This window comes from Pungitius pungitius, chromosome 15, assembly GCF_949316345.1.
Source record: "Pungitius pungitius chromosome 15, fPunPun2.1, whole genome shotgun sequence".
Taxonomy (NCBI): Eukaryota; Metazoa; Chordata; class Actinopteri; order Perciformes; family Gasterosteidae; genus Pungitius; species Pungitius pungitius.
Genome location: NC_084914.1, coordinates 3983903 through 4089586, shown reverse-complemented (window position 1 = coordinate 4089586; position 105684 = coordinate 3983903). Strand labels below are relative to the sequence as shown.

Here is a 105684-nt window from a genome sequence, read left to right as displayed (position 1 = left end):
GAAAAGCCTCCACTGCGGCTTTAGCATGCGTCAAAACATGCAAACTCAAAGAATTTTGACTCCAAAGAGAAGCAAAGATTGTGTAAACTTTTTAATATATGGAGGGAGAGAGAGAGAGAGAGAGAGAGCTCCTAAAATCTCTCGTTCACCCATATTTATTTGTTGATGCACGTTTGAGAGAAAGCCCTCGGTACCGGACGCATAGCCCCGTCTGATCGAAGCCGAGTCTAACTGCTTGTCAACCTGCTTAAATGTCGTTGTTGTTGTACACAGATCAGACTCTGTGGGGACAGGAGTGACGGAAATCATTCCTCACGCGGGTCTTTATTTCATTACCGCGGCCTAATGGCCTCACCAGATTGTCTTTGGTTGTGCTGTAGGAGGAAGAGGATATTGGGTTGGGTGAAATTTTGACCATTTCCACCAGGACAAATGGCCTAATGTGAGGCTAACGTTTCACGGGAGACGGCGCGGTACGCAATTTTCAGTTGTCGTGACAGTTTTAAGTACAGTACATTGGAAAATACATCCATGGCCTTCATCATCATCATCATCGTCCCTTTTCTTTAACTTAAGGGGTTCAGCTGAAATAGCTACGGGGACACTGGCATCAGATTGTTTGTGTATTTGTTAGTGTGTGGCGGAAAGAAATGGGACATAAAGTAGATATTTTGTCTGCTCTTATAGTCTCAGCTTTTTCTACTGTGCATAAAACAACAAGTCCTCAAAAAGCACCACTGTCTGACTCTCATCATGTATTGTGAAGGCAGAATGACTTTGACGCTTGCTGGAAATCAGCCAACGTAAATGATATTAGTTGAAATTGCAATGACAAGTCAAAATGTCTGCTGCCAAAAAGGCTTTTTGCATTTCCAAGTGGTGGAAATGACTGTAAATCATGTTTCCATGATTTAGATTTGCATGTTTAACACATACCAAAGGTGAGGTCAAATCAAAATAAAAAACTATGTAAGACAAAGCTTTATGACAAAGGTAACTTAAGAATTCAATCATCTCTCTCAACATTATTAATGAATATTATTAACTACTCATTATTAAAAGCAAGATGGAAGATGGAAGCACATTTAATTCACCTCGAATGTTGAATTAGCTAATTCATGTTTTTGAGTTCATTAAGAAACACTTTGCAGGTAGAGTCAAACCCACGGCTTACTTTAGGACTAAATAAATGAATTGATCCAGAGCAGGACCGTCAATACATACCGATACCACTTCCCGGTGATACGATACCAAAAGCAGTACCATCCTCCTCCACAGGGGCCGCCCCAATCAACACAAAATGTAGCTCCTTGCAGCAGCTTTAATTTCAATAGAAAACCCAGTTTATATGTGTTTATTTTTTATCAGTTTAGATTGCGTTTTTCATCTAAATATTTTTTCGACACCTTATAATTCTATTGAAAGACGACGAATGAACGAATTGAATCTTAACGGCGGCAAGTTAATGAATCACCGAACTCAAAGTCAACAAAGAAAACAGCCATACCTGTGTTAGCACAAGTTACGTGTACTTCCCCGCACTCTGGACCGTATTCCCCTAAATGGCGTTACGTCATCACAGAGCACACGTCTCTTCCTAAAAGAAGAAAAAGAAGCATCCAGTCTGAGAAGCTCACCTGAGCAGCGCTGAGAGGCGCATCTGTCCTCCCTCCTGGTGACGTCACAGCCGCCAGTATAGTCTGTCCCCGCTGCAGAGAGCTCGCGCTGAGATATCCGCAAGAAGGAGGAGCTGTCAAAGTTCTGAGTTTTCCCAGAGAAGGACTAAAGTCTTTCACTTGACGAGCATAAAAAACAACAACAAAAACACCCGTAAAGATTTGTTGTTGTTGTTTTTTGTTGTTGATTTCGAGCAGGCGGAATAGCGCGTGTTAGCGTTACGCAATGACACCTTCTGCCCGGGATTCCTGAGGAAGAAAAGAGACACGATGGCAACTCGAGAATTCGAGAAGTGGTTCAGGCTCACCTCTCTGCTCTGCTGGGGCTGCTGTGTTCTGGCGGAAAAGAAAGGTAAGTCCGTTACGGCTGCTTCAAACACACACACACACACACACACACACACACACGCACGCGCGTTGCTTTTCTCGGCAATTTAAAATAAATCTCAGTTCGCTCAACAACAACAACACAAAAAAAAGAAGAAGCGAGAAGCCGCAGAGAAAGTCGACCCAGCGTGGAACGAGGAGAAAAAGAGGGAGAGGAAGAAAAAAAAAAAGTTTCTGAAACGTCTCGCTGTTCAGTCTGCGCACTGATAAAAGTTACACAGGACCAAATGTCCACCCCGGGGCAGTTATTGATCAGGGTTACACCGCTGTGTGTGTGTGTGCGCGCGCGCTGAGGGGAAAGTTGTGGTTAATTGGGCGATTTGCGAAAATACGCATCTCCGCTGAAGTCACGGTGACCCGAGTGCGCACATTTCCACCCCGAAGAAGCGAGGGGTGATGCTGGGAGGGGATGAAGATTGAGCAACACAATGGCGTACTTCTCTTTCTGCTCTTCCTTTCTCTTTTTTTATTTGAAATACCTCTTTTTTGTGAGCAGTGGGAGCATTTTTTTTGTCTATATGCAGCATTTGACCTAATTGTGGGCAAAAATAGAATAAACAGTGCGACGCTGTCACCTTGAAACACACTCACACACACATACATACACACACACACACACACACACACGGCAAGAGCTCTTCGATGCACCCAGTGCACCCAGTTCATAATATACAAAACCCTGCCATGTGTTCTCATTTGTGTTTCCGGTTTTTTTTTTGGCCCACTCAGCTCTTTGCACATTTTAATCAAGGATAGAGAAAGTTATGTAGATAGAGTGCATCCTCTTACATAACGCAGATAAATGTGCCCAGTTTGCATCTGGCCCTCAACGGAAATGGGATCCGGGCACGGAGACGGGGACACTTCATCCTGCTGGGATTGATAGAAACCAGGCACAGTGTGGGTACGGAGAGAGAGAGAGGGGCTGACGGAGGTATGAAAAAACAAGTGCTAAAGTCGCCGGAACAGGTTCCTCTTGCTCCGCTCGTGTTTGTGCTTCCCATTTGGCCCTGAAGTAAAGGTCACAGAAATCTGATTTCTCCGTGTTTTGACTGTCACCTCAATGCGTTCTCGCTGTTTTGTCTCTTTCTCTAAAGAGCTGAACTCTCAGAACGCCTCGTCGACGTGACGTTTGGCACAGATTTTGGCTGGGAAATTAGTGCAGGAAAAGCTGCAGCATCTCAACGTTGGTTTCCGGGCCACTGAAACATGCTGAAACATGTTCCACGTGCAGTTTGGAGCGACTCAGACCTCCACAGAGGCCAGATGTCGGGTTCGAAAGTGACCGCAAGTATCACTTTACCGCCTAATGGTCGTGACTTCCTATTCTCGTGAATCATCATCATCGTTGTCCACACTCACTGGACCGCCGGTCCTCCCCTTATAAGCAGATGAGCGCAGCGCGATTGGGCGGGGCGGGGGGGGGGGGGGAGGCGGCAGCGCACGTGCAACTCGCATCTTTCCCTTCTGCTCCAACAAGTAACGAACCCAGTGCCGGTTTTGAAGTGAACCATAAACAAATCAAAAGTGTTTGTGAGCCAAAAAAGACAAGAGTCCCTAAATATTTCGAGAAGGTTCTAAACAAAACCCGACGGTGCACGTTTCGCGCTGCTGCCGGCCTTGCACAGTCGATAGGGATTTTTGAGTTTTATTAAGACCAGAGAAGATTAGAAAAATAAACAGCTTAAATGTTAGTTATTGCATGCATCGCAGTTTGGAATAATTGCTTTTCATTTGCAGGGGATCTGCGAGCTCCGCCATATGGCCTCACACGGTTAGCTGCTGCTGCTGTTGTTGTTGTTGGTTTTTGTTCTTGGCCAAGGGGCGAAGACAGATGTTTTTTTTATGTGGCAAACAATGTTTCCCAAGAACGCATTGCCCATAATAGTCCAAAGTTGATTTCAACATTATGTGGAACTCAAAACTCCAGACTGTGAGGGTTGGTTTTATATTTTAATAAACACGCATTTATGTCATTGCTAAAAGTATATTTGGGCCAGAGGGAGCCACGATGTGTTCAGGACGTTGTGCCGTTCAATTTGCAGTTTGCATATTCATCAAAAAACTCCTCAATAACTATCAGCCACACGGCTGAGAAAGTCTATGATCCAAACAGGGATGTTTAGTTCTCAGCATCGTTGAGGTTCTGGTTTCCCGTTGTCCTCTCTTCTGGATGATGATGTTCCTGGTTAGATGATCGTGTAAAAGAAATTATGGAAAATATTGCTGTAATAACCCTTAGGCAACTTTTATTTTGAAAATCTGAACTGTTGTTGTTCTGTCTGGTGGAATGAAGAAGGTTTGCTAATACTGACTGAACATTGCTGCTGATGTCAGTTGCAAATCCCACTAAATTAATGAATATTGACTAGATTTCCTCCCTAGTAGAGTACTTAAGGTGCTGTAATATAACATTAACCTCACAGTGGAAATGTCAAATCAAATAGAAAGAAAAACATTGTTCTAAGCTTGGTGACAATGCATTTTTTCAAAAAATAATCCAAAGGGGGTGGAAAGGTTTTATAAGCCTTAAGAAGGACGATGGTGCATGTAATCCCTCGACTTACTCCAAAATCACCAAGCCGGGAGATGCATGGTTTTCGGGGATGGACGACTGTTGTCATCAATATTTGCTGTTTGCGCTGAAAAGAGGGCAAACAATTTCTAGATGAGAAAAAAATGCAAATTGGTGGAGCTCATTTGTAAAAACACAACCCATTGGTGCATATCGTCCTTTTCTTCGGGTGTTTTCTTGCTTTTTTTTTAAAAGACTTATATTAATATATAACCATCGATAGTTTTAAAATCAGCGGTGACGGGTGTTTTCTTTCTGCCTTTCTTAAATGATCGACCAGAGGAACGTAACTCTGAACACAAACAGACTCTCCCCCATCAGCCCGTTTAGCCCTCGGAGGACTTTAAGGCGGTTCAGAGATGCACGTTGAATGGTTTTGGAGTCAATGGAGACAAACCTCTGTTTGTGATTGGAGTCGTGCTGAAGACGAGGGCTTTGAGAAGACACCCCCTTAATGTGTTTGGGGATACTGCATCGATTCTCTATAAAGAGGTTGATTTGCTATGCATGGTTTACCTGTAAAGAGGAAGTTAATACTTTATTTTGTTTTCTTATTCATTGATGTTGGAAATGCAGAACCCACGGTACAGATTCCATGAAAAAGTCACCTTTCTTTCCCCACTTTTTATGTTCGTAATTCCATCTACGTTTTCCTAAAATTGCAATATAGTGAATACTTATCAGATGGCATGATTCCTGTCAATACCCATCCCCACTGACTTTTACCTTGCCATGTTTGTTTTCCACCGGGCCAGAGTACAGGCGTGAGGTGAACTGAGCACCCCCCCCCCCCCCCCCCCCCACCCCCTTAACCTTAACCGGGTTAACCTGTGAAAGATCAAACTAGCACGTCAACAGCTAAATCCATAATCCCCCCCCCCCTGCCAGGCTCCCCGCCGATAAACCGCTTAAATATCAATATGCTTTTTCCAGAGTTAACAGGATTATTCAAGTTCTGGACACAGAAGGGAGATTGGATGAGAATATATATATATATATATATATATGAGTGAAGTATTTAAATGTGCTTGCACACCTGAAAAGTGCTGAATCACGATCGAATGTCACTCCTGAGCATCCAGAGTAAGTGCTTTTCCCTCTGTGTTGCGTTGGGATCTAACGAGCCAGCTTCCCTCATCAGTCATCTTTTTTTTTCTTCTTTTTTTTCTCCCATCACTGTCAGGAAACCGTGCCTTTTTGTTTTCATTAAAAAAAAGAAAAAAGCCCACTCTCTGGGATTGGAGGGATGTCTTGAGTGAAATTCCCGGTTTCCTGTCCAGTGTAATCCTAGAACCTCTAGTCTGCGTCTCAGGGTCCACAGTGGTCCTGGTCCTGCTGCTTTGTCTCTGCCCGACCCTCCGATGACCTTCCCAGACTCGCCGTTGTAAAATATGGCTTCTGAGGCTCAGTGGGAGTCGGCCCTCTTGACGCCATTCCCCCTGCCAGCCTTTCGGGTTCAACTCCGCGCCGCGTCAAGAGCGGTTTTGAGATTTTCGAGGAGCCGCTGGTCGAGCTGAAAGGGCTTTGGTTTCACTCCGGGACAATAAGCGCCTGTGTGGAGGGGCAGGTGATCCGGCGGCACTGACGCTTTTCAAAGAGAGAGAGAGAGCGAGAAAAAATGAATACAGTAACGTTTTATGCATTGTTAATGGAATAAGAAACGCTGCGTGCTACGTCATTGATTTCTACCTATGGGAAGCTCTTTTTTTTGGGGGGGGGGGGGGGGGGATTGTGTTTTAATTGCAGCTGCTGAAATCCATTGTGCAGTTTGCATATGTCCACTGAGAGCCCAACGTGGAATAAGTGAGTGAATGTGGTTACTCATTGAACTGATTTGCGCCCTTTGTTTGTACAATGGTGACAAAGCCATCGCTGCATTTACGGCCTTTCCATGATCCTCTGGCTGTGCATGAAGTCTCCAGTGGAAAGAGAGCCAGGAATTCACGTTGGAAAAAAAAAGGCCCTGCGCTATCTCCCCATGTCATCAGACGTAGTGTAAAAAAGGGAAAAGAGGCCAGTCTGTGTGGGGCCATCGCCCCCCCCCTCCCTCCCCCCGCAGGACCCCCCCCCCCCCCAGGTGAGGGGGGTGTTATAGGAGTGATTGCGATCTTGTTTTATTCTTTTTTTTATTTTGTAGGAACTGCTAGCCAATTGAAAAAGAAATGACCTCATTCTGTGGAAAAACATCACTTTGTGATACTTTGCTTAAAGATGGCTATTCACTGGATGAAAAAAGCTTGCATGAATGGTTGTGACCTTTTAAAATAAGAGTTTTATTTACAATTTATTCACCAAACCAATTAGTCCAGAAGAGATTGACAAATCATTTGACTGTTATTAACAATGCAAACAGTAGTGACCCCTCCTTTTATTATCATGTGTGCTCTATATTAACAGTATTAGTGTGAGCCCACAGTGGACTGGTAACCACAGAAACATACTATGGGAATAAATGAATGACTTCCTTTATCCTAATGATGGGGTCAAATAAAACAATAATGATGCTGGTTTGATATTTGCCAATGGACACACCTGAATGTATTTCCAGAGGAAGAGGAAACAGAAAATGGAGACCTTTCTTTCAAATGAACTCCCTTTGCAAATTAATTATTTGTTTTTTTTTAACTGTTTTTGACGAAGCAGTTTTCAAATGGGTGCTGTCGGGCTGGATCGGGTCTAATCTGGGACCTTTCCCCCCCCCCCTCGCAAGGTAAATCCAACCCTTCCTGGATCACCGTGTCACAATGTGAAGGCTTCAGTGAGACGGGCGGAGCTGAATCCCAGCAAAGGGAGAAAAACAGGAAAGTGGAGGACACATAAACAAACGGCAGAAGGACGAGATCTCTGCCCCCCCCCCTCCCACCAGTCCGCCTATCCAGTTTCTGTTGCTTCACTCTGGCATTCAAATTGGATGTGAGAGTCCCGCTCCATTAGCCCGAAGGCCCCCCCCCCCCCCCCCCCCGTAGGTGTGGCGTCTTCTCCCATTACCTCGGGGTCACCGGGAGGAGCGGCGTTTCGCCCCAAAGAGGAATCCCCCACAGGGAAGGGAACAATGGCTTCCCAAACATCTCCGTCTCCAGAAGACTTGAGAAAGAAAGCGACCGGGCCGATGGGCGGTGGCCGCCGGCTGAAACGCGCATGCCGCCTCTTCCTGTGTGGTCCATTAGCCTCGTAAAGTCCAAGGTGCATTCTGAGCCGTCGCCTTGTGGCGCATTAGGGGTCCTTTTTTATTTATTTATTTTTATGAACTAATTCCTGCATTTGTCAGGATGGAGATCCAGGATGTTTCGTTTTTGTGATCCCCTTTTGCAGGGTTTGGGGGAGGGGGGGGGGGGGGGGGGCTTCCTGCCTCACATCCTGATTGAAAAGGATGTGAGAGCTCCTCAACAGCTTTAACCTGAATGATTGGTTGTTGACTCGGGTCCAGTGTGTTGCTTAAGGGATTAGCCTCTTTCCACAGTCTTACCTGTGCAACAATGGAAAGCTGACATTGACGTACTCTGCTGCTCGACTGTACGTTATCAACAACAAGCACGTGTATTTCAATGATAGAATGCACAGTAATGATGTAGTAATTAGTGTGTGTGTGTGTATGTGTGATGGTTTTCCTAGGAAAAAAGCGTGTTTTCTTTGCCAATGTGATTAAGGCATTTCATGCTCCACTGCAAGGGCGCGTTAGACGTGTCAATCAAAGAGGACAGTGTGTGACTTTCCATTTTTGCAAAGATAGTGGGGGCAAGTAGTAACAACTAGACAAATGTTTTGCCTGCTTATGTCTTCGAGGACCCTGCCCAAAAAAAACGACCTGTTTCCTCCGTTAGAGTAAAAAGTCAAACATCTTCGCCGATGTTGTGAGCTCTATTCTTGCTTTCAGTATTACTGGATTCCAGCGTTTTACTTGCTGATCGGATTTACACCGCTGGAACTCACTGGCGCGTGAAACCCCCCCCCCCCCCCCCCCAAAAGCAAAAAGCATATTCAGACATGTCTGTTGTAACCCGTATTGCCTCCAGGTATCTCTTGGTCTAGACCCTGGTGTTGACATGCTGCAGAGCTTTGGTTCTTTGGGGTAAGCCACCCTTGGGCTTCCTAACAGGAGCGTCTTCTGCAGGAAATGAGCCAATAAACATAGTGGATGGGTGGCCAAAGGAGATAATGCGGCAAATTCTGACACTGAAAAACACGCACAAAGAAAAAGGAAACGGCGCAGGAGATGAATCAGTTCTCATCCAGTGTCTGTGGACCAGACCTGAATGGATGTCTCCTTCCTCGCTGAAACTCCAAAGTCTCCAGACAAAAGGTTCTTTATTCAGGATTTTGTCTTCTTTTGACACAGACTTATCTGTCTTCCTTGACCTTAGCTTGCCGTGTAGACGTGACTTTACAGCTCTGTGTAAACAATGAGGAGAAAGGCCTCCCTCTATGCTATGAGCTGCGAAGGCTTTTGGGGTAAAAGTATTCTATTGAGCGTCTCTATTGGCTCTATTTGAGAAACAAAAAAGAGATGCACGGCCTAAGGTGGTCTCCAGAGAAGTCTTCAGCCATGCCGGTTGTCGTGTGAGGCTTCACTTGGGTCCTTGAGCCAAATGCTGTCGTCAACATGCTAAAAGACAATATTAACATGCTTTTCAAGTAATTTGGTTTCATCTTATCTGCATCAAATGTTGTTTAATTCAACTGATTGATAGTAGTTCAGATCATTTGGTCCGGTCAAAAGCCACATCTCTTTCTAGAGTCAGACTGGTCGTTGTTATGCCTTTTTTTTTAAATTTGCCTAAAGGTTTGCTTCCAAAAGTACAACCGGTCTAAGTATAATTCTGGCGACCAGCAAGACGTGCCTCCTCATGACTCAGCTGAATTACGACCACAGCAATGGTGGCGCTGCCGGGCGGTTTATTGGTGGCGGGGGGGTGAGTCAGGAGAAAAAGGAAACGAAGATGTCGACCTCTGGGGATTTCCCAAAGCCGACATCTCTTCTCTCAGGATTCCTAATGTTGTCGAGCTCCCGGAGCACTAACGGATAATGTCCTCTCGACCCCCCCCGCCCCCCTGGGGGTTTACCTTTTCTAATTGCCTGCCGAGTTCCTCCGGGCCCCGATGCTTCGTTGAGCTCGGAATTAATTTCCTGGAGGGACATTGAGCGGAACGTCTTCATTACCACATGTTTTCATAATAGAAGCCAGAGGCCCCGTAAAAGAGAAGGAATTCTCCTCGCTTTATTTACAATCTTTCCCCCCCCCCCCCCCCCCCCCCCGCCATAAAAAAAGTGTGGAACTGACCTACTTATTGCAACATTGCCCACTAAACCATTAGTGGGGGGGGGAGCCATATATCTCAAGGTGTGCTTCGCATTGTGTCGACCCGTGGCATTTAAAGCACCGCTGATGTATGGCCGCTATCTGCTACTCTCGTTTCCACTTTCATAACAAACCACTTGAGCCTGTGTACGCGGGAGGAGAAGCGGTTCCCCGGTGGAGAAACCCGGCGGGGGGGCGCGGGCGGGCGGGCGGGCTGGCGCGGCGCCGAAACGGGCCGCACGGATTATCTTCCCGGGGACCAGCGAAAAAAAAAACATCAACACACTCCTCCTGAGCTGATTAGAATGCCGTCTGGGATTATTTAATATGAATGCACTTGTTTCGTTTTTTTTTTATTTTTTTTTATCCGAGTATTATGTCTAATAATCAGTCACCCGCTGAGTTTCCATCGGATTGAGGACATACAAATCCTAATTGTGTTTCTGGGTCAAAGGACATTTCATTTAAACAAGCCACAAAACCTGCACCAAAAGAGTCGAGAAGGAGGATTTCAAATGCACATGTCCGGGGCAGGATGAGTTACCTTTTGGTCCTTGGTACGATTGTGGCTTGGTAACTTTTGTTATGCGCTCATACGTTCTGTCACGGGTTGCATTTGCGAGTGTTCAAGCCCATTTGTTAAAGGTGAATGTTGCTTTACGGCGGGTGTTGTTTGGACGTCGGATGGTGTTGGAATGGCTTCGTGTCTCCCGGCTGCTCATCCACAGATCTGTCCACTCTCTCTCCCCGGGGCGGTCATCATGAGTTCTTCGTAGCCGGGGGGTCCTTGTAGTTCGGGCCGTGTAGCTGATACCGACTAAAGGTTCCAGCTTGCCAGGCCTGACGGCTTTGTTGAGTGACACAAAGCAGACTGTACGCAAAAAAAAAAAAAAAAAAAAAGGCCCTCCTCTCCGTGGTGAGGAGACACAACCTCCCTCCTCTGTCATGACGCATTGTTTCGCAGCTTTGTTGACCTTTTTTCTTTTCTTTTCTATTTTTTTTTTTTTTTTTTTTGCAGTATGAGGCCTTAACAATGGATGAAATCCGAGCTGGTTGGATGAAAAAAGAAGCGCTATTGTCTGTCAGTCGCTGCTCACTGTTTCAGTGTTTCGAAATAAGACTCCTAAGTTTATAGCGGAGCCCTCCGGGGCCCGAGAAGTAGCAGCAGCAGCAGCAGTCGTAGTGGCAGCAACACTTTTGACGTGTCAACAGGAAGACGTTTAGCTAAATCCTCCCCGGCTTTCTCGGGGCTAATTAAATTGGTCACGCTTTTCGGAGAGTACGACGCAGCGTGTAACCGAATACCCTCTCGGAGTTGTTGGAAAATGATGAGAGCTGCTCTGCTGTCCGAACTAATTCCCCCGAACTCTGTTTGCCCCCCCCCCCTGACCCCCCGACCCCTGCCCGCGGTGATGAGGAAGAAACGACTCATCGGTGGATTTAAGGTCCGGCTGATGTGTAAACCATGAGGTTTGAAATAGTGAGTAAAGGTCTGAGGAACACCGGGACGCTTACTAATCCAGACCCTGCGGCTTTTCTAGAATATGCCTTTTATGGGGTCCACCTCTGTGAGGCTGAGTTGACCAAGGCAGTAACAGAGCTGTTGTCAGGCAACGCCGCAAAACAGCGGTCGGACCTGGACACGAATGAGCCTGTCAGCAATCGGCTAAAAATACGAAACCCTTCAGAAGAAAGGCTCCGTCAAGAGAGAGCGTGTCTATCTCCTTTTGTTTAGATGGAGCGAGGAGTCCAGTGAGCGAGAGTTATCTGCGACCCCCCCCCCCCTCCCCCCCTCTGTGATGTGCAACCAATATGGGCCTCCTGCTCTGTGCTGGGAATGCTGAAACCAAATGGGGATCACAGCTCACAGCTGTTCTCTTCTGCTGGAGTGATGTGCGAAACGTGTGGGTTCTCTTCGCTCGCGGTTGTTGCTTTTTTTTCTTTTACTCCGCTCTTCTTTTCCAGGCATGACTTGCCGATGGTCGTTGGGGGGGGGGGGGGGGTGTGCAGTGAGTTAGCAGCAGCCCGCCCACTCCCCCCTCCTTCTTCCTCCCGTGCTTCCTGTGGGATGAAGAGGAGTATGGTTTTAACAGAGAGGGAGAAAGACAAAAACAGAGAAGGGAGGGTGGGGGGGGGGATGGGGGGATGGGGGGAGGGGGGGGGAGGGGGGGGTTGTCTTGGCTAGAACCAGATTCAATAGGGAGAATGTCTGAACGTTGAAGAGGAAGTGGGTTTAACATTTGCAGAATGCCGGGTGCATTATTGGAATTGAAACGGAGGTGCTGCGAGCTTTGGGTCACAGGGGTCGGACTGTTTGCTGCCTTCACACGGAGGACTGATGCACTTTCCGTGTGGGAGAATTCTCTGATTAATGATTCGTGTTGTTTGATTATTTCGGGGGCCATCCTGTTGGGCCTCTCGTATATCTCTCACAGCTGGAGAGTAACAGGAGCGCAGCTGTGTTTAAGTCCCTCCAGATGAATCAGCCTTGTGCCCAGTAATTCATTCTCCTAACGTTTATGGGTTATTTATCTTTTCGGGTTATGGATATCACAGTTGGGTAATAAATGCATCATTGACGAGTGAGGCATATGCGGAGGGTTGATTATACACAGCAGTAGCTCAAATGATAACCAGCATGCATTCAAGAGAAGCTTTCATTGTAACTCAGTTACCACATTTTAAATGAATATTGTTTTCTAAATGAATGCGAACCTGTTTCGTCCTTTTTTTTCCCAGGTTTCAGTCTCTGAGATATCTGCCTCTGCCCCAATAGATGAATGGAATCTGAAAAATCTAAAATATTTACAAAACATAGACATATCATCATAAAATCCCACATTGTGCGGACACATAACAACATGAGCGAGTATTTGAGGTTTTAGAGTTTTGGGTGACCTGTGATTATTACAGCATTCATCTCTTTTTAGCACTGTTGTTTCTCTTTAACCCCCCGATGGAAATGTACGACTCGTTAGAGGCCGTTAAAGGCTGCACTTTGCCGTAAACTGTTGCAGAGAAGGTTTATCACAGCTTGCCTGACTGAAAACAGCTGGAAATCCAGTGAAAGCCAACAAAAAGACAAACTTTTTGAGCTGTAAAAATATGTGCAGTGAAATACGACAATACGATTAAATCAGACAAAATAGTCAACTGAAACTACAAATAGAAGCTTTTGCAGCTTTGAAAAGGGGGGGGGGCGTTTTTAATGTGCCGGTGCGGTGTGACTGGTTTCTTTGGAACTACTTCTTTGGAAACTGTTGAGCTGTTGATATCCTTTATTTAGGTATATACTGTATGTCTTGAGGTCTAAAAGAAAGCATGCCGAGGTGTGAGTATACATTCTGTATTCCTGTGTTTGTGCACAACCTAAATCCACGGTTTCCTCGCGCTGAGGAGGAGCGTAAACATTATGACGGGCCCGGACACTGGTAAACATTCGCCCCTTTTGCTCTTTATTTGGTCACTTTGCTCAGTTTTAAAGCAGACCTTTTGCAAAAGTCCGATTTAGAGGACAATCAGCTACCATCTGGTCCAGCGTTGCAGGGTAGCCGTCTGGAAGTGACCCTGTGCAAAGATCAACTTCCTGTGATGTCAAAGGGACTTGTGTTGCTGTATCCACTGGGGAGGCGATAAGGAGGGAAAGTGTGTGTGTGTGTGTGTGTGTGTATTGGGGGGAGTGCGGATCCTCTAGTTGTTACTGGCCCCACGATCTTTTCTCTAAGGGATTGATGCATCTCCCACGCAAAGGAAGATTGTGTTTCCCCCCTCTACTGAGAGCAGGATATCAGGAATTTTTTTGATGTCAAACTACAAAGTATCTACGTGAAGACTCAGCACACACCCTTAAAGAATGCAAATATAACAACTGGTTTTATGACATTGGACTCGTCATCTCCTCTTGAATCTAAGCCATAAAAAAATCTAGCGGAGGATGTACGAGCTGAGTGTAAAGAACGAATCAGGGGGGGAAAGTACTTTTTAAAAAAAAATGTATACCTATCATTCACTGATTGGAGGGCTGTGAGAAAATCTGAGCTCTTAAAATATGAGTCAACCAAGCAGGCCAAAAAAAGCAGAGCGTGTGTCTTTTTTTCCACATCTTAATCATCATCCTCTTACGATACGTGTAAAGACGTATGAGGGGGGGGGGGTTAACCATAATTTACCCCTTAATAAGGAGAATTAATGTTAGACATCGTTATGTGTTATCGGCAGGGGGGGGGGGGCTGCAGATTGAATTACATACGCTGCTTTGCCGTGAGGCTGTTGACTCGGAGAGAGAGAGAGAGAGAGAGAGAGAGAGAGAGAGAAAGGAACGAGTCACGTCGGTTGGCATTGTTCCTTCCCTTTAATTGCGCGTAAGTTTTTCCGATAACTCTGTTTCCGGACTCTGGACGCGGCGTAATCGAGTTGCAGGTAGTGAACGAGGGGAAGGCAGCGCGGCGGGGGCCGTCTCTGCTGTCTGCCCTGAGCGGCGTGAGGCGCGCTGATTCGGATGTAGAAGTAGATGGCTCAGCGCGCCACAGGAAAGGGCCTCGGAATGTGAGTTTATGTCGGGCTGTTTTTCCTTCTGGTTGCTTTTTTGGGTATTTCACATGACCATGTTCGGCTGATGTGTCTCAAATATTTACAGTATCCTTTGTTTCAGCTCCAGAGCAGAAAGCAGCGGTTTACTCTTGAAGTTCGCCGAACGCCGCTAACACAACGAAGGAAATGGACACAAAAAAACACAAAAAAACACAAACACCTGTAGCACTCACGCAGTCCAGTCGGGCGCTCCGGCTTTCGGAAAGCTTTTAAAGGGAGAAATTGGACATATTTGGATGCCACTCTTCCTGTCTGTTAGATATAGTGCCGCAAACAGCCTGGGTGACTGGATACAGATGGCTCACCCTGTTTACCATGCACAACAAAACATTCTTTTTGGATGATACACCAGACGGATGCAGGCTGGCCGTTGCCCCTTACTTAGCGTCTCCATGCTAAGCTAATCAAACCCGCCTGCTTTCTACGGCGATGTATCGTGTCCCTTTCTCAATGATCACACACGATGGTTCTATTTTCCTGGAGTCTTGCAGATCCAATAGCCTCAAGAAGCAAATATCTACCCACACCACACACGCACACCCATGACTTCCAACGCTAGTCCCCGAGTAAACATCCAACGAGTGATATGCCACCGCACATTTCAACGAGCTTACATGACTAAGGATCGGGTTTATGGACTCTTTTGTCTGGTTCTTACTGGCTGCTGATCGGCGCCGGCCAGGGAACATGACGCACACGCTCACACACACACACACACACACGCTCGCACACACCCTTACTGTACCGAAGCCGAGATATACCAGACCTGCAACTCCTTCCTCCTGGACAGTTTGTGACGACAGTACAGCTGCAGGAAGTGAAGCAATCTCTAATTGGTCTTTGTCACAGTGTCTTGTTACGTCACCCGCAGGCCTCACCCTCTCATGAAAGCAGATTGCACACAGTGAGCTGTGTTTTTTTAAATTTTTTTATTTGAATTTTGTGAGTCAGAATTGAATCAGCTGTACAGGAAGAACAGAGTCCCCAAATGTCCCATCTGCATAATCTTTCACGCACGAGCTGTAGCGTGTCTCTACTCGCAAGTTGTGCAACCTTTTTATGACGCATCCAACTCAGATACTGCACACGGCAGGGAATGCACACAAGGGCTGCGTTGATGCAAGAACATGCAACGTCTAGGTAGGCCATCTTTTTGTTGCGACCATGTAATTGGAGCCTGACCTTGGTTCAGCCTTTATGAGGAAGTCCGTTTATGGGTGCGTAATATCAGGTCGTATACCACCTGCAGCCCCGAGTTGCATATCAATAACTGGACGTGGGAGAATGTTTACTGTGGCTGGTCCACTTTTCTTTCCTTTCCTTGTGTGAACCTCCGGTGGAGGAAGTCCGTTGAACCTTAAGTCGCCTGCGTCATACATTTTTTACTGCTCGTTATCGATGTAACCTAAAAAAAAATAAAAAAAACTCATTCAGACAGGAAGCAGACTTTGGGATGTCCACGGATTTACTGGCCAATCCAATGAAACCTATGAGCAGGCTGTCAAATCAGGTCGATTAATATTCACCGTTGCACCCTCATGGCAGCCTGTTTTGTTAATTACAGTTTGTTGTTCCCGTCTTCGTAATAATTTGGGGCCTAATTACCTCTCAAATGGCTCCTCTAATTATAACGGTCAGCTTGCCTTTGCCAGTCTGCCTGTGTTGCCACGGCGTTTCCGGGCTGCTGGACTGCAAGGTTCATGTCAGTGGGGAGGCCTCGGGGTACAAACTAATGAGGGGGGGGGGGGGGGGGGGCAGCTGTTTGTGCCTAATTCTCACTGATTGGATGCACCTTCTATGTTGATTCGCGTAAATTGAGCAAAATGCTCAGTGGAAGCGAAAAAAGTACAATTTTAGGCTTCAAACGGGGCCGAAAGACAATGTTTTTTTTCTCCTTCTTCAATTTGGCAACTCACACAACGCAGCAGCGCATTTAAGTTGAGCTGCAATCTGAGGTGTGTTTCACAATTTTGGGCACATGTTTTGCCTTTCTTTGCGTTCAGACACGTTGTGGAATGTGACCCAAGACACAATGCAGTGACACCATCATTTCTAATGAACGGGAAGGTGCATCTTTTTATTTCCTCAACCCTATTGCTGAAGATGAGCCATGAATAAAGACTGTTAGTCACTATTAGTATAATTATTTTTTTGTGTGTGTGTGTATCTGTATAAGAGGGGTGACACAGTGTTAAACACAGCTGACTGTTTCTTAAGTGCCAGTCAGAACCTGTCCGACCAGCTCAAAGGACTCCTGAACACTCTGTCTCCCTTTTAAAAAACTCCATTCCAGAGAAAGCCTCTCCTGCACTTATCAGCATTACCGCCTTCCTTATCCAAACACTTTATTGCATAAGGTCAGGCACGCTGCACTATCGCCACACAATTGTAAACCTGTGAGTCTTTCTATCCACGCTTTTGTTGTTAATGGCATTTAAAATAATACGATGCGGGCTCCATACAAAGCGGAGGAGGTCTTCTTAAGTCACGTCGGGAACTCGCCCCGACATCAGACGTGCCTTGAACCCGGCTGAAGTTATCGGGACCATTATCTGTGGATTCAGTAAGCCTCAGTTCTGCCAGGAAACATACTCACAAAAGCTTATGGAATCTGTGACAGACCAAATCCCTTTTTTTTTTTTTTACTGAAATCACACAATGGGCCTGTAGATTGTGGTGCACTGGTTGTTTTTTTCACCAGCCAGGACAGGAGTGGAAAGATTCGGGCCTGTGCCAGCATAAATACAGCCTGCTTATTTTGACTCACTCTGTTGCTGAGATTTGATTCCTATTGTTATTTTGCCCTAAAAAGTTGGCCAAAGTTCTGACTGTGCAGAGCGAATTTCAAAACAAGAGTCTGCCGTGGTCACGCATTGAGACGGGCTTTTACATTTGACTCCTGTCCTTCTCCTGCAGTTTGCCAAGGCATCACCAACCGCTTGAACCTTCTTGGCTCTGAAGATGACCACTACCTGAACATGGTGAAGACCTACAGCAACTGCACCGTGGTCCTGGAAAACCTGGAGGTGACCTACATGGCGGACCACCGAGACCTCTCCTTCCTCTCGGTAAGGACCACTCGTTATGGAGGTGGAGGCTTAACGTATTGCAATCTCTATATGGTCATTTCTTATCTCAGTGATTGTGTATCACAATACAACGTGTCTTCTTGGAATGCTGTAAATGTTTAATGTCTAAATGGAGGCGTAAAGACAAAACTGAAATCTTGAAACAATATTCATATTCTCGAAATATTTCATGTGAGAATTTCTGAGAAATTTGAGTTAGTGCATGTTTGTTATCACCAGTTGAGATGATACAATACATTATTTTTGTTGCGATTTTTTCTTTCTTTCTTTCGTTCACAGTCTATCGAAGAAGTGGGCGGCTATGTGCTGATCGCCCTCAACACGGCATCCAGGATTCCGCTGCAAAACCTGCGCATCATTCGAGGTCACACGCTCTACGAGGGGATGTTTGCCCTCGCCGTGCTGACCAACTATGACAAACCTACCGGTCAGATGACCAGCGAGCTCCTCCTGACCAGCCTGACGGGTCAGTCCCCTTTTCCACACGTCGTCCCTGTGGCGTGCTGCTATAAAGCTGTGAAACAACCCCCCCCGAGCTGTAAAACGAATTGCCGTTGTTTTATCAAATTCACCTGACGGTTATTCTATGCAGAAATTCTTAAAGGAGGTGTAAAGTTTGGGACCAAACAGCCGTGTAATGTGGAAACGATAAACTGGAATGACATCGTCAACGTCGAAAGCAAACCCAGCATGGTGCTCCCTTTGGCCATCAGCCATCCGCGGTGTAAGTCGATCATCACGGCGTCGCAGCAGAAGCAGAATTTCATCATTTGATGTTTAAGAGTTTAAAGCCGGTGGACATTCCCCCCCCCCCCCCCCTCCTTCTCTTTTTCTTGCGGTCTGAATTTTGCAGGTGGGAAATGTGACCCAAGCTGCTTCAATGGTTCATGTTGGGCACCCGGTCCTCAAAACTGTCAGATCTGTGAGTTCTTCTTCTGTTGTTTAACATTAACACGGGGGGGGGAAAGAAATCTGTAATATTTCTAAACCAATATTCTACAGATAATGTGCAGAATATTCATTGTTTTTTGCAATCATCGTGCAAAATGAACCACCTTCATATTCCTAACAAACAATGAATAGAAAACAAAATACTACGAGGTCATTCCACCGACTTTCTGCTTCTCTTTTTCTTTTTAGTAACAAAGCTGAACTGTGCACAGCAGTGCTCCAAGCGCTGCAAAGGGCCTTCGCCCAACGACTGCTGCAATGAACACTGCGCTGCAGGCTGCACGGGGCCGCGGGCCACCGACTGCCTGGTGAGAGAAAGACACCTGTCCGTCACACAAGGGACAATTAAATCATTGCATTTAATCTTGATCGGAAGAAATCAAAGCTGTCACCCAGCAGCACACCAGTTTTCACGATGAGAAGTATTGTCACTGGTTTCATTTGGCAGTGCCTCGAGTAACGGCGTCTGCTCCCCCCCCCCCCCCCCCCCCCCGTGCAGCCCTGGGGATTAAGCCATGACTGTAGAGGAATGCAGTGTTATCATAAGAGCGTGGCTCTGTTATGGTCCCAGTCGACTGGATAACCGTTGTTTGTGCTGCAGGCCTGCCGGGACTTCCAGGACAACGGGGTGTGCAAGGACTCCTGCCCGGGCCTCATGCGCTACGACCCCAACCTGCACCAGCTGGTGCCCAACCCCCATGGAAAGTACAACTTCGGGGCCACCTGCGTCAAGAGCTGCCCACGTAAGGATGGATGAACAGAAGTTATTTCTTCTCACATGTGTATTTTTACAGACCAGTTTCTCCTCCAATACGGCACATTTGGATCTGGAGGAAGTGAGCGTCAGGGTGGTGGATGGTTTCAAAAAAACACACAGCATTCAGCCAGGAGATATTGTTTTAGTGGGAGGATTTAAAGCTATTTTCTTCCCAGAAGAAAATATGACTTTTTTGGGGGGGGGGGGGGGGGGGGGGCAGTTCAGTTGCTTAACAAGTGCCCAGGTTGTCTTTCGCCGGTTACACATTCAGCGGTTAAAGTTTAATTTTAAACTGTAGAAAAACAGAGAGAAAATGATTGAGTTTCAGGGCGTGTTAATGCAACAACTGTTCCTCATCAGTTCAACTCACACAGTCTGTCCCAGTAAAACACACCCTGCACGCATACTGAAGGGACCGCATCGTGATTATATACACACACACGATGATATAACTCACACAGGTTATTAATACTTAATCAACTTTGTTTGATGTTATTCAAGCTGCAAGGCTGAGCGCAGGAGGCGAAAAACAAAGCTCCAGGTCCACTGTGACATCCATAAAGACAGACTTTGTAATTAGGATTTGGAAATGCAAGACAGTCTTTCTTCTCTGACATCATAACTTAAAACAATAACAATAAATGTGCCTTATTTGCAACCTTCGACAGGCCAACAAACCCTCCAGTGTTCGTTGGCTGCAATCCGGAGCTCCAATCCACCTGGGCCTTGCAACCAATTTGCCTCCTTTTTTTACTGATAGCATTCAGACCATTTGATAAGCAGTCAGTGCCTCCACACCAAACAAAGGATATGTTGTGTCCCAATCTCAGAATAACATCGCTTTAAACACCAAGACACACATTAAATTCAATCAACCATACACGGCCAGAAGATATCATACAACAAACAACAACTGCCATCAATAAACCCCTCTTAAAGATGGCTAATTTAGATGCAGATGTAAAAAAAAAATTATGACATCAAACCGTGTCTTTCTAAAGTAAAATAATTTAAAAAGCGTCTTTTTAACAGCTAAGCTTGGCCGTTAATATCGGTTTGGATGCCTTCCTGTCAGGCTTTTGACAGCAACACAGTACTGAAACTGCTCTTGTTCAGGTTATCAATGAGATCTACTTTAACAAAGACAATGGCAGAATTTCAGTGTTAGTATTACTGGATCCCAGCGCAGCATTTGACTCGGTCAACCGTGAAATATTACTGCATAGACTAATGAAATGGGTTGGGAAAAAGGCTGATAATACTTTGATTTAATTTGTAGTTAATGTGTGTTCCCCAAGGTTCAATACTGGGGCCCCTTCTGTTCAACATCGACAGATTATGGAGAACATCAAAGTGTGTTATTAAAGTTATGCAGATGACACACAAATCTACATAACTATATAACAAGTTATCCAATGCAAGGGTTGGGTAAATGCATTGAACAAATGCAGCAGGATGTGCACAGGATATTCTTTAACTAAATTAATAGATAAAATAGAAAAAATTATTGTTTTTGGTAGGATGAACGATTGAAAGTCAGCGGTTACCGATGTTGAAAAAACACAAACCAAGCCAGAAATCTATTATAAAATCAGCCTACTATCACCTAGATAATATATCAAGGATTAGAGGACTAATATCTCAACGAGATTTGGAAAAACGTTTTTTTAATCTCAAGTAGACTCGACTAATGCTGCGTTGGCTCTGTAAAAAGTCTACAGCTGATCCAGAACGCTGCGGCTCGAGTCCTCACTAGGACCACGGAGGTGGATCACATTACGCCAGTTCTCACTTCTTCACACGGGCTTTCAGTCAAACAAAGAATTGACTTTAAAATCCTGCAGCTGGTTTATAAAGCTCTGAATGGTTTAGGGCCAAAGTACATTTCTGATGTGCTGATACAAACCATTTAGTTTATTTTTTAAATCTCCTTGTTGTAAATAAAATGTTCTTTCAAATGTTGCACGTTAGATGATAACAAAGTAACGAATGTTGGAATCATTGCAGATAACTATGTGGTAACTGATCATGGAGCGTGTGTGCGGACATGCAGTGTTAACACGTTCGAGGTGGACGAGGGAGGAATCAGAAAGTGCGCCAAGTGTGACGGACTGTGCCCAAAAGGTAGGGGCTCAGGCCAATCACCCTGAATCACTTCGGACTCACACGTTGCAGTTTGAGGTGACGAGTACATTGTCGAAAGTACTGTTCTTTGTTACTTTTAAATATGGAAATATGATTATTCCTTGATGAGAACCCTCTCTCGTCTGCATCAAATATGAAGCCAGCTGCTTACAGGAACAAATTTATGACATTATGACCTTTACTTGATACCCTTTTGCTAATAATTTACTTTTACTGTACACCACGTAGTGCTTTCGCTTGATTTACTGAGGTAATTTGGTAATTTGTTGACAGTGTGTAATGGACTTGGGGAAGGGAACCTGACAGGCGTCTTGTCTATCAATGCCACCAACATCGACACCTTTAAAAACTGCACAAAAATCAGTGGTACCATTGCTATCATCCACACATCGATTTACGGGTAAGTCGAGGAAATGGAAAGCATTTCACGCCTCTCGTAGATCACCGGGCACCTTAAACCACGGCACTAAACATGTACCCTCTTGTTATTTGTAGAGATCCGTTTACCAAAACACCAAAGATGGACCCTGCCCAGCTTGACGTGTTTAAGACAGTCAAGGAAATTACTGGTAAGGGTGCATCAGACATTAGTAATGCATGACACATCAAGTGGACATGAAAGAGTTTCGCAACTAACAACTTTGTTTGTTTGTTTGTTTGCTGTTTTCAGGACACCTGTTGATTCAAACGTGGCCTGAGAACATGAACTCCCTCAGTCCTTTTGAGAACCTGGAGATCGTTCGGGGACGGACTAAACGGTAGGATTCACAGCCTCTGGATCACAACCAATTTGTTTGCTTTTTCCCCCCCCAAGGCGCTCATCAAATCTTTGCTATTACTCTTTTTCTCCCTGCTGTCCACACCGCGTTGTCTCTGGTAGGGGGAGCCGCAGTGTTATCTTGGCCAACCTCAATATCAGCTACTTGGGCCTTCGCTCCATGAAAGAAATCAGCGACGGAGACGTCGTCATCATCAGGAACGCCAACCTGTGCTACACAGACAAAAGCCACTGGGCGGGGCTATTCAAATCGAAAAGCCAAACTGCGACCCTGGAAGAGAATGCAGATGCCGCCACGTGTGGTAAATTCAAATTGGATCGCTGCTTTGTGATTTAGTTCTGATTGAATAATTGGATGATTACACGGGGGGGGATTCTTCGCTGAGGTAATACGTCCGTTTTTCAGCCACGAGGAACCACACCTGCGACAGGAAGTGCGCCACAGACCGCTGCTGGGGCCCCGGGCCGGACATGTGCTTTGCCTGCCGCGACCTCCGCCGCGGCCGGAGCTGCGTGGACTCCTGCAACGTCCTGGAGGGGTGAGGGAGGAATCCGCCTTTTGAATGCCTTTCGAAAGTTTTGAAATGCAGCGTTTTGAACACATTTAAGACCAAAAAAAAAACCCCCCGAATCTGCCTGAGCATCAGATCTATGAACTCTAGTTGACTCCTTCAAAGTACACTTTCAATACGACGAGCCTTCCCCACCGGACGTTGGACGCTGCGGATTTGTTGGTTCGATCAATTGAAAGACCAAAAAAAAAACAATTCCATGGTGTTTAGAAGTTAAGCCTCCAGCAGACAGGAGGCAAACATTTGGTGCTGAAATGGCACATTCACTCCCGTCTGTTTATCTTTGCAGATTTGTGTCACGCCTTGAATCGCAGCATGCTTACAATTAAACGTGTGCCCTCGAAAACGGGGATCAAGAATTTGGCTTCGCTTTCTAAAAGTTTGGAATGGTAGCGAGCCGGCGGCGACAGCACGTCAGCTTTGTTGATGTTGTTGTTGTTGTTTTTTCTGCAGAGAGCCTCGGGAGACTGTCGTGAATAAAACCTGCATGCAGTGTCACCCAGAGTGTCGACGCATGAACGGGACCGCAACCTGCAATGCACCGGTATGTGTGTTACCGCAATCCAACGTGACGCGAAAAATCACCGTTGGAAAAAGCTCTGCGGATAATTATTTATGAATCTGAAAATGTCGCCGGTTTGCGACTCGTGTTTGTCTGGGAATGAAAGCGACACCACCAGTGAAGCATGAAATCTGTGGGGCCCGTTTCTCCATCAACGTGAGCCTTGTTAGACCACAACGCAGTGCAGCCGCAAGGCATGTTGTGTCCGGGACGAGGGGTGTGGCTGTTTTGATATTATAGTTGGCCCACAGTCTGCTTTTAAAACGCCTATAATCTCGAACCGTGACCGAACATAACAAGTCCTCGCCCCTTTTTCGGGCGATTAAAAAGGCCGCAACTAGCTGGGAATGTACCAGGGGATATTATTATGACAAAAGAGGCAGACGGTGTCAATAAGTCACTCAGTCAACCGAGATGTGCCAGAACTAAAACACTGCCAAACATTTACGTCTCCATGAGGATGGATGGACTCGGCTCGCCTTAGTGCAGCGAAGCCAGAGCCGCTTACATAACATTCACTACGTCTCTTAAGAGAGCCGTTAAACCCACGGCGTTTCTTTTCTCTGTTCCTCCAGGGCTCTGGCAACTGCACAAAGTGCGCCAACCTCCAAGACGGCCTGTTCTGCGTGGCCCAATGCCCCCAGGGCGTGCCGGGGGAGGACGACGCGCTGGTGTGGAAATACGCCGATCAGATGAAAGTGTGCAGGCTGTGCCACAAAAACTGCACCCAAGGGTAAAATCATTGCTCGGGCTGACTCGACGCGTTTTCGAAAGCATTTCATCTGTGTTGCAGAAATCTCAGAGGCTTACGTGTGAAATAAGCGGTGCGGTTCCATCGCATTCTTTTTGTTTTTGGCTCCGTCACAGGTGCAGGGGGGCTGGTCTGGAAGGCTGCCAGACTAAAAGGTGAACAAATAGAGCAACGCAAATCACTGAAGGCTAAAGTACACACCGGCTTCGCCGAACTTCGACGTTCCATCGTCTCCGTCCGCCCTCGATTGTTGAATTCGTTGACGGCTCTGTTTTCCCTCCGCGTTCCTAAAAACGAGCTCCCGCATTGTCCTTCCAGCCCATCAGGCCTCTCGGTGATTTCGGCCGGCGTGGTCGGCGGGCTGCTGGCCGTCCTCGTCGCGGGCCTGTCCGTGTTTGTGTTGCTGCGGCGACGCCACATCAAGAGGAAGAGGACCACGCGCAGGCTTCTGCAGGAGAGGGAGGTAGGGGACGTCCAGATGTTGGCGTGCTGATGATCAGTCACACCGAGACAGGGAAAAATACGGCACTTTACAGCACTTTGTATACGGTACGATTTTCTTTGGATTATTGTGACTCCTGCAGTGCATTTTTTTTCACACTCGGCCCTTTCTTCTTCAGCTGGTTGAACCTCTGACCCCGAGCGGCGAGGCACCAAACCAGGCCCTGCTGCGGATTCTCAAGGAACCCGAGTTTAAGAAAATCAAAGTGCTGGGATCAGGAGCCTTCGGGACGGTTTACAAGGTACCGACATCGTTCATGTCTCCGTCTCAAAACAATTCAAAAAGCTTTATTGATGCTGGAGCTCGGCACCGAACCACGTGCCGAGCAGCACGCAGCCATTTTTCGCTGGCTGACATCTGTTGTCAATTTTTCAATGAAAAGACACTTTTCTTTTTTTTTAACTTGCCGCATGAGGGTCACTGTCAGTGGTGTGTGTACGACTGTTTCTATATATTTATAGATACACTGATCTCATTGTGGGGATTCAAGTGTTCACACAGTACACTGTGGGGACTGTCGCTCACGCCTTTATTTTAGGGTTGCTTTTAGGCTAAATGTTATCTCCAGAGAGAGAATGTAAGTCAATGCCATATTCTCACTAGGAACCCAAACAAGTGTGCATGTGTGCTTTTGAATTGATATCTTTGTGAGGACCAATTTCGGTATCAGACCTTGAGAGGTAGGACATTTTAAGATAGCCAGGACATTCTTTCAAAGGGCCAAAAGGCTACGGCTCAGTTAAGGGATTGTGTTTGGAAATTGGAGGGGTGAGTAAGGGGGGGGGGGGGGGGGGGGTGTTTAAGTGTTGTTACAAAGATAGTAGAGTACAAAGTGGTGCAACCCGTACACGTCGGCATTAGCAATTGAACTGCACATTTCCGTGTGCGTTCTTGTGTTAACTCGACCACTCGTGAGTCATTTAAATGAAGAACTTGTGTCCATGCAGGGCCTGTGGGTTCCAGAGGGAGAGGACGTGAAGATCCCCGTGGCCATCAAGGTTTTGAGAGAGGCCACGTCGCCGAAAGCAAACAAGGAGATCTTGGACGTAGGTCTAATGATTCACGAGAGGACTTTTTGAAGCTAACTGCATTACTGAATCAGACCGAGGGGGGAAAAAAAAGCCATTGTTGTTTTCCCCCCGTCTACTTCAGAAAAGTGTGTGCTACTGGTGGGAAATTACATACAAATGAGATTAAAAGTCAACTCAAAGCACAATAGTTGCTTCAGCCTGCGTCAAATCATCTGTAATGGAACCTGTAATTTATAGCACGTGCAGCGCTATTCAACACTAATGACTGCTTATTTTTTTTTTTCCCTGTAAAAGGGAATGGGGTCATGTTTCTGCTCCCTCTTCACGGAGCCCTGAGGAAACTGGGGGCTGCGTGTGAGCGCTACGGAAAGGAATGCGGCCCTCAGAGCCGCTCCGAGAAAGCAGCCCGCTCGAAAAATGCATTATTCAAACGGCCCGATTGTGCATCTTAGATCCTGTGTTTTCCGTGGGTGCGTCGCTCAGTCGCTGCACATCTGGAGCGAGTTGCGAGGCGCAGAGGTGTTGAGAGCTCAAAATTACAGAGCAGTGACGACGCTATGGTGGTCACGTCGAAACTATTTTGGCTACAATTCATGTTCTCACTACGGGAAATCTTCTAAATAAAGCTCAATGTGCCGTGATGATCGCACGGATCTCCTCGCGCTTTTTCTTTTTTTTTTTTCTTCTTAATTTCCAGTTTTCTGTTCAGATGATCCACACAAAATACGCTCGGCTGGCCATGACCGGTGCAAATATATTTTCACAAATGTCACATTTCTTAAGACATCCTTTCAACCCCTCTCTCCCTCTCCGCAGGAGGCTTACGTGATGGCCAGCGTCGATCACCCCCACGTGTGCCGCCTGCTCGGCATCTGCCTCACCTCCACCGTGCAGCTCATCACCCAGCTGATGCCCTACGGCTGCCTGCTGGACTACGTCAAGGAGAACAAGGACAACATCGGCTCCCAGTACCTGCTCAACTGGTGTGTGCAGATAGCCAAGGTAAGAGGGGGGGGGCCCTTGCAGGGCTCCACTCGCTCCAACCGCACAGTGTGTCCGGGCCAAATGTGGGCGTTTTCCCTCATAATGATGATTATATTTGCACCTGGTAGAAAGAACAGTGCATCCTGCCTTCATCTTTTAAAGATTTACTGCCGAGGCGACATGACTTATTGTATGACGGTGACGACATGTCTGATCAAGTAGACGTTGGGCCGTATCAGAGCGCCCCCCCCCCCCCCCCCGGTGCTTGTGTAACACACTTTTGTTCGTCGTTTTTGTTTGACAACAGGGTATGAACTACCTGGAGGAGCGCCACTTGGTGCACCGGGACCTGGCAGCGAGAAACGTCCTGGTGAAGACTCCTCAACACGTCAAGATCACCGACTTCGGTCTGGCCAAACTCCTCAACGCGGATGAGAAGGAGTACCACGCGGATGGTGGAAAGGTCGGATTATTAAAATGATAAAATGAGGTTTGAAACTAAGGGGGAAAAGTTTTTTTTTTTTTTTTTGCCCCTTTTTGTCTTATCGTCATCATTTGTCCGCCTGGTTGCAAATGTGGTCTTTGTTAGACAAACGACTTCCTGTGTAGATGAACGATACATGATCTAGTTTTGCTCTAGAGTGTGTCTTATGTAAGTCAGTATTAATAGATCTGTCAGAAGAAAGAAAGAAAAATAACAAATCAGATAAGTTCACTCTCGCAATAGGGTTTCTTTGAGAAACTGAAAGCCCCATTTCACTCACAGAAGAATGTGCATTGCAGTGCAACACTTCTTCTGCAGCGCCCACAATTGTGCCATAGTTTTCCCATGATATGACAATGATGTTGATTTCAAATTATGGCATAGTTTTCAACACAGGGCAAAGACATCATGTTATCAGTTTGAGTGTTTATTTACAGGTATAGTTACTCCATCTTTGGCTATAATTAAATTACCTACTTTCTGTACCGCAGGTGCCAATTAAATGGATGGCTCTGGAATCCATCCTGAACAGAACATACACGCACCAGAGTGACGTGTGGAGCTACGGTAAGTCCGGGGCTTTACGTCTCTTTACTCGCCACCTCCGAGTCCCGCCTGCGATGCAGAATGGGCCGGATCCTTGCGCAACTTCTCAAATGTTAAACAGCTGTTTCTGTACTACGTTTTCGTTTTTTCTTTCTGGCGCTCTCGCTGGAGAAACGTACTCCGTTGCCAAATAAAGTGTTTTTAAGCGATTTAAAGGAAAAGGGCCTCCGGTCCGGGAAAACGGCTCGAGGTCCGAGGGCCTTAGATCCACTTAGAAGGATGAACACATTAGAATTCTGTGGTCAAAGGTCACGGTGAACTCCCAAAACACATTTCTGGAAATAACTCAAGGATTCAGTAACGATTTCACGACACTGCGTGGTAGGAAAAAGGGATGAAGGGACGACAATCTGGACAGACTTCCATGCGAGGCGCAACTTGCAATGCGACCGAGTGGCGGTAATTCAATGTCGAATCTGCCCACGTGCGCGCAGACGCCTTCGCACACTGCACAGCTTTTATCGTGTGGGCCGGGCCCCAAATGTTCTCCCCCCCCCAAGGGTTCTCATCTCGCCTTTTTCCGCTCAATATGGCGAAAGCATCAGCAGACCCCTGGCAGACGTGACCGGCACATTGGTTTCCTCCCTTCTTCAGTTCCTCCCAACAGGGAGAGACGCATCCTGCCGACTCCCACTCCTGCAGGCAGGGGGCAATTTGTCTACATCGCTAGGGCTCTTGTTGCGTCCCGTCACTCTCATTTCTTCTCTATTGTTGGTGAGCGAAACAAGGTGAATGACGGCCCAACGGGTTCACTCGTGCCAACCGCCCTCCTTCATCTGCAGGCGTCACCGTTTGGGAGCTGATGACCTTCGGGACCAAACCGTACGACGGGATTCCGGCCAGTGAAATAGCCGCGGTCCTGGAGAAAGGGGAGAGATTGCCTCAACCACCAATCTGTACCATCGATGTCTACATGATCATGGTGAAATGTAAGCTCGGTGACCCCCCCCCCCCCCCCCGGTTGGAGGTTAAAGTCTTGTTTTATCTTCTCGTTCCGTGACGATATATCCGATGATGTGCCTGCGCAGGTTGGATGATTGACGCAGATAGCCGACCTCGTTTCCGGGAACTGATAGCGGAGTGTACAAAAATGGCTCGGGATCCCTCCCGATATCTGGTCATTCAGGTGTGATTTCTACCTCGCCTTTTTCTTTTTTTTTTTTTTTTAAAACTGTCCTGAAACGGTTGTTGATTCGAATGATGTAATCGGCTCACGCCTCTGGGCCCCCTCAGGGCGACGACCGCATGCACCTGCCGAGCCCTACAGACACCAAGCTGTTCCGCAGCCTGATCAGCGGGGACGGCATGGAGGACGCCGTGGACGCCGACGAGTACCTGGTGCCGCAGCGCGGCTTCTTCAGCAGCCGCAGCACCTCCCAAACCCCCCTGCTCCACTCCACGGTGAGGTCTTCCGGGTGCCTCTTTGTCTCAGGGGACGTCGTGGTACGGCGTCCTGTTTGGCTGGAGAAAAAACACTGGTCACTGCTGGGATTTTGAAAACATACTTCATGGGACAATCGTTTTCCACTTTGCGTTCAGGCCTTTTTGAACAGAAAATGAATGCTGTGCTGTGCCGAATCAAGGCAAGGACTCGAGCACTTAGCGGTGATTTAATTATTAAACCAAATGGCCTCTGAGTCACTCACAGGGAGGCTGATTACCGTCTATGTATGTAGACCTTCCACAAGGTGGTGGAGTTTTACTGAAGACTTCCTACATTGACCCCATATGATATTTTGAAGGACTGCCCATCTACAGTAAACATTCAAGTACACAAGAAACATTTAAATAAAAGAAAGCCATAGAGACAGAATGAACTTTAAAGCCTCCTCAAAATATACCAGCTGTTAATTCACATTCATTTGCTGTTGTATAAAGGTTTTCAAATGTGGGAAAAATCGGAATATTGTCACACTGTCAAATAACGCTGACGGTTAATCTGAGTCCAGATGACCGATCTGCGAGGAGAGTTAAACCAATCTAAGTGGCCGGTCGTACCTGAACCCCGGGGGCCGCCCTCATTCCGTCCTAACTGTCCCCGGTGGGACGATTTATCCGCTTCCTGACCCCCCCCCCGCCCCCACTCGTCCTCATCATCGTCCCCCCCCCCCTTGAAACGAGGAGAACTCTCCTCCTCCGGGCTCAGTGGAGGCCGAGCGTGGGTCTGGCCCTCGTACCTGGCCTCGATGGCCCGTATAAGCCTCAAAGTGTGATTACCTTTGCAGGCAACTGCTTTTAAATCGTTGGCTTGTAAAAAAAAAAGCTCAGGATAAGCCTGCTACTTTAATACCACTGTTGGGGCACGGCCCACCATGGGTCCAGAACTTTCTTTTACAGGTGGTCGCCTCTTTAATTTCCTTTTCGTGTTGAAAGTAATTGCTTTGCCACAGCTGTCACTGTTCTCTTTATTCGCTCGGTTTCCATGGTTTTAACACCGTTCACAGTCCTTTTGCTGGAGATCTTGACAGACGCCACAAAGCTTGTCAGATTGGCTGAATGAATATAAATCTGCTTGATTATTTCCGTCCTCGTCAGCTGGTGCTGAGATGACAGCCCGCGGGTTCCTCTGGTACCATGAAAACACATTATGTTGCTTTTTGTCCCCTGAGAAACCACAAAGAAAGAAAGATCGGAAGAAACCCACTTTAAGATTTAATACAAATAAACAAAATAAATTGTGCACCGCTTTTATTGTGCAGTGCACTAAAACTACCAGTTACATTTCTTCCTTATGATTAACCGAGGAATATCTAATGTGCAAATCTATTAAACGCTATTTCCTCCTCCGCAGTCAGACATTAACTAATCTAATCTACGATCTATTATTTTGCAGAGCCTGAGCAGTAGCATCGGAACCTGCCACAGCAGAAACGGCTTATTGGTAATGTTTAAATTGAGATGAAAGACGCAGACTCCTATCATTGTGTTAAATTACCCGTATCATGCGCCACACTTGCTACACAACTTTGTTGTTGTTGTTGCCTTCCGTTCCGCAGAACGCATTCCCCAGCAGAGACGGAAGCATCGTCCTCCGATACATCCCCGACCCCACGGACAAACTCCTGGACGAGGCCTTCCTGCCGTCTCCGGGCAAGTACCCCCCCAAATTCAGGTTCCCCTTCCGTGGCTGCACTTTAGTCACGTTAGTGAAGTGCATCCCGGCTGAGCTCCACCCCCCCCCTCGGCGTCTGTTTTCATTCTGTGAGGAAGAGGGACATCTGCTGCACAATAAGCACATTGCTGTACTTATTGCACTGCTGGCCGCACTAACCACAGTGCCAACACCAGGCAGGCGTATTCAAAACCTATTGCTATTAAAATGATTATATATATCTTTACTTTAATGCAGCTCATAGATGCATAGCTTTTAGAATGCCTTTTAGAGTTCCTCGAATGCATCGTTGGGTGAAGATTCTTGTGAACAGATGCTCCTCACAACTGTATTGCCAATGGCGTTTGGCCACAATGGCCTTTATGAATAAGGAAATCAAATGAAAGGCTCGTAATTGGTCTGAAGTTGGTTTCAAGTCATAGACGACGCAGCCGGGAGGACGAGTTATCCCCATTTTTAAGCCTTAGTAAGGATGAAGCTCCAGAGACACACTCGATTCTACATTTCCCATAACACTCTACTTCTGTCAAACGCTGAGCGTAATGTTTTATTATGATGACGGATCGAATGATGCAGTCAATAAACCGCCCCCCCCCCCCCCCCCCCCCCCCCCCGCACGTGAAGAAGAAGAATAGCAGCACGGCCCCTTTGCTCAAAACAAGCCTGGGAGTCGGTCTGCAGACTGAAAATGATCAGCGGCGACGTGATGGTGTGCGGTTAATGGGCCAAAACATGGCGCCGTTATGTGCTGTTCAGTTTTACAAACGACCTGCTAGTTTCTGTTCAAGCCGTGCACGATGAGAACTACACAGCGCCCCGTTTAACGTCTGCGTCTTCCTCACAGAGTACATGAACCAGAACGGAGTCTCCGATGTGGCGAACCCCGGCTACCGGCGCCCGGGCCCGCCCCGCGCCGCCCTCCCCACCATCTCCTCGGACGACGCGGAGGCCGAGTACCTCAACTGCTTCAGAAGCGGGCCGGGCGCGCCCGAGTACCTCAACGAGGCGGCGCAGCCGCAGCCCGCCCCCCCCCTCCTCCTCCCGCTCGCCTCCAACGGCGCGGCCCACGGCGTCCGGCGGTACGCGGCGCAGAACAGCATAGACAACCCGGACTACCGGCAGGATTTCACCCCTCCGGCTAAGACCCACGCCAACGGACACATCCCGGCGGCTGAGAACGCAGGGTACCTGGGCCCGGACTGAGGGCCGCGGGGGAACCCGGGGCGGTACACGCGAAAAAGACCTGTTTTTTCCGGGGGCCCCTTTTGACAAGGGGCGCCGATGTGTGCGCTGCGATGGACGCAGTGCGGGTCGCACGTGGCTTTCCTTTACCCGCCCCCCCCCCCCCCGCAAACCAAAAAATGACTTTTTGTCGGTCAGGGCCGCACCGAAGGAGGACTTCAGTTGACCTGAGGGAGACGCCGCATCAGCCCTTCTTAGAACGTGAAGACGTCTTCTGAAAATCCCTCTAAATGTTGAAAATGAGTGTTGTGTGTCGTCAAAAACGAGTGACGCAAAGGACGTAAAAACGCCTCTATTAAAAAAAAAAAGGTACTTGTGTTGTAGCTTCACAAGTCAGATGCACAATGAGACAACAGTATTGACGCGCTGGGAAACCAAGGGGACGACAACGTGCAGTGGCGCATTGGCCCCCCCCCCCGAGGGGCCATTCAAGAAGATTAGAGGGCGAGTCCCTGAGAGTAAAATGCTGACTCGGCTGTCGGGGGCCTGACGACACTCATCCTGGAGGCCGAGTCGACGAGGAGAGAGAATGTCGCAACGCACAGTCTGTTTAAATGGGAATACTGGAGAGTTGATGCGTTTCAATGCGTTTCTTTTGTGCTCTAAGACGGTCCTGTATGCATGACAAACTGGCTGCTCTTGGATAGAAACCAGAGGGTCGGAGACCTCGTCTCCAGATGTGTGACATCACACTTAACTGTGTAGAGAGGCCAACATGTGACTGTGGTGGTATTCCCACTGAGTAGTGTTCTAATTGAAACCCCGGAGCACTGGTGTAGCATGAAGCACACTTGTGTTAATCCACAGTTCGCCTACATGTGGTAAATAGTTTGTGCACCCAGGAAGTCGTTTTTTCACTTAAAGTTACTATTGCAACAAAACTATGTTTTAATGTTTTTTTTCCCCACTTTTTTTTAAAATTCAGGCAGAACTGTTTTAGGTCATGTGAGTAACTTGTTTGAATGTTTGGATTAGAAGTATTTTCCTTGTACGCATGAGTTGTTTTACACACTATTTGAATGGCCAGAAACAAGAAGCGTTTCATATGTTTGTGGTCTAATGTATCTATATTAGTGGCTGGAGACTTTTCCTTGTCTGTTTATTTTATTTGTTAACTCAAATGTAGACAGATGTTTCGCACCGGGTGTTGACAACATATCTCTGAGTCTGCTCTTGGTTTGTAGTCTTGAAAGAGCATTAAACTTTGCAAATATTATTCCTAGTTTTAAAGGAATAGACTATTGTAGCAACCTTTTGCAGATTTTACACAGGTACATGTACAGAACACAGTGATTACACTGTGATATACTCCAAAATAATCACTCATAATTTATACTCAGTACACAGTTTTGTCACAGCATACGTGAAAATGCACTTATTCCTGATTTGTGATTATTTCAGTCAAAAGTGAACTTGAATAAATCTTTTTTTTCTATGGAGAGACCGCGATTGTTCCCCCCCCAGCTTCATTAAGTATGTGGTGAAGAGCGAGATACAGGAAGGAATGGGAGCCGAGTGATAACTGATCTACTCAATCATCTTATCTTGACCCCAGACGAACTTCAAGTAGCACGCTGATGAAATGTATTGAGCAGATCATCAATGATGGGAGCAACATCCACTCTGTTGTGGTGTGAGCACCAGTGATGTGACCTGAAACCACTACTGACCAGATAAGAGAAACAACGTCAAGATATGAGAACAAATCTCATTGAACATGAAACAATAGCTTTTCCATATCAAAGAGGAGGTGAGTTGGGGAGGTTTTATTTCCTAAATAGGCCCTTTCATTGCTAATTAGTCAGATTAAACTTAACTGAAGAGATCAACTTCGACTCGGGGGAAACTGAGTAATTCGTTAAAATAAAAAATGGTTGTCTTAAACACCAGGGCAAGAAATGCTGCTGTCTGCTGTGCTCAGGACATTAAAAACTTAAGGGAATTAAAATATCAAGCCAAGGGGAAAATGTGATATTAAACTCTCCAACTTTTAATGAGCTGCAGTCTAGATGAACTGCCAACACCGCACATCTTAACCAATTTAAAACATTAGAGTAAAAGATGCATTACACCTGCGATGAAGTTAGCATTTATTTAATGTATGCAGGTCTGCAGGTTCTAGAGATCAGACTGTTATACAAGTCAAACAGTACATGGTAAAGGTTGAATTGTCAGAAATGATACCACTTGGTATTTGATGCAGCTGCAGACTTGGTTTCAAGTATGTTTCACTAACATGAAATATTTGAAAAGCAAACCACGTTCAAAAAAGAGGGGGGAAGAAACATGCAAAGTTCCTCTTATTGACAATTCAACGCAATAAATTGACAGTTTGAAACTCAGCATATCTGCTTCATCAGGGCTGTTTGGACTGACTTCAATCAGATTGGATAGACATTTTTCCCAAACGTTAGAAAAGCAGATCATTAACAACAACTGAGATGAGGAGTTCTCTGTGTACTGATAACGGGCCGATGGAATGTGTAAACACCAACAATGGAAATACACCTGGGACATATTTCCTGATGCAGTCGAATTATATGCAGTAAAATAATGAAACCAGAATCTGATTGTTAAAATAGGTTTTTGTGTATTATTAATTAGAGTAGATGAATGTAGTTACAACAGTAAGGTGGTGTAGTGCGCACTCAGGGCCGCTAGGTGGCAGCACGGAGAAGACAGTTTGTCTCCTCCCCGAACGGACAACGCGAAGAAGAAAAAAAACCAACAACAAGACCTCCGAAACTTTAAGTGGGCAGTCGGTCACTTACCATTCGGTCGTTTCAGTTCGAGGGATGGGGAAGCTACCGGGGAAAAGCCTTTTATCTGCACTTCTCTTCATTATTCTCCTGTCAGAGGGACCTTTTCAATGGGTGAGTGTCAACTAACCCTCTCGTGACTAAGCGGTGACTCAGCTTGGTCAGCCGTTGCTAGTGTGACGCTTCTCTGGCTCTGCTAGCGAAACTCCGGTTAGACCACCGTCAACGTTTAATTCAAGGCTTTCTTTTTCTACCATCGTCCAAAAACAGCGGCAGCTAGTGATCGACTCGACCGCAGCTCAAATATAATCTCTTGTGTAATTTTTTTTAATTTTTTTAAACCGCACCGTCTTTGTTAGCCATAACCCCAAAGTATGTTACCCAGGCGTTAGCCTCGACATTCCAGACACGAGCTGCTCGGTCCGGCAACCGGATAAAAATATTTTTAATACCGCCTATATGTTGTTTAAAACATGTTGCCATGGTGATGAAAAGTATAACAATATTGTAATAATACATAAAGTAAATACCGCTTCAACACAATCGTTGCGTGTGCACCAGCTTTAAACGAATCATGGACGTCCCATGTTTATTAAAAAATGTTCCTACCGTGGAGAATATGATTGATACTATTAACTTTGTATCAAGACTAAATGAATTATGTCAATCAAGGGAAATAAGATTTTCTTCTTTTAAAGATGTCATTTCAGACCCCCCCTCCCCCTCGTGGAATCTGTCATTGATTAGGTATAATCAGATGCAGATAAGTGCTTGCTTGCTCTACACTATTCCTTTGTCTTTCTTTCACTCCTATTCGTGAGGTAATTAACGTCAATCCGACTACAAAACAATGCTAAGAATCTGATCATTCAAAATGTGATTAATCATTACCTTTTTATGACAACATCCAGCTAAAATCAAATACCAGTGTGGTATGTGAGTCAAAATATTTAGTATTTTGAGACTGCAGCTGATACGATGGAATTCATTTCCAGAAATGTGTGTTTGATTTCCTTTTGGAAGGGTTTGGGGTTTCAGGTTTCTGTTTATATCTATGACCCAGTTTATGCAGAACAAACGGGTCTTACTCAACACAAACAAGCATCGCACAACTAGCTCTGACCTTGGGAAGTTGACCTTGGACAAATAGTTGTTACGCGGTAGTTTGAGTACCGGCACTTGTCTGCAGCTGCATGAAACTCCAACCGACGCAGATAATGCAAGCGCTGCCCTTAAACTCAATAGCACGAGGCACGAGGAGGACAGAGTGTAACACCGTGCTTTCTCATGTGTGAGTAAGTTGTGGAGTAAGTGAATTGACTTCCTTAACTTCCCCTCCCAGTAAAGAACATGTGAGCGCTCTGCTGCTGAATAGACAGATAAGCGACGACTCGCACAACAGAAGCTGGACGTTTTTGGAACTTTTAACAGGAGTCACCGTGTGGTGTTATGTTGCCGAGGAAATCTGTCCCCCCCCCCCCCCCCCCGTCCTCCTTCCTGTGGCGTGCTGTCGTGACGCTGAATGGGGGGTCGGCGCACGCGGTGACTAAACCGACTCGGTTTATTTCAAGGAAATCTCTTCGAATGGAAACACTTTTGCAGAAGTGAAATATTTAATTTCACACATGCAAATCTTTATTTTCAGACGTGCAATTCACAAGATACTAGAAACACAGGAAAGAGGTTTGACCGGAGGTTTGACAGTTGAGAAATGTTAGAGGTACAGCTCATACCCCCCCTGTCCTTTTGAGCAGCCCAAAGTAAGCTGCGTGCTCCTATGATGGACCTCTTTAGGGGAACTGCATTCGAGCTGTCTTGGTTTCCTTAGTAAGAGTTGGTCCGTGTCTTCATTACATGAAAAAATAGACACAAACTTTTAAAATCAAAACACTCTTCAAGTAAGGAACGGACACTGAACAATGTACTCTAAACCCATGTATTTGCTTCATGAACAGCATTGAACTAATGACCACTGTCTTTGGGTCTTCTTTCCGTCAGGTGGATGCACAGCGCTGTGTGTGGTACGGGGAGTGTGGGGACTCCAAAATTGTGGGAAAAAAGTACAACTGCAACTACACTGGTCCTCCCAAGCCGGTCGACCCGGAGGGTTACGAGCTGCTCGCGGTATGCAGCGGCATCTTGATTTCTATTTTCCTTTTTTTTTTTTCTCCTCCTGTTTTTTGCTGACATTTGATCAAACCATCCATCATCTGTGACATACCGCTGCTATTTCACTTCCAGAGTGTCTCAATCCCTTTTGGTGCTTCCTTACAGGAGCTCTGTCCCGGATATGACTATGGAAACCGAAGCGTCTGCTGCGACGTTAACCAGTTGAACAGCCTCAAAGGGAGCCTCCAGCTGGCCCTACAGTTCCTGTCCCGGTACGCATGGCGGTTACAACATTAACCAATGAAGCACATGACATGCCGTGAAGCGCATTATGAGTGATTGGAGCCTTTGGCCTTTTCGAATCTGTCCGTATGCCTGCTGTTTGGAACTTGTTTGAACTTGTTCTAAATAAGGGGTTAATGGAGCAATCTTTGTCAATTTACTCTACTGCATTTTTGTTTCGTTTTTTAATGTGTTATACACTCTTAAACTTTGGAATATTTGACTGTGCTATGCAACAACAAAACCCCCAGAATCCTTCTTGCCTCACTGCCGTGTCTCTGCGTGCAGGTGTCCCGCTTGTTCAAGCAACTTCATGAACCTCTTCTGTGAGCTGACATGCAGCCCTCACCAGAGTCAATTCATGAACACCACTGAGGTCAATGGCACAAGTGTCATGGAAGTGCAGTACTACATCGGACAGACCTTTGCCAACGGTGAGTTCACGGCCGGGTTTCAGATTTGAAAAACAGCTCAGTTCTCATCGTTTTCCTGCTGAGTGCGCTCAGTTTCCTGCTCAGTGTTGTCATTTTGTGGGTGACTTGTGGCCATAACTGCATTTTTAGTCAAATGAAAAATAAGATTGGCCATTTCATTTAGTGAAAATAAAGTTCAACCCCCCCGAATGAATCAACTGTTTTGTTTTCCAGGCATGTACAATGCCTGTAAGGACGTCCAGGTTCCATCCACTAACACGAAGGCCTTGTCAATGCTGTGTGGAAAGGACGCAAAGGACTGCAACGCTACCAACTGGATTCAATACATGTTCAACACAGATAACGGACAATCCCCTTTCCCCATCATCCCCATATTCTCAGGTAAACTTAAATCTTTACGTTCTTCTGGATCAAGTCATAAGGCAATTTATACAACCAAACAAACCTGTTGATATCTGTGTGCTGAACTCGTGGTGCCGTGTCTTTGCACTAGACGTCCCGGTGTCTGGCTACAATCCCATGAACAACCAGACGTACGCCTGCACCGAGGGCCTGGAGGACGGTTCGGGTCCCTGCTCCTGTCAGGACTGCACAAAGGCCTGCGGCCCCAAACCCGTGCCTCCCCCTCTCCCCCCTCCGTGGAGAATCTTTGGTATGGACGCCATGACTGTCATCATGTGGATCTCTTACTTGGCCTTCCTGCTGATCTTTTTTGGAGCTGTGCTGGGAGTTTGGTACTACAGGTAAAGGATTCTTTTTTTTGTGCTGTATTCTAATAAGATTTCTGCATTATTCTTGCACAACCACTTAAAAAAAACTATTTGTTGGTATGCTTGCTTTAGGAGTTAATACCAAACTGGCTTGCATGGTTTTTGTGCTTACAGGAAGAAGACCATCCTGTCGGAGTACGGCCCCATATTGGACAGCAAAAACCCGCTGTCTCTCAACGCCGATAACCCGGATCAAGGTATCGTAATGCATCAAACAAGAGAAAGCGTCAGGTGGCTGGGCCACAAATGTAATCTTCTAATGGCGTAATGCGTGTAATAACAGCGTCGTTACATAAGCCAATTCCCCTTATTTCTCTGCTCTAAAGTAAATGCATCGTGGTGTGAAACGCTGGGTGAAAGCTTCGAGAATGCCCTGCGGACCTTCTTCAGTTCCTGGGGCTCCTTCTGTGTGCGGCATCCCTCCGTGGTCCTACTGGGAAGCCTGGTAGTGGTGGTGGCCTCCTCCGGGGGACTGGTCTACATGCGCATCACCACCGACCCCGTTGAGCTGTGGTCTTCTCCCAGCAGCCAGGCGCGCCAAGAGAAGGACTTCTTTGACAGCCACTTCGGACCCTTTTTCAGAACGACGCAGCTCATTATCACCACGCCGATCACAGATCGCTTTATCTACTCGCCGTACCCCATGGGATCAGATGTCCCATTTGGAGCCATCTTGAGAAATGACATCCTCCACCAGGTGGGTTAGTGGGAGGAGTCAAATTCACAGGCATTGTTTTGTCGTTGAAGCCACTGTTATTTTGGTCTAAAGTATTATTGTTCCCATGACCAGGTGAAATTGGAACGTTGCAGCTGCTCCCTTTGAACACTGTGGTTGACTGGTTCCCTTTTCTCTTTCCACTTTCATCCTTTGAAACCGTAACCAACCAGGTGCTGGATCTTCAGCTTGACATCGAAAGCCTCACAGCGACATTCGAGGGCCAAACGGTCACCCTGAAGGACATCTGCTTGGCCCCACTGGCTCCTTACAATAACAACTGCACCATCTTCAGTGTCCTCAACTACTTCCAAAACAGCCACGATGTGCTGGACCACAGCGCAGGAGACGACTTCTTTGTTTGGGCTGACTATCACTCCCACTTCCTCTACTGTGTCAGGTGAGGTTTGCCACTTTTTATTTTCTGAATTTTATATGTTAGCCATTAAGCTGGCCCTCCGGTGGTCTTAGTCGTAAGTTCCAACAGAAATGTTTTAGAAGGTTCAGGAAACGGTCAAAGATTATTTTTTTTAAAACAGGAAAAAATAGGTCAAAACCTGCCGAGCTACAAATAGTTCCATGGACTGTGGTGCCTGTCATTTTGAAAACAGAAATAAAAAAGCACAATCGCACTTCCCCCTTTTAGTTGTGGTTGTCACGCAGCGGCCTCTCTTCTGTTTCTCTTAACCGCGCTGGCATGATGTCTCTAATGGCAGAAACCTGTGCTGATAAATCTGCAATATCACTGTGCAACAAAACACCTCTGGCTAAATCCTGGTTTATTTGAACAACCATTTGTCTTGTCAACCACTGTCTTAATTTAATATCAATACCATTGCACTACTGTCTTAATTTAAATCTCTAATTCTATTTGATACATATTCCACCCCACTGTACATGCTTTCACTTTTTCACAAATTTCCCATTTGGGATTAATAAAGTATCTATCTATCTATCTATCATAATGGCTGTTATTCTTCAGGCCATCAACTGTGTTGATCTTTTATTCCACAGTGCACCCGCATCCCTCAACGACACCACCCAACTCCACGACCCCTGCCTGGGAACCTTCGGCGGCCCCGTCTTCCCTTGGCTGGCCCTCGGGGGTTATGACGGTGAGCTGGGTTAACACCTTATTGAGGGCCGAGAAGAATTTACTTTAGTTACGTAATCACTTTGCATCCTCTGAAGATTCTTCAATGTGTAAGCTGTTGCAGTGGGAGCTACTACAGAAGCAGTTTTGAGCTGTTTGCCCCAACGAAGATGCATTCATGAAACTTTACACGTTTGTAGCTGAGATCAAAATGAAAGTTAAATACTGCGGCGGGTGTGGTCCGAACAAGGGAAATACAAAAAGGGGGCGTTGGCCCCTCCAGCCTCACGCCTGGTGATCCGACCTGAAACGCCAGATGGTTGGTTACAGAAAACCATCCGAGAAGCAGTCCAAACTTGTTCCAAAGCCAGTCAGGAAAAGCGAGAAGCCTTCGGCGCTTTGGGATTATTTCTTCCTTGAACAAAGAGCAAACTCTGACATTACCAAATTCCTCTCATGCACGCACACACACACACACACAAAAACCACACCCGTAGCTGCCATTAGCTCCTCGCCATGTGCCAATTGGTACGAGCCACTGTGGTTTGTGCAACCGTTGCAATGACTGCGTCTTCATTACAGAAACCAACTACAACAATGCCACCGCTCTGGTGATCACCTTCCCAATCAACAACTACCTGAACGACTCCGTGAGGCTGGGCAAAGCTCGCGCCTGGGAGAAAGAGTGAGCCTGCTGTCTGTTTCTGAAGAGAGAGCTTCTTTGGCTCTCCAACAAACACCGTTAATGCCGTCTTTGCGTTTGACCAAAACTGCTTTGTCTGCGCGTTTTTTTTAGATTCGTCAAGTTCATGAAGAACTTCCAAAATCCCAACCTGACCATAGCCTTTAGTGCGGAGAGGAGTATTGAAGATGAAATAGACCGAGAGAGCAAAAGCGACATCAGTACCATCGTGGTCAGCTACGCCATAATGTTCATCTACATCTCGCTGGCCCTGGGTCACATCAACAGCTTCAGGAGACTGATGGTAAGAAACCGTCTGTCGTTGTTTTCCCACACTATTACACGGTTTCCCGTTATCTGGCATTTTAGGGAACGAGCAGCCAAACTACTTCCTGACCGATGCTCTCTCTCCTTCTGGCCGTACAGGTGGACTCAAAGATCTCTCTGGGTATATCAGGAATCCTGATCGTGCTCAGCTCGGTCTCCTCCTCACTCGGGATCTTCAGCTATTGTGGCATTCCCCTCACCCTCATTGTGATCGAGGTCATTCCTTTCCTGGTGCTGGCTGTCGGGGTGGACAACATCTTTATTGTAGTGCAAGCGTATCAGGTACCTGCACAACCCCACATCTCCCAAGCCGTAGATTTTAAACTACCGTCATCTTAATTACTCGGCTGGGAATTCATTCACTTGGAAAGTGACATATTTTGGTTTGTTTGCCATCACAACTGTGCTGTCTCTTAAATAGAAGTCTCCCGTTGTTTTTGCACGCTGCCGATAAAACGCTGTTAAACATTCTAAAAAGTGATTTTCTATCTGTACCTTTTGAACAGCGGGATGAGCGGATGCCCCAGGAGGAACTACACCAGCAGATTGGCCGTATCCTTGGAGACGTAGCCCCCAGCATGCTTCTCTCCTCCCTGTCGGAGACGGTCGCCTTTTTCCTGGGTAAAACACACCCCCCATTTAATATACCCCATATGCACCCAGGCAATCTGTATTCTAAGTGCTAACGGGCCTCGCTGAATGGAAACAGACGGGATGGACAGGATTTACTCCCATGCTGATTAAACTGTTGACCTTTTCTTCTGCAGGAGCCCTGTCCAACATGCCCGCAGTGAGGACTTTCTCTCTTTTTGCTGGCTTGGCCGTCTTCATCGATTTCCTGTTGCAGATCAGCTGCTTCGTCAGCTTGCTCGGCTTGGACGCCAGGAGACAGGAGGTGAGTCTGACGGAATTGAGGGTGACATAAGTGATGACACCGGAGGGGCTACGGAGCTCTACCAATCTCTGTTTTGGCTAATAGGACTGATTACTTCCCCTTTTTTGTATTGAAAACTCCCTCAGTGACACAATATTACCTTTTTATATCGGTTACCCTCATCAAATACGTTGTTTGTTGTATTAAATAGGCCAATCGACTCGACATCTTTTGCTGTGCGAAGCTGCCGGAAGGTCAGGAGACGCGGACGGACAGTTTCCTCTTCCGTTTTTTCAAGAAAATCTTTGCGCCGTTCATCCTCAAAGAGTGGGTCCGACCAATCATAGTGAGTACCTCCGTGGCCGCTTCGTTCCAGTTGGACTGATATTTTTCATTCAGTAGATCACACCGGCTGTTCACAGGATGGAATCGTTTGTTCTTATAAATGTTTTTTCCCCCCCCATTTCCCTTTGTTCAGGTGGCAGTGTTTGTGGGGATGCTCTCTTTCAGTATGGCTGTGGTGAATAAAGTAGAGATTGGACTGGACCAGAAACTCTCCATGCCTGACGTATGTGTTTTTTTGTTGTTGTTTTTTTTTACATTTGCCCATCGCATACTGCATTGGACTCCAGAGATTCGTGCTGATGATCCGTCCCTTTTTCATCATCCAGGACTCGTATGTGCTCGACTACTTCAAGAACCTGACCATGTACCTGAACACCGGCGCCCCGGTGTACTTTGTGGTGGAGGACGGTCTGAACTACAGTAGTGCAGAGGGGCAGAACGCCGTGTGCGGCGGCGTCGGCTGCGATAACGACTCTCTGGTCCAGCAGGTGTACAGCGCCTCACTCATCAGCAACTAGTGAGTGCTGGCTTAGAAGAAGCCACGTGGGTCACGTGAAGGGTTTATTTGCACGGAGAGAAAATGGATTATTTGTGCTGTAGGCTGACCGACAGTCATGTGACTTCCACATCTGGTTCAGCAAGAGGAATTATGACAGAATCGTGCCGTTATTGTCTGAATTGACGAGTAGGTTTTTTTTTCAGTCATTCTTTAGGTTGTAGAATGTTCAAATATATCAAGCTTATTTTCTACAGTGGCCTCAAGCACATGACCACAATGATGAGGGAACCGCATTCCTTAGTTTTAGGAATCATTGCTGTTATCGTCTTGAAGATAAAAAGGAAAAATGAGGTGCAGGAAGTGGCGTAGAACCTGTTTGAAAAGAGTTTAATTGCAATTGTGCTTCGGACGCAACACTTCAGATGAGTTCAGACAAGGTTCACTTTTGAGTAAACGTAAAGTATGTCTGCGCTGACCTGTGGTAAAATGATCCGTTTCCCCCCCCAGCTCAACCGTTGCCTTCACGCCGTCCTCTTGGCTCGATGACTACTTTGACTGGGTGAAGCCTCAGTCCTCCTGCTGTCGATACCACAACACCAGCGGGGAGTTCTGCAATGCCTCAGGTAGGTTTAAATCTCATGTCAACATGCCTTCAACCCGCTGTCACAAGCTGCTGACAGTGAAAAATGATTGCTGAAGTGACATCATCCATTAAATATGTTTTAAAGTAATATGCGTTTTGTTAAAAACTAAAAAATCCAGCATGGAAATATCAAAACATAATGAATAACATCCATTTATTTTTCTCTCGTGACAAAACCTTTTCAGTTCAGGACTTTTATCTCTGATCAAATTTCTCCAACGGCGTGGGCTGAGTGTTAATAGAAAGGCCGCTATTGTTTTCCAGTGGTCGACCCCTCCTGTGTGCACTGTCGACCCATGAGTCCCGCTGGGAAGCAGCGGCCAGAAGGAGAAGACTTCATGCGGTTTTTACCCATGTTTCTGTCCGACAATCCGAACACAAAGTGTGGAAAGGGGTAACTTCACCGCTCTGCCGCACAACGTTTTTCGCATTAAAACTGCGCGCCTTCGCATCGTTTCGTGTGTCTCACGCCGCGCTGATGCCCCTCCAGCGGCCACGCAGCCTACGGCGCAGCAGTGGACGTGTACCCCAACCGCACCGGGGTCGGAGCCTCCTACTTCATGACCTTCCACACCATCCTGAAAGAATCCCCGGATTTCATAGAAGCGCTGAAAATGGCTCGCGTCCTGGCCGCCAACGCGACGGCGTCCGTGGGCCACAAAGTGTTCGCCTACAGGTGAGTTCCCGTTTTACGCCACGTGGCGCTCGGGCTTTTACTCTTTCAGTAGTACACGGTCAATTAGAGCTGTCTTTTTTGTGAACATGAGAAGGTGTCTTCAGTCCACTGACACGTTTATGTGCTGTTAGGTGAAACACCAGTGAGGTTTTTCAGTCAATGTTTAAGGGCAGTGGGGAGAGACTTTGTGAAGTACTTAATGGATCAGTACACCGCAATAGTAAACAAAATAAATGGCACTATAGCTGCTGTTTGACCTCGAGGCCCCAATTCCTCTTGCTGACATGCTCTCACAGTCCAGGATAAAAGTGTTCCTGCATGTGTTAAATTGTACTCTTGGTCGACGAGTAATACTATATGTAGTAATAATACTAATACTCCTAAGAATGAACAATGAGTCCACGGACCTCGTTTCCCCCCCCTTTTTCCCCCCCACAGCATCTTCTACGTGTTCTACGAGCAGTACCTCACCATCGCGCGCGACACGGCTCTGAACCTGAGCGTGTCGCTGGGCGCCATCTTCGCCGTGTCGGCGGTGCTGCTGGGCTTCGAGGTGTGGTCGGCGGCGCTCGTCTCCGTCACCATCGCCATGATCCTGGTCAACATGTTTGGCGTCATGTGGCTGTGGAGCATCAGCCTCAACGCCATTTCCCTCGTGAACCTGGTCATGGTGAGAACGTCACTCCCCTCTTTCATCGGCTGACGCGTGACTTGAGAGAACATTTATTGTGTGTCGAAATAGACGAGGTTTTTATGGCATATTTATTCTTTGGGGTTTTTATTTCTGCTATTGACAAAAGTTTGACCAATTAGGTCGGTCAAAGCACGGCACCGACACCAATTCTTTTAAAGCGAAAAAAAAAAAAGACTTTTTATATAGTTGTGGTTCAACTTTGAGTCGCTTTGCTTTGATCCGTTTTAATTGGCCACATTTTATTTTAATAAAGTCATTTTGATGACAAGACCATGGTAACATTTGTGCCTTTGGTCTGATGCAGTGCTGCGGCATCTCGGTGGAGTTCTGCAGCCACATCGTGCGAGCCTTTTCCATCAGTGTGAAGAACAGCCGGGTGGAGCGGGCCGAGGAGGCGCTGGCCCACATGGGCAGCTCGGTAGGTCTCCCTTCGGGTTGACGCCTCATCTACGAACCCTAAACCTCCTGCGTTGATGCTCATTTGGATCGGCTCCGGGTCTTTTTTTCCCCCGCAGGTGTTCAGTGGGATCACGTTGACAAAGTTCGGAGGAATCCTCATCCTGGCTCTTTCCAAGTCGCAGATCTTCCAGGTCTTCTACTTCAGGATGTACTTGGCCATAGTGTTGCTGGGGGCAACGCACGGCCTCATCTTCCTGCCCGTGTTGCTCAGTTATATCGGTCAGCAATGTCACACTTTTAAAGACGACGTTCTACGACACGTTTCCTGTTGACTTGAATCGAGTGTGTCCTCATCTTCTTTGTATTCTTTCCTCAGGCCCCTCGGTGAACAAAGCTAAAGTGTTTTCAGCTAACAAGCGCAACGCTGGTACAGAAAGGGAGCGCCTCCTCAACTACTAGCAGGCTGTCTGGGACAATGAACAATGAACTATTTGTCTGAAAGGGACTGCGTGGGTGTGAGCGCAAGCCACTTCTGAGATTAATGACGCCGTCTTCATCATCATCATCGTCGTCGTCCTCCTCGCTCGTTGCCACTACTATGCACGGATTTAACTCAGGAATAGGAATACTTGGGAATAGGAGCGCCAGAGGACAGGGCCAACTGCAAACTTATTGATTTCCTAAGAAGACTTTGGACCCCCCCCCCCCCCCAACACCATCACCACCACCATTCCTCCTCCTCCTCCTCACACTACAGGGAGAAAAAGCCTGAGTTCAGCGTTTTTAGAATGAGCAAACATTGTATTTTGATTGTGAATGTAGGAGATCCCAGCATCAGTTTCAGAGACAAACTACGAGATGTTTTGATTGGGAAAACTCAAAAGGGTAAAACCGGTTAGCTTTTTCTTTTTTCTTTTTTATTATACAGAGAAACTAAATTTGTACCAGAAAATGATTTACTTACGTGAGATTTTGTAGAAACTATTTGATACGAGGAGTCCTTTATTGACTGATGATTTCATGGGCGCTCACAGTACCTGGCATCCACATCATATCTGGGTTTTTAACTGTGTTATAACTACAAATGGTAATATATAATTATTGTGTTTATTATAAAGCAGTACAGTTGTAGCAGAGTACCTTCCAATAACGGGCTCCCTGGGCCACTGTGTGCAGTCCTGTTTTTACCAGTGCTCCCATCCGTGCACTGAAGGAAGCGGTTTAACTTTCGGCTTTCACAAGGATGCAAACAGTCTCCAAAGGGAAACCTCAAAGTCTCTTTTTATTTTTATTTAAACATCAGCGGACTGAAACCCAGAGGCCAAAACTTGTGTTGTGTTTTTCCCTGCAGCAAAGTCCTTTATTTCCACATTGGAAGCTATTGGGTGTTCCGGTGCAACATTCCATTTTAGAGCCACTTAATGTATGTTAAATGTCCTTTTTTGAAGTGTTTGCATAAACAGGGTTGTTAGTCCCGCTTGGGGGGGGGGTTTTAGTGAAACCCCGATACATGTGGATGCCAGGTCCAAAGGGTGCGATTGTGTGAACTTAACGTGACTTTACATTTGAGTTTAAATGAGATGCTTTGCGGTTACTGAACAGAAGGTTTTTTTTAATTAAGGAGATGAGCTTTACATTTAACTGTAAATAGCTTAAACAGGACTAATTCAGATATTCTCCTGTCTCATCTTGAGTGTGTTGATATAGAAAACTGGAGTAACTCAAAAGTGTGCAGTATTTTTTTTTTAAACTATTAACATTTTGTTACCATGCATCACTTTCTTTAAAAAAAAAAAGTGTGATGGCCTCACTTTGCAAGGTCAACCAGACGTAACAGAAGGGCCTGCAGCCAGTGGAGCTGATCGCCAAACTAGATTAATTTGAAGAGGGTTGTGACCTCGGTGGAAGACGTGTTAAATATTTTACCCGAGGTGTATGCGCTCTGTCTTAAAGGAATGGGACCCTTCCTTGTTTGAAATTGGGTTTTTGCCGAATTGCTTCCATGAACAGTGAAATAAATCTTCAAGGCCAGGGAATATTAATATTTTGTATCATGACTAACAAAACAAATGTGTTGGTTAACAGTGTACATTAATACTGTACATTGATACGGACAAATCATCTCATCATTGCAGAATATACATGTGGAAAACAGACTAAACCGAGCATTGCAATGTTTTAGCTTTTAACAGATATTAAATACCTCACAGAAAAGTATGTTGCGAAACTTTTATTTTTTAATATGTTGCATAACATATGCCTGTCTGTATGGACATGTATGTTTTCCACACTGACCACCGGGTGGCGCCTGAATCTGCTCCTGGAGCTCCCTCTACTTCAGGCTCTCAGTGATCAGTGGGGGTGGAGCCTTGCAGAGACACCCCTCTGCTGTGCTTTCCTCTGTGAATTCCATTTCTGCAGGGGGGGAGGAGGGGGGGTAAATATTTGCCCGCAGCCTGTGAGCCAGGGTGTTTTAACGGAGCGGGATGGCCGCACCAGAAGGTCCTCTCATCCCATCCCATCCCATTCCACATCCTCTGCTCTTTTCCGCTGTGCTGTCTGCACCTGTCCCGTAAGCCCATGGCGCCATGGCGATGTGACCGAGGCCGACCCCCGGATGATCAGTCCCTGCCATGTTTCTTCTTCGGTAACAGGACTAATCGGTCCATAATCTCATTTTGCATTAGCTTTTCCCCAAACTGTCACGTGACTTGAGCCCATGTTATCACATTAAAATCTTTAAAATTCTGCCAAACTTTACCTTAGGTTTCCACTTTGACTTGTTTGTATTGTTGGAGGGAAAGACAGCTCACATTTTCACTTTCTACAATCCAATCTGTGCAGGAGATCGGATTTTTTTCCCTCCACAGATCCATCAATAAATAAGCGTAAGAAGCCTTTAATGTCCCGATTTGCGTCACTGGTTTTACGTTGCAGTGAAGTGGTGGAACAAAGGGGATTGAGTGGCATCGTCGAACACAGACAGAGGATCAGATGTTCCGATCCACCCGCAGTGGTTTCCACTCCCCAAACGTGGTTTTTAAACTGTAACCAGCTGTCCTTTTAGAAACATGCCTGCGCTGTGCATTTTATACCCAATAAATGTGTGATTCGTGCAGTCGAACCTTTAAAACGTGGCTGCGGACGACGATGCCCCCAAAACCGCTTCCTTGTTTACAAACTACTGCGAGTGGTGGAAAAGGCCCGAGTCACTTCAGTGTGACGGGGAAGAGGGCAAAACGCCGCTTCAGCCAAATGTTGTTATTTGAAAACGGGGGGGCGGGGGGGGGGGGGGGGGGGGGGGATTAGGCCGTCAATGTAGGGGACCGTCACTCGAACCACGATGCATTCAGAGGGAAGCAAAAGCATGTCAGAGTCTTGTTTTGATTGCACAAGCAGAGCATTTTATTTACAAAAGGTACACAGGTAACAAGTGTCGCCCAGGAGGAGTCTTCAGTGTGCATCTTTGGGTTTACAAACACAAATCTGATCCGTTTTTTTTTTTTTTTTTTCATCTTAAATCAGCACAATTCTTGCACACAATTTGGTTTAATGTTGTGTTCATTTCACCTAAAATATCATCAATACTTGGAGCAGCATTAAATACTTCCCCCCCCCCCCCCCCCCACTTCAATACTCTGTGGTATTGTGTGACACAATTTCAAGATTTTAAAATAAAGGAAAAGAAAATCAAAGTTGTGCTACATGCCAAATGAATGGAACAGTATTATTGAAATTGGTTGGCAATTTTCAGTTTTTTTCCCCAAACAATTTAGCTTTTTAAATCATACTAATACTGATTGAAGGTTTATGCAAATGTTGAATTCATCATAGATCCATGTTGCGGATGTCGTTTAGATTTGACATTAGAGGTCAGGTCAGTGTCCCTGAACTCGACGTCCACGTTCTCCCTTAACAGCACCACGCTGCTAATCCTGATCGCGGTCCAATGGCATTCTTGCACTCATAAAAACCCCCTTAAACTACCTTCCCGACCCCGCTGTAGCGCCGTAAATGGGCTAGCAATACACTCTAACATAGAGCACAGGAACTTTGACGTTGATAAAAGTGGGTCTGGTCTCTGTACATCCATAGCGAGCATTTGACCGGTAGAAAAATCAATGGGATACTTCAGTGAAAATAGGAAGTCCCATTTAGTCTGCAAGCAATCAACACTTTTCATGCAGATGGCTGAGGCTAGAAATTGTGAATATACCATGTGAGAAAAATTCAAACGGTCCATTCAAATTATTGTGATCTTTATGACCTAAGATTCTTTTTCAGGGTTAGCTTATTATACCTCTGAAAAAAAATGTCCCCCCCGCCCCCCCTATTTTTTCACAATAATCAAAAAGTGCAATTTTAAGACGACGACTTGCGAAAAGAGGAGTGACTCTGAGGAAGTCCGGCCAAAACGAAGCCACTTTGTTTAAAAGAGAGATTAATTAAAAAGGAGATGATAAACATTTTACAATCGTCAGTTGCTAAAACTGAGTGAAAAAAAAAAAAAAAAAAAAAAAGCTCTCTTAATCAACAAGAGAGTTGTAAAATGTACAAAGTGAAGCTGAGGACTTAAAAACATGCAAACTAGAAAAAGAACCCGTTTGCAGAGCGTTTCGACCCTTTTTGTTGTTGTTGTTTTTCTTCAGCAGCCTGCGTAGTGATGATGATGATGATGATGAATGTCAAAGCGATGGCGGTTTTGGACTCGTGCGTTCGGCTGATCTCGGGCGGGGGGGGGGGGTGGGGTCGGGGGGGGGGTCGAGAGGCAACCGGCAGGTACCTTCGGCCCGCCTGGTTGCAGAGGAGCAGCAGCAGCAGAAGAAGAAGAAGCAGCAGAAGAAGAAGAACCCGCTGGTCGTCCTCCCATCGGCTGGGTCGCCGGCGCTAGGAGGTCTGCAGGAGGCGTCTGTAGTGCGGCATGATCTCGTGTTCCGGCAGGTGCAGGTTGAACTCCAGCGCCACCAGGACCGGGAACTCGAAGGCTATCAGCTCCCTGCGGTTCACTCTGAACCGCTCTTCCAGTTTCTGCCAGAAAAAGACAAAAAAAAGAGAGAGAGAGAGTCAATATTAGATACCAGACACGTGCGATCCCGCGTTGTTTTGGTGCGGATTGCCCCCCCCCCCACCCCGAGAGAAGGCGCCCCGATTGGACCTCGGACTCACGTCTATCAGGAGCTTGGCCTCGTGCTTCTTCAGGTCGCCGCCGATCTTGGCGGCCAGGAGGACGCAGGCGCCGGCGCACAGCTTGCGGTTCTGCTTGTTCAGTTTGCCTTGAAGCGCCAGCTTCTCGAAGTAGACGAACGCCATGGCCACGGTCGGTTCCTCGTAGCTGCATTCGTCCTGGGCCAGCTTCTTGATCTCCCGCTTCAAGCTGCGGCGAAACAAGAGCAGAGGAGGAAGAGAGCAAGGGATGAAGAAAGGAAATCGTTAAAAAAATAAAACAGCCTTTTGTCATCGGAGACACTCGTTGCGTGACGCATGGCGTGACGGGTCCGTCTGTTGTACCTCCGGATCTTGCTCAGTGTGAGCCTTATGTGGGGGAACTTCTCCTTGAAGGTTTCGTTCATGTCCTTCTTGAGGTCAGAGGGTTTCACGTATTCAATGACCGTAGTCTGAAAAAAAAGGGAAAAAACCAGAGACGGTGTCAAAGCGATCCTCACACACACCAACACACACACACACACACACACGGGCCTCTCGGCGCTGCCCGTGCCGCTGGGAGGAGGAGGAGGAGGAGGAGGAGGAGGAGGAGGCCCGGCTGCGTTTCTCATCGTCAACAAATCCCATGAAAAGACGGGGATTACCAACGAGTCGATTCCACCAACGCACAAACCCGGCTGTGTGCATCCGATCAGAGCGCCATTGTTGTCCAGACTACCATTTAAAAAAAAAAAAAAAAACACAACACAACAACAGGCCGCACCGTTTCACAGAGGGACACCAAGTGTCTCCTTGCTACAATACACACACGTGAGTGTGTACTATTGTGCGTTCTCAGCAGCGCAACGAGGCGTCAGAAATGTTCCTCAACAGATTCATCATCCAATCCGGTCAAAAAGAGCCCCCCCACGTGTAGAGTCACGTTAAAACAGCAGAAGCACGGTGCGTTTCCAGCACAAGGGTCGCTCCGCTTCTTAGTGACAACATCCAGAAACACGGAGCCGCAGAAGCGGCACCGCTAATCAGACGAGGCAAGGGAAGATTTAATCAACTACTCAAAATACTCTTTGTGAATATTTCTTGGTTCAACTTTGACCTACTTTGAAACGCAGAGGATTACAAACACTTGACCTCCGACACGCAGCCCAATGATCTAAACTTTGGCTTGTTGGCTTTATTCATTCATTCACCCCCCCGATTATACACACACGATGACATATTGGAACACATTTGACGCATGCACACCCCTTACACCTCTGACATACCCCTAGAAATAAAAATAAAAAAGTAGGGGAAACGATACTCGTTCATGCAGAGCACCATCACTGGGATCAGGTGTTTTTATGTGGTATTAAGTTCCTTCTAAATAAACTGTTGTGATGAGAAGTGAACGGTTGCTGTGGCAAACACAATAGCCATTGTTGCGAGACGTTGGGTTTCGCAATTGCAGGAAGAGGACGAAAAGCACAAAAAAACACACACACACAGCTTGTCCTTGACTTAACATTTCAGCGACGTCGTTCGTGGTCGTACGTGTGTGTGTGTGTGTGCGTGTGTGTGTGTGCCGCCAGCGTCCACGACAAAAACAGTCCTCTGCAAAGAATGAGGTGGGAGTCTGTTCAGGTTTTATTTGTGTAATTCCAGACCCGATAAAAGCGAGTAAGAGAGGGTTTCAGAGCCGGGATAAAAAAACAACTACACAAAGTGTTGCAACGTAATAGCTGCTGACCGACCGGTGACCCCGTTGAGTAAATCCCGCTCCCGCTTTCCTTTTCTAAAAACAAAAAAACTCTTATTATTCTCTTCCTTGGATGTGGCTCGTGACCTTCTCACCATGTACGACGGGAAGATCAGGACTCTCTTGTGTTTCCCACATGGCCACTGCGGGTCATCCAGCAGGTTGGGGTCATACTCACGGAAGTCGCCCAGGTCGTTCCCTGCCCCACGGACACAAAGACGACAGGTTTGAGCTGGAGGTCGACCTGCCCCCCCCCCCCACCTTTACTTCTCAGTGCTGGACCTGACCTGTGTCCAAGCTGCTCTGGTTGCTGTTGGCCCGGCCCAAGCTCAGGCTCCGGTGGCTGGCGTTGCGCGACTGGGAGAAGGACGCCGTGGAGTCGATGGTGTTCCTCCGGCCCCCCAGCGCGTGGGTGGGGTACAGGAACTGGGTGTAGGACACGGTCTGCGGAACAACGGGGGGAGGGGGGTGGGGGGGGGGGGTGGAGTTACCATCGCGGTCGGACAGGTATCGTCGGGGCGGGACGAGGCGAAAGGCGTGGCGCTTTCAAAATGTCTCTCCATGTGTCAAAAGCAGTGAGTCAAACGCATTCATCAATGAGACGACTGCTCCCAGGTCTCCACGCAGCGCCTCACCTTCCCATCAGCCCCCAACTCCACTCCCTCGAGCCCGATGACCATCTCCTTGGCGCTGACGCCTCCCGACGGGTGCCGCTGACGCCCTCCTCCCTCCAACTTGACATCCCTAATGAACACAAGACCTTTAGCGCCTTCAAAGTGCACGCAGACACACACACGCGCACACACACACAGTCCTGCCGCTGCCTTTGACTTCTTTAACCTTCTTGTTTAGGCCTGTTCTAGTGCCCCCCCCCCCCCCCCTCGCCGCCCCTGACCCCCCTCCCTCCCTCACAGATAAAGGGCCTGTATCGACCTGCACTCTTCAGCATGTCTACTTTCTGTAATCGCCCTCGTCTCCGGCTGCACGGGAGGACGAGGCGAAGTGAAGAGCCCCCTTGGGAGGAAGCACGGTGGGCGAGTCCACTTGCTTCCTAGCAGGAAGCCTCCAGAGACTCTGCCCCGCTGCCCCACAAGAGGCCCGAAATAAGGAGGCCACTCTGCAAGTGGGAGGTGTGCCGGAGGTCAAGTGTTCTTCCGAGAGCAGCGGAGAGCACGTGACACGCAAATTATTTCGGTGTTTGATGCCTGAAAGGAAGCAAACAAACAACAACAAGCTTTAGCCTCGTTGATTGGAATTAAACCGCAACACCAACCATGGCAGCAGTTAAACTAATTAAAGTAGAGAGTTGTTCCTCATTTAAAGATGAATAGGTGACTGCCAGTAGGAGCTGCTTAGTGTGTGTGTGTGTGTGTGTGTCTTGTTTTGGTGCCGTTATCTCCCACAGCTCAGTCATGCTTTGCATCTTAAATGTTGCACCGATAAATAAGGGGGAGGACACGGTCGACCCTCACATGACTCTGCCAGTGTTTTGAGGACACGTGGGGGGGGGGGGGGGCACTCTTATATAATGCAAACTGTTATTCGGGCAAAAAGGCACATCGGGACACGTTGACAGATGCATCATAGAAGTGGAGATCCCCAGGCAGGAAACAGTGGAGATTACATGAAAAAAAGGGGGGGGGGTGGGGTGGGGGGGGGAATATATGAGACGGAAAGCTTTCTAGGGAGAGAGATTTTGTACAAAAGCAACCCAGACAAAACATGTTTGTGGTCCAGTCTGCCGAGAGTAAGGAGGAGTGAAAAGAAAAAGAGAAGAAAAGCCGAGGTTGCTTTGTAACGTTAGTAAAGTGTTAGAATCCGTGCCAAATGTTTTTTTCTACATCTTGCAACAAGCGCGCAAAGAAAATCTGAACCCTGGCCGGCTACTTTAGTGCCGTACACTTTTACAGCTCATATAAAAACGGTTTCAAGTCAGTTTGATTGCCTTGTAAAATTATTTTTACCCATTAAAACTAAAACGCATGAGCACCAGTAAAAAAAAAAGACTAAAAAAAAAAAAAAAAAATTCTATTAATCCCAGTGAGTGCATTTAACCCACTCAACCCGTCGCCCCAGAGGCCAACTGCGACTACGATGCGACGCCAGGAGCGGGTACCTAACATGCACGTCTCATGGGGGGGGGGGGTCAGAGAGACTGAAGCATATGGGGAAACCCATGCAAACACAGGGAGAACATGCAACATGCCGGGTTTGGAACCCGGAGGACCCGCCCACAGCCCTCGCCGCTCTCGCGTCTGTACGCTAAAACGACAGGCGTCCGTTAGCCTGAGTTTAGCCGGAGGGCTCGAGGTAGGGGGGGGAACAAATGACGCTGGTGCTTTTCAAAACTACGGTTTTAAAGACAAAAAATCACATCGTATAAATATCTATCTTCGGTTGAAATACAAAGTAAAAACACTCCCTTGGCGCCGATACGATTCTTGATCTTTGTTAATCCATTAAAACCGTATCCACGAGAGACGGGATTATTCTTGTACAATGCGGCGGGGCTTGACTTAAACGCTGCTTTTGTGACTTTGTAAGACAGAATGCAACAACATTTATTAAGACAACGATAACTGATACTCGATCCGACCCGGACTCTTGGCGACATTTCCCAAAGTGTCCAACCATTGTTTTGTAATGAATCATTCAGTGTTGTAACTGTGGGAGAAGCCTCTTGGTGTTTTGTCTTCACTTTTTGGGAGCATGCCAAGCTGGAATGCATAAATTTGGCACTTTTGTTCGGGTCACGGCTGTCACAGTAACCACGGAGACAGAGGGGGGGGGGGGAATAAAAAAAACTACATGCAATCAACCTTTTGGAGCCGGGCCTTCTAAAAAAATAAATTAAAAAAAGGTTGAAAAGTAAACTGTCAATTAGCCGCTATGAGCATTCAAATTGAAAAGTCCCGGGGGTTCATTAACCCTTGACCTTTCACTGAATGCCTGGCTTTTGGAAAAAGGGATTGAGCCTTTTATGCTCTTCAAGAGTCCGAAGCGTGGTGTTCTTTGGCCCTCGTGCGTCTCCTTTTGCATTCAACTTCCTCGTCATCTACCGATAAGCTAGAGAAGAAAAAAAAAAAAAAAAAAGATGGCGTCGCGATCCGTACGCGGGACACGCAGCAGAACCTCCAGCATGCTGGGTAATAAAACCAGTGGACAAAACCTGGGGAAAAAAGCAAGTTTATCTAGGTAGGTCTAAGAACATCTGCCAGAGCCTTAAAGAGTCTTAAATGGTAAAACGCCAGCTGAATGACAGTTGCAACAGACAAAAATGGGTCAACGAACAAAGGAAGAGTGGCTAAAAGCCACAGGAGCCATGATGCGCAAAAAAAAAAAAAAAAGCAATACAAGCAACAAGCATCAACAATTCATTAAAAACAATCCTCTTATGCCCATTTTCAGCCCCGCGGCTTGTTTATTCGTCAAAACCGTAAAAATGCATCCACCAAAAAACCAGCCCTTAGCCACGTGTGCACCAGTCAGAGGAGAGGACATCCACAGGAAAGAGGGGGGGGTGGGGGAGAAACAGGGAAAGAGGGAGCGCAGGCTGGCGGAGGTGAATAGATTCAGCATGCCGTAGGATACATACCCTGCTTGGCTACAATCTCGATAGGGCAGCACAGAAAATACACTATAGAAGGATCTTCTGCCACTGATAAGGACTATCCTATAAAAACAAAAACAAGCTAATCAACATCTATCCGACAAGATCCACAGGAGAGAGTGTGCAGTAAAAATAGGAGTGGGGGGAGTGAGATGAAAGTGTGTGGGAGGAGTGTGTGTAGGTTATTTTTTTTTGGGGGGGGGGGGGGGGGGGGGGGTTATGTGGCATGTAGTCACAGGGTTTGGTAGCAACAATGATGCATTTTTATTATTAAGTCACTTTGGTTAACATTTGCTATTTCTAGAATATATATATATATATATATATATAGTGTTGTCCCACAGATGTAAAGGTGTAAACAGCTTCACCTGTGCACACATCAACATTAACACCACATGAGCCAAGAACACAAGGATATGTGATCAAGCTCTTTCTTCATTATTTTTTTTTTTTTTTTTTTTTAAAGATTTCATGGCGTGATTCCAGAAGGATTTTAAAACAGTGATCAGCTAACGATTCCTAGTTAAATGAGATCAGGTTTCACTTCTCGGTCGTGTCACTAATGCGTGAGAATGGCGTGCGCTGAATGGTCTGCTCGGGTTCCAACTGCGGCTCCTCGCCGTCATCCGCCCGGAGGACGTCCTAAGGTGGGGGGGGGGGGGGGGGGGGGGGGGCAACGGGCGGCGCCTTACCTTCCGTTGCGAATGTCGTGTTGCCTCATGTTCTTTATGAAGTGGATCTTCTTGAAGCTCTTCGGTCGGGGGGAACCCGACAGGGTTCGGCATCTAAAAGTGAAAAAAACGACATATAGATCAGTACCTCAAGAGACAAAGAAACCCGGTGAGGGGAGTGGGGGGGGGGGACATTACGTCTGGACGGGTACCTGCGAAGAGGAGCGTTCTCCTCAATGTCCTCCAGCGTTTCGAGCGAAGAGCGCTGAGAGATGAGTCTCCGTCTGGGAAGACAAAACAGAGAGACGCCATGTTACCAAAGGCAGGACCGACCGCGCTTAGGAGGAGAAGAGACTCAATAAGGGTGCGACCCTGGTTCTGATCTGGCGGGCGTTTCTTCTGGACCCCCCACCAGCACCTGAAGTGGATTCGCTTTTACACCAAAGGCATCAGTGTTCTGTACGAATTAAATCTCATCATCAGAAATTCTCCAGTTGTCTACTTTGTGTACATCATGTGGGTAAAACATCACTATACAGTTACAATAGACCATGTGTTGGTGTGAAGTGTACACAGGGTACAGGTAGGTAGAAACAGCAAAGTTAACAAAATGTTAATTACTACTACTTTATTATGCAGCAGTTTTAAAGTCTTGATTTTAACAAAGATCTTCACGAAGAAAAGAAATTGACTGTAGTCACAAACTAACTTCCTCCACTGTTCAAATGGCGTTAAACGTCAAACACAAAGCCCCCGAAAACCAAACGGCGACGGCGGTGAATGCCGACTCGGCGCCAAAGGTCAAGCATCGGTGGCCAATCATCACCCGCGTCCGTCTGTCCCGTGTGGTCACTTATCACTCCTCAGAGACCACAGCGGCCAAAAGGACAACGAGCGCTTTGTGCAACAACTTTTTTCTTCCCACAGATGGCCTTTATTTATTTATTTATTTTTTACACACTGGTTGCACGGCTTCGAGAGGCTAATTCTCCTTTCATATATGACCCCCCCCCCACTCCCCCCTGCCCAGTTTAACAAACAAAACCACATGTGATGGCAAAGTACGCCCGTTAACCACCACGGTAACATAATCCGACGCCATTAATCTGCTCTAGAAACGGGCAGAATTCAAGAGTAGTGGATAAAAAACACATTAGTGGGGAAATAACAAAAATGTGACGCATCCTCCCGAAGGGGGGAGGGGGGGGGGGGGGTCTGTCAATAACTTGCAGACAAAAAGTCTGTTCACACCGTGCATGTTGGACGCCGCTGGCCGTGTTTACACTGGCTGATGACATCCCCCGCCCCCCGCCCCCCCTCCACGGAACGCTTCAAAAACGGGCCTACGGTGGAGCGCAGGGCAGCGCGGCCTGTTAATGAACGACAGAAAACTGAGGGGCCGACGAGCAAAAGATGACTCCGTCCTCGACGATCCAAGCCCCCCCCCCCCTCCCTCCCCCGAGCCGAGGGCACAGTGTGCGTCTGGAGGAGACAAGGGTGCACGCCGAGGACCCAGAGTGGAGGCAGGCGAGGAAAAGGAGGAGAATTTAAAGAGACGTGGTTGTTGTGGTGGTGGAGCGCCTGTTGCTCAGACAAATGGGTGCGTCATGTGATTCATGGTCGGGGGGGGGGGGGGCTTACATCATCCTTCTGGTGGCTGGGTGAAGATCTGAGACTACACACATTTCGAGAGAGACTTATTCCTTTCTCACGACGGTGCAAGACTTCATTCATCAAACTGTTTAATGTTGAATGAAGCTTTTTGAAAACAATCTGGATTCATTACGAGCCGAAAGGGGCACGAGACACATTAGCATCCTTTGCTAATGATGTTGGAAAACTCCCCTCATCTGACTCTTTAATCCCAAATCAAATACAATTTAGAGTTTCTAACCAGAGGCTTTACTGCAATAGGGGGATTTTCTTTTATGAATCCACGGATCAAATGACTGTTGTGTAATGTGAGAAGTATTAACCGGCACTGCAGAGCTCCGCGAAGAGCTTCAAAACTGTCCAGATATTAGTTTTAGGGGGGGGGGACAAATCCACATTCCTCTGAGCAAAAGAGAAAGATCTGTTTCATTAACAAAGGGAACGTTGCCAGTTCATGAAGGCACGGCTGAACTGGGAGGACTTTGCTCAGATTCCAGGACCTGCAGGACGTGTTTTAATGCAAAAGATGGAAACAATAACACTCATTCACCTCAGACACGACTGCGACCAAATCCCAAAGCTTTAAAAGAGAGACCTCCCTACAAAGTTAGAGTTATTTTGTTTAGGCACGTTAGGGAAATGCAACCCGGGTGTCATTACGCGGTTTCTTCCTGCGGACACAACGCAATAAAAAAAAAAAAAAACGTGTTTATCCAAAAGGCTACAATCAGGCAATCCGGTCCTCCCAGTGATGCTATCGGAAAAAAACCAGTGGACTGTTTAGACGTGGAGATTAAACGGCGTTCACACGTACGCCCTGCTGGCAGCGTGCCATAGTGATGTTCTTTCCACAAATACAGCCAGGGCAAATTGGAATTATTCTGATGGAGGGGGGGGGGGGAATCCAGTGAGAACAGTTCAGCCTCGCTGATCCTCAAACACACAGACGGGAGGAATCAGCAGATTTTATAAACATGAATGGGCAAAAAAAAGTAAAAAAAAACAGAGAGAGAATTAGAAGCTTTACTAAATCTTATACCTTCCGTCAAATCCTAAACACTTTTTTTTTGGAGGGTTGGAGGGTGTTAGCTGGCAGTTCCGACTGTCTGAAGCAGCGAACAACAGCGAAACCTCGTAACCCGGAGAATGTGACCCAATAACACACAAAAAAAAAAACTTCCATCGACATGTAATGGCCGAGAAGGCCAGCTGGTAATAGGTTTGCTATATTTAAAGCAGCAGCTCAGGGCGGATGAAGTTTGAGGAGCGGAAGGAAAGCCGAACGTGAAACATCATCCATAACGTTCATGCGCTGAAGATTCGGATTCTGAGGACACGGCGCAGAGGCGGCTTCGGGCCTTAAAAAGCCGGGGTTTTGGCAGCACATCAGAGGCTCCGGGAAACTTCCTGAATGGGAGCAGGGAGCGAAAAGCCGAAAATGGGAGAGGAAGTGGAAGACAGAAAACACTTCTCACAGAAGTCCGGGGCATCCCGCCTCCCTCTGGACACGTTTCCATCCAGCTAACCTCCCGGAAAAAAAAAAACCCGGCCCATTTTTGAATGCGTGACATTCAGGAAAAGGTTCTCGCGCTGTGAAGTGTTTAGCTTTGTTTTCAGATTCAAGATATTTTAACAACACGTTCATTCTTGAAAATGTCCTGCCAAAACTGTGGCAGCAATGAGGCATTTAATGTGATGGTGGTGTCATGTCTTTCACACATTACACATAACATTTTAAGCCTCAGAGGTCATTCTTGACCTTGAAAACCCTGAGCCTTCGTTCCTCGACCTTTGCGCCAAACTCGAACACAAAGGGTCCTCAAATGCCGGGGGGAAAGCGAGAGTGTCAACATCTCCAGTTCCATGACAACTGGCCAAACACCGCCTGCAGGGGAAGATATGCCCGAAAACCCCAAAACAGCTAAACGTTCTTTGTGGCTACGCTATATTTTTAGTTTCTTTTTCACTCTGCAGAGGAGCAGTTAACGGAGTCTTCCTCACTGTGAGGGGTTTCTGGAGCTTTGTTTATTCCCGGGAACCGCTTTACTTTTTGGCAGCGCAATTTCCATGAGGTTCAGGAAGGGGAACTGGACGCCTACTGCGTGTTTACCCACGAAGCAGAGCTTCCCGAAGAACGTCTGGCAGAGACACCGAGGTGAGGAGGAGAGGACTCGGGGGGGGAGGGGGCTCAGGATGAAAAAGCACAAGAGGATTTTGACAGAAGGATCTGACGGGTCAGGGGACCACTGTTACAGACAGGTGACAGGGGGGGGGGGGGGGGGGGGGGTGGACGTTCTCTAAAAATAATGACTTATTATTGACAAGGCGTGCTGCTGCCGAGGGCTCCCTCCTCTCTGGGGAAACTAGGGTCGATCACACTGCATCAATCCCCTGACCCACCCCCCTGAGGAACAAACAAACTGCTGAACCTCCGCCTTCGGCATGTGCATCGTTGGGTCCACTAGGACTGCAGAAATGGAAACACCTTTCCAAAACGCTATTCATTCAGTGGTTAATGTGAGGAAACAACAAACAAAAAAACACACTAACAACTTTGTGTATTTGAAGTTGCCCAACTGAAGGCTGAAGACACCTGGCGGTGTGCAGCCTGTGAGCTGCAGGTGAGTGCAACGCCACCACAGATAAACTGCACTGGAGGGTTTGCCAGAGGCATCCTGTGTTGTCAGGAGAGTTCTCTACACACGTGTACCGACTGCTCTTATCTGTGCTTCCCTCTCCCAGGGGGGGGGGGGGGGGGGGGCACACATGGTGATGTTTCTTCGCCCGCCCGCCAGCTGTGATGAAAGCGAGGTCCGGTCTGCTGACTGTGCAGATCCTGCAGACCTTGATCGCCAGCCCTGCATCTTGCACGCCGTGTTCCCAAACCACCCGAACCGCGCGAGACGCGTTTACCTCGAGCGCTGCAGCTCCATCGCAGAGTTGGCGATCAGAACTCCGTCCAGGCTGTAGGTCTGCGAGCTTTGCCTGGAGAAGGGCGCAGGCAGGACGCCCTGCGTGTACGTCTGCAGCCTCCCTCGGGTCGATGCCGGCACCGCGGAGAACGGCGAGCTGAGCGGCGCGGGCAAGAACGCGTCGCCCCCCGCGTCCGCGGCCGCCCCGAACCCGGCCCGCCCGCCGGAGAGGAGAGCCTGGTTGGCAAAAGCGAGCGCCTGGGCGGCCGTGGTCGCCGCCTCCTTCGCCTCCTCCGCCTCCTCCTCCTCCTCCTCCTCCTCCTCCGCGGCCGCTGCCGCCTCCGCCGCCTCCACCGCGGCGGCGGCAGCGTCGCACGCTACCGAGCCCTCCGGGGGCGCCAGGCTGCGTCTAGTCCGAGCCTCGGGCGGGTCGTCGTCCTCCTCGTTGGGGTCGTCCGCCTCGTCCTGCACGGGTCGCCCGTCCAGGGAGATGTTGCTGAGAAAGGACAGCGCCGCTTGCCTCCTGCGCGGGTCGATGCGTTTCCGCGTGGGTTCGCCGCCGGGGTGCTTCATCCGTAGCGTGGACGCGCCGCTGCTCGTGGCGGCCGCCATGGTCCGCTCCCGGTGATCCGAGTCCCCCCGCCGCGGTAACGGTCTCACCTCGCTGCCATATCGATCTTGCGTTAATCGTGCGTGTGTGTATGTGTGTGTGTGTGTCCGTGAATAGTAGTGGCCTGTGTTTTAAGTACACGCGTCCAACTGGGTGAAAACAGGGAGGTCACGTGTGTGCAGTATTGTGGCAGCACACAGGGAATGCGGACCAATGGGCTGTCAGGAATGCGTGTGTGTGTGTGTGTGTGTGTGTGTGTGTGTGTGTGTGTGTGTGTGTGTGTGTGTGTGTGTGTGTGTGTGTGTGTGTGTGTTTTCTCTCTACCTTTTTTTCCTGCCTGCTGAAGCCCGCTCTCTGACAGCAGGGCAGGTCCAGGATTACATAAACCGAGGCCCGGCCTCTCCAAAGCAGTCCGACCTGCACAATCACCTCCCGCGAGCCACGTCTTCACTGCCGCAGCCGTTCGGCAGACACGTTGCTAAAGGAAACGTTTCATTGTGACGATGAGAGAAAATAGATCCATGTTTAAAAGAAATTGCACCAGTCAGCATTTCTGCAGCAATTGCGCCATCTGCCTTCGTGACGTGAATTGCGTGTGTTTTTTATAAACTTTTTTCTTGTCTTCCCTTTTCTTTCACCACAGCCCCCCCCCCGTTGACGGCGCCATCTGGTGGTTTTTGGGTGTCGGCAACTGCAGTTTCTGCAGGAGCATCAAGAGAGGCTGTCTTTTTTTGCCTTTTAGTTGAAGATGTCTCACGTTTTATTGCCTCTGCGCTTTTGTTATTTTTAGATAACATTGAGTCGGCAAATAAAATGATGTTAGATACTTTTTGTCATAGTCAGGTTAACCCCCCCCCTCCCCCGGGGAAGGAAAATGTTGTGGGGTAAGCAGCAGATCTGTCAGCTCCTTCATTAAACCCAGAAAACAATCCGTGCTCCCATGCATGCATTGCATTAGGTTTTCTGTGTGTCACCTTGAGTCCATTTTAAAAAACTTCTTACACTCCCTGTCATCAACAACTAAAAGTCTTAAGACAACAGGCCGTTCTTTGGAATGATGAACAGTTGAACAGTTCGGGTTTTAGCCTTGTTTGTGCAAAGATGCTCCTCCTCTCCTTGCTTCAAACTCGTTGTTCATAGTAATCGTCCCGCTCAGGACTACTGGCGCCAGGGGAAGATGTTCAGTGGTCGACAGGCACGTTCCTCCTCGTCAACATCAGATCTGCGTTTAATGAAGGCCCTTAAACTCTCATATAGAACACTCTGCTGAAGTTCCAGTCCCTCAAGTAATCCCAGGAGAAAAGAGAAGTGCTAAATGTACTCATTTCATTTGGTTTCAATACGTTGTTTGTATGTTATAGCAGCAGAAACGACTGATAATAAATAAATAGTAGTGTGTATATAAAGATTGTGTCGGTACACTGCAGTCTGCTTGGAGACTGCAGACAACACAGCACGTTTTCATCACTAGAGGTCCCTGTTGGACCTCAAATCAGCACCTTGCTGCATGCTTCTTTATATGTTTTCACATATAACTGATGTGCATACAACCCAAAGTGGATAAGTGCCATAATATCAGCGTGCGTACTGTGTTTTACTGCTAATATGCTGTATGGTTAGGGGCGCTGATCATATGGTGTTAGTTACTCATCTTAAGTGTATGAATAATCTTTAGGAACTTGTTTTTTTTACATTCATTTGACTTCACTTGTGCTCCCCGAAAAGTTAAATATAGAGATAAAAAAATGTCTGTAAACCGCTCGTCAACCAGAATGCTTTTCATACACAACAATCTACATTCAACGTTTAGCCCGGAATAACAACAGTGTGCCCCCCGCAGATCTACACCCCCGCAACAATAAAGCGTTAGGACTGCAGGTTCTTTGGCCCCAGTTAATCAGAGCGGCCCATCGGTCCCCCGCAGCAAAGACTCCACTCGACGAGAAAACCCTGAGCTTCCTGTGTTTGTGTGAAGTTTCCTACTCGTGAAGTACTTCGGCACCTCATTGTGAGGCTCCCGTGCACGTGACTGCTATTACTTTCACTATGATTAAAGAGCAACATACCAATAGGAATCATCGGCTCCCCTCACTGCAGCCGAGCGCTGGAAACACAATTCCGTGTAATGATGAGCCAAAATGATTCTTGATTTGTTGGAAAGAAAAATGGGATCAAGGTGAGAGGACAGAATGTGGAAGGAAGAGAGCAAAGTTCAGAGTCAACAATGGGGAATACAATTCAGTAGTTCAGGTATTTATTGTTGTGTCCCCGTCAGCGACGTTAGGTCAGCGCTTTCTGGTAATCCTTCGCCTGGGAAAGGTTTCACCTTTATTTCTTTCTTTTTCTATTTGCATCAAGAACATTTTGAGCCATTGCAGGGTTAAGCAATTAAAATGCCTGCCAAGCTATTTTAGGGGTGCGGGGAGGGGGACTCACTCTTTACATTTGTCACACACACACACACACACACTCTGTGGTCCTACTGCAATGCAGAAAACATTTTACATAATATATATATATATATATATATAAAATATGCAGTCCATAATAGTTGATCCTATCTCCGATGAGATAATTAAACGGTTTGTTGGATTTTTCTACACTGGCTTCTCCCATAATTCCCAGTGGAGAATCCAATCTATCAGCATCAGCAGCAGCGGTCGGATTAGGTGGCCGTTGATGAAGGATTTAGATAAGAGCGAGCGCGTGAGGCCAGCGCAGGGACGCCTCGTCTTAACGGGAACAGCGGGCCTTAGCGCAGGAATCGACGGAGCTGAGTCGTTGGCTTTAACAGGACAGCGATGTGCAGAGTGGAAAGGACTCGATGAAAAGCGCCGGATAATAAAACCATTGAAAAATAAACGTGCTAATGTGCTGTCCAGGGGTCAACAGTTCACGGAGGAGATATGAGGAAATTTCCTGCACAACACACTTATTTACTGTCCTGCTGGGACTTACATCAGAAGATCTATAAACACTGAACTATGAGAACAAACTTCTTTATGGCACTTCTTCAAAATGAATGGAATAAAAATCCAATAATCATTAGCAACGCAAAACGCAGCTAAATCTCTGGCTCTTATGTGTGTGCAGTGCATATGCAGTCAGTCAGTCCGTGCTAGCCGCAGGTTAGCTTAGCATAGCTCAGAGACTGGAAACCAGGGGGAAACCGCTGGCTTGGCTCCGTCTAAATGCAAAAACGCAATCTAACTTGTTGTTAGGGCTGTTTCCATGCATTAACCCCACCCCCCCCCCCCCCTCCCTTTGCTGCTCTCTGCGTGAAATTGAGTCTGCGAAGGTTATCCGGCGCTCGCCATCTCAGAGTCCGCCTGTTTGTGCCTGACACACACACACACACACACACACAGATAGGCTTATCCTGGTGTGAGCGTTAGTGCTCCGTGGTCAAGAGGGCAGGGCTGGTTTGTGGTCGGGGTCCACGGTTGGCGGAGGAGGGGACAGGGCCAGGCGTGTGGAGCTGGTGGGGTCTGCGGTCGTGGCCTGGGATTGATTGACTCTGCTTTAGGTCCGTGGAGAGAGAGCCCACCCGCGTGTCTCAGCCCACCCCCCCCCCTCCTCCCTCCACAACATCAAACATGTCGCATTGTGTTGATCTATGGAGATGGCCGGGCAGCACTTTCAACTGAGTCAGGCCAGGTCCATCAAAGGATTTATCTCCTCGCAAGATTAAAGGGGGGCCGAGGCGTCTGCCAAACAAAGGCTAACGCCGAGGGTCGGCCCGGGTCCTGAACCGGCTGATTTACACCGAGACAGCCCCCTGATTCTGGGGGGGGGGGGGGAGGGGGGGGGACGGCGACGACGTCCGAGGCCCGCCGACGTCTGCCTCGCATCTGACAGCTTCAGTTTGAGCCGGATCGTCCGCGGCGATTGATGCATTGTCCCCCCCCCCCCCCCGTGGACGTCGTGTCGTCCGACGTGCCTCAGTAAACGATGAGCAGTTCTGAAGGCGCAACACTTTCCGTCCGACCGCGAGGCAGGCGGTGTTAAAGTTATTCAAAACCTCCTTTAAGTTTCTGACATGTTCCTGGCATCTCTGTGAATTCCACAGTAATGACGAAATCACTTGTTGGGAACGTTAGTTTGGGTTTTATTTTTATATTTGTTGTTGAATAGCAAGAGGGGGATCTATAGCGGATCTTTTATGTGAAAACATGAACTGCTTTTGAAACAGATTCATGTCACGTCCAGTGACTTGTTCCTGTTGCTTTGACCTTTGCCCTCCCTCCTATTAGTCACTTTGTAATGTTTTTCAGTCTAGGAATGTAGGCCTGTTTCACTGGTGCCCTTATTGTAAGATGCGTTGGACGATTTAAAAGCTAAGTGCCTGCAAGAAAAATGACTTTTGATTCATAGATTTGTGGCGTACAATGTGACGTATTTACAATTAACCATTTGAGTGAATGCTATTTCCTGACTTTGTTGCTGTGCAGTTTGAAAACCAAATGCAGACATGAAAAACAATTTGGCCACCAGTCGCTTTCTCTCTCTTTTTTTTTTTTTTTTTTGCAAGAATTTCCTACTTTTGTTTTTCTTTTAGAGTAGTTTGCTCCGTTTAAGAGTATTAGCCAGGGGTTTTTGGGGAGCATACTTTGCTGTTTTCATTTCGTCTCACAATGAAAACACTCATTTATATTCATTTGGAATCGAGCGGGGGGGGGGGGGGGGGGGGGGTGAAAGACGTGAAGCGGACTGGCGTCAAGATACGATCGGACGGCGCGGGCCCGGCTCACATGAGCAGTGGGGTTTTAACTTTTAAGGCATGAAGGCCTTAAATCAGGGCAAAAGCTTTGCAAGAATTTTACTTTCACATACCTCGCGATTGCGATATTTGTCTCACTTATGAAACGCGAGGCTGAAAGTGTCGGGCGATGTAAATGGAGGGTGGAAATGAAGCGAAGTGGAGGCTTTTATTGGAATTCTTCTCCGCTTCTAAAGCAGCCAATCCATAACAGGTTGAAAGTGGAGGACAAATGTTGACCTGCGGTGATGTTTTTACACCTCGTCGTTAATAAATCAGAGACAATGAGGCCAATCGGCAGTTGTCTCTGGACGTGGTCACATGCTGCAAGACCACCGCTCGGCTTTTTGCTACTCATAAAAATCATTAGGAATAAACAATAAAAACCCGTATTCCTTTCTGTACATTCTGAAATGTGAATGTATTCATGCACTGTCACAGTGTTTTTTCTCTGTCTGTGTGTGTGTGTGTGTGTGTGTGTGTGTGTGTGTTGGCCTATCTCTGTATGCACGTATCAGTACGAAGCACAGTGTTGCTGCAGGCCTCGCCCATAGTAGGAGGAGAGTACAGGGCAGGGTCAACACTGTGTGAGCCAGAAGAAACGCTGTGCCTGGCACCGCCACGCACTCACACACACACACACACACGCACACACACACACACACACACACACACACACACACACACACACACACGCACACACACACACTAGACAGGCAACCTTGGGAATCACAGCCAAAAGCAGAACAGAATGTACATTAAGGAGGTCGTCTCTCCTCCACTCCTTTCCTTATTCCTTGCCTTCCATCCTAACCTAATCTTTGGCTTTACAATTGAGGAGCAAATGGCACTTTTTTTTTTTTCCTCCCACCGAACGCCGGGCTCCATTTTACAATGATGTTTGTGTCTCAACGTTTAAAGGTTGAAGAGCGTTTATCTGGCCCCGCCTCCCCGCCCCCCCCCCCCCTACTGCTCCCTCCCTCCCTCTGTCACCGTCGAAGCGCTTCAGCGCCGGAGGTCACGTTGCTAAACTTCGCCTTGTAAACCCCCGTCGCGCGGTTTCACCTTGGTGTTAAATGTCCTGCTCCAACAGTGAACCCAACGAGGAGCAGATGAGGGAAGCTGTGCGCATGTGTCAGTGCTGAAGCTGCTGTCATGTCGGACTCGGAGGATATATTGCAGGTCTTGGGACTTTAAGAATTAGTATGGGGGGGAATAGTGCTCTGTTTTACAGGATAAAGGGAACTGACCCGCGGACCACAGACGAATCAAAGCAAAGGAAGTTAAAAGCTAAAAAGGACCATTTTGTCGTCATTCAAGTAAATTGTTCTTATCTTTTTTTTATATGCGTTAAATTATCATCTTGGTTTGCTAATATCTGGGTTGTAGTTGTGGTCATTATCCCTATTGGTGAAAAGTGATGACTACGGAACACAGTGTCACTGTTCAAAGGAGTCAGATTATCGTTTCCCAAACATAGCACAGGATTATCGGGATTTTGGGATTGTTCCAGTGTGACGAAATAATTGGGATTCAAACCAAAAGGGTTAAAAGCATTTGAAGGTTAAAGTATTATGCAAATTGTCAATTGTAAACATCCATCACGGTTTACAGGCCGACTCCCCGCTTCACCTTTGACCTCCCATACTTGTCATAGTTTTGCAAGCGCATATCTTTCTTGTGCAATGACAGATTATTAGCAACATTTTGAGCTGTGCTTCAAATAAAGTTTTTTTTTAATACCTGTCTTATTTGTCGTGTTTTTCCCCCCGGAACCAACTGGCAATGTCTCCGCAGTCCCAGACCTCAGCAATTATTCTGATGTGGACACAGTTATATCTACCAATAGAAATAAAGGCCGATATTTGAGAAAAAAAATGAATGTAGACAACATTCTGAGGTCCTTGGTTTGTTTCTACCTTGTGAGACTTGTGTTCCAGTCCCAACAGCTGCCTGCTATGGATCCCTTGTGCTGCCGATGAGAAAGGGTTTGAGGGAGAGAAGAGAAAACACTAGCGGCAGATTGCAGGCATTCTACAACGCATTAGGTCATGAGAATTGGATCTCGTGCTGTTTGAATGATGAAATGGCTCACCAAAGGGACCTCGATCGAGGTCCACGCGAATGGTCGCCAAGAGGTCATCTCCATCCGAGAGAAGAGAAAGAATGAAAAATACGCTTTGCTCCACACAATTATTAACCCCCCCCCGCCCCTCTTCTCTACAGTAAGTGAAGCCTGCTCTTCGGCACTGTTTTAGGTTTGAACGTGAGCTTTGTCTTGGTGTGGGAATCTCAAACAGTGACAGAAACACGCAGAGAGCGGACGAGGGCCAGAGACCGGAGGGGTCGCGGCCAGACATCGGAGCTATTTTGGTTTTGCAGAAAACTAGAAGTGGTCCCGTTACCCTGGAGGCGGCTCGTGTTTTCCATACAGCTCAGCGACTTGGCAGGGGCAGTTTCACATTGAGCCCCCTCCTTCTGCTCAAGCTCCCTCTCTCCCTCCCCTCCCCCCCCCCCCCCCTCCGCCCCTTCTCCCTTCCTCCCGCTATCCTCCCACCGCCCTCCTCTCGCCCCCCCCCCCCCAGCAGGAAAGCGTCCGCGGCCCGCAGTGGAGACAGCCTGACTGCGCAGGCGGCCCGGCAGATGCACTGGAGATAAGTTTGTGTGCGTAAGCTGGGCCGCGACCCTTGGCGGCAGGACATTGACCAGATCCTGTCAGTGAGAGGGCAAGAGCCCGCCTAGCACCTCTTCTGCTCATTTGCTTCCAAGCACCCCCCTCCCCCTCCCCCCCCGCCCCCCCTCCCTCCACACACACACACTTTGAGTCCAGCTCCCGGCTTCCCCAGCAGAACAGCCGAAGGGCCCCGGAGGGGAGGACAGGCCCCCTGGAGCCAAGACTTCTCCCTGTGGGATGCCAGACTGCAGCCCTGGTCTCCGGACACCTCCTGCAGGAACACACCGTCAAAACTCCACCGAGCACACAATGGGTCCCCCCCCCCCCCCCCCCCCCCTGTCCCACGGACAGATAACGGATAGTGGTGTGCGGCAGACTTTGCTCCGCCATGATATGCAGAGACGATGACTGCACGACTGCAGTCCAGCTTACGAGGGAAAGCCATGTCCGGTCCGCTCCTTCTGTCGACTCCTACACGCGGAGCAACCAGAGGCCGAACCCGGGCCACTCACAGCCCGGGAGGTTAAACCTAGTTTGTCATCAGATTCCAGTCGGAGGGCGGGATGAGGACGTTGCGCAAAGAGCAGCCTGAGGCAGTCTGACACTTCTTCTCAGGAATCTCATCACTAATGTCATTGTGTGTCTCTGTTGTTGCTTGTGCTTTAACTGAAAGGCAACTTCAACGCAATCCGACTCCACTGACAACTCAAAAATAAGCTTTACGGGAAAATAGTCTGTCGTAATGAGACTTTTGTTGCGCAAACGTGACATAATCAAAGCTGCATCATTACGATCTTTTTATTAAGTCAAGTGAAAAATATATGAGGGTAAGCTGGTTAAAAATAGTTTGTTAGCCAAGATCAGACGACGCAACATCAGTCCAGCAAAGGAACGACCAACAACTGTAGATCGATGGAAACAGACGACAAGTCAAGTTGCTACTTATTTTATTTAAAAAGTGGAGTAGTTACTGTTTAATTGTTTTCTTCAAGTGACTGCACATGTGACTCAAATGCCTTCTTGGTTTGTCAAATCTTTAACAAACATCCCCATCACACCCACTGACTAAGTGACTAAGAGTATTGGAGTTTGTGCAGGGGGGGGGGGGGCTCATCAGGTGTTGCGGTCTGAGAGAATAATGTCGGGCGTGAAGTTGTGTGCAGGCTGCCTGTGCATTTCCTGTTGTGTTGCGCAACTTGTGGTGAGGGCCTGAGGGCCACGGTGCACATAGGTCCACACATGAAATCCCAGAAAAAGAATGCCTTGCTCACCGTCTCGCTGCTGTCACAGTAAATATAAAATGTATAAAATATGCTTTTTTTTACACTCTGTGAGTACATGAGTATTTCCATTTTATTGTTACTATTGCTTTATGACATATTTCTTTTACAGATTTACAGATTTTACCTACAGTGATTATCCTGAGTAATTTGTTATCTGTTGTGTATGTGTGTGTGTGTGTGTGTTAACGACATCATAACCCATTGATGTTGGGTCTGTCTTTTGGATGTGTTTCCCAAGCGGCTATTGATTCAGGACAAAAATCCATGATCAGGTTTGTTTGGTGTAATCTGTCACATGAGTTAGGCACACGGTCTGCACACGGAGACGGAGGTCTGCAGGGGTGCAAACCGCTAACTCATCAACATTTGAACCCACGTGGCAGAAAACAAGACTAAAACCTGATGTTGTTGTTTAATGTAATTAAAGATAAGAAGAAAGAACATATTGTCTGATATTAATGAGGCGAGTTTGAGCCCTGTTACAAATAGTCACCACGAAAGAAGGTCTATTTGTAAAAAGATTTGAGCGGCATATAGTTTTTAAAACATGTGCTTGTCAGCTTTCGGAATCCTTAAACTAACAGGATTATTACAAAGTATTTCAACAACAGATAAGTAAATCTTTATGAATGTTACCAGCTGTCTTGTGCTCATCTTAATGGTCCAGTTGTGGCAGATCGTGGTGATAATGCCTCTAAAATTTCTCCTCTTTTTCCTCCTCATTTGCATCTCCATTGACTCTCGGATGGTAATGTGTTTAAACCTTTAACTGGTTGTGAGGTAAGTCATCAGCTTCAAAAGGATCAGCTGTGAATCTTTTCTAATCCTTGTGGATCTGTATTCTCTGACACCTGTTGCAGAAATGATGTTTACTGTTTAGGTTTGTTTCGATTTTTGGCTTTTACAAAAAAAACTAATGGTGCTTTTTAGGATAAATCTTTACACTATAACTCATGCACTTCGGTTTCAATTAGCGTGTGAACGAGCATGTTCCGGAGGGAGTGTCTTGTTACAGTCAACGTTCAAACGACACCATTCGCAAAACGGGCCGCTCAGCGATCGAGGCAACGCGGTCGCAGGCCAGTTTTTTGCAACTAAGCTGAAAGATTGAATAAATATTACATGAACATGTTGGGTTACATCCCAGATTAGAAGATCAATGATGTTGTTTTTCCCACCCCCCCTCCCCCCCCAAAAAAACTCTTGTAATGATGGAAGGGGAACATTAGTGTGATGCATGGGACTGGCTGGTAATGGCTGCAACACATCTTTTGTTTCATTTGGATAAAAGTTCCCATAAATGGTTGACAACATTCAGACACGTGCAACTACTGCAAGGCGCCGCGAGGCTGCAGCTCCAACGTCGACCCCTTGCCCCTTCTGTTTTGGAATATTTATACAAAATATAACTGTTTTCTTCTTTGAGTCTTCGAAGTTTGCGATGGCTGACGGCAGGTTATTTGTGGTGAGGTGGGGCAAGCATTTATTTTGTCGTGTGTGTGATATAAATATTCCAGAACTTCCATTTCCACCCGGGAAATTGTACAATACCTCAACTATAGCACCATTGACACCTTTCATCCCAGCTAGTATGCATACCTTTAACCATCATTGGAGACAGTAAGTAACGTAACATTAGAGACACATTAGAGACACCCGTACCTTTTCAAGGTGACACTTCTTTTACATCCAACTGTCTGGAATTCCTCAGCAAAAGTGAACACAAGGAGGCAATAAATACACTCATGGCAGCCACCAGCCTTTAAACGCAAAAAAGAAAGAAAAAAAAACTATCCCCCAGAAAGAAAGCCGACCGACATGGACATCCGCCGACTAGAAGTGGAGTAGGTCGAATATTGTCCCCTGCTGTTTACCTCGCACACTGGCCGCCCTTTCATCCCTAATCCCTCGGACAACACGGGGCGGCGGACCCATTGTGTTGAATTCCACGTCGCTCCCTCAAAAGGTGTGTGATTAACCCCTACTGTACATAAGAGCAAACACGGCATCAAAGGAGGGTGTCTGCAGGTGACGGGTCAGTCGGAGGTGAGGGGTCAGTCGGAAGGCTGGCGGAGGCAGCCAGTCTGAGAGAACAGTTCGAGGAGGTGGAGGTGGGGGGGGGGGGGGGGGGGGCGAGGCTCTTTACTCTTTAAGAATCCTGCGTCTGAGCTCGAAATCAAACCGTGGCCCTCTACGACCGAATGGGCATATTTATCAAAGGGTTGGCTTGGTATGCTGTGAGTTATTTTGCTGCAAGTCAAATATTGCATAATAGAGCATGCACATTGTATTCAAACCATTTCAATGTAATAAATATAAAAATGTGTGTTTACGTAAGAGGAGACATTCCCATGTCTTCGTCTTTGCTTGGTCGCAGGGTCCAATTTTCTATGAATTGCTTTGCCTCAATTTAGACTAACATGTACCACTAGTTAAAAAAATTCATCAGAAGATGATCATCTTGGTTTGTTAAAACGGGGAAGATAACACTCGCTAATGATAGAAATCCTTTAAAGAGGACCGGTGGGAATACAGAAAAGTGAACAACCATAAACATAACAACTCATCGACTTAAATGATAACATTTTAGTATCCAAGTTAAAAAAAATTAGTGAATAAAGAGATTCGGCTACAACTGTGAAAATAATAATAAATCAGTTTGCAATAAATCCCGTCAGCCATGTCATCGTTAAAGCTCTCTCTGTGGGCAAAACAGATACCCAAGTCCCAGCTTAAGTTAACTTAAATACTTTAAAGCAGCAGGTTTTTTTTTTTTGTGAACGTTATCGTAACTATTTTTAAAAACTTTAAAAAAAAAAAAAAAAATTGTTTGCCAGCCCACACAAGTGCACGTTCAGGTCTTCTCTGCGTTTATGTCGGGTGACGGATGTATTTAGCAGGTGTGTCACCCGTTTGGATCCAGGTTCCACAGTGATGTCGCGGCGTGTAAACAGTCAGAAGAAACAGAGAGAACCCGCCACAAGACCACACAATCTCTATTTACGCCTCGCATTTCTCTCTTGCGTAAGCGCCGCTGTTATAGATGGAGCTCACGCTGTTTTCTGTACCGCTCCAAAAGTGTCTTTTGGGAGAAGAAAGATATTTCAGATCCCTCCCCTCTTCCTCCTCCTCCTCTTCCTCCTCCTCCTCCTCCTCCTCTTCCTCCTCCTCCTCCTCTTCTTTCTCCTGCGCTAATTGAGTGATTCAGAGCAGGTCTCAGAGACGCCGCCCCTGTGACTCGATCTGACTGGAATATTATCGGAGTGGCTGTCAGACGAGGGTCCAGAGCGGCTTGAGAGGAATGCAGCCTACAACCGTGGGCCAGACCCTCTACTGCACACAGCAGAACACCCCCCCCCCCCTCCCTCCCTCAACCAAAAGCCCCTAAACCCCCCCTCCTCCCTCCCAACCACCGCAGGCCAATCAGTCAACAGGACCCCAGGGGCCATTTTCAAAAACAATCACTCTCTCTAAGTAGTCAAGAGGTGCCAGGGCTAATTATAAACAAACTATTGATGTTCCAGCAAAGGATTGTGCTAGACCGTGCCAGTGCACAAAATGTGTGTGTGTGTCTGTGTGTGTGTGTGTGTGTGTGTGTGTGTGTGCGTGCGTGAGCGTGCGCCTCAGGGTCAGAGCGAGGTTCTGCGTGAGAGAGCGTTCAATTGGCCGTTTTACAGAGCCTACCCGGGGCGAACACTCCGTGAAGATGGCTGCGCACTCCCCAATGACAAGTGCTTGGGAAAAAAACAGCAGGAAGCTGAAAATAAGTCAAAAATAAAAACTCCTTATCTTACCTTGGTTCAGATGTTTGTTAAAATGATAAGTTCGTTGGGGAATGAGTGCCACATTGTCCCCTCTCCGCCAAATTAAAGAAAATAAAAAAAAGACAATTTCCCAATTGCTCTGGACAACTATTACTAAATATGGAAATAACTCAATTATCAGTACTAATATTAAAGCTTGACATAATTACACATTCAGCAGTGACAAACACAGTATGCCAAAAATACCACGGTCCTGGTCCCATTTTGCGCTTATGCGAGCAAACAAACTTTTCTGGCTACCCACAATCCTCTGCGCGGCGGGCGTATGAGCGAGAGGTTCAAAGTTCAAGTTGTAGTGGTAGGAGGAAGCAGTACGACCCAATTAAATGTTATCTGCATGCTACCGTGTGTACTTCCAAGCAAATGCAGTGTGCACAGAGAGCAAAAATGGCCGTGCCAAAATGGCCGATGTAGGGCAGGTACATGGTGTATAGTGTCCACTATCTGGGTTATGAATTAGTGATCAGCTGCTTGTTTTGTAGGCTTTTGGTCATCAAACCAGATCGGACAAGAGGAATTTTGACTCATGTTGGTGGCACCAGATGAAAACTGAAGGGATTGCCAGAATTTTCAAGATATATATGTATGTATATATAAGAGGAAAAGTCAGCCACTGGTATCTTCTTCCTCTGTGTACTTTTTAATGTTTGTCCAAAATTGGACATCAATCCAACGTTGTTCAGATATTTCAGTCCGTCCCAAAATGGCGGAGCGTCCGACCTTGCCTTTCCCAGGACTGATGCATGGTTGCCAAAAAAAAAAAAAGAAGCTAATGCCTAAATAATATCAAGACGTACTACTTAAACCCACAGACCTACCGCCTCGGGTCATTAACTTCCAGGGCGACGCCTAGCGAATCTGGTTCCACGCCGAGTGTCGGCCACTTTAAAGTAATGCGTTTCGGGGTCTAAACGGCGCGATAAGGCCGCGCGCTCGGGCGCTGCGCGGTGACGGAGACAGAGAGCCGAGTGACGGACGCTCCGCAGGGCCCACAGAGTTCCATCCTCCTGCGGTTAAAACAACAGCCTTTTCCCAGGAGCTATCGCACTCTGACACATGGTCGGATCCGAGAGAAGGGGGGGGGGGGGGGGGGGGGGCGGCGTCTTTATTTTCGTACGGGCTGCATTTCTTTTCCTTTAAGTAATGAACAAAGAAAACACGCCGGGGCTGTGGAGATGTGTGGGAGCGAGCCGCCGCGCACTGACTCACTGCAGACGGGGAGGACGGAGCGAGAGCTGGACAGGAGCATTCTCCCCCCCCCCCACTCGTCCTGTCATCCTCTCGTCCTCTCTTCACCCCTGCAACGTCTCTCTGCCGAAGTCATGTCCTCTCGCGGAGGCGGCCAAACTTGGGAGGACTGGATGAAGTGGGAGACGGAGAGTGATGGAGTTCAAGGGAGTGGAGGGAAGGAGGGAAGGAGGGGAGGGGGGGGGGGGTGTTGTCTAGAGTCTCGAACATTTAATGTGCCGAGTGAAGACGGCAACGTTTTGTGTCTCCACGGGATGCGAGTGTGAATCTGCGTGGTTTGGTGTGTGTGTGTGTGTGTGTGTGTGTGTTCAGGGCATCGGTGAAGGTTGGTAACAGGTCAGCCAAAAAGAGTCGGGAGCAGCTCCCTCCCCTGAACGCCCTCCGCAGAACACCTTCTGCAGAAGGGTTAAATAAATGTTAGTGATGTGATAACCAGCCTGTTTATTGAGGGGGCCTCCGGCAGGACAGCTAGAAGGCCTGCTTGAGTTTCCTCTTTGATGATGTCATAGCGCCAGTCCGCCCCGGCCAGGCGCCCCCCTCCTATCTGTTCTTATACCCTTTTTTTTCAGAACGTGACGGGCGTCGTGGAAAAACAAATCGTCAACGCTCTCACCAATGTGAAAACGTCTGAGGGTTTGTGCTGTAACGCAAAAAAAAAAAATCCTCTTTTCGGCGTAGGTGTCAGCTGACGCAACAGACACCCGTGAAGTGTCCGGTGTTGGCGGGAGCCGATGTGACATTTGTGGCATGAGTGTGGTTTGACTTGGTCTACATTCAAAGGCAGGATGCGCTTCATCTCGCCAAATAAGCCGCAAGTCAGCAGGCTGGTTTCTTCTGTGTTCATACGGACAAACCACAAGCATGTTTTCTGATTCTTCAGACTGAAGAGCAACTTTAGGAATGTGAAACCAACATGTTTCAGATGTTTAGGACATGCTGAAACTTTATTTACAAAAAGGCCTAGTACTTACTTTAAATGCAGCTTTAGTTTGCTATCCAGCGTTTAGCGGGACATCTTTGACGAAACCGTCCATGTGGTAAAAAGAACCAAAAAATAAGAAGAAAGACCAAATACTGGTTATTATACGGCCCATGTTGGTACACATCTACAACCCGTGGACCCACCTACAACCTGAGGATCTGGCACAGAACAACAGACGGCACTCACCCGACATGACTAATAAAATCACTTCCCACCGGGCTCCGTTCTTAAATTAGACCAAACTCCAGACATTTCTGAAGAAACTCAACATAAAGTCACCCCCTCTTAAAGTGCCCCACCCTTGCTATTTGGCGTCCCCGCATGTCTTCACTTTCCCCCTCCTTTTTCCTGTTTCCCAGTGCAAAGCTCTGAGGGTGAGGCCCGGCGGTGAGTTTCAGTTCAAAGTTGAAAAGGGCACCACCGAGAAAAAAAAAAACTCTGGCAGGTGTTCAAGAAGTGCGGCGCGTTCACGATAACACTCCAGTGGATTTGGTGCTCTAGAACACTGGCTGCGGATTTAGTGTAACTGAAAAGAGTGTGGGGGGGGGGGGGGGGGGGGCGGGGGGTGTGGAGAGAAGGAAGTGTCTGCCCGTCAAGGTCAGGGACTCCTTTGCTTGACTTACGTGGCAATAACAAAGCCGCGCAGAGACGCCGGAGCAAACAACACGATATCTGAGCGTGGACTGCGGCCCGGGTTTGAATTGTGCAATGTAAGTGAAAGCTTGACCTCGTAACTGCTTAGTGTTAATAGTGCAGGAATTTACTGGAATTTTGTTTTCATAATTGAGGACAGGAAAAGGGTAACAGTGGAGGCATAAATCAAGCTTTCCCCCCCTCTTCTCTAAGAATAAGTGAGCGCACGGGTATAACAATAAACATCTCAGGCAGAGACTGATGTCGGATGGGCCTGACTGAGGGCACGTAGTTAGGAGCCCGTGGACGGGCCGTGCCAGCAGTGGGCACCAGCTCTTCTCACAATTCCCACATTATGGTGGTGGGGGGGGGGGGGGGAGCAGGAAGAGACGACAGACATAATTTCCCTGGGATCAAACATTGTTGGCTCGTACATTAACGCGCCCCCCCGATGCAATCTGTGCGCTCGGCGCAAAAATAATTGAATGTGCTGAAATTTGGGAACTATTTTGAGGGATTTCCTCTCTTTTAGGGCCAGCGGGGGAAGATTGGATTAATTAAAGAGAGGAAAAACAGGAAGTTTTAAAGTCACGTCGATAATTAATTGGTCGCCTGGTCAGGGGAGCACGAGGAAGTAGCTCTGTTGTTGTGCTCAGTCACCGGGTTCACATGAGACCTCATTTCGGGTCTGTTGCTACTGGGGATGTTTTCGAAAGGAAAAACCACGCATTATTATAGCTTGGCTCTTATTTTCGGTAGGTCCGGGCACATCGGTTAAAGGTATTTGCTGACATCTTGGAATGCGGCCCGATTTTAAAAGTAGGCGCAAATGCCGCCAGACAATTGTGCAGCGTGAAAAACAAGCTCGTATGAGGTAAAACGACTAAACCTGTTAAAGTAAGCTGGTTTGCAGCGTCGCCAATCGTCCCTAATTGCACAGGAAACCCGTCGGCGTGAACCTGTGACCCCTTCAGGAAACGCGTCACCAGAGAGCTGCAGCCGAGTCTGTAGAAAAAACATGAAACATGAAACAAACTCTGATTCTGTTATAAGTGAATCAATGAAGAAACACAACTGTCCTTGAAAAGTTTTTAAAAATCTTCATTTTAAAAAACAGTAACTGCTGTAATCAATAACAAAAATATACATATAAATATATTGCAGTATATTCGGAGGACTTTTCTCCATTTACAATGATTAAATATTTAGGTTTGTTGACTAGCAAGAGTTCCAGTTAGCAGCAAACATGCTAGCTCGTTAGCTTAGCGTCAGCCATGTCGCTAGCACGGCGTACTCTTTGGTAGCGGTTCGTTAAGGGCAGTAAAGGGCAGCTTGGTTTGGGTTCACCTTCTAACCCAACGAGGAGGACTCTTTGTTTACCTTTTCTCACTGAATTTAAGTCCTCAACGGCGACTTTGGGGAGTATCGCGCTGTCATATCAGGCGGACCGAATCCCTTTTAAGATGCTGGCTTTGCATTTCATCTAAACGCTGTACGTTAAACATGAAATACGGTGCACAGTTAATAAAACCCCACTTCAATGCCTGCTGAGATTTTAATGAGCAGCTGCCTCCCCGCTTTTTTTTTTGGAGCCTGCGACGTGTCAAAGCCCCGTTATTTATTTGAGATGCTCATTTGGCTATTGGGGAGTGTGTAGCGGCTGCTATCTTTGAGCTTCGAGATGAAAATGTATTTGGGGTTTTTTTTTTTTTCGAGGTCTTCTCCGAGCCAAATGGTGTTTACACAAGCATACCTCATGGTGAAGCCCTGACGTCTCAGAGGCCGCGTTTGCAGTCCGGGTAGAAAAATCCCACCGACCTTCGCGGGCTCTCGGGTCGACCCAAATGACTGAAAGCGATGACTCAATGCAGATTCTGTACAAAAACCGGGAGGACTCTGGGGGTCTGGATCGAGTCAGGAAGGCAATGTTACCCCCCCCCCCCGCACCTCTTCATCCAAGCCAAACACAGACACACAAACACGAGAACACAACGTACACACCAGGCCCGAACAATACAGATGATGACGATGGAAAACTGAAAATATGTATGCCTATATTTTTACACATAGTTGAATCAAAAGCATATTGCTCATCTCTTCAAAAGAACTTAGTTCCGTCCTCTCACAATCACGGACTGACTTGTGATCCCGGATCACCAGGTGAGAATTTGCCCGAACGAAACGATTAGCGCGTTGCTTGTTGACACACGTTTAATTGATTTCAGCAGCCTCGCTGTGAATTCACCGCTTTGTTTTTAAAGGGCCGGCGTTCTGACAGAAACACTCGGTGGAAGTATTGCATTTGGCGGCGAGCTCGGGTTCCCATGCACGAGAAAGAGAGAGCGCCGCGAGCTAATTCAAAACGCCTTGGACACCAAGGCTGACTTTTTTGGGCTGGTAGGAGAGGAGAGATAGCTGTGACCTTGCATTGAACTCCAAAGAATCCTCTGCGTACTCCTTGGGCCGCCGCCGCAGAAAATACTTAGATGAGTTACATGATTTAGTGGCTGACTTTCAAAGCACAGACCCCTTTAGGCAAAGGGCTTGGTAATTAAATTAAAGTTTCCTTCAGAAACTCAAAAGAGCTATTGACCCGAAAACACATAAATGGTATTGTGTTTGTGTAGGAATAATGTCACACCAAATACAGATGTTATTGACAACAGCACAAAAGACTTGCTCCATTCAACTGGGTGGGATCAAAACTTTTATATAATATTGAAATACGAAACTAAATGAAATGAAAGTGTTGTCTCCTCTGATGTCTTTGTTTTGGAAACTAAAAGAAATAACCCATAACCCCCTTTTGAATATAACTCTGACAGAAGCACAGCCCCCCCCCATGTAGAGACATACATCTCTATCTATATTTATTTAAAACATCTCTGGCCTGCTTCAGCATATCCTGTTTATTTACTGATGTGCCTAAGTAATCACTCCACATGCCGGTCCCTCGCAAAACACAAATTACACGATAATTCTACCATGAGCTAATAAATACCTCATTCTATAAAAAATATTACACAACAATAAAAACGTGTAGAAAAACAATGTGCAAATGTGTTGAAGGTCTCTGCGAGTGGAAAGGAGAACTCTGCGTTCTGCTCTCTTATTTAAATTTTTTTTTTTAAAGCGTAAATGATTTATCGCATGAACCGAAGTGCCTCCACACTGCCCTCATTCAAAGGCAAACTGTCTGCAACATCTCCTTAACAATGACCTCGTGTTTGTGCCAGTTTGGCACACCGTTCACGGCACAAAGTTCCCTGCAGCCTGCACCTTTAGGAGGAACAACAGACTGAACAAACACAAAAACGCCAGCAGCTTTTTCACAGTCAGGCCGGGCCATTCTAACCGCATTTTATTTGCCGTGAATGTTTGCATATCAGAGTAGAGCTTTATTTACCGCGTGTCCCACCAGACCTCTGAAGTATTCCGTGTTTCCACCTGCACAAGCAAGTGTTGCTTCTCTGCAGCATCGTTACAGCTGACGCTTTTTATCCAAAGCGACTTACAATGCATTTTTGACCCATTGGCTTTTACATTTTTGCCCAGAGGGGAGGTGTGTGTGAGGGGGGGGGGGTTGGGTGCCTTGCTCAGGGGACACTTCGACACAGGGACGTCCCGGGATGCTCTCGTCAAATCAAAGAAGAAACGCGAAAAACAACATGGAGGAAGGTCACCTTCTCACCAAAAACATTCACCCGTCTCCTCGCCTTGTCATCATTGTGCTGTTGTTTCTCTTGGTTTATTGGGGGCAGCGAGCAATGTGGAACATTCCACATACAACGTATACAGTACTAAGGCCCCATGTTGTGTATGTTGTTGTTGTTGTTTCTGTTGGAGTGGGAGATACTAAGAAAATACTCTCATGAAAACCTACAGTGATTTACTGTTGATGCTAATCACTGACCTCATTAAACAGAAGAGGTTATGACCATAAAGTGACGGATCCATGTCACAAATGTCATAATAAAATGCATCGTTCTCACTGCACTCTTTTAGGTTAAAGTACTGTAGGTTCTGATGATTTTTTCCCCCCCTTTTCATCATTGTAAAATCATTCTTTTGTCTTTTCCTCCCGTTTTAGCCTTCAATAACATCTCCTCCCATCAGGCCATATTCCCTATTACAACTTCTTGCATTCTTTACAACACACACACACACACACACACGCACGCCATGTAATACGCGTCACTCTTCTCCACCGGAAGTGTCACTTGTTCCAACACCCAACCGTTCGAAGCAACACACTCCCACTATTTCTTTAATAAGTAACAAGGACTGAACAAAGTGATGTAATCTCCTCTGTGGAACCAAACGTTTCACTCGCATTTAGTTTTTAACGGCCGTGTTGTTATTAGAGAGAGAGAGGGGGGGGGGGGGGGGTTGTGTTTCTCAGCATTCTTACTATTTTGCTCTGAATCCCCCCCCCCCCTCTTCTTTGTGCAACAACCTTCCTGTGAGTCAGGTTTTGTGAGAGCACGTGGCCTGGAAAGCACCGTGTTTGTCTCTCTATGAATCCGACAAAGCAAATAAATCACTGGACAACCACCCACAAACAATCCATTCTTCATGTGCACTTTCTCCACAAGCAGCACGGCCGCCAGAATGCGCCCCGGTGTCTGTCGAGGAAAACCCAGAAGGGCTGAGTCAGAGATCGCATCTCTTCCGGCGCTGTGGCCCCTTTGAAGGGCAACGTGGAAAAGATCAGCGGGCATCTCCTGAGGGAGCCACAGGGCCGATCTGCTGCTGCCCCCATAGGCCCGTAACAGCACCCCCCCCCCCCCCCCCCCCCCGTGCCCACCCCCGCTGCTGCCGCCGGTTCGGCTTGTTCTGTTTACTCTGGGAGGACTTTCAACTCCCGCGCAGCCATCGGCATCTCGGCGTTTTCCCTCTTTGACCCCGTCTGCGTCTATTTGTCTTTCCAGCTTTTTTTTTTTTTGATCACGTGCCGAAGCTGCCGCTCCGTGACATACGGCGCCTTACAGTTAATAACCGCACGCCTGCTCTGTGTGATGGCGGTGGTTGACGTGACCCTCGGCTCACGCGAACATCCATGCACGAGGGGTTCGGGGAGTATTCCAGCGCTGTTGTGTTTATATTCCCTCCCTCGCAGCACCGTGGATACCAGTCAGACGGTGCCAAGGTGGGACCGCCTCATAAATTCAGGAACCTATAAATATTTGCTCGTGTTATGAAGTTCAACACCAGTTTGCATTTACATATCTGGAGGTGGTTCCGTGATTTATCTGGCGTGGAGGCTCGAGGACCCCAAAGGCCTGGTGGTCCCGGTGCACAAATTGTTTTTTTTAATATATATATAAAACGCCGAGCAGCCAGTGGACGCGTGTCGAACGTTTTGCCATTTACAGTCAAACTCGACACTTTTGACACGAACATTAGAGAGAGAAAAGAAGAAGAAGAAAAAAAGATTGATGGATGTTCTTTGCTCAAAAGAAATGGCAGTGGCTGCATCCTCCCTGCGAAATGTTGAGCAAGTTGGATGCTTTTTGCAGAAGAAAAGAAAACGGGGCCCGATTACAATGTCCATCCTCAATCTGTGGATGTGGATGTTGTTGCACATTCCTCCACACTCAATAAACTCAGCTAAATCAATATGTCAAAGAGCAGACAGATAACGCTGAGCTCAGACATAAATCGTAACCATCTTTAAAATCTTTTCATGTGGTATTACTCACAGGCCATATTCGTACCGTACAGTAAACATTGTGACAGGTACTTTGAGCTGCTGGTTCAAGAGGACAAAGGAAAGTGGATTGTGCTTTAGGCTTTAAAAAGAAAAGACTCTTTAGTAATAAAAAAAAAAAGAAGAAAAAAAAAAGATGTCCACAAGAAAAAAGGTTCGCTTTAATGAAACATAAGAAAAACGTGGAGACAAACAGGCCCGACAAAGGCGAAAAATCTAAATCTGCAAGAATCATTTTCGATTTAAGATGCTTTTTTTTTCTTCTTCATAGATTTAATCCCCTTGCCTGGCATTACAATTACAGGGTCTTCATTTTCCCCCTCGCAATCATTAAAACTTCTGAGGATGTTAAGCCGGTTCTTTTTTTTCCCCACCAGGAAGAAATTGGGGAGTTAGAACATGCCTCTCACTAAAAGGTATGCCAGAGTAACACGAATTAAATGCAAGGACGTTTTGCTCCACAGCTTGAAAATACTGATGATTTTTTTCTCTGAAACACGGCGTGACTGTAAAGGTCATTTGCACCAGAACAATTTATTCGACTGAAATTTAAATAAAACAATTTCATGAAAAAAAAATAAAAATAAAAAAAAACAACAGCCAAAGAAATTATGCTAAAATAAACATGGTTCTTCAAAAAAATAAATAAGTCCAGCTGAATGAACGGCTCGCCCATTTTTGGATGAAGCAAGTTGTGAAATAAGAAATAACCCTCCATAGTTTCCCATGTAACTGATCAGATTGTCTTGAGGTGACCCAGTGATTGTGTTTTACCCTAAAAAATGCCCTAAAATAGTCTTTCTGAGTCCCCGCCCACAGCGCTGATGGAGGAAATGAAAGACAAACTGTGTGGAGATTCAAACATTACCTGAATTAGCTGAATTCAGAATCTGTACCACGTGGAACGCGCAGTCTGATGAAAACAACACACTGTTATTTATAACTTGCTAGATTCTGTCATTCCCTTTTAACAACCATGTTAAGTTAAAACCACTTGGCCTTTCCCTTTAATCCTCATATCATCACAATAGCATGATTTTTACACAGAGGTGACCTCACTGTCTGCCATCTGTCTGATTTTGGTGTGAAATGACAACGATGTACATGACATTGTGAAAAGTAACATAAAGGTCAGTAGGCCACAGCTATCCAGGGTGTGCTTACAAGCCATCCAACTGCTTCACATGTAAAATAGTTTTGTAGTACCTTAATTCTACCCAATAGGGGCTGACACTTCAGAATAAAAAAAAAATGGGCTGAAAAAGCTGATTATCTGCATTATTTCAGTAAATAATTAAACAAAACCACTAGATGACACAGTCATTTATACCCTGTTTAAACCAAACTAGTTTCAGTCAAATACAGTAAGAGCTTTCAGTGGAAAACGTGCAGATTCAACACTACTGTATTAAAAACAACCAGAAAGAAAAATGGAAAAGAAGACATCAGAATGGTTTAACTTCTACTCTATATTGATATCTTTATTAACAATCATAGCCATGTTTTCAACAATGGAAGATTTATAAATACGTTTCTCTTGTGATTCATAAAAGTTGTCTTGGCACTTGTGGCATGATTCCAGTTTGTGGAAAGAAAAATCTAAATGTCCTTACAGAATATAGAAGCAGTGATATCCAATCAACAGCTTTTTCTTCGGAGAGGAAATCCATTATGTACATGATGACTTTTTTTTAAATTTTTTTAGAGGAGATCTGGTTCTGTGCCATGGTGGATGGGATGAGACACTGAGTCCATGGCCGCTCCAGAAACCATCCAAAGAAAGCAGCAGGCCCCATGGTTGATGACAATCCCCCCTTTTTTTCTTTTTTAAAGGCAACAAGACCCCCCCCCCCCCCCCCTCCCCCACACACACCCCCTCCGTCCCACTCCTCTCGCACCAGCTGCGGAGCCGAAGGAAAGGAAGCAACCAACGCTTCCACGCCACATAGTATCCAGACGGAGGGTCCGGGGATCCAGGGCCGCATCCTCCCCGAGATTTAGATGTTCAAGCCAAGGCCATCGGGCACCAGGGTTCGACCCTCACCGACGCTACGTCCGGCGGCTGGGACAGACCCACGCTGGTGTACAGGCTGTCCTGTCCCGGGTACTTCACCGCTGGGCCGGTTCCTTCCCCCGGGCTGGACAGCACGGACGAGCTGACCTGCAACGCCAAAGCGGGTGTGAATGATTAGTTCGGCGGCGTCGTCTGAGGAGACACGTGCTTGGGTTTGGCCTTTTGGACGGTGACACGGCTTTAGCTCAGGGCTAATAGCACAGGTGTGTCACAGGTGTTGTTAAAAAAAAAAAAAAAAACACTTGTGTGGCAAAAAACACGCGGGCACAGATGACACATAACAACTGTTTTCCTTCAAATTCTTCAAAAGACATGTAAATCTATAAAAATCATGATGATAATATAAATAAAGATGCGTCATACCCCTGACACCTGTCCCGTGGGAGAGCTGGTTTTCGAGCAATCTTCAGAATTTGAGGAAGAGGTGGGAGTCATAGAGACAGAGTTGTTATTACCTAAAAAATACATATGTAAAATATATTGTTGAGATCATATTTTTGATTTTCGATTTTCGATAATTACAATCAAATTGATTAATAAATCTCGGCGTCTCACCGGAGGATCCCTTTGTTTTACTCAAGGTCTTGGGTTTTCTTTTTCGTGTCTGGATTCCCTCTTTCTTCATGGCGAGCGGCCGAGGCACCTGCGGACGTCATCGATTTCGGGAAAAGAAAAAAAAAAGAGAAGAAATGATCAATTTAGATTCGGGATTCGTGATGCCACCGCGGCTGATGTGAATGTGCCATGAAGGGTTGGACTCACCCCGTGCAGCTTTGTGTAGAGGCCACACGCGTTACACACGGGCTCCCCCTCTGCGTTCCTGCGCCACAATGTGGTCGTGCTGGTTTGACAGTTGGCGCAGGACAGGCCGATCCTCCTGGAGGTCGACTGGAGACAAAACACGTAACATTTAATGCGTGATAATGTACTATCCTCAACCGTGACAGGCATCGTGATGATTAATGGAGACTATGGAGATGAAGAAAATGTAAGTGAAAGCCACACTCCATTCACGCCCTATTTCCTAACAATAATGGGGGTAATGATTTGGTTTTTGCACAGGGTGTTTATTTTTAAGGAGTGACCACAGATTCCCTGTAAAAACTGTGCGTAATACGCGCAATGGCACCAGAAAAAAAAAGATCGGCCCCGTTTGAGCACTGAATCGGAGAGATGAGTGATTAAATGCTTGATTAATTATGTTACAATTGTGCAAGGTTTCGCCCTCAGTTAAACTAAATCATGGCACATGATAGAAAATCTGCCAAACCTGCATTTCCTTAATTATATATTTAGTCCATTTGTTAATTATTTGGAGAAGAAAAAAAAGGCAGATGTGTATTAGCCCACGTGATGAGACTAAAAGCTTGATGAATGGCAAAAACGTTCATTTTCTCATTCACACCCATGGATGCCACCGTCGATACGCTTGAACCGATTAGGGTGGAAATTGAGTGCCCCCCCCCCCCCCCTCTCCCTTACTTACCGTCCGTTTCTGTGGTTTAATTAATGGCCGACTCAGCCCATTCATTTTGCTGTAGAGGCCGCAGGCGTTGCAGAGAAAGTGGCCCGTGCCGTCGCGCCTCCAGAGAGGCGTGGAGATGGAGCCGCAGTTCACGCACTCTCTGCTCTCCCCCATGTCGTCGAGAATGTCTGAAACTATAAAAAAAAAAAAAAATTAAATTAAATAAAGGACAGACTTTAGTCAGTAACGCAGAAGCGTTTTCTTGGAATTTGGCACTCTAGGGTGAGTAAAATGTGGTCTTATTCATCCATTTATTGATGTTGAAACCTTTCTCTAACACGTGTATACTATTTAACAGTTACACACATTTTGGCCAACTATTTTCCAGAATTATTTACAGAATTAAGCCCAATTTCACTGGTGGTAATGTAATAAAACACAATTTTCTTGTGGTTTGGTTTTTTTTTTTAATTCTGGCCTTCACGAAGATCAGCTTTAGCTCGAATTTGGAGTTTCGATGCTCTCTCGAAAGGCGCATCAGCATTTGCATGCCAAAACAAGAGGAATGCACTGGGTCTTTGTCCCCGGGTGGAAACTATCCCATCATGACCGTTTGTGCTTTGGCTTCTCTCCGGCATTCCTCCTTCCTTACCTCCGTTTGGTCCTCGAATCAAGGGCGCGCCTCTGCTCTGCAAGGTGTGCAGCATCGTGTTGTCGAAAGGTCCCCCGGTCCAAGGCGAGGGAAGCTGGGACAGCTGCGGCGCGACGTATGGAGAGTACGGATTCGCGTAGGTTCCACCGAGGGACCGAGACAGGCCGTACTGGTCTCTGCTGCCCACGTTCAACGTGTTCCCGTAACCGGTGTCCCGGGGCGTGCCGTTGTTCATGGGCGGGCTCGGAGGGTAGTGGAAGCGACTGGAGGTGTGCGGGCTCCCGGTGCTGTATGACGGGCTCTCCGGTGCCGACTGAGACCACACCGAGTGGCTGGAGACGGCGTGGCTGGGTTGCGCCGAGCCGCCGGCCTGCAGGTAGGACAGGCTGGGGATCATGGGGCCCACCCGGGAGCTGGGCACGTACACGGGGGAGTTCGGGTTGGAGTGCATATAACCACCGGAGGAGGAATCGTATCCATTCTGGCTCTGGGCCGCCGCGGCGATGGCCAGCGTTTGGTACATGTCGCTCGGGTCCACCAGCAAGCTGGCCTTGTGCGCTCCGCCGGCGAGGACGAGTTTGCTGCCCTGGTCTAAATCCGTAAACAGCGGGATGTCCTCGGCGTGGGTCAGGGTGTTGCTATGGTGTCCGAAGTGAACGTAGGAGTGTAGTGACCTGCCGTCGGAGCGGCGGTGCCCCAGGGCGTCAAGGTCGATCGGAGGTGTCCTCAGCTCGTCCGAGGCGGGGCCGTCCCTCCTGCTGTCCCCGGACAGGTAGGTCTGCTCAGCCGGCGAGCCTGGTCTGCTGGATACTTCTCGCTTGACCATGGACCAGCTGTGTTCGCCCAGGTCCATCCAGGAGCCCTTTCCATACACCGTAGGGTAAATAAAAATCGTGACGGAGTAGTCTACCCTGTGACAGATAATTCAAGAAAAGAAGAAAGTTACGGTTTTATTCAATCAGAAGAGAATAAGCTTCACTTGAAAAGCAACCCGGAATTGTAATTGTTTCCCCTGTTACACGTCTAGATTAAAAAAAAAAAAAAACTCGCCATTAGTTTCCGGGAAAAAATCCCCTGTTGCACAGCTCGCTTTCATCTTTAAAGTAGCGGCCCACATTCCGTCAACGGAAATTTAAAAAAAAAAACATATAAACACGCGCTGTGGCTCCGACTATTCCTTCTACGGCGAGTCCACGGGCTGCGTGTCATCCGCAAACTCCCAACAAAAGCCATCCAGCGCGCGCAGTGACCACCGCACTCCCACCGAGCGCTCTTAAGAGGCGTCCATGTCAAATCTCTGTCCTCCCACATAGCGCGCGCGCGCACACACACACACACGGCGCGCGCGCACGTCACGCCATTACACACGCATACACATAACAGATAGGAAACAAAACGCAATATGTCTTCACAGCAAAAAGAGATAACCGTTTGATAAGACCCCCCCCCCCAAAAAAAAAAAAATCCAGATAAGAGCGGGCGGGCTGGAGCGATAAAATAATACCCCGAAATGAAGGCTGAGGTCCTGCGCCGCTCGCCGCCAGATGTTTAGTTTGGCACGAAGGGGAGAAAAAAGACCGAGAGAAAGAGAGAGAGAGAGAACGAGAGAAAGAGAGAGGGAGAGAGGACGAAGCCACATACCTGCTAGTTATGTGCCATAGGTCGCACAAAGTTCCCTAATAGTGAGCCGCTGCGTCTCCTGCAAAGTAATGGGAAACGCTGTGGCGGTCTGACGAGGTTTATGAGAGGAGGCGCCTCCGGAGGCTGCGGCTGCAGGAGGCGGACCAATCATGGCGCAGAGTGAGCGGCCCGCAGCGCGATGGGGGTGCCAGCCTTTAAACTCCTCCAATCAATCACACGGAGAAAAAGCGAGAGAGGAGGGTGAGAGGAGTGATTTTTTTTTTTTTATACATTTTTTTGATCATGTTTGAAGTGAAATATAATAATCTGCGCAAATGCATCCAGGTTCCAGAGGGCTTTTCTACAATGTGCTTCTGACCGAGATGAAGCACGCTATTTTACTTATTTTGTTTGTATTTAATCAACATATTATATTTGTATTTCATATTTCAGTATATTGCTATGGTTAGGATTTTTGACAGCGTTGATTTAAATCAGATTCTGAAATTTATTCAAACCTTTCTGTCGATTAAAACGATAAATGTAACTACATTTAGTCCATTTTAAATGTATTCTATATTATTTTACCAAAGTGAATTTTTACATTTGACTTCTTTTATTTTGACTAATATGACTAAATATTACACTGTTTACTGCACTATAATTATGGGAAACTAACTTTACCCAATGAGATTTATACGTCAATCAGATGGCCGGTTGATTTTTGAACAATGAAACTATTATCCCATAATAAAATTCAATGGAATCAAAATTAGTCACAGAAAAATGCTATTTCGTCGTTAATGGACATTTAAACAATAACCCAATTATTTCATAAAATATATAACAGGATTTTCTGCGTCGTAAAACCTTTGAATTCTTACTGAGGACAGATTTAGATTTCTGGCCCTGTTCTTTTTCCAACTTAGAAAAATGTCTAAATGCGTCTTCCATCAATTAATTATTAGAAACTAGTGATTAAAAAATACATTAAAATTGTATCAAAATGACCATACGCTTTTAATGAATATATTGCATTTTATCAAAGGGACAACTAAAAGGTTCATTTACACGGTCATTAAAGGTAAAAGCCTCGATTCAGGACAAGCGTCTGTTCATTCTGCATGTTCACCGCGGTGATCAACAAATCCCCCCCCCCCCCCCCCCCATAATTAGTTTATTTAAGTCAGACGCCCTCGTTCGTTGGGGGGGGGGGGGGCGGCTCGGGCTGCGCAGCGGCACCAACTGAAAACCCCGCGATGATTCGTTCAGCCACAATATACATCTCAGCAGGGTGAGTGAAGTGATCAAAAGTAGAGAGGTGTCAATCGAATCATTCACTCATTTACAGCCCCGTCCTCGTGCGCGTTCATCACCGAGGGTTAACCAATAGGACCCCGGTTCATCACACTCTCAGCCATTCGGCAGGTATCTGTGTCTGTTTACATTCAGTCTGGATGGGAGATAGCTGAGCTGAGCTCATCTCCACCGTTGAGTAACACTCCCGCAAACACTGCCGCGGGGCCTTTTAATGATATTAATACCGCTGCTATGTGTTTACTATTTATCCGTTTTCCTATTTAAAGTATTAATATCATTAACGCTTTTAAATAACCGAGACAGCCGTACTCAACCATTAATTGCCAATTTAGCACAAATATTGCAAATGTACTTATCGACATGTTAGTGCAGTACCCGTTCTACTGCAGACCGGAGGCCTCTCGACTATTCACTGGACTCCCAATTTAACATCATTATCAAATCCCTCTTTTTTCAAATTCTTATTATTTCTTTTGGGAAAAAATGTAAATAATACCACTGGCTCCATCACAACCTACTTTTACTACAACACATATTACACTGTCACTCACAATAATAATATTCTTACTTCTTGTATTGTCACAAACAACACTATTATTACATATAATAATACTAATAATTAGAACATGTATTGCATTTTTTTTCCTGAGGAATTACTGAGAGCTCGTTAAAAAACGCAGCATCGCTTCTCCTTAAATATTTGGGCCTTCACCCTTGTGGCCACTAGTTCTGAGGCGATGTTATTTCTGCTGCTCGCAGTGTCTAAATGTAGATAGTAAATGGCCTGTGGCTCTGTGTTTCTATTATCTAGTGTGGTGGATATGGAGCTCAACAGAAGTCCCTGGATCTGATTACAGCGCTATTCCACTAAGCTTATGAATTAAATAAATATATATATATATTATATATACGCATATCCTTCATATATCGTTATATTTACGCACGAAGACGTGCCGTCACGCAGCTCTTCAGTCTTCTGACTGCTCTCAGATGTAAACACAGGACCAACGCGCGCGCGCGCGCACCGGGTGACAGCCAGAGACATTTTGGAGATGTGATTTTATCGGAGGGAGTAACCCGACCAACGCGCTACTGTCTCCCGTCCCATCGTCTCCGCGAGCAGTTGTCAGGGAGGTGCGAGAATACAGAATCCTGTTGTTTTTTTTCTTCTCCTCTTCTCTTAACCCCCCCCCTCCTCCTCCTCCTCCTCCTCCTCCACCCCCCCCCCCCCCCCGCCGCCGCCGCCTGACCTCCACCATCTAACGTCGGTTGATGGACGAGGTGTCGTTCGCAGCGATGTCAAAGTGTGCTGCTCTGACACACGGAGCCGCGGAGGAGAAGTGGCACGACGCCGCCCTGTCTCCACGTTTATCCGCGGACGGTCAAACACTGCGCGCCTGCAGGCCTCTAATCCGATTATCCGTCCCGTCAATTCACAGGAAAAAAAACACGTATTTTGTTATTATACACGTTGCTTGTAATAACGATAACAATACGACTAGTTGTAATAAAAATATATAATGTATAATACAGTCAAGTTTTAGTTTAATGTTCGTTTTTTGTTATATTAATAATAATCGGTGTTGTGTCAAACTGTAGGAATATTAGTTTCAAAAACACACACAACAGGCCTACTGCTTCTAATAATAATAATAATAATTGTATCAAATGTCGCACGTTGAGCCTCCGTTTGCGCGTGTAATAATATGTTTGTTCACTGATAAATGTTTTTAACCCACGGCCACGGGTTTATCTGAGTAGTGTGCGTTTCTTGCAGGAGGTGTGCAGTGTTAATGGTCGACCCTCTCCAGGTGTCAGTGCCTTATGTACCGACTTGATAATGATTATCTCCCGCACTCACCTTGTTATAGTCCCGATTAGCCAATACGGCTGCTATATATATATATATGCACGACGTTAAGGAGATAACGAGGCTGTAACGCTGAGATTTACGAAAACAAGGACTAGATATCCACATTAATGAATGCTTACGTACACGGGGATGTTTTTTTGTTTGTTTCTTATTATTTAATTTTAAAAAAAAAAAGATGGCCGGCTCGCTCGTTGGTTTCTTTGTGAGTCAAGAGGAAAAGCTTCTGCAACAGTTTGGATTTCTGCTCCTCGTGGCTCTAAGAAAAGGACATTGTGGACGTTTGACACGCCCTACACACACACACACACACACACACACACACACACACACACACACACACACACACACACACACACACACACACACACACACACACACACACACAGGTCTCCATGTCTCGATTATGATTAATGAGAAACGACTGTAGGTTCATGTAAAACATGGAGGAAAGAGACTCGATTCATCATTTTAATCACCTCTCAGCTGTTCTCTTTCTTCTTTCGGACAATGAGTGGTTGTATCGAGGGCCAAACGTATTGTAATCGGCTTTTAATTACACGGCTTTTGATTTGTGGACATATTTAACATTTGAAAGGGTGACGTTTGAACCGGAAGGGATGTTGCGAAATAAAATGCACAATTCATTCCAATAAATCGCCAATAAACTGCGTTTTTATCTGCGGATACTGTTCCTCTAATTTATAATGATAATTATTTCATTCCATAAATACAACGGATTGTTTCATTTAAATCATACATTGCTCTTATTTTAAAACACACACAAATCAGATGAAATCATTATTATTATCATTTGGACAATGCGAGGAGCCTGAATAATATATATTTTTGTTTTTTTTAAAGAAAAATGACATTCTGCAATGGGAAAATTAATATATAAAATTGATTGCAGATTCAATCATAAACATTTTGAGAGATAGGAGGTGAGATAAATTAGACTTTTGAGGTAAGCACCTTTCGGATTAATATAATAAATGAATTGCATGTCCATATTAGACTGGCTGTAAAAGTGTCATTATTATAAAAAAAAGTTCTTTATTTAAGATTCAAACACGATTTAATAATAATAATAATAATAATAAGGATAATAATACATTATGCATTGTTACATATATGCACAATCCCCTTCAGAGTCCGATTTTAACTTTAGAGTGAATGTTTTGTTTGTACAAAAAAACGGTTATCACTCATGAACCTGAAAATAAAAAAACTCAACTCTGAATCTTACGTAACACATTACACAAACCCATACTGAATGCATCTGTTCATTCAGATTCAGACCAACTCATGAGGGAAGTTCTCTGAATAATTCCTAATATTAAACAAGCCACATCACCTGTGCCCATCCTTTGATTTATGGCCTCTATATCTTTCTACTGCGGGCCTTTAAAAAATGTTGACCTATTTGCTCTCATTTTATGGAAGACACAGTTAAGTTTTATACCTGCGCAGGTTCTGTTTCTCCTCGCCCTTCTATATGGCAGCGTGCGTGTCCAGCGCCGCTGGAGCAAAGGCTGCTGGGAGGCCCGCCAGCGTCAGACCCCCCCTGTTTGAAGAGGTAGATGATTAAACGAGGCCAGTGACAGGTGTAAATGCAACCTTTGTCGTTTCGGACATGCGGCGTCCTTGCTTCCTACCCCGCTCGTCCACAATGGAGCGCCTCGCTCACCTGCCTGCTTACTGCACGCAGAGTGGGAGTGAGCCTCTCTGTGTGTGTGTGTGTGGGTTATAGGGTCACTGTGAAGAGGGTGTTTTCTGGTGGGAAAGATGAAATGTCACAAATAAATGGCGCACGATCCACATGCGCGCCTTTTCCCGTGGACTGGAGACGGAGGCCCATCTATCTGTTGTTATGGGTCATCCCTCGTGTAACCAGCAGCCTCATCTTATCCCGCCAGCGATGTGATGTCACATCAGCCTGACATCGGACGTCAGGGTTCATTTGACCCTGTTCCCTTAACTTTGGCTCCAAAAAAAAAAAAATGTATCGCGGCTTGTGCCGCTCTTGTCTCCAAGGCCCGCACATATCGCTGGGAATACTCTGGTTTATCTGGAGATAATAAAATAAAACTTTTGTTTAAGAGAGATAATTTACTTTACGATTTGATATGCGGGGCTTATTCTGTTCTGGGGATCAAACACAGATTTGATAGGACAAACCGAGCATGAGCACATTGCTGTGTGACATCAGGGATCAAGTGGATTAATGGAGCCAAGACTCGCTGCATGTGATTATAATATCAATTTGCGCTCTTTCCAGGTTGGGCTTAGTCAGTAAAAGTAAAAGGGGCTCCCACGGTTCATTTCTTTATGGACAAAAAGTTCTCTGCAAAAGTCCATTTTTGCATATTTGGGTAACGTATAGCTCCAATGATGCTCCGGTTTTAGGGTTGTAGAAAAGTGAAAGCTCATCACGAACTCCGTCCTAAAGTACTGGTTTAACAAGCAACTCCTGGCAGGAGCCGCGTAATGTTTCGGGGACACGAGGGAGACGTGGTCTGGTCCCCACGATAAAGGAACCCTTCCTGCAAAGAGCCAGTAGTCAGATAAGCCCACCCATCAATCAGCTATAAAACGTAAGTGTTTAAAAAGCCATTAGAACAAGATAAGAGGTGTACAGCTCAACACACTTAGCCACTAATTACATTTGTCACAGCAGAACTGTATTATGCGTTAAAGGGGGAAAGAATTACCATGAGAGCAACATCTCGGGCCAACAGCTGCTTAGAAACAGAGAAAGAAAAGTCAACACAAAAAATACTGGGAGTTCATGTAAGGCTGGATGTAGATGTGCTTCATTACAAAGATTAAAAGTGTCAAATTAAAGTAAGTCTGAGAATAAAAAGGCGATTAAAAAAACTTTCACATTTGAAAAAATACGGCAATTGACTTTTTGTCCCCGAAGGTTTGATGAGAAGATCCACACCCCTCCAATGTTAACACGCTAAATAAGACGCTAAAGCTAGCAGCTGATTAGCTTAGCTTAGCACAAAGTGAGAAAGCGGGGGAAACGGCAAACCTGATACGTACAGATTAAAGAAATGAGATAAACCACGCTAATCTCTTCCTTATAATTCCTGTTGTTGTGGGTCTGATCCTCTTTGTCGAATGCGCTCTTTAGAACTGTGTCACCTAATAAAAAAAGTAAATTTAGACAGTTAGCTTTAGGCAAGACGATTGGCACATTTGACTTTTTCCGTTTCACCTTTTCCTGTTTTTGTGCTAAGCTAAGATGTCTGGCATCGAGCTGCTTAGATAATATTCAGAATCTAACTCTTGGCAAGAAAGTAAATAGGAATATTTTTTTTTTTAAAAATTGCCAAACTAGTTGTGTCTTCACAACACGAAAACACGCCTGGACGTCGCCGCGCAACACAAACGACGCGAGATCAAAGAGGGATGGCGTGCGGACGCAGAGTCGCCCGGCGGTGCCGCCAGTCTCTCTCTCGCTCCGTCTCTGGAAAAAAAGCCCGAGCCTCATCTTGTGTCTGGAATCAGGGGCCGTGTTATTGTTTCCACGCTTAAACGCCTCCATCCTGTGGAGCCGGGTCCCCTCTCCTCTCCATGTGTTTTGTCTCAGGAGAGAAGGTCAGGTCTCCAGCACACTTTGTGACTTTCCCTGAATCGTCTGTTTTGGAGCCCCGGCTCGATGGAGAGAGAGAGAAAAAACAGCCTTGGTGTGGAGGTGACGTAAGCTGATAGCGAAACGCGGAGGTGAGGGGGGGGGGGGGGCGGTGCAACTGGTGGTGGTGGCTGTGGGTGTGTGAAAGGTTGGTTGCCTGGGCCCGGGCCCCTGTACGTGGGGCCTATGTACGGAGCAGATGGCAGACCTTGCAGGCCCACTCGTGCTTTCAAGGTCTGAGGAGGTTCAGCTGCATGTTGTGGAGATAAGAGAGGAGTGTACGGTGGTGCGGCTCAAACAATCGCCAATTGTTGGGAGTCTAAATTGTGGGGGGGGGGGGGGCAGTCGGAGGTGTCAACTCTGGATGTTGGTTTGAGACTCGAGCTTTTTCTCAGTCCGACAATGTGACTCACACCCAATCGAATGTAATGCTCCGGTGTCAGGCTCCTGGACCGGTGCGTGCCGGCTCGCCGTCACAATGCTCATTGAATACAGCAGAGCCATTGTTGAGCAACACCTGAGAAAACAAAAGGTCTGCTGCGAAGAAGGCCCTTTTGTTCCAAACCAGACCTCAGTCGGAGCACTGGAAGCAACAGGGTTGAATGCATTGTCCCCCGGTGCACACTGAAAGAATTATTAACAGCTAAATAATAATGCATCTCTTAACCCCTTTTTTTTATCGCTTACCTAAATGGAAAAATCTTGGACTTGAACCTGCACCGTCGTGTTGCCCTGAAACCACCTTTGTGTTTTGAATAAATGTAAATGTCTCTCCTCTGTTTCCTGTCATCTGTTTTTCCTCCCCACCTATGTTTATTCAGGGAGGAGTTTTGCTGAGAGCAAAGCTCTTTTTTCTTTCTTTTTTTCCCTCCCCAGGAACGCCCTGATCCATGTACCCCCCCGCTGGAAGCTTCCCAGCACACCTCAGCCGCTGGGGTTCTGGTGCCTTGCTCAAAGGCTCCTCCGTGGAAGGTAATGGAGGGGCCGGCCTTCCACTCGCAGGCGGCCATCTTGGATCTTCAGGCCCTTGGCCGGGCCATTTGTCGGGGCCCCTCCGGCGTCGTTGATTCGAGAAAAAGGCTTTTTTCCCCCCTCCTTTTTCAACACGGATGAAGCGAAAGCCGTCGCTATGACTACACAAGGGGACGTGAACAGTAGTTTTCTATTTGACAAATCGCAAAAGGAGCAAAAGAATCACTGTGGAGTAAAAAAAAAAAAAAATCTAATATTCATATCCAGCTTCAGGCTGCCCCGGTAGAATTAGGAAAAAATACATGAATGTACAGTAAATCACTGTGAAATTTCCCCACTACTTAGAAGCCATACATGACATTCTATGTTTAAATATGGACACAAAGCATTTGCCCGTTGAAATATGCGCCGAAATGTAATTACAGTTCTTCTCATCACCCCCCCCCCCCCCAAAAATCAGAAAATACCAAGAACATCCATAAAAAAAGAAAAACACAAACAAACCTAAACCTTAACGTTAATGATAGGGATGAAAGTGGAAAGTTGATGTAAAAGTGGAGATGAGATTGAGAGAATGAGGAGTGTGATAAAAAAGAACAAGTTTTGATAGAGCGACCTTTAAAGATATGTGTTGTAAAATGTCACACATCAACATAAAACCAGTAGATTACCTACAGGAAAACAACACGTTTTTGTGTTACACGTTTTCCGAAAAGGCTGTTATGTAATGCTAGCTTTTGGTGAATTTAGGTGTAAACTATATACACAAAAAAGACAAAATGATTTTGATGAACTCAGAGACCTCCAGCAGCCGGTTGGTAGGAAATCGTTTCCATAACAACCATTCATCCTCGGCGAGTTTAATAAAACTTCTGCACACGCATGGTGAGGAAACCACTCGAGGTGAGAAAATTTGGGTTTTTTATTTTTATTTTTTGGCGTAAATCGGGAGAACAACCTTCTGAACTGAGAAGGTTTCAAAGAAAGCGTCTCCCCAAGTAGGAAGTACCAATCTTTGGCCTTGACCTAAAACACAACTTTCGACTTTCATTCCAGGCGAAAAAATGTGTCCAAACGTGTTCCGTAGCTTTTCAGGACCAGAAGAACAAATAAGCTCTCCCCGAGATCTGATAAGATCTGAACTTCACTCAACGAGGTCCCCGGGAGCGCCGACCAGACATGGCCGCCTTTTGCACTGCACTTGTCCTTCTGTGACCGCGCAACCTCTCGCCTCTCTGATGGCACACACACACACACACACACACACACGCACACATTGAGCACACTCTCAGACAGACTCTGAGCTTTCTGCAGGGGCCTCTCCTTCACTTTTTAGCCAGTTGCCAGACAATGAAAACATTGAGCGGGCGAGTTTCTATGGCGTGACCGGGCGCTTTTGTTTGACTAAAGAAAAAAAATAAAAATAACAAAAAAAAAAACCACACACACACACACATATATGCATTCTACATGCTCCAATTATGGTTTTTATCAGATGGCAGTCAAACACACCAATCGCGCGCCTTCCTTTGTGCGCTCCCTGACCGTGTGTGTACCGTACCAAGCGGAGCGGTGGCTCGCCGTGTTTGCCCATGGTGGGAGTACAATATGCAGGGACTTCTCTTTTTTTTTTTTTTTTTTTGTGTCCCCGACGACGGCGGGAAAACACGCGGCTTTGTCGAAAAGAAAAAAAAAAAGTGTCACCGTCCCTTCCACTTTAGCGGGTAACTGATCGCTTTCCAACGCAGGGCGTTCCGGGTGCGGAATCGGGCCTCCAGGGTGTCCGTATCTGTGCGATCTGCAGCACGTACGGTCCAAAACCTCCATTGTGACTTGCAGCGAGCGCCTTTACGACAAAAGGAGGCCGTTGCCTCGGGTTTTCTCCACTTCAGACTCGTGGTCGCAGTCACGTCCGCAGTAACCAGCTATTTCACAAGGATGCCGTCATCATAACTGAAGATTAATATATATGTATTTCTATACACAAAGATTGTGGTACTTGTTGATAGATTAACTCACCAACTGTCTTCAAGAAATAAAAGACAAACTTTAAAAAAAGGAGAGATTGACCCCCGGGGGCTCTTTGACACAGAGGCAAACCCCTGTCCAGTGTGTGTGTGTGTGTGTTCGTGTGTGTGTGTGTGTGTCGTTTGTTTTGATAGACGGCGATCAGCAGCGTAGGTGCTTAGGCTCCAGCGAGACCCGTGTTTACAGATCTGCTGAAGACGCCGCCTTCCGCAGCCTCAATACGCCGCACGGCGACGACGTCGTCGCCCGAGGCCCCCCCGGCGGTCTGCGCCAGCTGACATTGGCCCCCGCAGGAACGCGATTAACTCGAGCCGCGATAGTGGCGGTGGCTCGAGGCGAGGACGGGGCGCCGGTTTGAAAGCGGATATTTGAAACGGCGTTTCAGCGCCTCTGTGCGCACAAGGCACGGAATTAAAAAGTGGCAGGCGTAAAAACCAAAACTCTCACTTGAAAGTTGATCTAATTTATCCACACCTCCAAGGCCTTTACAAAAGAATGCTAGGGATTGCTGAATATTCAATAAGAAGGTTGCTAGTGTACTCCTTTATGTCGCATGGCTTAGCTTAAGAGGGCAAGTGGGGAAACTCACTCCAACGCCGCCATTATTTATTTTGTAAAAGTACTCAAATGAAATGTAGATCCCGTCTCGAGGAGGTACGAGCTGCAAGGACCCGTGCATCTAAATCCCCGCTGATCAATCAAACGAGATAAGTGAGGTTAGCTCGACGCGTCGCTGAACCACAGCGAGCGGCCTCAGCTCTTTTTTGGGCTAAGCTAGGCTAATGTCCTCCCGAGTGTCTGTAAACACAGACAACAGATGCGTATGGATCGGCTCTAATCTGAGTTAATCAGCGCATTCCTCTAAAGGTATTCCCTTCAGAGACGCACATTCGTCATCATCACGAGTCACCTCAAAGCCAAAAAGCAACGGGGGGGGGGGGGAGAAAAAAAATCTACACACCGCATTACAGACGGCGTCATTTGACCCTAAAAACGTCTCTATTTATTTTTGTCTTCCTTTCCTCCACGACGGAACCGCCGGCCACTTAATTTCACGCAGGCGCTTATCGCGAAGCGCGCGCTGGCGTTGCAGCACACGTTTCTCCCCACCCCCCCCCCCCCCATCTGCCCGCCTGCCGTGCTGCACACGTGCGGTGAGTCATTCACCGGTGTCCTGCACCTTCGACTTTTGCCCCCACAGTAAAAGTACCCGGGGTCCTACCCGGCGTGTCTCCACTCTTTCCTTTGTACATGTGTCATATTTACGTCTCGGGGCGGTTTTATGGGCCTCCCGAAAAAAAGGGATAAAAGGTCGCGGCGAAGGTCGTTGAAGAGATCCGGCGAGGGAGAGGACTGCGTGGGAGGGTGGAATAAAGGGAGGAAGAGGAAGAAGAAGAAGAATAAGGAAGAATTATGACTTGGGGAGGGGGGGTGGCTGCTTTTCAACCCCACGCATGGCGGAAAAAAAAAGAGCATGCAAACACACACCCAAGAGGGATTCCTACCTGGGACCCGGTGGGGGCAGTAATCAGTAACAGTGTTATATGGCCGCGTTAATAGTTAACGTGGCCCCGGGAGGCTGTGCCCCCGGCCCAAGCACCTGCAGGCCCCTTTTTACAGGCACCATCCACGGAGAGAACAAATAGTCTGAATGCCTGTTGGGCCGATCGGCTTTACACGAAGCCTCTGGTCTGACGTGCCAACAGGTGTTTGGTGGGAACCCCCCCCCCACCTCAGAAGAAAAAGGTTTGGTTTGCAGAACAGGGTGAAGTATTGAAGGTTTTGTTATTAGCTCCATGAAAGCCTTTGCACGCCGCATGCCGCATGCTGCTGCTGTTGTTGTTCTCTCGTCTCTTCACCTCTCTACCAGCCATCCTCTCAGGGTCACGGTAACGGGGAGCGAGCGCTATCTGCCCCTCCCCCCCCCTCCCCCTCCTCGACTCCCCCAGACGGCCTTCTGGCTTCCAAACACAAAAAGGGATATTTGTCAAACACCTTCGCCCCATATCGTAGTAGCAAAATCAGCCCTGGCTTTTCTGTCCACACATTAGACACACACACACACACACACACACACACACACACACACACACACACAGAAGTGGCACCAATCCGTGCAATAACACAAGCCTCCCTTGGTTCTCGTTAATGGAAGCGGCATTAAACTCCATCCAGGTCAGGATGACCTCACGGTGACCTCTCCCTCTCTCTGTCTCTCTCTCTCTCTCTCTCTCGACGTGCAACACACCTGTTTGCATCATAGATGTTCTCCACTCTTTGGGGCACCTTTTCATTTTTTTTCATTTTTTGTTGTATTTATTCCAGCTCGCAGGGCAGAATTGATGAAGTCTCAAAGTCCGCGAGCTCGAGTGCGAGCGCAGCGACAGTGACATCAAAAGAGCACCAAGGCAATGTCTATGCTGGTCTCCCCCCCCACTAACCCCCCCCCTCCCACCCTCCGGTGCAGATGTGTGTGCACAGTGCAAACAGACCCTTGTACTGAGGAGGCTAAACTGGAGCACTCTGCAGTGTGAAAAAATCTAGGCTAATGTCGGTTTCTCCCACTAAATTGTTTTTTGATAAGGGAATATCTGGAGATAAGTTTTGTCGCTGTCCTATCTGGAAGCGGAAGCCGGTTCGATAAATCTCCTGTGTAATCTAACGAGGAGCCACGGGCAGTAGCTGCCATTTGGGGGGGGGGGACCGAAGTGAGCCAACACGGCCAGCTTGTAAAAAAAATTGATAACATCTTTACATTAAACAAATGGCTATCGCTGCTCATCCGAGATTATCGAGGATTTGTTGACACATTAAAGCAATACTGACACGGCCTCGGTCAGTCTGCGCTTCCTGCCGCACGGAGCCGAGAGGAAAGGGAAAGGAACGGCGGACCAACACCTGGAGCACCTGGAGCACATCGAGGCCCGAGCCGAGAGGGCCGCGCCTCGGAAGGATGGAGACGAACGTACGAGATAGTAATCTACATCATTTTATGTGTTTATTCATTTTTGCTGATTTAGTTTTTTTCTCTTTTTTTTGCCACAGACCTCCATTATTTTCCACATAAACCTTCCTGCTGCCGTGTGGGAATTTAATCTGGCAGTGGCATCTTTTATCGAATGAACCAACCGGTTTTTGACAGAGAAAGTCGGCTTTCGAGAGGCGAAACTACGTTGATGAAATACGGGTACAATACGTGAAACGAAGTCTTCGCGTTGCCTTTGACCCCCCCCCGCTGCGAGAAGCTTCCCTCGTTGGTGGATGTCGCAGCGTCACAACTCTTCAAAAGTCAACTCCAGAAAAGCGTCACGTTTGCTTTAAACGTAGTTAAATGAAATCTGAATGGAAAACAATGGGTTAACACGGATGTTGTGAAATTACTGCCCCCCCCCCCTCCTAAAGGAATAAAGTACAACAGGGGCCCTTCCCCACTCCACCTCCACTGTTCTCCAGACCAACAATCTAACTCTCTGGACCCCCCCCCCCCCCCCCCCTCGGTGACCTGAGCTCACAGGGGTTGGTGTTAAGTAAACTTTGTCAGCTAAGCAACGATCTCCAGCAGAGAACTGTCTCTCCGCTCATCAGGAGACCTTCTCCCTGACCCCCCCCCCCGACCCCCCGCCTTGGCATTCCGCTGCCACACACACCACCTCCCTGACCCACCTCGTCTCCATCTCTCCCCCCCCCCCCCCCTCCGGGCCCCCGCCATCCGTCCGTCGCCTTGGGTCCTGCTCTCTGTCCCGGCGGGCCGTGCGGGCGGCTGGCGTCTCCTGCCGAGGAGACAGCCTATCAGGGGCCTCACGTCATCTGTCTCCAGGGCCTGACTGACATGTCGACCTCAAGAGATTACCAGCTATCAGAGCACGGGGTGGGGGGGGGGGTGCGGGGGGGCAGGGGTAAGGGTTCTGTCTGTGCTCCCTGAGTGGATGCTCCTTTCGCTCACCATAACACCGCGGTTGGGATCTAGAATCTGCTTTAGAGCTCTGAAGCAGTTGATGAGGCTTTTATTTATTTATTTTTATCTGTCTGTTGATTCGCTTACAAGGTCTGCGGGGACGGAGCGCCGCCGGGCAGCGACAGATACCAACTATCTCGGGGGGGGGGGGGGACGAGGTGGGAGAGAAAGCGCGGAGGCCCTCGCCCGGGCCTCGGTGTAAACAGCCAGCGGGATTCTGCAGTCCATCCAGAAAAAAAAAAGGGGGGGGGGGGGGGGGTTTGGAAAGAAGACAGCGTGGAAAGTCTGCTATCAAAAAGGTCCAGATGCTGCATTCCCAGGCCTTCACCTGTGATGTTAACCCAGCTGACCCTGGTTTTTGGAGAAAATTCTTCCAGGACGGTTAAAAAAAATTAAATACATATTTTTTTATTTCAGACGCAAAGCAAGAAATTCTTTTCAAAACCGATCAAATGAAATAAAGCTCACTAATTAAGCGCTGCTTCTTTTTTTTTCTCACCGCGGTTCTGGAACCTTGGATTCGGCATTTTGTTCATCGCCATCAATGCTTTATTGCAGGAAGTGATGCGAGAGGGTGGAGCCGAGTACAAGCGAAAGACGAAGGAGACGTTTAAGTGGCACCAAACAAAAAGGTTACAAAAAACTTCTACTAGCTGAATTAAATATGTGTAAATACACACAAAAAAAAACCCGTAGCAGCCTGTCAATCACAAAGCCGCCACGTCCCCGGGCACACGGACGTCTTATCGCCTACGTCGCACTAAGCGGCTGCATCGGGAAATGAGAGACCACGTCGTGATGAAGGAGCCGAGGGTCCGCCACATCTCTTTCTTTGTCAGACATTTAAAAAAGGCGACTGGAGCGGGTGGACACATTCTGGAATGGTACATGGCGCATCTCCTCGCTCTCCGGGCCTCCCCCCCCCCCCCCCCCGGACCAGGTGGTGGGAGGCCGGCCGGCTCTCAGGCCCCCGTCATCGCTCTCTGTCTAGAACACGGAGCCCTGGGATATTTGTGTATCACGTATTGATTTGGAGGTACAACCCTTGGCTGTAAAACAAAGATAAAGAAGTTAGCCATTAACTTTTTTTTTTTTTTTTGTCCAGGGGTCACTTTGAGCTTGTTTCACATAGCTGGAAACCACATGGAGAGAAAAAAAAAAACCTACCAGTGTGATGGACTCTGGAATATTGATTTTTCCCTCTGAACAAAACATAAAAAGAAGGCCTCTGCAGTCAGTGTTTTTTCCTCGGAGCTCAGATAGGGCCTCTGCATTCCTGTCCACTCCCTCCAAGGTTACTGCCCGCTACCACCTGTCAGATGTGCGCTTGTTTTGTTACACAACGTGTCTTTGTAGCTTTTTGCTCTGAACCCCCTCCCCCTCCCTCCCCCCTCTCCCTCCCAAGAAGGGAAGTTTCCTCGCCGTCTCCACCCGAGCTCACGGAGGGTCGCCAACTCCACGCGGCTTTAAAACGCTGATCCCAAAGCTGACCTTATTTGGAAGACCTCACCTGGCGCCGCGTCACCGACGCCGCCCTGTTTGCTCAGCGGAGGGTTGGATGTGACGAGGTTTGCGCTTGCTGATTAAGTATGTCTCCCCCCCCCCATTGTTCTGGGTGCGACATTAAGTGCATCTGCAGAGAGCCGCGGTGCGACCACTGCTGGATTATTTAAATAATTGACTAGTTGTTCTGATTTCCCAAGATACTACAGGTATTTTTTTTTTCTTCATGAAATGAAATACAATTAGATTTGTATTATCATACTAGTTGTTAAAAAGGCATGCTTTCCGTGTTAGGTAATTGACTTTTGTTTGTTTGTTGCGTTTTACATGACAATTAGTGTTTGTGTTTGTAATCTACCTTTATCAAATGGAAAGGTTGCAGCGTTTTTTTTTTAACCCCCGTCAAGAATCTCCTCAATCTGGGCATCAAAAGCACACTACAGTTTACTGCTCAGGCAAAGGTTGCACTTCCACCGTTTTATAGAATTATTAGGTAAGCAATTATGATAACCCACTGTTTTAAAGATAATAGCGTGATAAGGTTCTGCCAAGCCGACAACGCAGTTTGCCCTTAAGCTGCTCTTCCTGAGGAGGAAATCAATATCTCCTCGCACTCAACGCCACTTTGTCCTCTTGACACGCAGAGGTGTTTATTTTACCTGTCGAGCATTAAAAGATAGGCGGCCCGAGAAAAAAAAAAAAAAAAAAAATCAGGACCAGGATCCACGAGCGCGTCCCTGCCCCGCGGGCTGCTGCATGGGTCTGAGGCATTCTTTTTTTGGGGTTTTTATCAAAGCCCATAAACCTTGAATGACTATATATTGATAAAGACTGTTTAAAGTGTCATTGGAACGATAACATTTGCACTGTAAATGTGGCCCCGCGGGCGACGATAAGGACGCCGCTACTGCAGGCCGCGAGCGACGGGTCAAAAGCCACAGATATCTGCCTCGGGGGGGGGGGGATGTTAAAAGCCAAGTATTACTTTGTCAGAATCATTAACATGAAGCTAATTGAATCAACTCAGTATTAATGCTTTGGGGGGGGGGGGGATTTGAAGAGAAGGTTAATTAAGCGTGCTGTTGTGTTTTAATGAAAACTAGATACAGGTTTGGTGTCGGGTTTTTAGACCCACGTGTGCACGCGCACAAATAACAAATCGCCCACCAGCACCACGCAGAGAGGTGGACGAGGGCTTTGACACTTTGCCCTGATCGACATCAATAAAGCAAAGCGGCGCGTCGGGGGCTTTATATGTTGTTGAGGAGGGATCTGCAGGAGTTTATGGCTTCACTGTGGAGGTGGGGCCCGCGCTGCCTTCAGGTACACAGAGACAGACACACAAACACGCGTGGGATAGGGCAGGGGGGGGGTTATATCACATGCAGGGGACATTTGCGATAACGATTGACAAACAATAAAGTTAAAAATGTGAATGAGTCGGCAGTGAAAAAAAAATAAAACACCTCGGTTCAAAAAAAAGAAGAAAGAAATTGGACGCGCAACAAATCTTCAGGCCGTTCCCTTTGCAGAGGAACCCAGAAAGCCAGATTGCACTTTGCTCGGCACGACCATAAAGCCGAGACAATAAATCCAGCCAGACTTCTGAACTGGGTGACATGAGGGGAGGGGGGGGGGGGGGGGGGGTTGCGGACCTTCAGACGGCGAGTGATCAATTCCTTCCAACATGGAGGGGAACTAGATGGAAGCGTTTCTCCCC

At 47.0% G+C, this 105684-nt stretch overlaps 4 protein-coding genes across 8 annotated transcripts; 2 read left to right on the top strand and 2 right to left on the bottom strand.

Moving 5' to 3' along the window:
* Positions 1-1720: 1720 nt before the first annotated feature.
* Positions 1721-32197, top strand: egfra (epidermal growth factor receptor a (erythroblastic leukemia viral (v-erb-b) oncogene homolog, avian)). The gene is made up of 28 exons (XM_037457221.2): positions 1721-2028; positions 17442-17593; positions 17894-18080; positions 18207-18338; positions 18468-18536; positions 18755-18873; positions 19167-19308; positions 21330-21446; positions 21741-21867; positions 21963-22036; positions 22138-22225; positions 22348-22547; positions 22652-22784; positions 23271-23361; positions 23955-24112; positions 24247-24285; positions 24449-24593; positions 24751-24873; positions 25580-25678; positions 26480-26665; positions 26955-27110; positions 27623-27698; positions 28520-28666; positions 28766-28863; positions 28971-29138; positions 30571-30618; positions 30734-30827; positions 31694-32197. Exons 1-28 carry the CDS (start codon positions 1947-1949, stop codon positions 32050-32052), a joined length of 3609 nt encoding a protein of 1202 aa, XP_037313118.2. The 5' UTR covers positions 1721-1946; the 3' UTR covers positions 32053-32197.
* A 2592-nt stretch (positions 32198-34789) lies between these two features.
* Positions 34790-47633, top strand: npc1 (Niemann-Pick disease, type C1). The gene is made up of 25 exons (XM_037457220.2): positions 34790-34964; positions 36849-36974; positions 37125-37231; positions 37530-37675; positions 37889-38056; positions 38169-38418; positions 38560-38642; positions 38772-39142; positions 39334-39560; positions 40175-40275; positions 40836-40938; positions 41050-41239; positions 41362-41544; positions 41769-41883; positions 42030-42157; positions 42348-42482; positions 42615-42704; positions 42808-42998; positions 43488-43603; positions 43888-44017; positions 44114-44299; positions 44738-44969; positions 45298-45411; positions 45509-45671; positions 45769-47633. Exons 1-25 carry the CDS (start codon positions 34887-34889, stop codon positions 45849-45851), a joined length of 3816 nt encoding a protein of 1271 aa, XP_037313117.2. The 5' UTR covers positions 34790-34886; the 3' UTR covers positions 45852-47633.
* Positions 47634-48857: 1224 nt separating this feature from the next.
* cables1 (Cdk5 and Abl enzyme substrate 1) lies at positions 48858-62356 on the bottom strand. 3 transcript variants are annotated; one of them, XM_037458957.2, is made up of 10 exons: positions 62074-62356; positions 56787-56858; positions 56596-56688; positions 55889-55966; positions 52929-53037; positions 52581-52737; positions 52389-52492; positions 50901-51007; positions 50559-50766; positions 48858-50420 (listed from the first exon to the last, which is right to left on the bottom strand). In XM_037458957.2, the coding sequence occupies exons 3-10, from the start codon at positions 56622-56624 to the stop codon at positions 50280-50282; spliced, it is 933 nt and encodes a 310-aa protein (XP_037314854.1). In that variant the 5' UTR covers positions 56625-56688; positions 56787-56858; positions 62074-62356; the 3' UTR covers positions 48858-50279. The 3 variants fall into 3 exon arrangements, with proteins under 3 accessions (XP_037314854.1, XP_037314852.2, XP_037314853.2); XM_037458955.2 differs by lacking the exon at positions 62074-62356 and adding an exon at positions 61141-62031; XM_037458956.2 differs by lacking the exons at positions 55889-55966; positions 62074-62356 and adding an exon at positions 61141-62030.
* Positions 62357-84727: 22371 nt separating this feature from the next.
* gata6 (GATA binding protein 6) lies at positions 84728-88799 on the bottom strand. 3 transcript variants are annotated; one of them, XM_037459055.2, is made up of 7 exons: positions 88695-88799; positions 87054-87964; positions 86423-86595; positions 85699-85824; positions 85492-85579; positions 85300-85391; positions 84728-85023 (listed from the first exon to the last, which is right to left on the bottom strand). In XM_037459055.2, the coding sequence occupies exons 2-7, from the start codon at positions 87904-87906 to the stop codon at positions 84868-84870; spliced, it is 1488 nt and encodes a 495-aa protein (XP_037314952.2). In that variant the 5' UTR covers positions 87907-87964; positions 88695-88799; the 3' UTR covers positions 84728-84867. The 3 variants fall into 3 exon arrangements, with proteins under 3 accessions (XP_037314952.2, XP_037314954.2, XP_037314953.2); XM_037459057.2 differs by having other exon boundaries at positions 85300-85340; XM_037459056.2 differs by lacking the exon at positions 88695-88799 and adding an exon at positions 88104-88366.
* Between the last annotated feature and the right edge of the window lie 16885 nt (positions 88800-105684).

Coding starts and splice junctions, on each gene's coding strand:
- egfra (XM_037457221.2), top strand. CDS start 1,947: ATGGCAACTCGAGAATTCGAGAAGTGGTTCAGGCTCACCTCTCTGCTC. Junction 28,864..28,970: donor CCCGATATCTGGTCATTCAG/GTGTGATTTCTA, acceptor GGGCCCCCTCAG/GGCGACGACCGCATGCACCT. Junction 30,619..30,733: donor ACAGCAGAAACGGCTTATTG/GTAATGTTTAAA, acceptor TCCGTTCCGCAG/AACGCATTCCCCAGCAGAGA.
- npc1 (XM_037457220.2), top strand. CDS start 34,887: ATGGGGAAGCTACCGGGGAAAAGCCTTTTATCTGCACTTCTCTTCATT. Junction 41,884..42,029: donor GACGGTCGCCTTTTTCCTGG/GTAAAACACACC, acceptor TTTCTTCTGCAG/GAGCCCTGTCCAACATGCCC. Junction 44,018..44,113: donor AACACAAAGTGTGGAAAGGG/GTAACTTCACCG, acceptor ATGCCCCTCCAG/CGGCCACGCAGCCTACGGCG.
- cables1 (XM_037458955.2), bottom strand. CDS start 61,751: ATGGCGGCCGCCACGAGCAGCGGCGCGTCCACGCTACGGATGAAGCAC. Junction 52,493..52,580: donor CCAGAGCAGCTTGGACACAG/GTCAGGTCCAGC, acceptor TCCGTGGGGCAG/GGAACGACCTGGGCGACTTC. Junction 51,008..52,388: donor TGATCTTCCCGTCGTACATG/GTGAGAAGGTCA, acceptor CTTTTTTTTCAG/ACTACGGTCATTGAATACGT.
- gata6 (XM_037459055.2), bottom strand. CDS start 87,906: ATGGACCTGGGCGAACACAGCTGGTCCATGGTCAAGCGAGAAGTATCC. Junction 86,596..87,053: donor GATTCGAGGACCAAACGGAG/GTAAGGAAGGAG, acceptor TTTTTTTTATAG/TTTCAGACATTCTCGACGAC. Junction 85,392..85,491: donor TAAAACAAAGGGATCCTCCG/GTGAGACGCCGA, acceptor TGTATTTTTTAG/GTAATAACAACTCTGTCTCT.